The following is a 144,179-nucleotide window of genomic DNA, read 5'->3' on the forward strand; positions in this document are numbered from 1 at the left end:
AGAAGTTTCTCTTCAAATACCTTGCCCAGCCTGTGATGGGATCCCTTGTTCTAGTCTTGCTAATGCATTTGAGTTCTCTGTGGATTCTGGTTATTAAACCTTTGTCGGAGACATAACCTGCAAATATCTTCTCCCATTCTGAGGGCTGTTTGCTAGCTTTACTTACTGTGTTCTTGGTTGTGCAGAAGCTTTTTCGTTTGATCAAGTCCCAGTAGTGTATTTTTGAAGCTGCTTCAATTGCCTTGGGGGGTCCTCCTCATAAAATACTCGCCCAGACCGATTTCTTCAAGGGTTTTCCCTGCACTCTCTTCTAGTATTTTTATAGTTTCATGTTTTAAGTTTAAATCTTTGATCCAGTGAGAGTCTATCTTAGTTAATAGTGAAAGGTGTGGCTCCAGTTTCAGTCATGTACAGGTTGCCAGCCAGTTCACCCAGCGCCATTTGTTAAATAGGGAATCTTTTCCCTACTGAATGTTTTTAATTGGCTTGTCAAAGATTAAATAACGGTAAGTAGCTGGATTGATCTCTTGGTTCTCTATTCTGTTCCAGACATCTACTTCTCTGTTTTTGTGCCAATACCATGCTGTTTTGATCACTATCGATTTGTAGTATAGTCTGAGGTCTGGTAGCGTGATTCCTCCTGCTTTGTTTTTATTTCTAAGTAATGTCTTGGCTGTTTGAGGTTTTTCCTGATTCCATATAAAACGAAGTATTGTTTTTTCAAGATCTTTAAAGTATGACAGCAGAGCTTTAATAGGGATTGCATTGAAATTATATATTGCTTTGGGTAGTATGGACATTTTAACAATGTTGATTCTTCCCATCCATGAGCATGGTATGTTTTTCCATTTGTTAATATTTTCAGCTATTTGTTTCCTTAGAGTTTCACTCTTTATAGTGATATTTCATGTCCTTTGTTAGATAAATTCCCAAATATTTCATCTTCTTTGGCACTACTGTGAATGGTATAGAGTTCTTAACTGTTTTTTCAACTTGACTATTGTTGGTATATATAAAGGCTACCGATTTATGAATGTTGATTTTGTAACCTGAGACAATGCTGTATTCCTTGATCACTTTTATGAGTTTTGTAGTAGAGTCCCTAGTGTTTTCCAGATATACTATCATATCATCTGCGAAGAGTGAAAGTTTGATCTCTTCTGACCCTATATGGATACCCTTGATCACCTTTTCTTCCCTAATTGTGGTGGCTAAAACTTCCATTACAATTTTAAATAGCAATGGAGACAATGGCTGAAGAAGACAGGTGAGTGGCCTTCAGACATATGAGAAAATGATCATCATATTTAATCATCAGAGAAATGCAAATCAAAACTACTTTGAGATATCATCTAACTCCAGTGAGACTAGCCGATATCACAAAATCCCAAGACCAGAGATATTGGCGTGGATGTGGAGAAAAGGGAACACTTTTGCACTGCTGGTGGGAATGCAAATTAATACAATCCTTTGGGAATTAGATATGGAGAATACTTGGAGATCTAAAAATAGATCTGCCATTCCATCCTGTAATTCCCCTACTGGGCATATACCCAGAAGACCAAAAATCACACCATAACAAAGATATTTGTACCAGAATGTTTATTGCAGCCCACTTCATAATTGCTAAGTCATGGAAAAAGCCCAAGTGCCCATTGATCTGCAAATGTATTAATAAATTGTGGTATATGCACACCATGGAATATTATGGAGCCTTAAAGAAAGATGGAGACTTTACCTCTTTCGTGTTTACATGGATGAAGCTGGAACATATTCTTCTTAGTAAAGTATCTCAAGAATGGAAGAAAAGGTACCCAGTGTACTCAGCCCTACTATTAAACTAATTTAGGGCTTTCACATGAAAGCTATAACCCAGTTACAACCTAAGGATAGTGGGAAAGGGGAAAGGGAGGGCAGGGAGGGGAAGGTGGGTAGTGGGAGGGGGATTGGTGGGATTACACGTGAAGCGCATCTTACAAGGCTGTATGTGAAACTTGGTAAATGTGGGATGTAAGTGTCTTGGCACAGTAATTGAGAGAATGCCAGGAAGGCTATGTTAACCAGTGTGATGAAAGTGTGTCAAATGGTCTGTGAAGCTAGTACACAGCTATGATTTAATAACAAAATAATAATAATAAATAACTAAATTTGACATGTACTGTTGCATTAGAGAACTCTATATGGTACTTTTCGCCCTAAGAGTAAACATACATACAAGAGTGTCACAAGTAAGTTTGTAAACTCATCCTAGAAAAAGTGCTACATAACTTGTTGTAATGAATATTGTTACAGTCATCTCCCCTTGGGAAGCTAGGCACCTATGTCAGTACCTAGACCACACTTCTAAGCAATTCTAGAACTTTTTCTGGAATGGCCATCAGAATTGGTTTCCTATGAGGTCTGATGATAAAGTTCACAAAATCATCCTAGAAAAGGTGCTACAGACCTCATTGATGAATTTCACTATGGTGACCTTTGTGGTACTTCACTTGCCCATATGGTAACCATAATGATATACAGCAATGAGGCATGTAGCATTTATTTTTTTTTTATTATATCATAGATGTGTACATTAATGCAATCATGGGCTACAATGTGCTGGTTTTATATAGAATTTGAAACATTTTCATCAAACTGGTTAACATAGCCTTCATGGCATTTTCTTAGTTATTGTGTTCATTTATATTCTGCATTTAGTAAGTTTCACCTGTACCCATCTAAGATGCACCATAGGTGTGGTCCCACCAATTACTCTCCCTCTGCCCATTCTCCCCCCTCATTTCCCCTCCCTTGCCACTTTCCCCATATTCTTGTGCTGTAATAGTTTTATAGCTTTCATATAAAAGCTATAAATTAGTTCACAGTAACGCTGAGTACATTGGATACTTTCTCTTCCATTCTTGATATAATTTTCTAAGAAGAATATCTTTCAGCTCAATCCATGTAAACATGAAAGAGGTAAAGTCTCTATCTTTCTTTAAGGCTGCATAATATTCCATGGTGTACATATACCACAATTTATTAATCCATTCGAGGTTCATTGGGCACTTGGGCTTCTTCCATGACTTAGCAATTATGAATTGGGCTGCAATAAACATTCTGGTACAAATATCTTTGTTATAACGTGATTTTTGGTCTTCTGGGTATATACCTAGTAGAGGAATTATAGGATTGAATGGCAGGTCTATTTTTACATCTCTAAGTGTGGCTAAAACTTTTATTACAATGTTAAAGAGCAATGAAGACAATGGGCAGCCTTGCCTGGTTCCTGATCTGAGTGGAAATTATTTCAATTTAACTGTATTCAATACTATATTGGCTGTGGGTTTGCTGTCAATGGCCTCTGTCAGTTTTAGAAATGTCCCTTCTAAACCCATTTTCTTAAGTGTTCTGATCATGAAGGGATGATAGATATTATCAAAAGCTTTTTGTCCATCAATTTAGATAATGATATGGTCTTTGTTTTTTAATTTGTTTATGTGCTGAAGTATATTTATAGTTTTACGTATATTGAACCAGCTTTGACACACTGGGATAAAACTGACTTGGTCATGATGTATAACTTGTTTGATGTGTTGCTGGATTCTGTTTGCAAGGATCTTGTTGAATATTTTTACATCAATATTCATTAGTGATATTGGTCTATAATTTGTTTTTCTTCTTTGGTCTTCTCCTGGTGTGGGGATCAAGGTGATGTTTGCTTCATAGACTGTGTTGGGTAGTATTCCTTGTTTTTCTATATTTTGGAAAAGGTTGAGTAATATAGCTACTAGTTACTTTTTAAAGGTTTGGTAGAATTCTGATGTAAACCATCTGGTCCCAGGCTTTTCTGTTTTGGGAGATTATTTATTTATTTATTTATTTATTTATTTTTATTAAATCATAGCTGTGTACATTAATGTGATCATGGGGCACCATACACTAGTTTCATAGACTGTTTGACACATTTTCATCACACTGGTTAACATAGCCTTCCTGGCATTTTCTTAGTTATTGTGCTAAGACATTTACATTCCACATTTACTAAGTTTCATATATAGCCTTGTTAGATGTACTGCAGAGATTTTGTATGGTTGATGCTATTTCAGAACTTGATATAGGCCTGTTGAACATTTCCACCTGATTCTGGCTAAGTCTTGGAAGGTGACGTAATATTCCAAGCTTCCAAGTATTGGTCAATTTTCTTCAGATTTTCATGTTTCTGAGAATAAGGGGATTTTTTGAATTTCTGAGAAATCTTTTTTTTTTTTTTTTGTCTTTGTTATTTATTATTGGTGAGATTGGAAATTGTACTGTTTGTTTCCTGGTTATGTTATCCAAAGGTTTATCTATTTTATGACCTCTTCAAAAAACCAACTTTTTGATGTATTGATTTGTTGTATAATTCTTCTGGTTTCAATTTCATTTAATTCTGCGCTAACTTTGGTTAATTCTTTTCTTCTACTGGGTTTGCGGTTGGAATGTTCTTCATTTTCCAGTCACTTGAGATGTCCCATTAAGTTGTTAACTTCCTCTCTTTTCGTTCTCTTGAGGAAGGCTTGCAGTGCTATATATTTTGCTCTTAGGACTACATTTGCGGTATCCCAGAGGTTCTGATATTCGTGTCTTCATTGTCATTTTTTTCCTAAAATTTGGACATTTCCTTCTTAATCTGATCTCTGATCCAGCTATCATTCAGCATAAGGTTATTTAACTTCCATGCTTTTGTATGAGTATGCATATTCCTGTTGTTACTGTGTTCAACTTTTATTCCATGGTGTTCTGAGAAGATGCAAGGAATAATTTAGATTCCTTTAAATTTACTGAGGTTAGTCTTGTGACCTAAGATGTAATTGATTTCCGAGTATGTTCCATGGGCTGATGAGAAGTATGTGTATTCAGTTTTGTTGGGATGAAATATTCGGACATGTCTGCTAAATCCAAATGTTGGATGATTAGGTTTAAGTCTAAAATTTCTTTGCTCAGCTTCTTATTGGAGAATTTATCCAACACTGCCAAAGGAGTTTTGAAATCTCTGACAATTATGGAGCTGGAGAAAATCAAGTTGCTCAAGTCTGTTCGAGTTTCTCTTATAAATTGAGGCACATTCTGGTTGGGTGCATAAATATTCATAATTGAAATATCATCATATTGAGTATTACCCTTAACAAATATGAAGTAACCATTCTCATCCTTCCTTATTTTTTATGGTTTAAAGCCTATTGTGTCTGCAAATAGAATTACAACACCTGCTTTTTTCTGATTACCATTTGCCTGAATTATGGACAACTATCCATTCACCCTGTGTCTATATTTATCTTTTAAGTTAAGATGTGACTCTTTTATGCAGCAAATATCTGAACTGAGTTTTTGTATCCAGTCAGCCACCATGTGCCTCTTTAGAGAACAGTTTAAGCCATTCACATTAATGGAGAATATTGATAAGTCTGTTAATTTTTTTTTTTTTTTTTTTGTAGAGACAGAGTCTCACTGTACCACCCTCGGTAGAGTGCTGTGGCCTCACACAGCTCACAGCAACCTCCAACTCTTGGGCTTAAGCGATTCTCTTGCCTCAGCCTCCCGAGTAGCTGGGACTACAGGTGCCCGCCACAATGCCCGGCTATTTTTTGGTTGCAGTTTGGCCGGGGCGGGGTTTGAACCCGCCACCCTCGGTATATGGGGCCGGCGCCCTACCGACTGAGCCACAGGTATCAAGTTTTATGAAAGTCCAGTGGACATTTTTAATCTTTTTGCCACCGTGGAAGTTGGAGTTTGATCAAAAGTTTCTGAGTGAGTTTACTTTTGTGGTAGAGGATTGGGCATGTCATTATGAAGGATATATCTGAGAATATACTGAAGAGCTGGTTTGGTTATCACAAATTTCTTCAACATATGAATGTTGTTAAAGTATTTAATTTCTCCATCATAAATGAAACTCAGTTTACATGAATACAGGATATGGGGTTGAAAGTTATTTTGTTTTAGAAGATTAATAGATGATGACCACTCTCTTCTGGCTTGAAAAGTTTCAGCAGGGAGATCTACAGTCATTCTAATATTCTTGCCTTTTTTAGGTAGTGGCTTTTTTACATCTGGCTGCTTTCAGAATTTTCTTCTTCATATTAACTTTAGTGAAGTTTATTTTGATGTTCCTGGTGGATGTCTTATTTGGGTTGAATCGTGCTGGGGTTCTGAAACTGTCTGCTCTCTGAATTTCAGAATCTCTTGGCATGTCTGAAAAAGTCTCTTTCATAATTTCATGGAGAAGGGCCTCTGTGTCTTGCAAAGGCACTCCATCACTTTTAGGGATTCCAACGAGACGGATATTAAACTTCGTCTAATTATTCCTGAGCTCTCTGAGAGAATGATCCGTTTTTGCTCTCCATTTCTCTTCCTCTTTTAGAGTTTGGAACATTCAAATGCTTTGTCTTCAATTTCAGAAATCCTTTTCTTCTGCTTGATCCACTCTGTTACTGAGGGATTCTACTGTATTTTTCAGATCTTTGCGGACTGCAAATTGTTGCTTCAGTGCATCAAAATACTTGCTGGTTTTGTCTTTAAATTCATTAAATTCTTGAGACAACTTTAGAATCTCTCCTAGAATTTCTAATTCCAAATTTTGAATTGCTCCTCGATTTTCTAATTCCAAATTTTCCTTTATGCTATTAATCTTGTTTGCAATCCAAATTCTGAATTCAATTTCTGACATCTCAGCCAGCTGTTTATGAGTGGGATCTTCATTTACATCTGCCATATCTTTCCTTGGAGGGGGGTTGATCTATTCTGTTTATTCATATTACCAGAGTTTTTCCACTGATTTCACCCCATGATTATTTTATACTGTTTGACTTTTTCTCTGGAACTTTGCTGAGGACAGTTCTATGGCCTGAGAAACTGGGGACCTTTTTGGTGTGGTGGAACTAAGTCTCTCTGTCTTGTTTTCACCTGGTCTCTGTCTGACATTAGTGAAACAGTTACTCTAGGTTGAAGTATCAGCTGTGGAGAAATACCAGCAATTAAGTCACTCCACCCCCCACAAGCAACAATTGGAAAAGGAAAATCAAACCTTCCTACAACTGCACACCCAGGGCACCACTTGGATAGTCCTCAGGCGATTGGCTCAGTTCAAAAGGTCCAAGTAAATTGTCTTAATCAGCACCTTTCTCAGGTGGGAGAGTTTAAAAAGTCTCTGGCAACTAGATTGCAGGGGTTTGCTGACAACTCAAATATGACTTGCTCCAGTGCTCCATGACATCAGGAAGACCCATCCAGCAAATAGATTATTCAGACAAGGTTGATGCCTCCTTCCCCACCTTGCACCTCTGTCACATCCAGTCCCTGATAACCCCGCAGGGCTGTGACTTAGTTGCCTCCAGTGAGCATATACCCCAGGGGGTTGCACCTGCATGAATCCCAAGGATATCTAGCAGGGGGAGGTGAGGCCTGACAGCCTCGAGAGGCTCAGACTGTTCACTCAGTTCCAGCCCCGCCCCTGATTGATGTTACTGACAGAACAGAACAGAACAACTTTGTGGGAATTTGTTTTTGTCCCTGCTAAATTCCCCTGCAGAAGAGAAGCTGTTTTGAGTTCCTCAGAACCTGGGCCTGAGGCCCTATCTGTGCCGCCTTACAGTCTCAGCTGTAGTTTGTATTCGTAGCACAGTTACTTGTCAGTTCCAGCCTCTGCTTGCCCTCCTTTGTTTAGGCTAAAGATCCCCTGGGGCCCAGGTGCACTTTAGGCTCATTAAAGCAGTCCTTTGGGTCAGCCCTTCCCTGGGAATCTCCTGGCTCTGCGCATGCGTTTTCAGTGTCCCCGCACTCCACCCATGCTGGTACCACCTCAGGCAAATCTGTTCCATGGTGGTTTCCACCTGAGAAGATGCCCAGCCTCCTCTGGTTGCCCAGAGAGACAGGGGGCGTGACTCCGGAATATCCAGGGCTGAGCCCTGTTGTTGCCAAAAACGGCTGTTGCTCTGCACCTCGGGGCACTGCCATACCAGCATGGTTCCCTCTCAGCTAACTGTCATCTCCTCACTTATATGCTGCAGAATCAGCACTGACCAGCTGCAGTCCAGGTCCTGTCTACACCCCTCAAGAAATCACTCAAGAATCTGGACTCCTAGGGGACAGGCCTCCAGACCTCAGAGTGAGAGTGGAGGGGAGTGCTGGGAGCTCAGAATTGCAGGTAGAGAATATGTACAATTTTATACAGTTTTACGCCTGGCAGGAGATCACCACGGCACCCTAGTAGGGGAAGTAGGTTCAGTTTTTAGAGGGTCTCTCCCGTGGAGTATAATGGGAAGACTTCTAACTCTGCTCATTTGTTTGTGGGGTACTTTGAGCCATTCTCATGGGGGAGGGGACTCCCATCCGCTTGGTGATATATTTTGTACCTTTGTTTGTATCCTCGGGGTCGCAGATCACCCAATCAGGGTTGATGTGCATTCTTCAACCTTCTTTCTTGGCACAACTTCAATCCACCAGGTTACTTGCTAAATTCCTGGCCTTTAACTCTCCTTCTGGACTGGAGCCTCTGTGGAAAGCTGGCTTCAGTCAGCCGTCTTGTCTCTGCCCCCACATAAGCTCTTTTTTAGTGGCATGCTTTTCAGTTATAAGTGACATACGATGACACACACCCATTTAAAGCATACTCTTCAATGGTTGCTTGTCTGTTTAGAAAACTGTGCAGTCATCATCTAAATAAAATTTTGGAATATTTTTATCATCGCTGAGGAAATATTGCACCCATTGAAAATCACATTTCATTTTCTCCTTTTTGCCCTTCCTTAGACAACAACTAATCTATTTTATGCCTCTATTTTTTATGCCTCTTTGTCTATTTTGGACAATTCTTACAAATGGAATCATATAATCATATGGTATGCTATCCTTTTTTACTTCCTTCTGTTAGTGTGTTTTAAAGGTATATTTATGTTGTCTCCAGGGTGATGAAACATCCTGTGAATGGGGTTTTGTATTTGCAAAGCATACATCAAATAAGGGAGAAATATACAAAATGTATGAAACTCAAGTAACTCAATAGTGACAAAACCAAATAACTCAATTAAACAATAGGCAAACAACCTAAAGAGACATTATTCAAAAGAAGACATACATTTATATACATTCCTGGAGCAAAAAAAGAAAAAAAAAAAACCAGTTCAGATGAAAGTCAAATCAAAAACTCATACCTAGAAATATACTTAATTGAGGAGATGAAAAATTTCTACAAAGAGAACTATAAAACAAGAAAAACATACCATGCCCATGGATTGGTAGAATCAACATTGTTAAAATGTTCATATTACCCAAAGTGATTTAAGGATTCAATGCAATCTCCATGCAAATACCAATGTCATGTTTCACAGATCTAGAGAAAATAACTTCACACTTCATCTGGAACAAGAAAAAATCCTGAATAGCCAAATCATAAGCTAAAAAAACAAATCTGGAGGGATCAAGTTACCAGACTTCAAACTTTTCTGCAAGGCTCTAGTACCCCCCAAAACATGATAATGGTACAAAAATAGAGACATGGGCAATGGAACCAAATAGAGAGCCAAGATATAAAAGCTCTACCTACACCCAACCATTCTTTGATGTATACTAAAGAATAGAAGCCTTATTCAATAAATGGTGCTGGAAAAATTGAATAGCCATGTGAAGAATAATTAGCAGAACTTTGTCTCTCACAATTCACAAAAATTAATTGAAGGTGGGTAAAAGACCTAGATCTAAGACATGAAACTAAGAATTCTAGAAGAAAATGTAGAAAAAACTCTTCTAGATATCAGCCTAGGAAAATAATTTATAATTAAGACCCCAGTGGCAATTACAACAACAACAAAAAACAAATATATGGGATTTGATTAAGTTAAAAAGCTTCCACACAGATAAGGAAATAAACACAGTACATAGACAACCTACAGAATGGGAGAAAATATTAGTAAACTATACATCCAATTAAGAGCTAATATCCAGAATCAACGAAGAACTCAAACAAATAATCAAGAAAAAAATAAAACTCCCATTACAAAGGGTGCAAAAGACATGAACAGTGGTTTTACAAAGAACATAGACATATGGCAAATAAACATGCAAAAGTGCTCAGTGTTACTTATCACCAGGGAAATGCAAATTAAAACCACATTGAGACATCACCTTATGCCTGTTGGTGGCTTTCCTTTTTAAGTCCAAAAACAATAGATGATGCTGTGGATGCAGAGAGAAAGGAATGCTTATATGCTGTTGGTTGTTCTGGAAATTAGTACACTCTCCATGGAAAATAGTATGGATATTTCTCAAACAACTAAAAGTAGACCTTTCGTTTAATCCAGCAATCCAACTGTTGGGTATGTATGCAAAGGAAAACAAGTCAATTTATCACTCAAATTTTTATTGCAGCACAATTTAAACAACAAAGATTTGGAATCAATCCAAATGCCCACTAATTCATGAGTGGATTAAACAAATATGGTATATGTATACAATTGAGTACTACTCAGCCACAAAAGTGGATGAATTAGTGCCTTTTTCAAAAATCTGGAAAGAATTGGAAATCATTCTCCTAAGTGATATATCTCAAGAATGGAATAACTAATACCATATGTATTCTCCAATAAATTGAAAGTAATGGATAGGCACACATATGCACAGAGCAATTAAAAGTCACTGGAAATTAAGCAAAGGGAAGGGGGAAAAGTAGAGGCAAAAAACTACCTAAAGGGTACAATGAACATTATTTTGTTGATGGGCACACTTACAGCTCTGAATCATGCCAGCTAACAAAAATACTTGTTAACATTTTGAGATATTAAAAATATACATTTTAAAGTTTAAAAAATCACAAAGAGACAACAGGTATATGTGAAAAATCTCAGCATAAGTAATCATCCATGTGATAGAATGGCTATCACAAAAAAGAAAAGGGCAGCAAGTATTGGTGTATTTGTGTGGTGGACAGATACTTGGATACTTGAAAACTGTTGGTACATTAGTGTGACCTTTATGAAAAAACAATACAGAGGTTGCACAAAAAAATTAAAATATAAATAAAAATAGAATAGCCATGTATTCCAGAAATCAAAATACGGACTATGACTCCCGATATGTTGGGAGATAATGTGCATTCCAATTTCCATGGCAGCATTAATCACAACATCCATGATATGGAAGGGAACTTTGTTCCATCATCTAGTAGAATAGCTGAAGAATATGTGGTATATACACAGTGGAATATTGTTCAGCCTTTTAGAAGAAAGAAATCCTGTTTTTCCTACCACATTGATCAAGCTGGAGGACTATATGTAAAGTGAAATCAGGAAGTCATAGCCAACAATTACAACATGAAGTCTCCTTTACATGGAATCTAAAAGTGTCTAGCTCATAGAAGCAGACGGAAGAATGGTAGGTAGTGTGGGGTTGTGAAATAGGAAATAAGAAATAAATTCAGGGGTGGTGCCTGTGTCTCAAAGGAGTAGGGTGCCAGCCCCATAAACCAGAGGTGGTGGGTTCAAACCCAGCCCTAGCCAAAAATGAGAGAGAGAGAATTTCAGGATATCTATTTTCCATTCTGATGAGTACAGTTGAAAACAATAAAATTTATTCTTGAAAGATAACATGAAAGGGGAAATATTAGCAAAACATATATCTGATAAGGGTCAAATTATCCAGAATATATGAAGAACTAATATAAGAACTAATATAAGAAACAAAAATACAAAGAAGACAATTAAAATTGAACAGACTTGAAAAGCCATTTCTTCACAGAAGATACACAAACTGCTAATAAGCACTCTAACAGATGGTCAATTTTCCATTAGCAAAACACAACTCAAAAGGACAAATAGATGTTACTTCAAATCTACTAGGAGGATGTAGTCATTTTTTTTTTTTTTTTTTTTTTTTTTGGTAGAGACAGAGTTTCACTTTATTGCCTTCGGTAGAGTGCCGTGGCGTCACACAGCTCACAGCAACCTCCAACTCCTGGACTTAGGCGATTCTCCTGCCTCAGCCTCCCAAGCAGCTGGGACTACAGGCGTCCGCCACAACGCCCGGCTATTTTTTTGTTGCAGTTTGGCCGGGGCTGGGTTTGAACCCGCCACCCTCGGTATATGGGGCCGGCACCCTGCTCACTGAGCCACAGGTGCCGCCCGGATGTAGTCATTTTTTAAGAAAGAAAATAATAAGTATTGGAAAGAATATGAAGACATAAGCATGTTCCTAGCAGAACTATTCACAAGAATCTAGAGATGGAAATTACCTGAATATCCATTAATGAATAAATGGATAAAGAACTCTTGGGTTTACTATATAGAGGAATATTACTCAGCCATAAAATGGAATGTACCCTGCTAACATTGCCCAGTAAAACAGGCAAGAGGAAGGAAGAAAAGAAGGAAGGACAATAAAGAATAAAGAAGGAAGGAGAGAAAGACAAAAATCACAAGAGTGGAAGCAACATCTCAGAGTTATCATAGGAATCAAATACATGTACTTACTGTAAAATCTAAATTCTAGCATCTATGTTGAAAATTCCATCACTTTCCCTTTATTTACATGGAAATGCAAAGACTTAGGAGTGCCAAATAACTTTAAAAAAGAAAAACAAAGTTGGAGAGTTATTGCTTCCTTATTTCATAAATACATGAAGCTTCATAAATCAAGACAGTGGATATTGACATACACTAAAGATAGACAAACAGATAAATTGAACAGAATAGAGAATCTAGAAATATACCCATATTATAGAACTAATTAAATTTATTTTAATTATTTTTACATTTTTATTGTTTGGGATTCATTGAGGGTAAAAAGAAATAGATTACACTGATTGCATTTGTTAGATAAAGTCCCTCTTATAATTGTGACCCATCCCCAAGAGGTGTGCCATACACTGTGACCCCTCACATCTTGCTGTCCTCCCCTCTCCACACTTACTCATTCCCCTATCCCTCCCCTGTATTGGCTCATCTACTGCCTTCATATTAGAATTGAGTACATTGGATTCTTGCTTCTCCATTCTTAGGATGCTTTACTAAGAATGTGTTACAACCCCTTCCAGGTTAATACAAAAACTGTAGTCTCAATCTCTTTTAGTGGCTGAATAGTATTCTATGGTATACATATACCACAGCTTGTCAATCTTTTTCTGGATTGGTAGACATTTAGTGTATTTTCACATTTTAGCGATTGTAAATTGAGCTGTGATAAACAGTCTAGGGCAAATGTCCTTATGATAGAAGGATTTCTTTTCTTCTCAGTAGATGGACTAGTAATGGGATTACAGGATCAAATGGGAGGCCTAGTTTGAGTTCTCTGAGGATTCTCCATACTTGGTTCCGAAAAGATTGTATTAGTTTGCAGTCCCACTAGCAGTGTAAAAGTATTTCCTTCTCTCCACATCTGTACCAGCATCTGCAGCTTTGAAACTGTGATGTGAGACATTCTCACTGGGGTTAGGTGATATATCAGAGTAGTTTTGATTTGTATTTCTCTGATCATTAGGAATGAAGAGCATTTTTCATGTGTTTATTAGCCATTCATCTGCCTTCTTTTGAAAAGGTTCTATTGATCTCTCTTGCCCAGTGATATATGAGATTGTTGGGTCTATTTTTGTTAATTAACTAGAGTTCTCTATAGATCCTAGTTATCAAGCTTTTGTTCAACACATAATATGCAAATATCTTTTCCCCTTATGAAGGAAGGTTATCAGTTTGCTTCGGTTGTAGTCTCCCTAGCTGTACAGAAGCTTTTCAGTATACTTAAATCCTTTTTTTTTAATTATTTTTGTTGTTGCAGTTGCAATGGAAGTCCTCATAAAATCTTTTCCCAGGCTGATATCTCCAAGTGTGCTCACCACACTTTTTCCAAAGATTTTTATTGTTTCATGCCTTAGATTTAAATCTTTTATGCATCTTGAATCAATTTTTGTAAGTGGTGAGAAGTGCAGGTCCAGTTTCAGTCTTTTACATGTGGTTATCCAGTTCTCCCAACACCATTTATTGAATAGGGATTCTTTCCCCCAGAGTATGTTCTTGCTTGGTTTACCAAAAACCTGGTGGCTGTAAAATTTTAGTTTCATCTCATGGCTTTCTATTGGGTTTCAAATGTCAATATCTCTATTTTTGTGCCAATACCATGCTACTTTGATCACTATGGACTTGTAATATAGCCAAAAATCTGATAGTGTGATACTCCCAGCTTTGTTTTTATTATTAAGAGTTCCTTGGCTATATGAGGTTCCTTTTGGTTCCATACAAAACAAAGAATTGTTTTTCCAAATCTTGAAAATATGATGATGGAATTTTAGGGGATTGCATTGACTTGGTAGATTGTTTTTGGAAGTATAGACTTTTTTTTTTTTTTTTTTGTAGAGACAGAGTCTCACTTTATGGCCCTCCATAGAGTGCTGTGGCCTCACACAACTCACAGCAACCTCCAACTCCTGGGCTCAAGCGATTCTCCTGCCTCAGCCTCCCGAGTAGCTGGGACTACAGGTGCCTGCCACAACACCTGGCTGTTTTTGGTTGCAGTTTGGCTGGGGCTGGGTTTGAACCCGCCACCCTCGGTATATGCCGGCGCCTTACCGACTGAGCCACAGGCGCTGCCCTGGAAGTATAGACATTGTAAATATGTTGACTCTTCCCAGCCATGACCATGGTATGGTCTTCCATTTGTTATTATTTTCTGCCATTTATTTTCTTAAGATTTTGTAATTTTCTTTGTAGAGGTCTTTCACCTCTTTTTTTAGGTATATTCCTGGGTATTTCATTTTCATTGTAGCTACTGTGAATGGAATTGTGCCCTTAATTAGCTTCTCATCTTGGCTGCTATTGGCATATACAAATGCTACTGATTTGTGAACATTGATTTTATATCCTGTGACATTGCTGTATTTTTTTCTCACTTGCAGAAGTCTTGTGTTTGAGTCTTTGGAGGTCTCTAAGTATAAGATCATCTCAGCAAACAGTGAGAATCTGATCCTCTGTACCATTTGGACACCCTTTATTTCTTCTCTTGCCTGATTGTATTGGCTAGAACTTCCCACACTATATTGAACAGTAGTTGCGATAGAGGACAACCTTGTCTGCTTCCAGTTCTAAGTGGAAAAGCTTTCAGTTTTACTCCATTCAGTAAAAGTTTAGCTGTAGGAGTGTCATAGATAGCCTTAGTTAGTTTAAGAAATGTGCCACCTGTGCCTATACTCTTCAGTGTTCTGATTAGAAAAGGTTGCTAGATTTTATTGAATGCTTTTTCTGCATCTATTGAGAAGATCATATCATCTTTGTTTTTGCTTCTGTTGATATGGTGAATTACGTTTATGGACTTGCTTATGTTAAACCAGCCTTGCATCCCTGGGATGAAACCTACTTGACTGTGATGAATGATTTTTTTTAATGGGTAGCTTAATATGTTAGTTAGGATTTTATTGAGAATTTTTGCATCTTTACTCATTAGTAAAATTGGTCTGAAATTGTCCTTTTTAGTTGGGTCTTTTCCTGGTTTTGGCATCAGGATGTTCGTTTCACAGAACATGTTGAGGACGATTCTTTTCTTCTCAATTTTTTGGAATAATTTTTGCAGTAAGGATATGAACTCTCCCTTGAAGGTTTGATAGAATTCTGATGTGAAGCCATCTGGACCAGGGAATTTATTTGTTGGGAGCTTTTTCTTGTTTCTTTGATCTCAGTTCTTGAAATTGATTTGTTCAAGAACGCTATTTCTTCTTGGTTAAGTCTAGGAAGAGCGTGTGATTCTAGGTATGAATTCATTTCCTCCAGATTGTCAAATTTCTGGGCATAGAGGTTTTTGTACTACTCAGAGATGATCTCTTGTATCTCTGTGGCATTGGCTGTTATTTCCCCTTTATCATTTCTGATTGAGGTTATTTGAGATTTTACTTTTCTGTTTCTAGCTAATTTGGCCAGAGGTTTATCAATTTTATTTATTTTTTTCAAAAAACAACTATTGTTTTATTAAATCATAGCTGTGTACAATAATGCAATCATGAGGTACAATGTGCTGGTTCCATACACAGTCTGAAATATTTTCACAGAACTGGTTAACATAGCCTTCATGGCATTTTCTTAATTATTGTGTTCAAACCCTTATACTCTACACTTAGTAAACTTCACTTGCACCCTTCCAAGATGCAACTTTTTGTTTCATTAATTTTCTGAGTGATACTTTTGTTTTCAGTTTCATGAATCTGATTTAATTTTGGCTGGCTCTTTCTTGCTTCTGCTGGGTCTGTAATTAGATTGTTCTTCTTTTTCCAATTCCATTAGAAGGTCCATGAGTTTGTCGATGCACTCTCTTTTTGCTTTTCCAATATAGGTATCTAATGCAATACATTTCCTCTTCTTTCTGTGGGGATAAACATTTTTGTTGGAGTTGAGTACCACCTTTATTGCCTTGTGTTCTGAGAAGATACATGGTATTATTTATATTCCTTTAATTTTGCTGAGATTTGATTTGTATCCTAGGATGTTGTTGATTTTGGAGGATGGACCATGGGCTGATGAGAAAAATGCGTATTTTTTATCTTTGGGATGGTGTGTTCTGTATATTTCTATTAATCACTTTTGTTCTAGGATCACATTTAAGTCCTTTGTTTCTTTGTTTAGTTCCTGTTTAGAATGTCTGTCCAGATCTGTGAGAGGGGTGTTAAAGTCCCCAGCTATTATGGTATTGTGGGATGTCATATTGCTCAGACTCTTCAAGATCTGTTTCATAAATGTGATAGCATTTAAGTTGGGTGCCTAAATATCTAAAATTGAAATGTCTTCTTGTCTCCTTTTACCACTATAAAGTGTCCAATTTTATCTTTCTTTAGTTGCTTTCATCCACTTGTATCTGAAAAGAAGATTACAGCCCCTCCTTTCTTCTGATTTCCATTTACTTGAAACACTGTTTTCCATTTCTTAACCCTGAGCCTTGATTTGTCCTTCAGGGAAATGTGTGTCTCCTGCAGGCATATAGATTTTTTTTTTTTTTAATCCAATCAGCCAGCCTGTGTGTCTCTTCAGTGGTGAATTCAGTCCACTGACATTTATGGAGAGAATTGATAAGTATGATGGAATTTTATTCATCTTGTTATGAGAAAGTGTGTTGTGTATTTTATCTTTGTGTCACTGTGAAAAATACGTTTTCTCCTTTAGCTTCTGGGTGTTTACTTTGTTGGTGGTCCATTGTGATTGTCAGTGTTGAGAATAGGTCTAAGTATTTCCTGTAGAGCTGGTCTTGTTGTGGCAAATTTCCTCAGAGCTTGTACATCATCAAAAGATTTGATTTCTCCATCAATTTTGCAGCTTAGTTTAGCAAGGTACAGAATTCTGGGCTGAAAAAAATGTTTTAAGAATGGTAAAGGTGGATTACCATGCTCTTCTGGCTTGGAAGTTTTCCATTGAAAAGTCTTTTGTCATCCTATTGGCTCTGCCTCTGTAGGTCAGTTGACACTTACTGTTGGATGCTTGCAGATTTTTTTCTTTCATCTTGACTTTGGATAGGTTGACTACAATGTGTTTTGGAGAGGCTCTGTTTAAGCTGAGACAAACTGGGGTTCGATATCCATTTGAAAGGAGTGTGTCAGTGTCTTTAGTAAAACTTGGTAAGTTTTCATTTAGGATAGTCTCCAGTAGGGATTCCATTCCTTTGGTACAATCTTCTGCTCCTTCAGGAATCACTATTATTCATATGTTTGAGTGCTTCCTGGAGTCTTGTAGTTCTCTAAGTGACTGTTCTGCTTTATCACTCTTCTTTTCTGCCTCTATAACTAATAGGTTAACTCAAAAACTTTGTCCTCTAGCTCTGAGGTTCTTTCTTCTCCATGGTCTAACCTGTTTTTGATACTTTCTACTGCATCTTTACATTCCCTGATTGTCTCCTTCCTTAAACTCTGCCATATCCTTTCTGTATTGTACATATCTCTCATTCAACTTTTGGTTCTGTCTTTCCATTTTCTCATCCATTCCTTTTATTGTCTATATTTTAAATTCCCTTTCTGTAAAGTCCATTAATTATTAATAGGTGGAGTCTTCTGCAGTAGATACCTCTCCAAGAACTCCCATTAGGGAGTTCCTCTGTTTTGCATTTTTAAGTTGCACCAATTGTTCTGTTGGTTCCTCCTCATGTGTTCTTTCTTCTTGTTCACTTTCTTGTCCTCCTTTTCCCTTCTCACTGCCTCCCTTCTTTCAAATCCCCTTGTCTCAGAGCTTTGGTCTTGAAATGGCCTCAGCCTGAGAAAACCCAAATTTTTCTCATGGCCAAATAAACAGAAATCCTTGTTCTTGATGATGATATTTTGCAATATGTCACCAGGACACCAGGTGATGCTATGGTTTTCTTAGGAGACAGAGAGCACCACCAGCAACCCCTCTGTTCTTTATTCCAAACTTAGTTGCCTTCATTGATCGCCTGATTGTTTCTTCAGCATTCTCATCCTGCAAGGCTGGGATTTTAAAGCTCACAAGAACCTTTCAGGGGAGGTCTCACTGTGCCCCCTGACTTCAGTTCCTAAGGGGTACAGAGAGTCCCTTAGCCTGTCCCAGGAGTGGATTTATAATCCTTCCAGGTGGAATTAAGATGGCTGTACTTTAGGCACTTTCTAAGACCTTCTCATGACCTTCCCACAGTGGGAGACCACTGGCAACTGAGACCTTCTCATTATGGCTGCCTCACCAGCCATCAAACCTATGGCAGATCCACTCCAATCAGTGTTCAAATGTAGTTACTATATGTTCAAGTCCCCCACCCTTCCAAGATTTCCAGTCAATGCATAGTTCCCCCAACAATTGAAAAACCCTGAAAGTCTTCTTCCCTTCCACACCTTTGTGGGAGTCCAGCCGATCCAAGCCGATAGAAATCACCTGCCTAATTTATAACATTTCCACCACTTGGGATCATATGCTGTATCCAGCTCACCCCCTCCTGGTGTGTTCCTGAGCTATGACTCTGGATAATTTCCACCACGCCAAGTATGGTTGGGTTTTCTCTTTTTCCCCAGTCATTTTCGTACAGCTCAGTTGAACAATTCTTTGGGTTCACTATCTTGCTCCACACCCATCATCACTGTTTTTATGAAAAGCAGTGCAGCAAACAAGAGTGTGGACTCAGTGCAGGGTCATAGACCATCTTAACTCAGGCTCTTCCTTGGAGAAATTGAAGAATGTGTGAAAACTCTCAAAGGCATGTTTTGTTTTTTTTTTTTTGTCTGTTTGTTTTTTGTTATTTTTTAAGGGAGAATATTTCTATTAGATGCAATAGAAATTGCATACTCAGCATACTTATTGATGGCTCTCATATTTATTATTTTTCTTATTTTTTTTTCCCCAGTGATGGAGGCCAGCAACATCTACCAAAAATGTTTATTAGGAATTGAAGGGGAAAGGTGATTAGAATAGAAATGATTGCCAGTTATACAGTTGGCTATGCCACTGACCATTTTTTCTCTTTTCTTTTATTATTTATTAAGTCATATACACATAGATCATTTACACATTAATCCATTTATGGAGTACAATGTTCTGCTTTTATATACAATTTGGAATGCTTAGATCAAATTTGTTAATATAGGGATTCACTTCATTTACTTATTATGTTAAGACATCTATATTCTATACTTAGATATGACATACCCTTGAAATATGCTCCATAGGTGTGGCCCCACCATTTACCCTTCCTCCATCAACCCTCCTCACTTCCCTCCCATCCCCCTCATCTTCCCTTCTACATCCTGGTCTGTAGTTGTGATTTATCTTTCATATGAAAGTGTGAATGATTATAAATTGGTTTCATAAAAGTACTGAGAACATTGGATACTTTTTCTTCCATTCTTGAGATGCTTTACTAGGAACAATATGTTACAGCTCCATCCATGTAAACAAAAAGGAGGTAAAGTCTCCATCTTTTTTAAGGCTACGTAGTATTCCATGGTATACATATACCAGTTTATTAATCAATTCATGGGTGGATTGACACTTGGTCTTCTTCCATGACTTGGCAATTATTAATTGAACTGCACCGAAGAATCTGGTGCAAATATCTTCGTTACATAGTGATTTTTTGTCTTTTGGATATACACCTAGTATAGGAATTGCAGGGTCAAATGGCAGGTCTACTTTTAGATCCCTAAGTGTTCTCCAATCTTCTTTCCAAAAGGAATGTATTAACTTGCATTTCCCCCAAAAGTGCAGAAGTGTTCCCTTTTATCTAAATCCATATGTTTCTGACAAAGGTTTGATAACCAGAATCGATGGAGAAATCAAACTTATTAATAAGAAAAGAACAAATGATCCCATGCCATTGTGGGCAAGAGACTTGAACAGAATTTTCACTGAAGAAGAAAAGTGCATGGCCTACAGACATATAAAAACTGCTCATCATCTTTAATCATCAGTGAAATACAAATCAAAACCACTTTGAGATATCATCTAATTCCAGTAAGAGCAGCCCACATAACAAAATCTCAAAGGCATGCTTTTAGAATTATTTTCATACATGTAAAGCAACAAGCAGAATTCTGGTAGAGGAAGACTACAGCTCTCAGTATTGTCATTTTTATTACATTTATTTCATAAATAGCAAGAGCACATATAAATTAGAGAAGAATAGTAACAGGAAAGAGGATAATTTTTCAGAAAACTGCACCAGTATCCAATATGAAATCCTTTTGTCAAGTAAATCTCAGGAATGGCTCTATGAAAACTTACTAAAATTAGCACTTTAAGGCCCAGTTATAGAGGAGAGATATTAAATTACTGAGTCATTTGTTTAACAAAAACAAAAATGTAAAAAAGCAGATAACTGGTTGCTTTGGCAAAAAAACAAAAGAACCATATCATTAAAAGGAGAAACACAACAAGGATATGGAAATTCACATTTGCTTTTGAGGACCACAATGTCCACCGAGTTCTGAACCAGTGATCTGTGTGTCACAGGCAAGAGGCTGTTCTGATGAGAAGTCTTCCCAGGGCCCCCTTCACATGCTTATTACTCAGGCTGTAGATGAAGGGATTCAGCATGGGGGTGACCACTGTGTACATCACTGAGGCAATAGAAGTTCTCTGGGAAGAATTTGTCCCAGAAGAACTCAGGTAGACCCCAAGTCCTGTTCCATAGAGCAAGCAGACCACACAGAGGTGAGACCCACAGGTGGAAAATGCTTTATACTTGCCTGCCATGGATGACAACCTCATTAAGGAGGAGAATATCTGAGAATAAGAGAATAGGATCCTCATGACAGGAAACACACCCAGAAACACATTTGACACATACAATATGATGGTATCAACGAGGGGATCAGAGCAGGTCATCTTGAGGAGATGAGCCATTTCACAGAAGAAATGTGGGATTTCAGTGCCTACAGAGGTCAGTCTTGTGATCAGTAGAACATGAACCATGGCAACCAGAGACATGATGAATAAAGGCATCAGAACCAGGAGGCCACAGAGATAGGGGTTCATGATGACCATATAGTGAAGAGGGTGGCAGATGGCTACAAACCAGTCATAGACCATCACAGTCAGCAGGAAATTATCCAGTCCACCAAACATCATTACAAAATACATCTGAGTGAGGCATCCTATGTAGTAGATGTCTTTGCTTTGCGTTTGGATGTTCACTAACATCTTTGGAATCGTGGTGGAGGTAAAACAGATGTCAGCCAAGGAAAGGATGGAAAGGAAGAAGTACATGGGGGTGTGCAGGTGAGAGTCAGAGCATATGGGCAGGATTACAAGCAGATTCCCGAGCATCGTGACCAGGTACATGGATTGGAACAGCCCAGAGGGAAGGGGCTGCAGTTCAGGATCTTCTGAGAGGCCCATGAGGAGGAATTGTGATACTTCTGTGTGTTTTTCTGCTTCCATGTAGCTAGTAGTGTGTCTGTCAGGGAGGAAGATAAATGGAACATTTTATAAAATGCCAGGTTACACCTTGGCTAGTTATCACAGTATAATGATTCTTCACAGTCAGTAGAGTCTTTTCAAAGACTGTATTTACTTTGTTGAGCAGGCGGCCACTTGTATTTGAAATGTGAAGAATTGCTCAGACTTCCTTCCAATTAGCAGCAATCCCTCTATTTTCTCATCTATTCACTAGATTTGATTCTCATATTAAACCTCTTGTCATTAACCGATTTCTTCCTTGATAGAATCTTTCAAGTTATTGCAGACATAGCCCATCGTTTTTTGTTTTTTTGGTTTTTTTTCATAATCCATTTTTTCAGAATCCTTTTATTCTACTGGGTCTCCAGTGGTGATTATCACATGGATTTTCAACTCACTCCTTTTTCTGTGATGTGACATTTCCTATTGATATGAAAGTAACCTCTTAGGATCTTGTTATTTTTCTAAATATATGATCATTAGTATACCTCATATGTGAGGTTTAAGACTAGTTTTTTGTACAAATAATCTCAATAAATAATACTTGTCATTGTTATTAAAGTTTTCTTTTTAGTAAAATTATTTTAGATATGTTAAGTTTTCCATCATACAGGATAATAATAATGAACAAAAAGTTTTAATTAGTCAGTCTTTTTAGAGATAAATATTTATAGAACAGCTTACTAAGGAGTGACCTGAGAAAGTTATTTAAACTATTATCTGCAGGTACCTCACCTCTATAGTAGGAGCAGTAAATATATCCAATATCTATCAAAGAATGAAATTAAACATGGTGGGACAGTTATCATTTTTCTATTCTGGTTACTGAATCTTAAATTATTAACATAACAATAAATCTGCCGTTCATGCCTATGTTTTATATCAAGACCCCATATACAAGAATCAACCATCAGGATGTATTTCCTCACTGTTCCAATGCCTTCAGGATGTAATTCTGATCATTCTGAAAATATCAGGTCAGGTCTCTTACCTGTTTTGATTGCCATATAGTACTTGTAACTAGTGAAGATCCTTATATCTCCTTCTTTCAGAATATGCACACCAAGTGAATTCTCCAAAGAAGAAAAAATGAGTAGACCATATACATAAAAGGAGGGAATTAAAGCACACAAACAAATTGAAATAAAATACAAGGTATATGTCAGAAGTTTTGCTCATGTGGATATTCTCTCAGTAGGAGATGTATTAGAATCAGCAAAGTTAGTCACCAACATATATAACTGATAGATTCAATTGAAGGTTTCCAAAATGTGTATAAATTTAATCATCTAGAAAACCAAAAGCCAAATTTGATATTTTAAAGTAATTTTTACATCTTGATGATAGAACAATATTCTGTGTTACATGTTATGACTCATAGAGTGGGTTACTAAATTAAAAGCAGAAAAAAAATCATGAAGAAAAATTTGGATGGGAATGTTGTGAAGGCAGGAATTCTCTGATATATGTATATATGATCTGAAAGAGGAAGTGTGGGTCAGAGTTAATCAAGGGAGTAAGGACAGAATAAACTTTCTAGGCAAGAGAACAGGATGCTACACACACATGGTTCAGTGAGTATTGTAGTGGGAATTTGAGGGTGAGTGAAATGGAGAGCAAAGGATGAGTGTCATGAGGGCAGAGGTGTGAGGCCCACAGCAGAGTATCCTGTGATGTCTCTTAAAGTTCATTTCATGTTGATAATTTTATGTTTGTTTGAAGTCTGAGGCTGTGACAGTTTTTTCTCATTATTTTTCTTTCCAGGCATGTTGATACACTTTGTGCCTGTCACGTTGTCAGGGCTCAACAAATACAAATCTTGCATGTGTAATGAGTGAGACCAAATGTGTAAAAGCAACATGAACAGAAATCTTGAACCTCATTACATGCCTGAATATAGATTCAAAGTGGAGTTTTAAGGTTAAATAAAATACATTCATTTCCATTTTATAGGACTAATAAATAATGAGCAGGTAACACTTTAGTAAGGGGAACGAAGTTTGTCTTATAATGTTTGTTAACATAGAATAGCACACATTTTCATCACAATGGTTAACATAGCCTTCTCAAATGGTCTATGAAGCGAGTGTATGATGCCCCATGATCATATCAATGTATACAGTTATGATTTAATAAAAAAAAGAATAGCACACATACAGGTTCATAAGTAGATTCACAATCACAAGGAAAAAAATGTGTTTGAGAATATGGAATAACCATGTCTGCAGTTAGCAGGCAGGGCAGAGAATCTTCAGACATACACAAAAGTACACAGGCAACTTCTGAACCAAGTAAAGAATGGTGATTTAAAACCCACAGGTAACATTATATCCTACATTAACATATTAGAACAATTGTGCAACATTTATGATTAGGGAAACGCGGACTACTTTAAATTATATTACTCAGTATTCTCCCAAACATTTAAAGAGATTGGTGAATGGTCAAAGGAAAGTGGCCTGAGTGCCAAGTGTCAAAAATAAGTATATTATTTCCATCATATTTTGCACACTTTAATAAAAACTGATGATGACAACATATAGGAACTATTCAGTGATTTTAGTAATAGGGAAGTAAATTTAAAAATGTGATCAAATTAAAAACAGCACATCCAATACCTGGTGAATAAGAGATCCTTAAACAGTAGTTAATGAATGAATGTTTGGATCAAGGAAATCTAGCAGGAACCTACAATGTTTAGGAGACAGGAGAAGCTCTAAAGACTGTCCAGGAAATGATACATTCTAGAAATGGCCATTTCTAGCTCTTACTAGAAAGAGATTCTATTATCAATTCCATAAAGAAAGAACAGGAAACTGAAGGAGAGTGGGAAAAGACCAGTCTCAAAGTATCTTATCTTCCAACGATAGAGATTGTACCCTCATAGATTAAATACCTTCAGAACTGTCCCCATCTCATTGCTGTAAAGGCAAAGCCTGTGCCCACTTTTCTTTCTTTTTTCTCCACCAGCCCCCCTGCTCACACTGACTCTCCCTGCTGGTGTCACTGAAGATTTATTTTTCTCCAAAGTCTTTCCCTGGGAAGCCCTCCTGGGTTTTCACAAAATCAGAAATCAAAGAATTACAGGTGGGGGCCAGCAGGGGCATGTTTAACCTCTCTTGTGTCTCAAGAGTTGCATTCCCAGAGTGACTCATTAAATGAATTGTTCTATTGTCTCTGCACTCTGCAAACCGTTTGGCTCCCTTAGGATACAAAGGTGACAGCAGAATTCAAACTTTCCAGTCAATTTTGTGTCTACAAAGACCGTAATAGAGAAAGCTGGATGTATTTCCCCTAAGGAGTAACTCTTCTTCCTTTGGTTTTATTTAAAAGTCACAAGGTTTCCCCTAAGGAAAGTTTAATTTCTACAAGCAACAAAACTCAGGAATCATCTCTCTGTTATGCTAAGCTTTGGAAAAGGTTATGTAATATAGGTACTGGTTCCTCTTTGAAGGTTTGGTAGAATTGTGATCTGAAATCATCTGGTCCCAGACTTTTATTTTTTGAGAGATTTTGTATTCTTGATGTTATTTCAGCACTGGATATAGGTCTATTCCAAATTTGTAATTTTTTCTACTTGAGTCTAGGAAGGTGGCAGATTTCCTTCAGATTTTCATATTTCTGAGAATAGAGTTTTTTGTCATGAACATTGAGGATTTTTTAATTTCTGTGGTATCTATTCTTATGTCCCATTTATCATTTCTGATTGACATTATTAGAGACTTTACTTTTCTATTTCTGGTCAGGCTAGCCAAGGATTTATGAATTTAATTAATCGTTCCTAAAAGCAGCTTTCCGTTTCATTGATCTTCCGAATGATTCTTTTGTTTTCAATTTCATTTAACACAGCTCTAATTTTCATTATTTCTTTTCTTCTGCTGGGTTTTGGCTTGGATTTTTCTTCCTTTTCCTGTTGCTTGAAATGACCCTTTATGTTGTTGAATTTCTCACTTTCTGTTTTCTTTTTTTTTTTCTTTGGCCGGGGCTGGGCCTGAACCTACCACCTCTGGCATATGGGACCGGCGCCCTACTCCTTGAGCCACAGGCGCCGCCCACACTTTCTGTTTTCTTGATGAAGGCTTCTAAGTTATAAATTACTCCTCTAAGACCTGTCTTTGCAGTATCTCACAGGTTTTGATAATTTGTGTCTCCATTATTATTTTGTTTCAAAACTCTGATGATTTCCTTCTTTGTCTCATGTTTGACTCAGCTATCATTCATCCTAAATTATTTATTTTCTATTTTGTTTGAGTATGAAGACTTCTGCTGTTGAGTTCAATTTTTATTCTGCAGTGGTCTGAGAAGACACAAGGAATAATTTCTATTCTTTCAAATACGTTGAAGTTAGATTTTTGTCCTAAAATATGATCAGTTTTGGAGGATGATCTGTGGGCTGAGGAGAAGAATGTATATTCAGTTTTATTAGAATGAAATGTTCTCTAAATGTCTGTTAAGTCCATTTGTTCTAATGTCAAGTTTAAGTCCATTATTTCTTTGATAAATTTCTTCTTGGAGGATTTATCCAGAACTGCCAAACGAGTGTTAAAATCTCCAACTATTATAATGCAGGAAAATATCAAAATTTTCATATCTGTTTTATAAATTGAAGAGCATTTAGGTAGAACACACAAATGTTAATTATTCAAATCACTTCATGTTGCTTGTTTCCCTTGAGAAATACATAGTGACAAATACATAGTGCTTGTCTTTCCTTATCTTTGTTTGTTTAAATCCTATTATATCTGCAAATAAAATTTCTATCCCTGTTTCATTCTGATTTCCATTTACTTGTATTAGAGATGCTTATCCCTTCACCCTGGATCTTGTTTTATACTGTAAGGTAAGATGAGTCTCTTGTAGGAAACAGATACCTGGCTTGAGTTTTTTTATCCTTTAGACAACCTGTGTCTCTCAGAGGAGAATATAAGCCATTCACATTAATTGACAGAATTTATAAGCGTTGTAGTGTTTTGGCTGTCCTGTTTTTCAAAGGTCCACTGCATATTTTTTAACACTTTCACCAATGTAGAATTAAGGTTTTTTGTTTAAATTCTCAGTGACTTTACTTTGCTGGTAAACCTTTGTGCCTGTAATTGTGGGAAATGGGTCTGAGTATTTCCTGGGGAGTTGGTTTAGTTTTGGCAAATTTCTCAAAATGTTGATGTGTCAGATATTTGATTTCTCCATCTGGACCGGCCACTGGTTGTGGAGCCGGGCCGGGATGGCCCACGGGCACCCCCAGGGGGCAAGGCCCGACCCGAGGCCACAGAGGCCACCGAGGGCGCCGACCCGCCGCGCAGGCACCACCGGCACGGAGACAGGGACAAGGCCCCTGCGGCGGCCTCCGGGGCAGGGGAACCGGACAGAGTGGACGCCCCGAGGGTGGACAGCGGGGAGCCCAGTGCCAGTGAGGAGCGTGTGCGGCCCGACCACAGCCACAGCAAGGAAGCCGCAGGCCCTCCGAAGGCGCGGGGCGAGCGTGGCTGGGGGCCGGGCCCCGAGGGCAGCCGGCGCCACCACTGGCACGGCACCCTGGAGGAGGCGGCCGACATGGAGCCCCGGCGCCACCGCGCGCACCGGCATGCGTGCAACCAGGGCAAGGAGGGCGCCGCACCCACGGCCAAGGGCGAGCAGCGCTTGCGACACCGGGGTGGCCCCCGGGCCAGCCCCTGGGAAGCGGAGAGTGGGGAGGAGCCAGCGAGGCGGCACCGGGTGCAGCACAAGGCACTTCCCGTGCAGGACGCTGCCACGAAGGAGGCCGAGGTTGCCGAAGTGGACAAGGAGAAGGAGCTCCGGAACCACCAGCCCAAGTGAGTGAGCAGTCAGGGGTGGGCCTGGGGGAGAGGTCCACGGGGTGAGGAGCGGGAGCTCTCCTGCCCTGCAGGGTGACCGGAGATGCTTGAGGCTGCTTGGCAAAAGTATTTGGCTTTGTTTGAAGGCACACTTAAGGCAAGAAGGTCTGGGGGGAGCTGCTGAGACTGGTTTGGAGCAACCAGACTGGTTTGGAGCAACCAGTCTTTGAGACTGGTTTGGATACACTGACTTTGGAGCAACAAAGTGGCCTATTAAGAAGACAGATGGGGCCCACTGTGGGAGGAGAAGCAGGAGCGCCTGAGAAGGCTGTCAGGCTAGAGTGCCAGTGCAGACCCCCCAGCCCCCTTCAGGTAGCCAGGTCTGCTCCCTGGCTGGGGAGAGCCTGAGATAGCAGCAGCCTGCCAGTGGACACCAGCCGTCTCAGGCTTGCTGACTGGCAGCCAGAACATTTCACTTGGATTGCAGCACAGACTAGCCCAGCTCCAGGCTGTTTGTATATACAGAGCTCCTGGACTGAGCCTTCTGCCCAGTGGGGCACCTGGTGGCAGGTGGCTGGTTAGGGAGAGGTCTTACTCCAGACATCTTCACTCTCCACACAATTCTGTTGGTATGCATGAGGGCAGTCCAGAAACTATCCAGCTAGGCAGGTCCGTGTTTTCTCTACTGCGTGGCTGAATACTTTCTGGACAGACTTTGCTTTCTGGACATACTTTGCCAGCTGTGCCAGCTCTGTACCCAGGGCTTACAGATGTCAGCCTCATCCCTACCTTTCAAATCTAAAGACACAGAGATGTACACAGGATGATAACAGCGATGCAAAAAAGCCAGAGTAGAAGAGGAGATACTCAGAAATGTACTTGGTCTAGAGAGAGGTTTAAGGAACTGGGTTTTGTAGAATGAATAGGAGTTTGGAGCAGTGCCAGATTCTGATGTACATTTTTGGTTGCAGGGAGCTGCACTGTGACCTGGAGGCCAGTGGGACAATGGGTGTGGGCCCTGTGCACACACTGCCTAGCACCTGTCTCCAGAAGGTGGAGAAGCAACCAGAGGATGCAGATAATCAACGAAATGTCACTCGGCAGTCACCCCTCAGACCCAAGCACCACTGTAGACATCCCAGTGACTCTGACGGGCCCTCCTGGGAAGACAACCATGGTTCCCCGTGAGTATCTCCCTATACCGGTAGGGCAGGGTCCACCTTGTGCAGGACCAGCTATCCCCATGCCTCCTGCTTGGCATCTAGTTGGGTACACAGAGTGCCTCTGACTCATTCTCCAGCTACAGAGAAAGTCCTTTGCTGTCAGCATCTGTCACTTGTTATCCCTTTGACTTCTAGTGCCCCAGAATAACTAAGGGTAAGCTCCATTCTCCTTCCCTCAAAAATATTTGCAAGTTGCCAGCTAAGTGCCAGGCATTGTTTTAGAGTGTGAGGAACACAGGAGGAGGGAGTCTGTCTTGCCAGGAAGATAGACCACAAAGTGGTCAGAATTCTTTTTAGTTGCTGAGAAGCTGCTAAAGAGTATGGCTGTAGCCTTGCCTGGTAGGTGAGGAGGAGAAGATTCTCAGTAGCCCTTCTTCCAGCTATTCACATGCCTGTATAGCCCCTACCCTGAAGTTTCTCTCAGGCCTTTGCACGGTTGCTGTCTTTCTTCTTGCTCTGTCACATGCCCTGAGGGCACGTGTGAATGAGATGTCATTTCTGGGCCTGTACAATGGCTCATACCTGCAACCCCAGCACTCTGGGAGGACGAGGTGGAAGGATCACTTGAGTTCAGGAGTTTGAGACCATCCTGAGCAAGAGTGATACCTCATCTCTACTAAAATTAGATGGGAGGCTGAGGCAGTATCTCTTGAACCCAAGAGGTTGCTGGGAGCTGTAACGACACCACTGCATCCTAGCCTGGGCAACAGACTGAGACTCTGTTTCCATTAAAAAAAAAAAAAAAAGGCAGCCTTTTCTGTCTTCAAGTCAATGTAGTAGGCAGAGACCTGAAGGCAACAGTCACAGCTACTCACACAGTGGACACAGTGCATGGTCATTTCATGAGCATCCAAGAGGAGCTGTCCCCTCTAAGTACAAAGGAAACGTTCCAACTGGGTAGGAGAGAGGCTATAGTAGCAGGATTCACACTGAGTGCCAGATGAAGCATTTAGTTCTCAAGCAGATGGGGTAAACCCAGTCAGGTGCACACACACACACACACACACACGTTTGCAGATGCACTGGCACAATGAGACACATGTGCCTGTTGTCTCTTACTCAGGGGCTCTCGCCTGGGCCTGTGGACCAGTGCATGATCCCAGGCATAACCAAGGATGGCCACAGGCTCTAGCTGCTCCATCTTCCCTTTTTGTTTGCGTCCTTAATCCATTGTCTGGGTTACTTCCTTTGGGCACAAGAGTCTTTGTCTTTCCTGCTGCCTTCTCTGATTCTCTCTGGATTAGCTTGAGGGCCAGCCCGGGTCTCCACCTGGCTTCTATCCACAGGAATCCAGATGCGACCCCTGCCCACTTTCTCTATTTCTTTTCCACCACCCTTGCTGGTAACCACTGATCTTTTACTGTCTCCATATATTTGCCTTTTCCAGAATGTCATTAGATTGTAATCAAATAGTATGTAGCTTTTTCAGATGGGCTTCTTTCACTTGCCAGTATGCTTGTTCTTCTGTCTTTTTGTGGCTTGATAGCGCTTTTTTTTTTTTTTTTAGCATTGAGTTAATATTTTGTTGTCTGGATGTACCATAGTTTGTTTACTCATTTATCTATTGAAGGACATCTTGATTGCTTCCAGTTTTCAGCTATTATGAATAAAATTGCTATAAACATTTATGTTCAAGTTTATTTGTGGACGTAAGTTTTCAGCTCACATATGTAAATCCCTAAGTGCATGACTGTTGGGTTGTATGGTAAAACTGTATTTCTCTTTATAAGAAACTGACAGACTTTCTCTGAAGTGTCTGCACCATTTTGTATTTTCACCGGTGATCAATAAGATTTCCCATCATTCCATATCCTTGCCAATACTGGGTGTCAGTGTTTTGGGTTTTGGCTCTTCTAATTAGGCATGTAGTAGTGTCTTGTTTAATGTGAGATTCCATGCTACATATGTGCATCTTTTCATATGCTTGCCACCTGTTATGATCCTCTTTGATGAGGTTCCTATTCAGATCTTTTGTCCATCTGGTTGTTTATTTTCTAATTGTTGAGTTTTAAGAGTTTTTTGTATGTTTTGGATGCAAATCTTTTAGCATATATGTGTTCTTGAAGGATATTTTCCTAGTTTGTGACCTGCTTTTTCATTCTCATGATGTCTGGTATTTGGTTGTTAATGTTGAGGAATGTGGTTTAATCTGGTCTGTGTTACTACGTCTGCTCGAAGCAGAAATCAAGGCTTTTTATATGATATTTATATAATAATAATGTATCCTGCTGAATCCTCATATTGTTTATTAGTTTTAATGTTGATTCTCTTTGTTTTCTCCAAGTATATTATCAAAAGAAATCTACAAATATAGTTCTAACTCTTCCTTTCTAAGTCTCAGGTCTCTCATTATTTTTTGGTCTGATTTTACTGTCAGATAACAATGAAGTTTTAGTGGCTTTGCTTGTGCTATTTCTGCCTACATTAAGTGAGATTCTAGTTGGGGGCCTGAAGAGTATATATGTGTATGTAAAATCATGTTATGGTAACCATTCATTCCTAGTTCAGTAAGTGTTTTTATATGGAGTAGATGTTAAATTTTGTTGAAGACCCTTTCAGCATCCATAGAGAGCATGTCTTTTCTCTCTTAAAATATAGAGGTTTATAGAAATTAATTTCCCAATATAAAACTATCTTTATAATCAGAATAAACCCAATTTGGTTTATTGATGTCGTATTTATTTTTAGTGTGCCGTTGGATTCCATTTAATATTTTATGTAGGATTTGGGGTTGACTTTTTTTTTTTTTTTTAGAGACAGAGTTTCACTTTGTCACCCTCAATAGAGTGCCATGGTGTCACAGCTCACAGCAACCTCCAGCTCTGGGGCTTAGGCGATTCTCTTGCCTCAGTCTCCCGAGTAGCTGGGACTACAGGTGCCCACCACAACGCCCAGCTATTTCCCAGCTATTTTTTTTTTTTGTTTTTGTTGCAGTTTGGCTGGGGCCAGGTTTGAACCCGCCACCCTTGGTAGATGGGGCCGGCGCCCTACTCACAGAGCCACAGGCGCTGCCCTTGGGTTGATATTTTTAAGTGAGATATGTTCATTAGCTTTCTTATATTGCACTCAAATATCGTAATGTTTAGAAATCAATCCCATATAGTTATCTCTTGCTTAACTTCACTGCTCCATTCCTAAAAATCAAATGTTCTGAATAGGAGTCTCATTTTCATAATTTAAAATGGTAAAAAGTTATAATGGGTTACATGTTAACTAAAAATCCCCAATGTAAATTATAATTAAAGCACTGTTAAACAACGAAAAGTAACAAACTATCATACTAGGACATAACATGTTTAGCATATTTTTTCCTGATCCCCAATTAAAGTACCTGTTAATAAACCATTACTTGGACACCTTATTTATTAAAACTTAGGGTTTTCAAAAACATCCACACATGATTCTGATAATCTACCAACTGAATTTGGAAGCTTGCCTGAGGATTTTTCCCACATTATTTTGTTAAAAACATTATACTAAGTTTTGAGGTTGTATACATTTTTCCTACATAAGCATTAGCCAAAAAGTCCATCATTGGAAAAGAGATTTATATGCTTTGAAATTTAGAGCTGTAATGAGAGATATACACTGTATGTGTTTTCCTGAAGTAGGGACATTATAAAACTTGAAGGCAGTCTACTGGGAAATCTCACCTGAGGAGTTAATCTGTGAGATGTTCATGTTCTTGGCTCATAAAAAGAAGTAGGATGTTTTCTTCCTGTGCTCTGGAGTAGTTCAAGTAGCATTGGAATTATTTGGGTTTTAGATATTTGGTAGAATTCCCTTGTGTTCTTAAAAATTATTGATTTGATCTAGGTTTCCCAGTTTATTTATATAGAAGTGTGAGTGGCTTCAGTTTTGTTTTTAGTTTCTCTCTGTTTCAGTGCATTTTCTCCCTTGTCATTTTTATCCTTTGTGTTTTCCTTTTTTAAAAAAAAGTGAACTATTCATTTATATACTTTTTTTCATAAAAAGAAAGCCAGCCTTTTAATTTATTAGTACTACTGTGGTCTTGTTGTTAAAATCATTACTTCCCTTTATTGTTGTTATTATTTCCCTCTAGCTTTCTGTTGTTTTACTTTGTTGTTCGTTTTCTAGCTTCTTGAGTTGGATATTTTATTTTACTATATGATTATTTAAAGTTATGAATTTGCCTGATTACTAATTTAATTGTAGATTACAATTATGATTTGGCTTCTTTTATCAAACTTTAAAAGAAAAGTTGTTTTTTTTTTTTGGCTGGGGCCGGGTTTGAACCCGCCACCTTCAGTATATGGGGCAGGCGCCCTACTCCTTGAGCCACAGGCGCCACCCAAAAGAAAAGTTTTAGAAGTAATTTTGGCATATATTTCCTCTAGGTATACGTTTGTGGATTCTTTGGGATTTTGTATGTGGACAATAAGGTCATCTGCAAATGAACAGTTTTGGTTTTGTCCATTTCCACATGTGCCTTTGTTCCCCTCCCTTCCATGGGGCATGTCTGGGGTCAGCTGTGGGGAGTGACGTCCCGCCTTAGGGGGCATGCAGTTTCCCACCTAAGTTTTTGGGTGTTTTCTTTTTCTGCTAAATTGAACATTTATTTATTTTTTTAATTAATATTAAATCAGCTGTGTACATTAGTGCGATCATAGGGCACCATACACTGGTTTTATAAACAGTTTGACACATTTTCATCACACTGGTTAACATAGCCTTCCTGACATTTTCTCAGTTATTGTATTAGGACAATTATATTCTACATTTACTAAGTTTCACATGTACCCTTGTAAGATGCACCCATGTGGGATTACACCTGCAGGGCATCTTACATGGCTGTTGTTTTTGTAGGTGTTCTTTACCAACTAGAGGAAGTTCCTCTTTATTCCTGACTTTTTTTTTTTTTTAGTTTTTTATACATTTGATATGGCCATGGTTTGTTTTTTCCTTTTTTTTCCTGTGAGTAAGGTAGTTTGTATTGATTGGTGTTCAGATATCAAACCAGCCTGAACCCTGGGATAAACCCTACTGGTTATTTGTGTATAATTTTTCCAGTATATTGCTGAATTCTATTTGCTAATATTTAGTTCGGAGTTTTGCTGCTATATTCATGATGGATATTGGTTTGTAATTTTCTTTTTTGTGCTGTCTTTGGTTTTAGTATCAGAGTAATACTGATTTATAAAATGGTTTGAATTGTCTTTGTCTGATTTTGGAATCAGAGTAATATTGGATTCCTAAAATGTTCTGAGTTGAATGGAATTGTTCCTTCTGTTTTTTTGGAGGAGATGCTGTTGAACTCATGTTAATTCTTCTTTAAATGTTTGGTAGAATTTGCCAATGAAACATTTCTTTTTTGAAAGTTTTAAGCTACAAATTCACTTTTCTTAATAGGTATAGATAGGGCTGTTGGGTGAGTTGTGCCCAGTAGTCTGTGCTTTTTGAGGAATTGGTCCATTTAATTTATCTAATTAATGTGTATAGTTTGTAATATTTTGTTAATGTCCTTTTGATGTCAGCATGATCTGTAGTGGCAGCTGCCGCCTCACTTCTGATATTGGTAATTTGTTGCCCTTTCTCTTTTATTTTTGTCAGACTTGCTAGAATTTTGTTAATTTTACTGATCTTTTCAAAGAACCAGATTTTCTCTACTGTTTTTCAGTTTCTTTTGATTTCTTTTCCTTACTGCTCTCCTCTTTCTGTTTGCTTTGGGCTTAAAACTCCTTTTTAGTTTCTAAAGGTGGGAGCTTAGATTTGACTCTTTTCTTCTTTTCTATTGCAAACATTTAGTTCCATGAGTATCCCTCTTGGCATTGCTTCAATTGCGTCCCACAGGTTTTCGTATTATATATTTTCGCTACTGTTCACTTCCACTTAAAAAATTTCCCTTGGGACTTCTTTTTGTCTCTTGGATTATTTAGAAGCATGTTGTTTGGTTTCTAAGCATTTGGGGGGATTTTCCTGTTTTTCTGTTATTGACTTTTAGTTTGATGATTACTTTGTGGTCAGTGAACACATCCTGTATTATTTTATTTCTTTTAGTTTGTTAAGGTCTGTTTCATGGCTAGGGCATGTCTTGATCTGTGTTCTGTTGAGTGTTTGGGAAGAGTGTGCGTCCCACATTAACTGGACACAGCGACAGTGAGGCGCTCTTGGCTGGTGGTGTTACTGGTGTCTGTGTGTGCTCACTTTCTGTCTTGATCTGTCAGTTGTTGTGAAGGGGTGTTCAGGTCTCCAGCTATGAAGGTGGTTTTATCTATTTCCCTTAAGTTTTGTTTCATGTATTTACAGTTCTGCTGTTGGGTGCATACACATTTAAGGTTTCTGTATCTTCTTGGTGGATCAGCCCTTTAATCATTGTATAATATCTTTCTCTGTACCTTATAGTTTTCTTTGATCTGAAGTCTGTCTGATATAAATATTCTTTCAATTAATGTTTGCATGGTCTGTTTTTAAACTTAATTTCAACCTCGCTATTGAGATATATTTGAAGTGAGTTTCTTTCTTTCTTTCCTTTTTTTTTTTTTTTTTTGTTGTTGCAGTTGTCATTGTTGTTTAGCCGGCCCAGGCCAGGTTCAAACCTGTCAGCCTGGGTGTATGTGGCTGGCACCCTACCCACTGAGCTATGGGTGCTGCCCAGAAGTGAGTTTCTTATAGATAGGATAGTAGATCATGTTTTTAATCCACTCTGTCACTTCCATCTTTTATTTCACACATTTAAACCACTTATATATTATTTGTTTGTTTATTTACTTCAGTAATAGGGCCTCACTGTGTTGCCTATGCTGGAGTAGTGATCACTGCTTACTGTAGCTTCAAACTTCTAGGCTCAGGCGATCTTCCCACTTCAGCGTCCAGAGTACCTGGGACTGTGGGAGCATACCACCATGCCTAGCTAATTTTTTCTTTTTTTTCTTCCTTTTAGAGATAGGGGTCTCACTGTGTAACCCAGGCTAGTCACAGACTCCTGGCCTCAAGTGATTCTCCTGCTTCAGCCTCCCAAGTAGCTGACATTATAGGTGCGCACCACTGTGCCCAGCTACTGTTTCCATTTAATGTAATTATTGATATATTAGAGCTTACATCTGCTATTTTATTTCTTGTTTTCCATTTCTCTAGTTTCCTTTACTTCTCTTCATGTGGGTTACTTGAACATATTTTACAGTTCTATTTTAATTTATCTATAGTATTTTTGAGTGTATCTCTCTTATAGGTTTTTTAGTTGTTGCCCTAGGTGATACATTTTATATACATAATTTACCCTACATAGTGGTGTTGTCATTTTACCAGTTCACATGAAATATAAAAACTTCACCTCTCTTTACATCTCTTTTCTGCCCCCATTTATAATATAAATGTCTTAAATTTTTCCTCTGCATACAATGAGAACCACTTCAGAGTGTGTTATAATTTTTGCTTCAGTTGTCAATCATAACTCATAATTATAAAACTCAAGAGAAGAAAAGTGTGTTGTATTTACCCATATTTTTACTCCTGTTATTCTTTTTTCCTTTCTGCTATTCCAATATTTCTTCTTTCATAATTTATTTTCTGTTTAGAGGATTTTCTTTTAGACATTCTTTTAGGGTAGGTCTGCAGGTTACAGATTCTTTTAGTTTTCCTTCATCCGAGAGTATCTTGATTTTCCCTTCATTCCTGAAGGATATTTTCATTGGGTATAGATTTCTGGGTTGACAGCTCTTTTTTTCAGCCCTTGAAGAAAACGTGTACCTCTTCCTTCTGACCTCCATGGTTTCTGATGAGAAATCCACTGTCATTCAAATTGTTTTCTTCCTATAGGTAAGATGTTGTTTCTCTCACTGCTTTCAAGGTTTTTTTTTTCTTTGTCTTTATATTTCAGAATTTGATTATGTTGTGTTTTGGCGTGAGTTTCTTTAAGTTTATCCTGTTGGGGGTTCCCTCAACTTCTTGAATCTGTAAGTTTATGTCTTTTGCCAAATATGGAAAGTTTTCATCTTTTATTTCTTTGAATAATACTTCTTCATCTTTGCCCCTTTCTCTTTTTGTTCAAGGACTCTGATGAAGTGAATGTTAGATCTTTTGTTGCAGAAAAGATGAATACAGGCCCCTGAGATTCTTCACTTTTTTCAGTCTATTTTCTCTCTGTTGTTCATATTGGATAATTTCTATTGTTCTATCTTCCAGTTCACTGATTCTTTCCTCTGTGCCCTCCATTCTGCTGTTGAGCCTATCTATTGAGTTTTTAATTTCAGTTATTGTGTTTTCTGTTCCAAAGTTTCCATTTGGTTCTTCATATCTTCTGTTTCTTTGCTGAGATTTTCTATTTTTCATTTGTTTTAAGTGTGTTTTTAATTATCTGTTAAGCATTTTTATGATGGCTGCTTTAAAAATCTTTGTCAGTTAATTCTAACATTTATATCACCTTGGTGTCTTGTGATTGTCTTTCTCATTTAAGTGGAGATTTTCCTGGTTCTTGGTGTGATGAGTGAATTTTGATTGAAACCTAGATACTTTGGTATTATGTTGTAAGTCTCTGAGTCTTGTTTAAATCCCCTGCTTAAGCTGGTCTGCTGTGCTTTCACTGCAGCAAGGGCAGTGTTGGGAGTTGCCCGATTATTGCTGGATGGGGTGGATGAATTTGACCTCCATCGACACTGAGTGGTAGGGAGGTCTTTGTTACCATTGGGTTCCCCAGGATGCCACTCTCTCAGTTGGACTGTGAGAGGTAGAAGTGCCTTGTTACTGCCACCAGTGTGGCTGCCACCCACATAGCAGGGTTGGCCTCATTCCCTCCAGGTAGTGGGGAGGGTGCTGGCTTTCCACTAGGATGTGCTGTTCTAAGTAGGGAGAAGATGGGTCATTAATGCTGGTTGCTCCCCACAAGGCCCTCTGGCATTGTGTAGGTCAGGGTCTTGCTATCACAGGGCAGGAATAGAAGTCCCTGCTCCCTTTAGACCAGAGACTTGGCTTTCCTGAGACCACCTCATTAAAAATGGTGAGGGTGGAATTCTAGGCTCCGCACTCAGTCTCTGTTGAGGTAAGTGGAGGTTGCAGTGTCCCTGTGAAGCTTGATTGTGGTGCCATGGTCATTGTCTGTGAGTGCTCTGTCTTGCTAGCCTTCCCTTTCCTAGTCCATTCACTAAGGAGATCTGATTTTGTTGTTGTTGTTGCAGTTTGGCCGGCGCTGGGTTTGAACCAGCTACCCTCGGTATATGGGGGCAGTGCTCTACCCACTGAGCCAGCCACAGGCGCCACCCAAGAGAGCTGATTTTTTTTTTTTTTACTTTTACAAATTTGTGCTTGCTGGCATTTCTGAGTTGCCAGCTTCTCTGGCACCAAGTTGAGGGTGTATGGGGCATAAAAGAAAACAAAGAAAAGAAAAACTTACTGTTGCATTGTTCCTCAGGTCCCAAGGTCCCTGGCCAATCTGCCGCCTTCTTTCCACCTTTCAGAACTTTCTCATATTTGCCTTGTATGTGATATCCAAGAATCTTACACAGAGTAGCACCCTTGCCCAAGGGTTCACATTCCTAGGTTTCAGTTACCTGAGGTCCACTGCAATCTGAAAATGGCCATTATTAAGTAAAATGAGGGTTACTTGAGTGCAAGCACTATGATACCATTTCAGCTTACACGATAGCTAATGACTAGAGGTGATTGGGGGCAGAATGGAGTAGGATGGCATGAGATTTCATCATACTACTTAGAACAGTGGGCAATATAAAACTTGTAAATTGTTTATTTCTGTAATTTTCCATTTATATCACAGTGCCTATGATTCACCTCACTTGATCCTATTTCATAGGCATTTTATCATCTTACATCATCATAAGAAGGATGAGAATAATACAATGAGATATTTTGACAGAGACCACATTTGCATAGTTTTTATTACAGGATATTGTTATAATTTTATTATAAATTGATATTAACCTCTTACTGTACCTAATTTATAAGTTAAACTTTATCATATGTATGTATATATAGGAAAAAACAGTATTTTGAGGAAAAATCAGTACTATCTAAGATTTTGGTCATGCACTGGGGGTCTTGGAATGTAGTCCCCAAGGGTAAATGGGGATGACTGTATTTGCTGTGCTTAGCAGAGTGGATGAGGCAGTACTGTTGTCTTCAGACGCTGAAGTCTTGAGTTAATTTTTATATGTAATGTGAGATAAGGATTGAAAGGTTTTTTTTTCCCCCCTCTAATGGATGTCCAATCATTCCATTACCATTTTTTTAAAGGATTATCATTTTCCCATTTTATTATTTTTGGCACTTTATTTCAGGAAAAAATTCTGAGATTATTGTTACAATTGTTAGTTCCATTATGCTGTATTATTTTTGTATTTCAGACATTCCAGTTGTGCAAACTTTGGCTCTCTGTTGCCTGTCTTGTCTATAACTTTATTTCTGATCCTTTGGATAGCTCATTTCATAGTATCCTCTTGGCTCATCTCACACCTATCTTCCTTTTCTGTTGATAAACTTTCAGTCCTATCTGTTCTCCCTTGGACTCCTTGTTCTTTCTGAGATAATTTTGTCTTTCTCTTTAATTTTCTTTCTGAGATGATTTCGTCTTCTTTAATTTCTCGTTAGTGCTCATCCCACATCTTCTAGTTGTCCTTCCATTTTATTTTGAGCTTTTGAATCTGATTTGTAGTAATCTTTCCTATTAGCACTGCTTGTTCAATTATATTTGATTCATATTGAAAAGTTATATTAGTTTTCCTCTACTTTACAGGGGGGTGTTTTGTAAAATTTTGTTAGCTGAAAAGTTTTTATCCTTCCTTTCTACTTTCTTCTTATAGAAGCTTTTTCACATAATGATAAACTGTGTAAATTTTCCTGGACAAGCAATTACATGTGACTTTGTGGAGGGTAGGGTAGAGGTCTGGGTAACTTACTTGCTTTCTAGTTCAAGAATATCCTCCTTTGGGGAAGGGAGTAGAGTCTTACTCTGTTGTTGTTATTTCCACACTTACATGCAGGCTAAAGCTTATGGTTTCTTGTTTCTCATATACTACAGGGATAGACTGTGGATAATTTTGTTCTTTCTCTATATTGAGAAATAGAGGGTATGGGGAGAAATTTGAGTGTAGGTAACTGCCATTATCTACAGGCACTAGTTTCTTACTATCTTTTTATTTTCTGCTGGATTTGTAGTATGGCCACTTATAATTGCCTTCTTACCTTTTCTCCCTCCCTCCTTCACTTGAAAAACTCTTTTCCCCTAATGATTTGTCAATTTAAACGGTTTACCAGCATCTCAATCTTTGTCTTTCTTGATCTTTTCTGTTGCATCTTTGTTTTCTGTTTCATTAATTCTTGTTCTAATTTATTATTTCCTTTATTCTACTTACTTTATCCATACCGTAATATTCTTTCTCCAGTTCTTTATTTGAATATTTAGCTCATGGAATTTGAGGTGTGTTTAAAGCTTTAATTTTCACTTTGAGAATTATTTTAATTGCATATTATAAACTTTGAAATATTGGTTTCTTGTTTTAAGTCTTTTTTCCAAGTGTGATTATGATTTCTTAATTGATTGATATGTTATTTATAAGTATGGTTTTGAATTTCCAGTTGACAGGTTTTTCTATGTTGATTTTTTCTCCCTTATTTTTGCTGTTGATTTCATTATTCCCTCTCATCTTTCATCACTTCTATTTCAGATCATCCAGTTGTTTTTTTTCTTTCTTTCTTTCTTTCTTTTTCCCTTTTGCTTGAAGAACATCTTTCCTAACTTTGTTTAGATTGAGTGGTGGTAAGTTCTCTCATTTTGCCTGAGTGGTCTTTGCCACTGTTATTAATTCTACTTCACATGGAATTCTAGTTTGCTATTTTCTCTCAGGATATTGAGACCGTTCCACTGTCTTCTGCCTCTGTTGATTCCTTTGAGAAGCCAGTTGTCAGTCTGAATTGTTTCTCCTTTTTATGGCTGTGTCTTCTCTCTGTAGCTGCTTCAATAAACCATATTTACTGTGGAAGTTGAAATACATGGGGAGGCAGAGACAAGGGCAAGTGGCTTCTGACTTCAGCAGCTGCCCACGCTTTGCCAATCTTGTTCACTTACACTTTCTCTTGCTTTCTTGTGTATCATTTTTAGGTATAAATATGCCAGTAAGCATCTTTAATAATTAATAGCCACAGTAGCTCTTTCTTTTTTTTTTTTTTTTTCTGAGACAAGGTCTCTCTCTGTTGCTCAGGCTGGGGTGCAATGCTGCAGCCTCCAAATCCTGAGCTCAAGGGGTCCTTTTGCCTTGGCCTCCCAAAGTATGGGGATTTCAGCCCTGAGCCACTGCACCTGGCCATTTTGTTATTATACTTTACAATATTGGTCATGGTTCCTTGCTAACAACCAATCTATTCTAGGTTCAAACTTTACTGGCTATCTCAAAAATAACATTTTACAGATGGTTTGTTTGAATAAGAGTCCAAACAAGGTTTACTCCTTTGACTTGCTTCATTTTGAAAACGTCTCTTTTATGTTATGATGATTTTCTCTTTTCTTTATGCCATTTGTTTGTTGAAAAAACATACCATTTGTCCTGTATAATTTCTCACATTGTTGATTTGGTTGACTGCATCGTGGTGTCATTTAGTAAATTCCTCTGTCCTCACTATATTCTGCTACTGGCGATTAGACCTAGGACAGAGCTGCTGAGCTGTGGCACCACTGAAATTCTGTTGTTGGCAGCTGTCCTGAGCGTCTCAGGGTGTGTAACAGCAGCCTGGTCTGCACTCACCAGATGCCCCAGATGGTACCAAAGTCACCCATTTGTGAAGCGCAGATCTAGAGACTTGGTTAGAAAGAATTGAGGCCATTTCTTTTGTAAGCATCATAGGTGGTATTGTGCACTTGCTGTTGTGTTTGAAATGTGCAGCGTAGTATAAAAACAACCTAGAATATTACTAACCATCTATTATGTAGTATGTACATTTCTAAAATAGTGACTATGTGCTTCTCAATTTCTTTTGTAAGAGCTTATTTCTTGCTTTCTTTAAAAAACTTTCTAGTGGGGCGGCACCTGTGGCTCAAAGGAGTAGGGTGCCAGCCCCATATGCCAGAGGTGGCAGGTTCAAACCCAGCCCCAGCCAAAAACTGCAAAAAAAAAATAGGGCGGTGCCTGTGGCTCAAAGGAGTAGGGCATCGGCCCCATATGCTGGAGGTGGCAGGTTCAAACCCAGCCCTGGCCAAAAACTGCAAAAAAAAAAAAAAAAAAATAATAATAATAATAGTAATAATAATAAATAAAATAAAAAATAAATAAAAATAAAAAACTTTCTACTGAAATATATATAAGCAGTTATCTTCTTTTTCTTTTTTTTTTCTTTTGTGACAGAGTTTCACTATGTCGCCTTTGGTAGAGTGCTATGGAGTCACAGCTCACAGCAACCTCAATTCCTGAGCTCAAGCAATCCTGCTCCTTCAGCCTCCCAAGTAGCTGAAACTACAGAGGAACTACACCACAACATCTGCCTAGTTTTTCCATTTTTAGTAGAGATGGGGTCTCACTCTTGCTCAGACTTGTCTCCAACTCCCGAGCTCAAGGAATCCTCCTGCCTCAGCCTCCCAGAGTGCTGGGGTTCAGGTGTGAGCCACCGTGCCTGGCCAGTCCCCTTTAATTCTAGTGATTTTTGTCTCAATGTGAATATGGCTCCCTGAGCTTTTTTATTTTAGGTAAGCATTTGCCAAGTATATATTTTTCCGTCTTTTGACTTTCAGCCTTTATGTGGCCTTGTATTTTGGGCTTGTTGTTTGGAAACTACATATTTTATAACTGTTATTTTATAAAATCTTGCTGAATCTTTGTCATTTAATTGCCCAGTTTAGTCTGCTCATAATTATTATGACTAGTAATTTACTTGGACTTTCTTCATCCATCTTAGATTATGACATTTATTCCATTTTTCATATGCTTTTTCCTTCCTTTTTAATACTAACTGATTTTGATTGTTTATTTGCTTACATGTCCCACTTTGCCTTCTCCTGGTTTAAAAACTATAGATTCTATTTCTGTTCTTTTAGTGATTAAATTTGTAATTTTACCTGTATTCACAGTAAAAATCTATAATTGTTAACTTCCCTTTTAATAATACTAAGACCTTAGAATAGTAACTTAGTCCCATTTTTCCCAACTTCTTTGTTACTGTTGTATAGCATTCCAGCCCTTTTTTAAAAATTCTGCACAGTAGAGGGCGGCGCCTGTGGCTCAGTGAGTGGGGCGCCGGCCCCATATGCCGAGGATGGCGGGTTCAAACCCAGCCCCGGCCAAACTGCAACAACAAAAAAAATAGCCGGCGTTGTGGAGGGCGCCTGTAGTCCCAGCTGCTGGGAAGGCTGAGGCAAGAGAATCGCTTAAGCCCAAGAGTTAGAGGTTGCTGTGAGCCGTGTGACGCCACGGCACTCTACCCAAGGGCGGTACAGTGAGACTCTGGAAGGAAGTATGGAGAAACCTCAAAGCACTCAAGCTAGACCTCCAATTTGATCCTGCAATCCCATTACTGGGCATCTACTCAGAAGGAAAAAAGTCCTTTTATCATAAGGACACTTGTACTAGACTGTTTATTGCAGCTCAATTTACAGTCGCCAAAATGTGGAAACAGCCTAAATGCCAACCAACCCAGGAATGGATTAACAAGCTGTGGTATATGTATACCATGGAATACTATTCAGCCATTAAAAAAAATGGAGACTTTACATCCTTTGTATTAACCTGGATGGACGTGGAAGACATCATTCTTAGTAAAGTATCACAAGAATGGAGAACCATGAATCCTATGTACTCAATTTTGATATGAGGACAATTAATGACAATTATGGTTATGGGAGGGGAAACAGAGGGAAGGAGGGAGGGGGTGGGGCCTTGGCGTGTGCCACACTTTCTGGGGGAAGACACGATGTCAAAAGGGACTTTACCTAACAAATGCAATCAGTGTAACCTGGCTTATTGTACCTTCAATGCATCCCCAACAATAAAAAAAAAAAGAAAGAAAATGTTTTGACTTCAATTTAGCTAAAATTGTACACTGAATTTAAAAAGCTGTTTTATAACACAGTAAAACTGTGTTATAGTAAGTGAAGTCTGTCGTTGTCTTAATTAGCTTTTAACTAGTGTATTTCAATATTAATATGAAGTCAATACAGAGTTAGTGGTATGGTATGGTATGTTATGAACAAAAGAGATAGGGCTATTTTTAAAAGGAATTCTCAAGTAACCAGAAACTACATTTATCTGGAATATACCATCCCCATGGGTTCCAGAGAGCAGGAAGATTACTGTGGCAGGATTGTGTTTACTGGGGTCTTTAACACCTAACTGTCAGAGATAGACAGATCATAAAAGCAGAGTATAAATAAATGCAGACTGTAAATCAAATGGGCCTAACAGACATTTTCAGAACATTCTACCTCAAAACTATTGAATAAGAGATTCTTCTCTGCAGCGCATGAGATATTCTCTGAGATTGATCATGCCTTAGGCTACAAAAAGGCCTCAAGAAGTTAAAAAAAAAAATGAAATCATACTATGCATCTTCTCAGACCACAGTGGAATGAAACTAGAAGTGAATCACTAGAGAAATACTCAAACCTTTGCAAAGTCACAGAAATTAAACAACCTGCTGCTGAATGATTATTGAGTCAAAAATAAAATTAGGATGGAAATCAAGAAATAATTTGAATAACAGGGAAACATAGGTCATTCCCTGTAGCCACTGCCAGCTGCCCCTGTACCTGCTGCTTGGACACGGTCTTGGGTGGCATCTCTGATGGGTGGGAGCGAGGCACTGATGACTACGTGGAACAGCAGCACCCTGGCTTGACCATGGGGCTGTCCCGTGGCACCTGGATGCTCTGAGAACATTTCCATTTTGATCTGAGGATGCACAGTGGGATTCTAAAAACACAAGGTTTTACTCCCAGGGACATTTGGGACCAAAATATGTATGAGGTTTCTTCTTCTGAAGGGAATAATGCCTTCTATTTTGGGATTTTGGGGAAACCCCAAAAGTAGCGAAAAGCTTCTTCTTCTGTCACTCCATTTTATGCAGTCAAATGTCGTGACAGCAGAGTCATTGTGAAGATCCTCACTTCCATGGGGACCGGATCTGACTGTGCTAGCATGACTGAAATACAATTGGTGCAGAGTGTCATGTACCTCTAGAGAGGATTATCTATGCAAATCCCTGTAAACAAGTTTCTACAATTAAGAGTGCTGCCAATAATGGAGTCCAGATGATGATTTTGGACAGCACAGTCAAGCTGATGAAAGTTGCCAAAACACAACCAAAGCCAAAGTTGGCTTTGCTGGTTGCCACTGATGGTTCCAAGGCAGCCTGTTGACGCTGCTAAATTTGGTGCCATGCTCAAAACCAGAAGATTTCTTGTGGAATAAGAAAAAGCACTAAATATTAATGTTATCAGCATTATCTTCCATGTAGGAAATGGCTGTAATGATCCTGAGCCCTTCATGCAGGTGGTCTCTGGTGTCTGCTGTGTCTTTAACATAGGAGCCGAGGTTGGTTTCAGCATGTACTGCTTCATATTGATGGTGGTTTGCCTGAATGTGAGGATGTGAAGCTGAAATTGGAAGAGATCATCAGTGTAATCAGCCCAGTGTTGGACAAGTGTTTTGCATCAGACCCTGGAGTGAAAATCATAGCTGAGCCAGGCAGATAGTATGTTGCATCACCTTTCATGCTTGCAGTTAATATTGTTGCCAAAAAAAGTCATGTTGAAGGAACAGATAGGCTCTGATGATGATGATGATGAGTGCAGTGAATAAGTCTGTCTGTGTTATGTGAAGACGGGGTGTAGGGGTCATTTGGTAACATCCTAATGATTATGTGCATGTAAAGCCTCTTCCGCACAAGAGTCCTAAATCAGATGAGAAGTAGTATTCATCCATCTACTTCTGGGGATGAGTATGTGATAGCCTTGATAAGATTGTTGAGTGCTGTGACCTGCCTGAAATGCATGTGTGTTTCTGGATGCTCCTTGAAATCCTGGCTACTTACACCGTAGCTGCTGCTTCTACTCGACTGTCTACTATATGATGTCAGGACTGATATGGCAACTGAACAAATCCAGAACCCTGACGTCCTACCTGAAGTAGAAGAGAGGGATGTCAGCATTCTGTCTGTGTCTTGTACTTGGGAAAGTGAAATGAAAGGTCACCCAGCAGTGTGTCCTTCAGCCATTAATAATGTGTAGACATCATTCTGTAGATGTTAACTGTGAGTTTAGCTGGCATTAGGGATTTTGGGGTACACTTAACTGAATCACTACTAGTTTTGAAATGTTTTTGTAAAAGTAGGGTTGGCACAGATGAAGCAATTCAGAGGATTAGGATATGGGGTTACCTTTATCTGTGTTCCTATAGAAAAAGTTTAAATATTTGTTTTATATGGACTTTTGTTCACATTTCAGACATGCTATGAAAGAGTGCCCTTCAGCTGCTGAGCCAGCATTTAGAGCTTGTACAATAGCAGAATGCACCAAAAGCTTGGTGTTGTGATCTACTTTAAAAAAAATTGTGAACTAAGGAAAAAACAAGGGGACACAAGCTTTTATAATCTATGGGACTCAGCCATAGCATTCTTTGGTGGGAAATCAATAACCTTAAAAGCCTAAATCAAAAAGACAGAATGATCACAACTTAATAGCCTGACCTTAAAACTGGGCATAAGGACGGAATAAGAAGTTTTTAGGTCAATAAAGAGGGAGGTTACCAGGTATTGCCTTTACTATTCAACATAGTGCTGTTTCTAGCCAATACAATCAGGCAAGAGAAGGAAATAAAGAACATCCCAATGGGAGCAGAGGAGGTCCAAGTCTCCCTCTTTGCTGACGATATGATCTTTTACTTAGAGCACCTCAAAGGTCAACCACAAGACTCCTGAAAGTGATCCAAAAATACAGTAACGTCTCAGGATATAAAACCAATGTCCACAAGTCAGTAGCCTTTATGTATGCCAGTAACAGCCAAGGTGCGAGGCTAATTAAGGACAGAACCCCCTTCACCATAGCTGCAAAGAAAATGAAATACCTAGGAATATACCTAACAAAAGAGGTGAAGGACCTCTATAAAGGAAATTTCGAAACCCTAAGGAACGAAATAGCAGAGGATATTAACAAATGAAAGAACATACCATGCTCATGGCTGGGAAAAATCAACATTGTTGAAATGTCCATACTTCCCAAAGGAATCTACAGATTCAATGCCATCCCTATTAAAATACCAACATCATACTTTCAAGACTTAGAAAAATAATTCTTTGTTTTGTATGGAACCAGAAAAATCCCCATATATCTAAGGCACGTCTTAGTAGTAAAAGCAAAGCTTGGGGCATCAGCATACCAGACTTTAGGCTGTACTACAAGGCCATAGTGTTCAAAACAGCATGGTACTGGCACAAAAATAGAGACATAGACATTTGGAACCGAGTTGAATACCAGGAAATGAAACTAACATCTTAAAGCCACCTAGTCTTTGATAAACCAAACAAGAACATACACTGAGGGAAAGAATCCCTATTCAATAAATGGTGTTGGGAGAACTGGATAAGGACCTGTAAAAGACCGAAACTGGAACCACACCCTTCTCGACTCACAAAAATTGATTTAAGATGGATAATAGACCTAAATTTAAGGCACAAAACGATAAAAATCCACAAAGAAATTATAGGAAAAACCCTTGAAGTTATTGGCCTGGGGAAAGACTGTATGAAGAAGACTTCTGTAGCGATCGCAACAACAACAAAGATAAACAAATGGGAGTTAATTCATCTGAAAAGCTAAGGAGACGACAACCAAAGCAAATAGACAACCTACACAATGGGAAAGGATATTTGCATTTTTTGAATCAGACCAAAGCTTGATAACTAGGATCTATAGAGGACAAAGGGAAGCCACAAGTCAGTCTGCTCCCTCCCCTGCTCAGTGTAGACCTGGTGCAGACCAGTGTGGGTGCACCTCAGAGTTAAGGGTGCTTCCCCACAGTGCCTGTTTTCTGTTGCATGGGTTCTGCACAAACTCCAGGCGGTATCCCATCTGTGCAGATAAGAGGTCTGTGAGGGTGTTGGGTGCCATCGTGCAGTTCAGGCCATGCTGTGCTGACATGGTTCTTTCATAATCTAATCTACTCTTCCCCTCACATTCTCTAATCTTCTTAATGTGTCACCTATCACCTTTTCCCCCCACACTGAGTGTACCCTGTTCCTTCTCTGTGATTTCACAATGTGGCTTCAGAGACAAGTGATCCATATGAAGGCAGCTACCTGCAACTCCACTTTCCCCGTGAGTGGCACATTTGTAGTCTGTCTCTAGTCTGCCCTGCAAATGTTTTCTCCTATATACACATATCTATGATAGTTTATAAATTAGACACAGTAATAGATCAACTATAATAACTAATAATAAAGGAATAATTTTAACAACGTGCTATACTGTAAGTGACGTGAATGTCATCTCTCAAAACAGTTTATCATACTCTCCTCACCCTACTTCTCCTTGCGATGACAGGGGCAGATACAGTGAACGCGACTGGATGAGGGAGGTGGGTGAGGCAGGCACTGTGATGCAGTTTGGGCTGCTGTTTATGTTCCAACTGCATATTAGAAGGAGGAGATCATCTCCTTCCAGTGATCCTGGATCACCAAGCTGAGGGCTGAATGTGAGGACAGAGCATATCAATGGCTAAGGGAGAATTTGGGGTACAGCACAGACAGTGTGGTTATACCAGAAGAAGGATGATTGACATCCTGGGCAAAATGGAGCAGAATGGTTTGAGATTTTTTATCACACTACTCAGAAGAGTACATAATTTAAAACTTATAAATTGTTTATTTCTGGAGTTTTCAATTTAAGACTTAGACACCATTTTGACTATATGTATTGAAACCATAGGACACAAAGCCAAAAATGTGATTCTTGATCTTGCACCCCATTTCCTGGCATACAACTTCTAAAATCCTTAGGATCTCCAAAAGAGATAGCTGTGTGTGTGGTTGATGGCCTGATGTCCAGCAGTTCCTAGGCAGCTTCAGAGTAAGGCCTGGTCACCTGAAAGACTATGGTAGGATTAGAAGGTTGGGACTTCTAGACCCACTTCTCAACCTCCAGGGAGGAGAGAGAGACTGGAAGTTTGTTTGACACCAATGGCCAGTCCTTTAGTCAGGCATGCCAAGTAATGAATCTTTCATAAAACCCCAAAGGACAGGGTTCAGAGAGCTTCTAGATAGCGGAATATATGGAAGTTCCAAGGGGGTGGTGCCCTTTGGAGGGTCTGGAAGCTCTGCATCTCTTCCCCATACCTTGCCCTATGTCCCTCACCATCTGTATCCTTCATAATCTCCTCCATAATTAACCAGCTGGCAGAAGTGTCTCCTTGAGTTCTGTGAAACATTCTACTGAATTTATCGAACCCTAGGATGGGGTTGTGGGAACCCCAGCTTGAAGGCTGTTGGTCAGAAGTTCTGGTGTGGGGAGGGGCAGACGAACCCTGTGGGGTCTGATACTGTCACCAAGGAGACGGTGCTGGGATCAAAAGGGAGGACACCCAGCTGGTGTCTACTGAAGAATCGATTGTGGGATTTTTGGAGTGAAAAAATATTCCCACACATAGGTCACATAAATCCTCTGTGTTGATTAGTGTCGTGGTGGTGTGAGGACAAAGAAAAAACAGGTTGAGTGTGTTTTTTCTCACACAAGTAACAGATAAGGGGGAATGCTTTATACTGTATTCTAAGTGCTCCTCATCCATTTCAGAAATCAATCTTTTTAAGTTTGAGACTATACTCACGTGATACTGATTCTGCAAATGATAGCATTTTCTGTCAGTGTGGTAGGGTTTTTTAGGATTATGATTATTGCAAATAGTAGCTCCTTACAGGTATCAAATAATTTTGATAGATCTTGTTCTTGTTTACATTTTATAAACAAAGGAAGGGAAGTAAGAGTTTCTTCCTGCAGTAATAGCCCACCAATAGTATGACTATTAATTCTACTCTGGTATTCAAGTATGATCCCAAAGGAATACTTTGTAACAGTGTATCAGTCTTCGTTTTTAGCAAATTGTAAATCATACACAAAATGTGCATTTTTTTCATGATCTATCAGCTAGACAGCTATGATTTAATATTAATAAAAAAGAAACTAGAATAAGAGCTAATGAAACTTAAAGTGACCAAAAGAAAGGAAATAAAAATTAGAGCCAAAATCAATCAGAATAAAAAGTAAAAAAATCAAAATCAATGAAATCAAAATGTGCATTTTTTACTGTTTGGAATTCATTAAGGGTAAACAAAGAATTAGGTTACACTGATTGCATTTATTAGATAAAATCCCTCTTATACTTGCGTTCTTCCCCCAAGAGGTGTGCCACACACTGTGTCCCCCACTCCCCTTCTACCTCTGCCTCTCCCCGCTACCTCGTTCTGCTACCATACCCCTTGAATTAGATCATGTATTGCCTTCATATTAGAATATAAATATACACATTGGATTTTTGCTTCCCCGTTCTTGTGATAATTTACTAAGAACAATGTTTTCCATCTTCATCTGGGTTAATATGAAAGATATAAAGCCTCCATCGTTTTTAGTGGCTGAATAGTATTCCATGGTATATATGTACCACAGTTTGTTGATCCATTCCTGGGTTGGTGGCCATTTAGGTTGTTTCCACATTTTGTGATTTTAAATTGAGCTGCGATAAACGGTCTAGCGCAAATGTCCTTATGATAAAAGGATTTCTTTTTCTTCTGGGTAGATGCTCAGTAATGGGATTGCAGGATTAAATGGCAGATCTAATTTGACTTCTTTGAGGATTATCCATACTTCCTTTCAAAAGGTTGTATTAATTAGCATCCCCAGCAGCAGCGTAAAAGTGTTCCCTTCTCTCCACATCCACAGCGGCATCTGCCACTTTGAGACTTTGTGATGTGGGCCATTTTGGGGCTAGGTGATATCTTATGGTGGGTTTGATTTGCATTTCTCTGATGATCAGGGATGATGAGTATTATTTCATATGTTTGTTAACTATTCATCTGTCTTTAGAAAGGTTCTATTCATGTCTCTTGCCCTGTGATATATAGGATTCTTGGATCTTTTCTAGTTGATTAATTTGAGTTGTCTATACATCCTAGTAATCATGGTTTTGTCCAATTCATAATATGCAAATGTCTTTTCCCATTCTGAAGGCTGTCTGTTTGCTTTGGTTATTGTTCCCTTAGCTGTATAGCAGCTTTTCAGTTGAATTAAGTCTCATTTGTTTATTATTGGTGTTGTGGTGACTGCCACAGAAGTCTTTTTCATAAAATCTTTCCCCAGGTTGATATCTTCAAGTGTTTTCCCCACACTTTCTTTGAGGATTTTTATTGTTTCGTGCCTTAGATTTAGATCTTTTATCTATCCTGAATCAATTTTTGTAAGTGATGAGAGATGAGGGCCCAGTTTCAGTCTTTTACATATCGTTATCCAGTTCTCCCAGCACCATTTATTGAATAGGGATTCTTTTCCCTAGTGTATGTTCTTGTTTGTTTTATCAAAGATCAGGTAGCTGTAAGATATTAGTTTCCTTTCATGGTTTTCTATTCAGTTCTAAATGTCAGTGACTATTTTTGTGCCAATACCGTGCTGTTTTGATCTTTACAGCTGAAAGTCTGGTAGTGATATGCCCTGGCTTTGTTTTTATTACTAAGAATTGCTTTGGCTATAACATTTTTTTTTTTTTGGTTCCATACAAAATGCAGAATTATTTTTTTTCCTACATTTTGAAAGTATGATGATGGGATTTTAATGGGGATTGCATAAAATCTGTAGAATGGTTTGGGAGTATAGAAATTTTAATAATGTTGTTTCTCTCCAGCCAAGAGCATGTTATATCCTTCCATTTGTTAATATCCTCTGCTATTTCTTTTCTTAGGGTTTTGTAAGTTTCTTTATAGAGGTCCTTCACCTCTTTTATTAGGTATATTCCTAGGTATTTCATTTTTTTCTGAGGCTACTGTGAAGACATTTGTGTCCTTGATTAGCTTCTCATCTTGGCTGTTATTGGCATATACAAAGGCTACTGACTTGTGGAGATTAACTTTATATCCTGAGACCTTAGTGTATTTTTTGATCACTTCCAGGATTCTTGTGGTTGAGTTGTTGGTGTTCTCTAAGTATAAGATCATCATTGGCATAGAGGGAGAGTTTGAGCTCTTCTGCTCCCATTAAGATGCCCTTTATAGCCTTCTATTGCCTGATTGAATTGGTTAGAACTTCCAGCACTATGTTGTATAGTGGTGGTGGTAGAGGACAACCTTGTGTTTGTTCCAGTTCTAAGTGGAAAAGTTTTCAGTTTTACTCAATTTAGTATAATACTAGCAGTGGGTTTGTCATAGATGGCTTCAATAAGTTTAAGAAATATGCCACCTATGCCTATATTTTTAAGTGTTCTTATTAGAAAAAAGATGTTGAATTTTATTGAATGCTTTTTCTGCCTCTATTCAGAGGATCATATGGTCATTGTTTCTGCTTCTGTTGATATGGTGAAGTACATTTTTTGTTTACTGGGCTTGCATCTCTGGGATGAATCCTGCGTGATTGTGATTTTATTTTTTAATGTGTAGCTGTAATTTATTGGGTAGGATTTTATTGAGAATTTTTGCATCTATATTCATTAGTGAAATTGGTCTGAAATTCTCAATTTAGTTGGATGTTTTACTGGTTTTGGCATCAGGGTAACGTTTGCTTTGTAGAACGTGTTGGGGAAGATTCCTTCCTTTTTCCTCTCTCTCTCTCTTTTTTTTTTTTTTTTGGAATAATTTCTGCAATATGAGTATAAGCTTTTCCTTGAAGGTTTGATAGAATTCTGGTGTGAAGTCATCTGGACCATGGCATTTTTTGTTGGGAAATTTTTTATTTTTTCTTCAATCTCAGTGGTTGAGATTGGTCTTTTCAGAAGATCTATTTGTTCTTGTTTAAGTCTAGGGAGAGGATATTATTCTTGTTATTGATCCATTTTCTCCACATTATACAATTTCTAGGCATAGAGTTTCTTGTAGTACTCAGAGATAATCTCTTGTGTCTCTGTGGCATCTGTTGTTATTTCCTGTTTATTGTTTCTGATTGATGTGATTAGAGATTTTGTTTTCTGTTTCTAGTTAATCTGGCCACAGGTTATCTATTTTATTTATTTTTTCAAAAAATTAAATCATTTGGGGGGGCACCTGTGGCTCAAAGGAGTAGGGTGTCAGCCCAATATGCCAGAGGTGGAGGGTTCAAACCCAGCCTTGGACAAAAACTGCAATAAATAAATAAATAAATAAATAAATAAAATAAAAAATATTTTTTGTTTCATTAATTTTTTGAATGATTCTCCTGTTTTTAATTTCATTAATCTCTGATTTAATTCTGGTTAATTCTTTCCTTCTGCTGGTTTGGGGATTAGATTGTTGTATTTTCCAATTCCATAAGATGGTTCTTGAGTTTGTCAATGCACTCCCTTTCTGTTTTTCAAATGTGGGCATCTAATGTAATACATTTCCCTCATAGGAGGGCTTTCACTGTATCCCACAGGTTTTTAGAACTTATTCCTTCATTGTTGTTATGTTTGAGGAATTTAATGATTTCCTCTTTTATCTTTTCTTGAACATAACTCTCATTTAGCTAAAAGTTACTTAATTTCCATGTCTTTGTGTAGAGATGTGCATTTTAGTTGGAGTTGAGTTCCACCTTTATTGCCTTGTGGTCTGAGAAGGTATAAGGTACACTTTCTATTGTTTTAATTTTGCTGAGGTTTGATTTGTATTCTAGGATGTGGTCAATTTTGGAGTATGTATGATGGGCTGAGAAAAATGTATATTCTTTTGCTTTGGGATGTTGTGTTCTGTATATGTATATTAATCCCTTTTGTTCCAGGGTCATATTTAAGTCCCTTGTGTCTTGGTTAGTTTCCATTTATAGGACCTGTCCAGTTCTGTCAGAGGGATGTTAATGTCCCCAGCTATTATGGTGTCTTTGGGATGTCATATTGCTCACCTTCATGGTCTGTTTCATAAATATGGGCATATTAAAGTTGGGTGCATAAATATTTAAAATTGATATGTTTTCATGTTGTATTGTACCTTTGACCAGTATAAAGTGTCCATCTTTGTCTTTCTTTTTTTATTTTTATTTTATTTATTTATTTATTTATTTTTTATTGTTGGGGATTCATTGAAGGTACAAATAACCAAGTTACACTAATTGCATTTGTCAGGCAAAGTCCCTCTTATAAATGTGTTTTTTCTCCAAGAGGTGTGCCAAACACCATGACCCATCACCCCCTCCCTCCTTTCCTCTCTTCCATCTTTGTCTTTCTTAATTTTAGTTGCTTTAAAACTGCTTGTATCTGAAATTAAGATCGCAACCTCTCCTTTGTTCTGGTTTCCTTTTTCTTCCTTTTCCGTTTCATTTTGGGTTTCCAACCCAGATTTTAAAAGTCTATAGACTGCTTCTCAGACATGCAAGGAAAATTTATAAGCTTTTTGGAGACTGTCTCTTCTTCTGTTATTTATTGATTATGAACTACCAATATTTTTATGTATTCTTTACCTTGTTTTTACTGTAGCAAGAGCAACTTTGGTTAAGGAAAGGCGTTCTGTTTGTCAAAAAGAAGAAATGGCTGAAAACCATTTTTCCACCTTCACTTTAGTCCAGCCATTCATACCAGGTCCTTGAATGGCCTTTGTCAACCATTGTGATACAGAGGTAAGTTGTCTTCATAAAACCTTTTTTAAAGGATATTTATTTATAATTAAATCATACCTGTGTACATTAATGCATTTATGGGATACAATGTGATTTTTTTCACATACCATCCCACTGATTCTCATAATAATAAGAAAGATCTAACAAAAAAAGTCCTCATAATCATAAGAGAAATCATATAGTGTCAAGCCAGAGATGTGCTTAGCATTGAGCATTAGGAAAACTAGTGGAGCAAAGCTTAAGCTTATCATTATGGAAGGAAAGTACTATAAAGCAACCAAAAAACCCCAGCTCAACAAACATGGAGAGAAAGAGAGTGATGAAGGGAAAGAATTGATTGAGGAAGGGCAAGATAAATATAAACATTGAGTAAGACAGTCCAAATGAGGGAGATTATTATGAAAACACAACAGATAGCCAGGTGTTGTGGTGGGTGCCTATAATCCCAGGTACTCAGGAGGTTGAGGCAAGCGTATCGCTTAAGCCTGGGAGTTGGATGTTTCTGTGACCTGTGATGCCATGGCACTCTACCATGGGTGAAAAAGTGAAACTCTATCTCTAAAAAAGAAAAGTCATAAATAAATAAATAAAAACACGACAGAAATAGTGGAGTTAAATGGCGGCATGATCTCTGTATAAGATATAATAGAAATTATTTTAAACATAACTTAGAAAAAGAAAGCCAGGTAATGAAAAAATGTTCAGATTTATCTGAATGACTTATAACTGATGTTAATAAGGAACATAAAGAAAACTTAATGATGGCTATAGTAACATTAATCTTGTATACATTTACAAATAACTAGAAGATATTTCATAAGTTCCTAGCATGAATGAAAGATAACTATCTAAGGTGATGGTTCCTCAGCCACAGGCTGGGAGGCCGTGATTGGGAACCCTGGGTTAGGGTCCCTTGTGGATGATGGCCATGGCTGGACAAGCATTAAGGACGGCAGTGATGAGAGTGGCACAGGCAGGAAGGGTACTAAAAGGAAAGTTGACACAGATGCAGGGGGTGTTTGGAACCCAGATACTGAACAGAGCTTGGCCATCTCCCTGTTCTATGGTTGTCAGAAAATCATCTTGTCCTTTGAAGGCAAGATGTACGGTTAGAATGAAATGATTACCTGCTACATCAAGCTAAGATTGGAGAAGGTCTGAACTTGCAACCAGGTCTCTAATCTCACCCAGGTTTCAACTTGAAAGTAATCAAGAGAAATCTAGTCCAAGCTAAAGGACCAGGTTTCCAAGAACAAGGCTTTCCGAACCATGGCTACCACGTCGTTGGCCCAGCTCACCAAATTGGGTCCTGGTGGTCCTAAAGCCTCTGAGCTTTTCCAGTTTTGGCCTGGGGCCCTAGACCCCTGTGCAAGTTTCAGATGTGAAGCCATTCTTCTTGTCATTGACTCTCCCATCTATTGACCAGGGTATGGGTTCACTTAACCCCTCTCACCCCTGTCTGTACTTGCTCCATTATTTCCAGCCTGGCAGGCTTGGGCCCTGGGCTCTTCCTGGTTGCAGCTAGTAGAGTTCTCTGCCTGTGTGGAACTGCCAAATGCAACTGGCTCATACCAGAGGCACCTGTTTGTACACATCAGCCAGCACAGCCCCAGCCCTGGAGTACCCCCACTCAAGAGTGTGGATGTCCAGCAGATCAATTACAAATTCTCTAAGAAAAGGGTGGTGTCCAGGAACTGATGATCATGGCCTCCTCCCCCTGTCTTTTTCCTGTTTAAGTTTTTGGCAGAACTGAACTGGGACCCAAGTGGTGAGAAGACCAGGGCTAGCAGTGGTGGAAGCAGCAACAGTGGTGCCTTATACAGAGTGAGCAGCCAGTATGAGAGCCTGGAGCACATGACCCTCATGTGCTCCTCCAAGGCCTGCTCCTTTGGCAAGCAGGTGGTGGAGAAGGTAGAGACAGAGCGGGCCCAGCTGGAGGATGGAGATTTGTGTACTGTCTGTTTTGCTCGCCCCTCTAGGAGTACCTGGTGAATTTCCTGCACAAGTTGTAGTAGCTGGCTGAATAATACATGAAGAACAGCATCCTTGAAAACTCCACCATCCTCCCGGTGGTGACAAACAGAGACACCCAGGAATTGCCGGGTGTCTTATTGGAATTACTGCCCTGCCTATGTCTTTGAGGTCTCCACCAATGAACACAGGGCCCAGCACCAATTTAATTCATGGTCTGGGACTGAGGGGGGACCCCCAAACTGGCTGACCCCTGGAATATACTCCTGGCAGGAAGGACCCTTGAGGTCTCCTCATGCTTTGTATTTAAGGAGAGGGCTGTGATTTAAAGGGGATGACATCAGAGGCCTAAGCAATAGGGGACACCAAAACTTGGTTGGTGAGCTAAATAGGTGGGTTCCAAGAAAATAATAGACTCTGAGAGTGGAACAGGGGGGTGTCTGAAAGGACAGATCACTCAAGAGCATCAGGGATTGAGGACAGGAGTGAGACTACCTTCAGATACACTTCTCAGCCAATGACAGGGCCCCCTTGCCCCTCTCTTCTGGATGTTTGGGAGAGCCTTCATTACACATTGGGTTGTCTTCCAGCTACCAGCCCCCCAAATTTCTGCCCCCAAGATATCACCCTTTTTACTACAGAGATTAACCCTATTTGTGTAGGAGCAGAGCCAGGTGGGCCCTGGAAATATTTTTAATATAATGATCTATTTATAAGGGTTATGGCTTTATCTCAGCTGCACGAGAAATGGGGGAAGGCTTTGTAACTCATCCTCCTCCTTCTCAGTGAGCAGCGGGTTCTACTGTTGTGTTTCCTCACTTGCCAACACCAAAGTCTGTTGGTTTGTGTTATGACAGAGGATAAAGCTATTTCCCCCCAAAAAATGTATATATAAATATGTATATGTTTACATATTTAAGATGATGAATATCCTTATACCCTGAGTTGATGATATGAATGTGTGAAATTATCATGTGTACTCCCCAAATATGGACCCCTATTATGTATCAATTACAAATATTAGAAAATGGCTGGACACCCGTACCTCAGTGTTTAGGGCGCATGCCACATACATCCGATCTGGTAGTTTCAAACCTGGCTTGGGCCTGCTCCACAATGACAACTGCAACAATAAAATAGCCAGGAATTATGGCAGGACCCTGTAGTCCCAGCTACTTATGAGGCTGAGGCAAGAGAATCGCTGATGCCCAAGAGTTGGAGGTTGCTTGGAGCTGTGACGCCATGGCACCCTACCTAGGGGGACATAGTGAGACTCTGACTTAAAAATAATAATAATAATAAAGGAGTTTTATTTTATTTTTTAGAAAAAAAAATGTTTATTCTGTGTGGTTATCTTTTCTTTTTTCGGGTATTCCATTTATGAACAACCCCCCAAAGTTATCTTTTCCTTTGATTGCTTATGACAGCCTGAACATCAATCTTCTTTTTAAGGTCTATTCTCTATTTTTTGGTAGTATTTCTAAGAAAGGAAATTTAGTCTGTATTATTTCTTTTCAATTTAATGAAATGTCATCTCATATTTAATCTAGTCAAACCTATGCTCACAGATTATACAAAGTGAAACCTCTTTTAGGCTCTATTAGAATTATTAAATGAATTATTAGTATTTGGCTCTTCTGGCTTTTGTTTAAGTTTTCTAACAGTGTTTAGTATATTCTCAACTTAACTAATTTATCTTACTATTTGATGTAATTTCTTGGTAGCTGAACTTTTTGAAAATAAGGCAAAATATGGGCGGTGCCTGTGGCTCAGTGAGTAGGGCGCCAGCCCCATATGCCGAGGGTGGCGGGTTCAAACCCAGCCCTGGCCAAACTGCAACCAAAAAATAGCCGGGCGTTGTGGTGGGCGCCTGTAGTCCCAGCTGCTCGGGAGGCTGAGGCAAGAGAATCGCGTAAGCCCAAGAGTTAAGAGGTTGCTGTGAGCCGTGTGACGCCACGGCACTCTACCCGAGGGCGGTACAGTGAGACTCTGTCTCTACAAAAAAATAAAATAAAATAAATAAAAAAAAAGAAAATAAGGCAAAATAAATAAACATTTATAGTTTTGTTAACTAAAATTAAAATTTATGTATCCATTAAATGTGAAAAGATATTTTAAATTCAAACCTCTTAAACAAATTAGTCAGTTGTGTGTTTTGGTGTTTTTCTCATTCATCCTGTGCTCATGAAATCTCTGTAATGGACACAGATGTTCACACATCCAGTAAATGTAGTCAGATTTGATTAAAGAATCATCAAATAAACTATACAAAGTTATAGAAGCATACGGCAGTAAAGACTGCCAAATAGTATAGAAAATTATCTCTGGAAGGTCATTTCTTAATTTGACAAATATGTCCAGAATGCGAACATTTTATTATTCTAAAGAAGCATTATTAACTTTAGTATTCATGCTTGTCAAACCTTGTACACAATGTCTTTTATCAGTAAAACACAACAGTCCTGTGGGCCCGATGTTTTAGTCCATTTCTTCTTTCCTCATGTGAGTATCGGGTCCTGCTGGACAATCATGGATATACTGGGAGATTTCTAAATCTTCAACATGTATAATCATAGGGTTTTTTAAATTCTAGATCCTTTCTTCAGTTTTTGTTGTTGTTGTTGAGGTTTCCTTGAGGGTACACAGATCCAGCGTACATTGATTGCTTTGTTAGATAAGAACCCTTGTCCCCCTATTCTTAGGTTGTAACTGGGTTATAGCTTTCATGTGAAAGCCCTAAATTAGTTTCATAGTACGGCTGAGTACATTGGGTACTTTTTTTTCCATTCTTGAGATACTTACGGGGAAGGGGGAAAGGGAGGGGAGGGGATAAAGCAAGGGGGATAGGTGGGATTACACCTGTGGTGTATCTTACAAGGGTATATGTGAAACTTAGTAAATGTAGAATGTAAATGTCTTAGCACAATAACTAAAAAAACGCCAGGAAGGCTGTGTCAACCAGTATGATGAAAATGTGTCAAACGGTTTATGAAGCTAGTGTATGATGCCCCATGATCATATCAATGTACACAGCTATAATTTAATAATAATAATAAAAGAACCCTTGTCCCACCCATAAAAGACATACCACACCCCTTTTCTTTAACTTTTAATGACCATTCTATCAGGTATCAATAGACAGAGTTATTAGTACGTTGTTGACAGAAGAATAAGAAAACCATGTGAAATTCAAACTAGGGTTTTACATTTCTTTCTTACATCATAGTAGTACTTAAAATGCCCTCATAATTCTCTAATCATAACAGCATTTTTCTTCTACAAGTTAAAATTTGTAGGGATAATTATTGAAAGAGTTTTCTTTGGGCGGCGCCTGTGGCTCAGTCGGTAGGGCGCCGGCCCCATATACCGAGGGTGGCGGGTTCAAACCCGGCCCCGGCCAAACTGCAACCAAAAAATAGCCGGGCGTTGTGGTGGGCGCCTGTAGTCCCAGCTACTCTGGAGGCTGAGGCAAGAGAATCGCTTAAGCCCAAGAGTTGGAGGTTGCTGTGAGCTGTGTGAGGCCACGGCACTCTACCCGAGGGCCATAAAGTGAGACTCTGTCTCTACAAAAAAAAAAAAAAAAAGAGAAAGAGTTTTCTTGTAGCATCTTGAATTGTTTTTTTTTTTGAGTTAAACATTTTCTTCAATTTTAAAAATGGACACAATAACAAGAAATAAATATTTGCATATATTAATGAAAGCATATTTTTCTTCAAAAATGTTAAAATATAAAATTTGAATCCTATGGTTTTATTTTCTCCTCTTGTTCTCATTTTCCAAATGTCAGAGTTCTGTTGGATTTGCATTACATAGGTGTGCCAGTTTAGAATATCTTACACATACTTATGTTCTTAACACCATATTCCTTTCTTTTTTTTTTTTTTTTTTGTGGTTTTTTTGGCCGGGCTGGGTTTGAACCCGCCACCTCCGGCATATGGGACCGGCGCCCTACTCCTTGAGCCACAGGCGCCGCCCAACACCGTATTCCTTTCATGAGTAAGTAATCTCTTCCTAAAGTATGTATCCAGATTTATCTCCTATGTCCTTGGGTGCTTCATAGTTGACATATTGGACTTTAAGGACTGAAGACACTGTCCTTATCCCTTCCCTTACTTCCTTGACTCTTGGTGCCCTATTTTGTCATCTGATTTTTCTTTTCTAGTAAATAACATCTAGTAAGTAGCACTGAAACATTAAGTTAGTGTAAATCTTGTACTTTATCTCTCCTGCAGATCACCAATGCAGTCACTCACCATTACCAGTGTTCATAGCTTGTTACCATAATTCTCTTTCTGATCTATGATTTTGAAAAGCTCTTTTCTGATTTTGTCAGGTGTTCATCTATTTTCACATTGCTACCAAGGTGACCTTTTGAAAATATGTTTGTGGTGGCCTGACTTACCTGCTTATTGAGTGGATCCCATTACAGGAAAGGGAAAGTTTGCACCTCTTCTGCCACCTGTCTTTGGTAGCTTGGCCTGATTCTCCCATTTCATCTCTGAAACCTGTTCCTTATCACAAGGTTGCAGTTTTACCACATTACCTTCATAGCCCTCATATGCCCTGTGGTTCCATTCCTCATCCTTTTGCCCCTTCTCCCCTGTCCAAAAGCCCTTCACACTCTCACTGTGTACATCGTGTCTTTGAAAATACGCCTCTATCTTTGCTGCATTTCCTAAGCTTCCTGGGTAGAACTGACTTTTCCTCCATTGTATCCTTTGTGTAATTAATTTACTGTAATTACAGACTCATGAATTACCTTTCTTATTTGTTTCCATATATCTTTGCCACACCCACTTAAATATAGGACAGACTCTGTCTTCTGTTTCTATGTTCAAATTATTCTCCCAGGTAGTGCGTATGCTTGATAAACATAGTGAATGTGTGTTGTTTTGCTAACAGATTGATGTGTGAGTGAATCAATACATTTCCTGAAGTTGACTTTTCTTTTTCTCAATAGGAAGGAGCAAGAGAGTCAGAAGTTGGAGACAATACCAACACGATTGGTATTGTTGAAAGTGCTACACAAAAGCAAATAGGTAATGACAATTTTATTTTTGTGAAAATAAATTATAAGAGGTGGTAATCTTATAATTAGGGGAAATATCTAAAATTTTTAATTGCATGCTATTATGAAATAAAAACCAATAATGGGTATTGGTTTAATTTCCATTCCTTTTATTTATTTTATTGTTTTTATTAAATCTTAACTATGTACAGTAATGTATTTATGGGGTATGATGTGCTGATTTTATATACAATTAGGAATGCTTAAATCAAGCTGGGTCACATAGCCTTCACCTCACTTACTTAATTGTTGTGTTAAGACATTGATACTCTACACTTCATAGATTTGACATGTACCCTTGCAATATGCACCATAGGTAAGGTCACAAGTAGATAATGTCCATTCCTTTTAAATATACTGTCCATTCCTTTTAAGTACGTTTCTTTTGCCACCTTTTTTATACTATAAACTTTTTCCTGAAACTGCTTTAACCTTCTGAAATTCTTTTTTTTTTTTTATTTTTATTAAATCATAACTGTATACAATGATATGATTATGGGGCATCATACACTCACTCCATAAACCATTTGACACATTTTTATCACAGTGGTTAACATAGCCTTTCCGGCGTTATCTCAGTTACTGTGCCAAAACATTTGCATTCTACATTTACCAAGTTTCGCAAATACCCCTATAATATGCACCACAGGTGTGATCCCACCGATTCCCCTCCCTCTACCCACCCCCCCCTTTCCCACTTCTCCCTATTGTTAAGTTGTAGCTGGGTTATAGCTTTCATGTGAGAGTCCCAAATTAGTTTCATAGTAGGGCTGTGTACATTGGGTATTTTTTCTTCCATTCTTGGGATACTTTACTAAGAAGAATATGTTCCAGCTCCATCCATGTAAACATGAAAGAGGTAAAGTCTCCATCTTTCTTTAAGGCTGCATAGTATTCCATGGTATACATATACCACAATTTATTAATCCATTCGTGGATCGATGGGCACTTGGGCTTTTTCCATGACTTAAATTCTTTTTGCTATCAGTTTTATTTTACTGAAATAGTCACAAATGGAGATACATTTGTATATGTTTTGAAATGCAGTAATATTTTTATCATTAATTTATCTTTAAATGACATTTTATAGATAAAATCTCTGTACTGTTATCAGGACATGACAAACCAAAAGAACCAAGTTTGTATTTGGAGGTACTGTCTTTTCTTATCATTACTTTAAAATATAAGCATTGACAACTTTAAAACATAAAAGGGATGCTTTTAATTACCTTTTCTCAGCTGCGTATGTTCCCACAAGGAATTATTTTCTTACATTATCAGGCCATAATTAATAAAGTAATTATGTGGAAAGAATGAGATGCTGAATAGTAAAATTCTGCTAATTTTCAAGATTCCTTTAAAAAGACAGTGTAATATAATACAAAATGATAAGGCTTAGAAGTTATAAGAATACCATTTGGCTTTGAAGTTAAGTTTATTTAAAAATTAAAGAATTATTCCAGATTCATCTATAGCCAAATGCATGAGTCTGTGGTAAATATGGATGTGTAATAAAAGGCCTAATGAAATTCAGGGAAAAGCAGTTTGGAGACTTGATTTTTATAACTTGGAACATGTAATGACAAAATCTGGCACTCAAAACTGTTACTATGTTTGAATTGACCAGTCTAGATAATCAAGGAAAATTTTAAGAGAAAAAAAAAAAAATCATGGGGAGTAAGTGAACATGTTGGGCTGTAATAGTAACAATTTGATTTAGTGGAGTTTTAATAAACAAAATTCATTTTCTAAAATAGAACACATAGAATACTTTTGTGGCAGCCATGCTTCTGATACACTGTAGGTATGAAATACTGACAATTTATTTGGAAGCAGAGCTCAGGTAGGAAGACATGGGAAAGGCTGACCTCTTGGAAGCAGTGGTTGGGCAGCAGCACCAGCATCAGATGGATGTCAAAAGACATGTTATTCTGGATCTTTCACTTTCTGTGGAAACTGAGGAAAATTATTTAATTAATTTTGAATGTCTGTGACCTAATTCATAGACATGGCACTAATATCAACCTCTTAGGTATGTGTAATGAACAAATATAGTATGAAATCTGGAAACATTTTTATAGTCTGAAAAGTATGCATGCAAATGCAAGAAATGTTCAGTTTTATTTAATGATTTAATAAATATGGGAAGTAGTTCTTATAAAAAAAATCCTTCAGACAGGAGTGTCAAGGAAAAATGGAAAGTTAAGCAAGTTATAACTGGCATGAGCCTTTCTAATTTGGGGTATAATAAGTTTTGGGAGACTATTGTGGCAGATATCCTGTAAGAATAGTGATTTTGTGCTTACGACCTTCCCAATGAGATTTGTACATGTTTGACCTTGAAAAAAATATATATATATACTTATATATATATATTTTGAGATAGAATCTCATTCTGTGCCCTGGGTGGAGTGCTGTGGTGTCATAGCTCACAGCAACCTCAAACTCTTGGGCTTAAGTGATCCCCTTGCCTCAGCCTCCGAAGTAGTATCTGGTACTATGAGTACCAATTATGTGCTAAGTAGTTAGACATTGAATGTACAATAGAATGACTTACGGTATTGTAGTATCAATAGAAAGCCGAACAGCCAAAAAATCCCACTTACTATGTGGGCTTCATATAAATATTGTAGTATCAACAGAAAGCCAAACAGCCAAAAATTCTGACTTACTATGGGGGCTTCATATAGAGAAAACAGAGAATATCAGGTTAGACAATATAGAGGAAGATTGCAGTTAATGCGGAAAGGACTGGGGTGGAAATCTATAGTCAGGAAAGATCTTTCTGAGTGTGATTTTCAAGCTATCAGCTAAAGGATGAGAAGGAGCCAGCCATGTGAAATTGTGGGAGAAAGATAGGAAAGAAAGCAATGGATCACATATGTATCATTTTTTACTCTAAACATCCTGGGAACACCAGGAAGCAGAAAGTAGGGTAGTCATCATCATCATCATCAGTCAATTTTATTTTTATCATTATAAAACATAGAAATGAAAATGTGCAAATACATGTCTGGGATACCTTAGATGCTTCAAAAATAAATGTTTGTATTCTTTTATATCGAGGTTTTCTATAGTTCCTAATTTGCTTTTTGTTAGTAAAAAGTTACATACTATATCTAGTGTTTGTTTGATTTTATTTAAACATGACAAAACAGTTATTTTTAACTGTGGTATCCTTTTATTCAATCATAAGTAAAAACTCTACAAAACATATTTTAGATTTTTCTAACCTTTTGTTTACCTAAATAAAGCAGCTTCAGAAATGTTCTGTTTAGGTACACTTATGTTAATATGAAATAAAAATGAATGTTCAGTTTATGCCCAATATAACATACACAAAGTTTATTAGAATTCTGTGTGTCAAATTTTCATGCTAAAATTCCATTGAGAAATATTTTATGTGTTTAATCGGTAAGTATTAGACCAAGTGTATTTTGTTTTAAAAAAAAGTTCTCTTATTCCTTGTGGTGAGTACAAAGTAATCGGTTATTTTCAAGCTTGTTCCATGTTGAAACATGCACGAGTTCATATTTTTTGTGAAGATGATTCATTTTCGCCTTTCATGCTGTGTTTACACACCGATATGCACATAAAAGATGAGCTTGAGCTAGACAGCATATATGAAGTTCTGTATTGAAGTGTTTTGGCTTTCAGTACATGTTTCTCTTAGTTTTATATGTAATTGCTTTTACCAAAAAAAATTCAGTTGTTTTTGAAGAAAATGATTAGCAAATATTGATGTAACTTATTATTTTTAACTTAACTCATATTGATATTAACTTTAACAGAGTATTTCAGAGACTCTTTCAGAGAAGGATCTTAGTCATTCATCTCAGGATGCCAATCAAGAAGAAAAAAACAGAGTAAATGCACAAGTAGAAGGTAAGAATTGTATTTTCCTGTAAAAGACAATTTTTACAGATGGGATTTTATTCTTGCTCAGGCTAGTCCTAAACTCCATAGCACAAGCATCCACCTGCCTTCGCCTCCCAGAGTGCTGGGATTACAGGGTCAAGCTACTGCTCCCTCGGGACTCTGTGTTTCTAATATGTTCTCAGGTGACTCCAATGCTGCGGGTTCTTGGACCACACTAAGTAACAAGACTATAGACATCCCTGTAGAGAAATATATAGGAAGAGCTATTGGAGAACATCTCCGACAGAAGGATCAAAGGAGGGCATTATTTTGCTTTTACATGTATTTCTGAACGTGTTCCTAGCCAGATGGGATAAAGAAAAAAGTGAACAATTCCAAATTATAGATATGAACTATTACTACTAATTGAAGAGGAAATAAGTGGCATAAATGATCCCTGAAAAGAATGGTGACGAGAGATCCAAAAAAAAGGTTCATGAGCAGGGAAAGAGGGAAGGAATAAGTTATACCCGTAATGTTGCAGTTAATGATGAAGAAAACCGAGAGAATGCTCTTGTATCGATTCAAGAAATTTGCATTTACACAGAAGATTAAGATTACTTCTGCCACAGAGATCACTGGAAGCAAGAGAGTGTGCTAGAATTATAACGTGGAATTTGGAAGGATAGGATCCGGTATTTGAAACTATTTCTGTTTGAATTCTCCAGTCTGGATATTCAAGGAACATTTTGGGAGAAAAAAAAAATTGTGGGGAATGTGAATCTGTGGGGCTATAGCAGCAATGCATTTCTCCTCCTGTAAGTGTTAGGCATCAGAGCTATGTGCTATATGTATATTAATTCATAAAAATAGATTAACTTGAATATAAAAACACTGGTCATTTTTAAAAATATTCTTTACTAAAATAGGTGTTTTCTAAAATCAGAAAGAGATTAATGTAATATCCCCACAGAAAATAAAGTCAAAAGCCATAAATTTATAGAGCCCATTCCATGACTTTTCTTAATATTTTCAATGAATATGACACTGATTTTTAAATGTAAAAATTAGTTAATATGTTATAATGATGAGGTGAATCAATTTGTTTCCTTTTTTATAAATATGTCATATTTAGAGTGAATATGCATAATTACTTAGATGTATCTTACAAGGCTTTTGAATGAGTGGAGGAAGACATATTAAGATGGGAAAGCTAGAGGATACAGTGTACACCTAATCTGTAGGCCGCAGGGTGCTCCATCCCATCCTGCTCTCATTTTTTCTTGGCCTCTCCAACTTTTCACCTTGCTCATCTCACCCTTTCCTTCTCAGCTCACACATGAGCTCTGGAAATGCCAACCTTGATGCATCTTATTCATTTTCCTTTAACTGCATTCCATAATTATCGAGTAAAATAGGTAAAAACTGTTTGCCAATGATGCTATGGAATATTGTGAGCCTTGAGATCTGGGGAATAGAAATGGAAATAAATAACTTACAGTTGAGGTGGGGAAGTTGCAAAGGAGAAATCCTTAGAGTATTGAGGCCTTACTGAGGGAGGATATGCCTGTTTATCCAGGGAAAGAGCCATAATGAATGGAGTCCTCATGTAGCAATCTGTGTAAAAAAAAAAAAAAAAAGGAAAGAAGATTGTCAGCATATGAGCAGAAAGCATTTCACATATATATCACCAGGCATACACTGATGAAGGTATAAAAAGCAAAAACAACTTGATGATTAACATGTGCAACGCGTTGAAGGTTCTAATAGGAGGTAGACAGGAGTACATAGGTTACTTGATATGTTTTTCTGGATTGATAAAATTTTCTTTGTTTATGATGGCTTTGTCATTTATGTTGTATGGAAGAATTTGTGAGTGAATCTGTGATCTTCGTATGCCTTCTACCTGGTGACATCTAGCAGCCCCTTCTGAGTGGTTTTTCAAGTATTAGATGATTAGGAGTAATTTTTAAAGAGGTATATAGTTTGCTAAAGACTTAACTTCATCTAAACTCTCAATTTATAAGATAAAAATAAATTTAGGTTTGTATACATTTTTATAAAGCTGAGAGATTTTATCACATCATTCTAAGCAATGTCATTTAACTTAATATATGAAATTTACAGGACACAAAATTTTATCAAAATCAGTGAAAGAGGAAGAAGAACCTAAAGGAAGTGAAAATAACCAGCCACAGGTATCAACAAATTTAAATTTAAGTTCCTGGTTTAATGTTGTTTTCTTTACATGAATGATGTGACGTAGTCCAAGGGACATTTCCTACTGGAATGGCATTTTAGAATTCATATGCAGTTAGCTAATATTTAATTTTAAACAGTTTTTTTAACTAGTTATAAAACTTAAACCTTCCTAAAGTAAAGAGTGACTTACAGCTAATCTTTGTCCTTGGAATCCAGGCAGACGATTTTGGTGTTTTTCTGGCTCTTCAGTTTTGTAACCTTACATGATAAGGACGGTAATGCCAAGTACAGAATCATATTACTAAGCAAGAGAAATTACGAGCAATTTCATCATGATGACCACTGAGTTGGACTCATGTTCAAAGAGTCATCATTCCCAATGTACCAAACCGTAATGTAGTTTTTATACTGCACATCAGTCGTGCCAGGTAGAGTGTTTCTTCCACCTTGTGGCCTCTAACTCAGTTCAGTGTGTGTGCTGAGAGAGGGAATTAGGTCATTAGACTGTGCCTATGTAGGAAATCCGACCTTGAAGAAAGGGACTTTGATGTGAGGGTACAGCAGCAAGTTGTAACTGACATAGCTTCAGGAAATTATTAAACGGTACCAAGGTTCCTTCACTCACTGTCTTATGAGGACATTAGAAAATATTAAATGTGGGCTTAAGCCGACAGTCTGTTTCAGAAAATAGCACTGTCATATTGTGCTATATCATTTAAATTCACATTTGAGAATTGGCTTTTCTTTCTGATTGCTACTGATTTTGTCTTGTGATAATGTAAAATTTCCCAGGTTTCAGTTATCAATTTTTAAACACAGAACGGAAATAAGCACGTCAATAGTGCATGTGTTGTACTCATGCTACCTGAAGAAAGACTCAGGTATACCCACTCTAGGTATAAATCAGATAGTGATTTATTACACCCGCGCAGGCCTGTTTTTGTCCAAAGGGCAAACGGCCCCAAGGCGAGGATCAAGCTGATTTTTATACCATTTTTGTGCTATGTGGCAAGCCAAGCAAAAACAGAAGCCAAACGGCAGGTGGTTAGCTCAGGGGCGGGGTTACAGAGTTGGCTCAGGGGGGCAACAGCATGTCGGTTTTCACAAGGGTGGGGTTACAGTGAGTCAGGGGTTTGGCACTGGTTACAGTGAGTCACGGGGTTACATTCTGGCAGCTGGCATGGGGATAAACTTGGATTGGGAAATTTTACTTGAGTAAGCTTTCCATCAATGTTTAGCCATTGCTAGGGGGTTGTGGTAAGTTGCACCATTGTTTTACCTGTGTCTAGGAATCTTTGGGCACTAAGGGAACTTCCTGTTCTATTCTGAAACCTGTTTTGGGAATTAACCCAAGAGGGGGTTTAGATGTGCCGGGAACTCAGGATGAGACAGGGGCCTTTAGGGGTTCTTTGAATGGGTACTACACATGTTTGCATATGGAAACATGTCTCCTGACTAGGAATGAATGAGGACTGATAGAATGTATCTGTACTTTCAGAACTTCCTTGCGTTCAAAAGTATAAGCAACTGTGCATCAAACAAGGCAAAGTGGAATGGGGAAGTAAATAAAAACACCTGAGAAATGAGTTGAAACAGAGTTCTTGTTAAAACTGTGAATAATACAAAATTTCTGCTTGTCCTTTAGTTGAGTTAGTGTAAGGAAGGAGCAAAGTTCTGAAAATTCACCATCTAATGTAACAAATAGTATACCAGACTGTGAGGGGTAAGATGTACCTGGAGTGTCCACTCTTTAGTGTTTGAGGCATTTTCTCAATAAAAAGGCCTCAGTCACAAAAATAAGTCCCATCTCATGCCTACTTTGTGTTCCTGAAGTATAATCTCTACTCACCTCCTAAAGTTCATTTAAATGAAAGAAAAAGGTATACTGTAAAAATGCTAACAATGCACACGGACACTCGGCATGCATTTGACACAGGTGAGTAGAAATGTGAAGATAATACAAACACAAAAACAAGCAAGGAAGTCAGAAGTTATTGTCGAAATGAAGGGACACTGAGAGTTTTTTTTTTTATGAAGTTCTTATTTTTATATCATAATTTTTTTATTGAATCATAACTGTACATTACTCCTTTTATGGGGTACAAGGTGCTGATTTTAGACATAATTTGGAATGGTTACATCAAACTGGTTAACATAGGGTTCACCTTACTTAATTATTTGTTGTGTTAAGATATTTATACTGTACTCTTAAAAGATTTGACATGTACCCTTGTGATATGCACTATAGGTGATGTCCCACTGTTTACCTTCTCTTCACACAGCTTCCCCCTTTCCCTATTCTCCCCCTGTCTTCCCTCTTTCATTCTGGGCTATAGTTGTGATTCATCATTCATATAAAAGTATGGGGGATTATATATTTGTTTCATAACAGTACTGAGTATAGTTTTTCTTCCATTCTTGAGATATGTTACTAAGAAAAATATGTTCAAACTCCATCATGTGAACATAAAAGGGGCAAAGTCTCCATCTTTTTATGGCTGCACAACATTCCATGGTATACATATACCACAATTTGTTACTTCATTCAGGGGCTATGGGCACTTGCGCTTCTTTCATGACTGGGCAATCATGAACTGGGCTGTAATAAACATTCTGGTGCAAATATGTTTGTTGTAAAATGATGATTGGTCATCTGGATTTATTCCTAGCAGAGGCATAGCAGGATCAAATGGTAGGTCTACTTTTAATATCCTAAGTGTTCTCCAAACCTCTTTCTAAAAGGGACATATTAGACTGCATTCCCACCAGCAGTGCAGAAATGTTCCCTTCTGTCCACATCCACACCAAAATCTGTAGTTTTGTGATTTTGTGATGTGGGCTACTCTTCCTGGAGTTAGATGATGTCTCAAAGTGGTTTTGATTTGTATTTCTCTGATGATTAAAGATGATGAGCAGTTTTTCATGTGTCTGTAGGCCATGCGCCTATTTTCTTCAGAGAAGCTTCTGTTCAATTCTCTTGCCTAAAATGAAATGTGATCAATAGTTCTTACCTTACTAATTAATTTGGGTTTTCTGTTTAATCTAATTATCAAATCGTTGTTGGAAACATAACCTGAAAAAATCTTCTCCCATTCTGAGGACCGTGTGCTTGCTTTACTTACTTTGTTCTTTGCTGTGCAGATGTTTTTTCGTTTTATCAGATCCCTGTAATATATTTTTGGTGTTACTTCAATTGCCTGGGCACTGGGGTCCTCCTCATAGCATATTCTTCCAGGCCAATTTTTTCAAGTGTTTTCCCTGTCGCCGCTAATAGTATTTTTATATTTTTTTGTCTTAAGTTTAAACCGTTTATCCAATGAGAATCAATTTTTGTTAATGGTGAAAGATGAGGGTCCTGTTTCAGTCTTCTACAAGTCGCCAGCCAATTCACCCAGTACCATTTGTTGAATAGGGAATGTTTTCCCTATTTATGTTTTTGATACGCTTATCAAAGATCAAATGATAGTAAGTGCCCGGCTTAATCTCTTGGTTCTCTATTCTGTTCTATACATTTACCTTGGTATTTTTGTGCCACTATCATGCTGTTTTGATCACTATAGATTTATAGTATAGACTGAAGTCTGGTAGGCTGATTGCTACTGCTTTGTCTTTATTTCTGAGTAATGTCTTGGCTATTCAGGGTTGCCTGCATTATAGATGACCATCCCTTCACCCTGAGTCTATATTTATCTCTTAAGGTAAATTGAGATTCTTATATGCAGCAGATATATGACTTAAATTTGTATATCCAGTCAGCAAAACTGTGCCTCTTTAGAGGACAATTTTAGCCATTCACATTAATTGAGAATATTGATAAGCCTGGTAGTATTTTGGGTATCAATTTTTTTAAAGTCCAGTAGGCATTTTTAATCCTTTTGCAACAGTGGAAGTTGGATTTTGATCAAAAGTTTCTGAGTGAGTTGACTTTGCTGGTAGAGGATTGTGCTGGTCACTATAGAGGATAGGATTGAGAATATCCTGGAGAGGTGGTTTCTTTATGGAAAATTTCTTCAACATGTGAATGTCATTAAAGTATTTAACTTCTCCATCATAAATGAACCTCAGTTTAGCTGGATACAGGATCCTGGGTTGAAAGTTATTTTGTGTTAGGAGGTTAAAGGTTGATGACCATCCTCTTCTAGCTTGAAAAGTTTCAGTAGAGAGATCTGAAGTCATTTGAATATTTTCCCCCTTGTAGGTTATGGCTGTCTTACATCTGGCTGCTTGCAGAATTTTCTCCTTCATGTTAATTTTGGCAAAGTTAATTATTATGTGTCTGGGTGATGCTATATTTGGATTGAGTCATGCTGGGGTTCTGAAACTGTCTTCTTTCTTCATTTCAGAATCTCTTGCCATGTTTGGTAAGTTCTCCTCGATTATCTCTTGCAGAAGAGCATCTTGGGGCTTTCAAAGCAACCTCATCCCCTTCAGGAATTCCTATAATGCAAATGTTAGTTTGCTTTGAAGTGTCCCAGACCTCTCTGAGAGAATGATCCATTTTTGCTCTCCCTTTCTCTTCCACGTTGAGCATTTGGAAGCATTCAAAAGCTTTGTCTTCATTGTCAGAAATCCTTTCTTCTGCCTGCTCCATTCTGTTACTGAGGGATTCTACTGTATTTCTCAGATCTTTGAGGGCTTCAAATTCTTGCCTCAATGTGTCAAAACTTTGTTGATTTGTCTTTTAATTAATTGAATTCTTGAGACAACTCAATTCTCACAGAATTTGCATTTTGTCCTGGCTTTATTGCTCTATGGGCCAGGCATTATTTGAGTTCACAGAAACTATGGCTCAGTCCCACCCTGTGTTGTTGCTGCTGCACCTATACTCATGTAGCTGGCATCTCTGACTACACTGCACTCTATGTTGGGGCGGGTTCACGTAGAGCTCATAAATGACTCTCAGTTTCAGCCCTTCCATGGGCTGATGCTGTTGCCCTGCCTGCTTTCGTCCCGGCTAAGCTCCTGGGGAATACTTGCATCTTGGGCTCACAAATGTAGCATTTCTGACTCAGTTCTGCCCTAGGAGTGTGCCGTCTCTGCATGCACGTGGATTCTATTCTCTGTTCCTGCCATGCCACTCCAAGGCAGGTATCACCTCGGGCATATCCTTTGCTCAGGGGGCCTGTGTGTCCATCCCACATCTGTTTCACCCATGGCCGCCACCAGAGCAGAGGCCCAGCTGCCTCTGCTTGCTAAGAGAGGTGGAAAATGTTTCTCCAAAACATTACCAGGGGCACGAGCCCTATTGATCCCACCACTGCAGCTGCTGGGCTGCCATGTGGAACGCCATATCTCTCTCTCTCCTGTATGGCTCCCATGATCCACAATCCCCAGTTTCCACCCATGCCTCCATTTCAGCACAGACTTGTAACAGCCCACACCCTGTCCACACCTCTCGAGAAAATGCCCAAGAATCTGGACTCCATGGGAGACAGGCTTCCAGACCACAGCATGAGAGTGGAGGGGAGTGCTGGAAGTTCAGAATTGCAGGTAGAGTCTATGTTCAGTTTTATGCCTGGAGGGAGAGTGCCATGGCACACTAGTGAGTCCTCTCTTGGGAAGGAGTTCTGGTTTATAGAGTGTCTCTCCCATGGGATAAAATAGGAAGAGCTATGAACTCTGCTTGCTTGCTTGTAGAAGGGATGCTTTGATATGTGCTCTTTAGTCTTCCCTCTTGGCTCAGCTCTAAACCATCAGCTTACTTGCTAAACTTATGTCCTTTAACTCTCCTTCTGGACGGGTGCCTCTGTGGAAATCTGGTTCCAATCAGCCATCTTGCCTCCTCCCCCACAGTGGATATTTTCAATCATTTCACCATTGTGGATATTAGGTTTTATTCATTTTCTGGGTGAATTTATTTTAGTGGTAGACCATTAAGCTGATCATGATGGAGGATGAGTCTGAGAATTTCCTGGATAGCTGGCTTAGTTATGGCAAATTTCTTCCACATGTGTATGCAGGTGAGGTATTTGATTCCTCCATCACAAATGAAACTCAGTTTAGCTGGATACAGGATCCTGGGCTGAAAGTTCTTTTCTTTTCAGAGATTGAAGGTGAATGACCATCCTCTTGTGGCTTGAAAATTTTCAACAGAGATATCTACAGTCATTCTAATATTCTTCCCCTTGTAGGTTATACTTTTGTTATGTCTGGCTGCTTGCAGAATTCTCTCCTTCATGTTTACTTGGGTATAGTTAATTACAACATGTCCAGAAGATGCTTTATTTGGATTGAGTTGTGCTGGTGTTCTGACACTATCTACTATCTGAATTTCTGTATCTTTTGTCATGCTTGGCAAATTATCCTCCGTTATATCTTGGAGTAGAGGATATAATTTGGAATTATCCTCTTCACCTTCAGGAATTCCCATTAGGTGAATGTTTGGTCTTCTGAAGTGGTCCCACAACCCTCTCACCAAGTGATCCATTTTTGCTCTCTACTTCTCTGCCTCTTTGAGTGTTTTAGAGCCTTCAAAAGCTTTCTATTCAACTTTGGAGATCCTTCCTTCTGCCTGCTTCACTGTATTACTGAGGGATTCTACTATATTTCTAAGTTCATTGAGGTCTTCATTTTTTGTCCTCCTTATGTCTAAATCATTGCATATTTTGTCTTTGAATTCATTGATTTCTTGAGACAACTTTTGAACTACTCCTTGTATTTCTAATTCCAACTTTCGTTCCATTCTATTAATCTTATTTGCCATCCGTATTGTGAATTCCTTTTCTGACATTTCAACCATTTGTTTATGAATGGCATATTCTATTGTGTCTTTTTTGTCATTCCATGGGGTTGTTAATCTTCTCTGAGTATTCATATTACCAGAGTATTTCCACTGGTTCTGCCCAATGATTTTTTTTTTTTTTTTTGCAGTTTTTGCCCATGGCCAGTTTTGAACCTGCCACCTCCAGTACGTGGAGCCAGCATATACTGCATATACTTGTCCTTGAGCCACAGGCGCCACACCAGCCAATGGTTATTTTTCACATTTTGCCTGGAGAAGCTGCTAAAGTGAAAATGGTTTGAGGGATCCCTGAGTTGTAGTTCACCATCCCTTTATGAAAAAGTTGGAACTAGTGACTGTGGCTTTTTTCCCTACAGCTTTACAAAGGTCTCTTTCCATCGTGCATCCTGAGAGTCTGGGGACATGGTAGGTGTGATGGGGCTAGGTGGCTCTGTTTTGTATTCAGCCAGCCTTTATCCAGTCCTAGGGAATCAGTGGCTTTTGTCTGAAATCTTAGCTGGGGAGAGATAAAAGCAACTAAGACACCACACCCCCAAGCAGCAACAACTTGAAGAGGAGAATCAGTCTCTCCCATTTCAACCCTACCAGGGTTCAACCTTGGAGCATCCCCAGGTAGCCAGCCCAGGTCAGGAGTTCTAAACTAATTGTCCTGGGCAGCAGAATCGCTGTTCATGTGGGAGAGTTGAAAATGTCTCCAACAAGCAGACAGCAGGGGTCCACTGGCAGTTCAAATATGACTTGTTCTGGTACTCCATGGAGTCAGAAAGGCCTACCCAGCAAATGAGTTAGTGCAGGGAGGTTGGAACTCCTTCCCCATTTTTCACATCTGCCACGAGCAGTCAATGTTAATCCTGAGGGTCTGTTGCCGAGTTCCCTCCAATGAGCAAATGTGCCAGGGTTCTGCGCCTGCCAAATTCAAAGGGGAGTCAATGATTCCTTAACCAGGCCGTTGCATTCTGCCACCAGCACACAAAGGGAGCTGAATCCTGACACCCTTTGGTGCTCATTGGAAACTGGGTCATGTTTTCCCTGAGTCTGCTCCAAGCTGGGGGTTGACTCAGTGTGTGTTTTACTCCCTCAGAGAATGCAGCTCTCACCCAGCCACACTCCTCCTCTGGTACCGCTGTGGGGCGAGGTTGGGCTCCCTCTAGTGGTCCATAGAAGTGGTGAGATGGCTTCCCAAAATTTTACCATGGAGGGAGCAGGGTACCATCACTGCTGCTTTTCCACCACATAGGTCCCCAAGCCTCTGCCAGCCGCTACTATGTACTTGGTGGCACTGGGCCAGTCCTCCTCCCCTTGTATCGCTCCACTTCTTCTCATGTCACATTTTTAGTGCGCCTGTCCCATGGCCCATACAATGCCCAGCCCTAGCAAAGAATCACCAGAAACTCTGAGCTCTGCAGGGGTTAGACTTCCAGACTTCTAGGCCCGGGGAAAAGATGGACTGAGAGTTCAGAATAGCAGGGAAAATACTTGTCCAACTTTTATGCCAGACAAGAAAATGGCCATGCTCACAGCTTTACTGGGTTTGTTCTGACTATTATCACTCTTTCTTTGTGGGAGCTTATGCTGAAACTGTCTCCGTAGAGAAGTGGCAGGAAATGGGAACCCCAAAACCATTAATGTGAAAATAGATATCAGAACTATGGTTCAGTCTAGTGATGCAAAATTTGTAACTTGATAACAGCAAAGAAATGAAGTGTGCCTCATTCAAGCAAAAGGGCACACTGCTTCTGCTGCTATGGGCACTTATGATGAAGGAAAAACAGTACATGCTGAACATGTTTGTGAGGCATTAGATGAGTTCAGCAAATCTAAGAAGTATAAATCATGAAACCTGAATCAGAAAATGTGTATTTCTCCCCACCACCTAGAGACAGATCATCAAAAGCATATGTGTTTATGAAGCAAACAATAGAGCAAATTATGTAAACTAATCAGAATGAGGAAGGCCGGTAGAACTCTCACCTTCCAAAAAGAAACTACTAACTACAAGTTCCAAACGAGGTAGATGGTTCCCTTCCCACTGCTGCTTTTTCCTTTGTCAGTTGTCTGGTCCATTCTGATTTTCCAATTTTGTATGTTTCGTTAATCACATTTATTCACCATTTTACTCTTACCTCCTACAATGAACAGAAAACAGAACTGAGGGTCACCATCTTCATCATGATTTTTATGTTCATTAGTATAATGTGTAGAAAAGAAAATGTACAAGAAAGTGTGCAGAACACTTTAGGAGATTCTAAGAAATGTCTTCTCTGTTTTCATCCTTCACTTTTTATTTTATTTTTTTTGTAAATGATTTTTTTATTTTATTATTTTTTATTGTTTTTTAATTTTTGTTATTAATACTAAATCATAGCTGTGTACATTAGTGTGATCATGGGGCACCATACATTGGTTTTATGAACAGTTTGACACATTTTCATTAGACTGGTTAACATAGCCTTCCTGGCATTTTCTTTGTTATTGTGTTAAGACAATTACATTCTACATTTACTAAATTTCACAAGTACCCTTGTGAGATGCACCACGGGTGTAATCCCACCTATCACCCTCCCTCCGCCCATCTTCCCCCCTTCTTCCCCTGCCTCTCCCCATTCCCCATATTCTTAGGCTATAACTGGGATATAGCTTTCATATGAAAGCCAAAAATTAGTTTCATAGTAGGGCGAGTACATTGGATATTTTTTCTTCCATTCTTGAGATACTTTACTGAGAAGAACATGTTCCAGCTCCATCCACGTAAACATGAATGAGGTAAAGTCTCCATCTTTCTTTAAGGCTGCATAATATTCCATATTGTACATATACCACAGTTTATTACACCATTCATGCATCGATGGGCACTTAGGCTTTTTCCATGACTTAGCAATTGGAATTGGGCTGCAATAAACATTCTGGTACAAATATCCTTGTTATAATGTGATTTTTTGTCTTAAGGGTATAAACCTTATAAACCTAGTAGAGGAATTATAGGATTGAATAGCAGGTCTATTTTTAGATCTCTAAAGGTTCTCCAAACATCTTTCCTAAAGAAATGTATTAATTTGCATTCCAACCAGCAGTGCAGAAGTGTTGCCTTTTCTCCAAATCTACGCCAACATCTCTGGTCTTTGGATTGTGTGATAGGGGCTAATCTTACTGGAGTTAGATGGTATCCCAAGGTAGTTTTGATTTGCATTTCTCTGATGATTAAAGGTGATGAGCGTTTTTTCATATGTCTGTAGGCCATGCCCCTGTGTTCTTCAGAGAAGTTTCTCTTCAAGTCCGTTGCCCAGCCTGCGATGGGATCACTTGTTCTTCTCTTGCTTATACGTTTGAGTTCTCTGTGGATGCTGGTTATTAAACCTTTGTCGGAGACATAACCTGCAAATATCTTCTCCAATTCTGAGGGCTGTTTGCTTGCTTTACTTACTGTGTTCTTGGCTGTGCAGAGCTTTTTAGATTGATCAGGTCCCAGTAGTGTATTTTTGAAGCTGCTTCAATTGCCTGGGGTGTCCTCCTCATAAAGTACTCGCCCAGACCGATTTCTTAAAGAGTTTTCCCTGCACTCTCTTCTAGTATTTTTATCGTCTCATGTCTTAAGTTTAAACCTTTTATCTAGTGAGAGTCTATCTTAGTTAATAGTGAAAAGTGTGGGTCCAATTTCAGTCTTCTACAGGTTGCCAGCCAGTTCACCCAGCACCATTTGTTAAATAGGGAATCTTTTCCCCACTGGATGTTTTTAATTGGCTTGTCAAAGATTAAATAACGGTAAGTAGCTGGGTTCATCTCTTGGTTCTCTATTCTGTTCCAGACATCTACTTATGTGTTTTTGTGACAGTACCATGCTGTTTTGATCACTATCGATATATAGTATAGTCTGAGGTCTGGTAACGTAATTCCTCCTGCTTTGTTTTTATTTCTGAGTAATGTTTTGGCTATTCGAGGGTTTTTTTGATTCCATATAAAACTAAGTATTATTTTTTCAAGATATTTAAAGTATGACAGTGGGGCTTTAATAGGGATTGCATTAAAATTGTATATTGCTTTGGGTAGTATGGACATTTTAACAATGTTGATTCTTCCCAACCATGACCATGGTATGTTTTTCCATTTGTTAATGTTTTCAGCTGTTTCTTTTCTTAGAGTTTCATAGTTGTCTTTATAGATATCTTTCTCGTCTTTTGTTAGATATACTCCCAAATATTTCATGTTCTTTGGCACTGCTGTGAATGGAATAGAGTCATTAACTGTTTTTTCAGCTTGACTTTTGTTGGTATGTATAAAGGCTAATGATTTATGAGTGTTATTTTTGTAACCTGAGATGCTGCTGTATTCCTTGATCACTTCTGAGAGTTTTGTAGTAGAATCCCTGGTGTTTTTCATATATACAATCATATCGTCTGTGAAAAGTGTAAGTTTGATCTCTTCTGACCCTATATGGATACCCTTGATCACCTTTTCTTCCGTAATTGTGATGGCTAAAACTTCCATCACAATGTTAAAGAGCAGTGGAGACAATGGGCAGCCTTCTCTAGTTCCTGATCTGAGTGGAAATGATTTCAGTTTAACTCCATTCAATATGATATGGGCTGTGGGTTTGCTGTATATGGCCCCTATCAATTTAAGAAATGTCCCTTCTATACCAGTTTTTTTAAGTGTTCTGATCATGAAACGATGCTGGATATTGTCAAAAGCTTTTTTCAGCATCAATTAAGAGAATCATGTGGCCTTTGTTTTTTATTTTGTTCATACAATGAATTATATTTATAGATTTATGTATGTTAAACCAGCCTTGAGACCCTGGGATAAAACCGACTTGGTCATGATGTATAATTTGTTTGATATGTTGCCGGATTCTCTTTGTTAGGATCTTGTTGAATATTTTTGCATCTATATTCATTAGTGATATTGGTGAATAATTTTCTTTTCTTGTTAGGTCTTTTCCTGGTTTGGGGATCAGGGTGATGTTTGCTTCGTAGAACTTGTTGGGTAGTCTTCCTTCTTTTTCTACGTTTTGGAACAGGTTGAGTAACATAGGTACTAGTTCCTCTTCAAAGTTTTGGTAGAATTCTGACGTGAAGCCATCTGGTCCCTGGCTTTTCTTTTTAGGGCGATCTCGTATGGTTGATGCTATTTCAGAACTTGATATTGGCATGTTCAACAGTTCCACTTGATTCTGGCTAACTCTTGGAAGATGAAGTGCTTCCAAGTATTGGTCAATTTCCTTCAGATTTTCATATTTCTGAGAATAAAGTTTCTTGTAATATTCTTTAAAATCTTTTGAATTTCCGAGGAGTCTGTTGTTATTTCGTCTTTGTTGTTTCTGATTGATGAAATTAGAGATTTTACTCTTTTTTTGCTGGTGAGGTTAGCCAAATGTTTATCTATTTTATTGACATTTTCAAAAAACAACTTTTTGATTTATTGATCTGTTATATAATTCTTTTTTTTTTCAATTTCATTTAATTCTGCTCTAATTTTGGTTATTTCTTTTCTTCTACTGGGTTTGGGTTGGAATGTTCTTCCTTTTCCAGTTGCTTGAGATGTCTCATTATGCTGTTAACTTCCTCTCTTTCCGTTCTCTTGAGGAAGGCTTGCAGTGCTATAAATTTCCGTCTTAGGACTGCCTTTGCGGTATCCCAGAGGTTCTTACAGTTTGTGTCTTCATTGTTGTTTTGTTCCAAAAATTTGGCAATTTCCTTCTTAATCTCATCTCTGACCCAGGTATCATTCAGCATAAGGTTATTTAACTTCCATTTTTTTATATGAGTGTGCAGATTCCTGTTGTTACTGAGTTCAACTTTTATGCCACGGTGGTCCGATATGATGCAAGGAATAAGTTATATTCCTTTAAATTTACTTAGTTTAGACTTGTGACCTAAGCTGTGATCAATTTTGGAGTATGTTCCATTGGCTAATGAAAAGTATGTGTATTCAGTTTTGTTGGGATGAAATGTTGTCTAGATGTCTGCTAAATCCAAATGTAGGATGGCTGGGTTTAAATCTAAAATTTCTTTGCTCAGCTTCTTAATGGCGGATCTATCCAGCACTGCCAAAGGAGTGTTGAAATCTCCGACTATTATGGAGCTGGAGGAAATCAAGTTGCTCATGTCTTTTAGAGTTTCTCTTATAAATTGAGGAGCATTCTGGTTGTGTGCATAAATATTCATAATTGGAATCTCATCATATTGAGCATTACCCTTAACAAATATGTAGTGACCATTTTTATCTTTCTTTACTTTTGTTGGTTTAAAGCCTATTGTGTCAGCAAATAGAATTGCAACACCTGCTTTTTTCTCATTACCATTTGCCTGAAATATGGATGACCATCCTTTCACCCTGACTCTATATTTATCTTTTAAGGTAAGATGTTACACTTATATGCAGCAAATATCTGGCCTGAGTTTTTGTATACGGTCAGCTATACTGTGCCTCTTTAGAGGACACTTTAAGTCATTCACATTAATGGAGAATATTGATATGTCTGGTAAAATTTTGGGTATCAAGTTTTTTGAAAGTCCAGTGGACAATTTTAGTCCTTTCTCCACTGTGGAAGTTGGAGTTTGATCAAAGTTTCTGAGTGAGTTCTTTTTTTGGTAGAGGATTGGGGTGTCACTATGGAGGATAGTTCTGAGAATATCCTGGAGTACTGGTTTGGTCATGGCAAATTTCTTCAACATATGAATGCCATAAAGGATTTAATTTCTCCATCATAAATGAAACTCAGTTTATATGGATACAGGATCCGGGGTTGAAAATTATTTTGCTTTAGGAAATTAAAGGTCGAGGACAACCCTTTTCTGGCTTTAAAAGTTTCAGCAGAGACATCCTCCGTCATTCTAATATTCTTCCCTTTGTAGGTAATAGATTTCTTGCATCTAGCTGCTTTCATTATTTTCGCCTTCATATTGACACTAGTGAAGTTAATTATGACATGCCTGGGGGATATCTTGTTTGGATTGAGTTGTGCTGGGGTTCTGAAACTGTCTGCTATCTGGATTTCAGAATATCTTGACATATCTTGAAAATTCTCTTTCATAATTTCATGGAGAAGGGCCTCTGTGCCTTGCAAGACCTCTTCATCACTTTCAGTGATTCCAATGAGGCGGATTTTAGCCTTCTTCAAATTATCCCAGAGCTCTCTGAGAGAATGATACATTTTTGCTCTCCATTTCTCGTCTTCTTTGAGAGTTTGGGAGTGTTCAAACAGCTTGTCTTCAATGTCAGAAATCCTTTCTTCTGCCTGCTCCACTCTGTGACTGAGAGATTCTACTGTATTTTTCAGATCTTTGAGGGCTGCAAATGCTTGCTTCAGTGCATGTAAATCTTTGGTGGTTTTGTCTTTAAATTCATTAAATTCTTGAGACAATGTTTTAATTTCTCCTCAAATTTCTAATTCTGACTTTTGAATTGCTCTTCGAATTTCTAATTCCAGATTTTCCTCCATTCAATTAATCTTGTTTGCAATCCAAATTCTGAATTTGATTTCTGACATCTCAGCCAGCTGTTTATCAATGGGATCTTCAGCTACATCTGCCATATCTGTCCTTTGGGAGTTGTTGATCTATTCTGGTTATTCATGTTACCAGAATTTTTCCTCCAATTGTGCCCCATGATTACTTTACACCATTTGATTTTTCCTCTGGAGCCTTGTCGAGGACCCGTGCAGTGCTACAGCCTGAGATGTTGGGGATCTATTTGATGTGGTGGGGCTAAGTGGTTCTGTCTTGTTTTCAGCTGGTCTCTGTTCACCCCTAGTGAAACAGTTACTCTGGGTTGAAGTATCAGCTGTGGAGTATTACCAGCAATTAAGTCACCCTGCCCTCCACAGGCAAGAATTGGAAAAGAAAATCAAACTTTCTTACAACCACACACCCAGGGCACCATTTGAATAGTCCTCAGGCAATTGGCTCAGTTCAAAAGGTCCAAATCAATTGTGTCAGTCAGCACCTGCCTCACGTGGGAGAGTTTAAAAGGTCTCTGGCAACTGGAACGCAGGGGTCTGGTGACAACTCAAATATGACTTTCTCTGGTGCTCCGTGAATTCTGGAGGACCCACCCAGCAAACAGATTAGTCTGGGAAGTTTGATACCTTCTTCCCCATCTTGAAGTTCTGTCACACCCAGTCACTGCTAGCCCCGCAGGGCTTTGACCCAGTCAGTTGTCTCCAGTGAGCAGATACTCCAGAGGTTTGCACCTACCTACATCACAAGGAAGTCTGTGTCTGCTCAGCCAGGCCGCTGCTCTCTGCCTCTATCCATTAGGGGGTGGTGAGACCTGTCAAACTTGGGCGCTTGATGGAGGCTGGGGGGTGTTCACTTTGTTCCAGCTGCGCCCTAGATTAATGTTACTGGCCTAACAGAAAAACCTTGTTGGAGTTTGTTTCTGTCCCAGCTAAATTCCTCTGCAGAGGAGGGGCTGATTTGAATTCCCAGAACCTGTGCCTCAGGCCCTGTCTGTACTCTTGCAGGTTTTTATTCGCAGCACCGTCAGCTGTCAGCTCTAGCCTCCTGTCCTCCTTTGTCTATAGGCTGATGATCCCCTGAGGGCCGGGTGCGTCTTATGCTCAGTAGAGTGGTCCTCTTGGTTAGCCCGCTCTGGGAGTTTCCTTGTTCTGCGCGTGCTTTTTCTAGTCCTCGTGTTCCACCCAGGCCAGTACCGCCTCAGGCAAACCCTTTACTCATGGGGCCTGTGTTTCAGTCCCAAATCTGTTCTGTGGTGGTTGCCATCTGAGAAGAAGCCTGGCCTCCTTTGGTTGCCCAGGGAGACAGGGGGAGTTGCTTTGGGAAATCTGGGGGTTTGCCTTTTTGTTGCTAAAGATGACTGCTGCTCTGTGCCTCGGGGCACTGCCGCTGCGGCATGATTCCCTCTCAGCTGACCATCGTATCCTCACTCACATGCCACAGAATCAGCTCTGACCAGCTGCAGTTCAGGTCCTGTCCACACCCCTTGAGAAATCACACAAGACTCTGGACTCCTGGGGGACAGGCCTCCAGACCTCAGAGTGAGAGTGGAGGGAAGTGCTGGGAGCTCAGAATTGCAGGTCGTAACACGAAACTCATTGAGACCAAATGATCACATAAACATATACAAAGGCTACCAGACACACGAGCCCGTAGATGCACAGACAGAGATAGATAGACATACAGACAACACCCACGACAACAGCAACAAAAAACAACTACAATAAAAATAGTGCTAAATGTAAAATAATTGAAAAAAAAGAAAAAAAGTGGTGTTCATAAAAAAGTTAAATAAATAAGAAAGGAGAAATTAAAATTAGAAAAAAAGGAAATAAAAATATGTCTAAAAATCATAAAAAAAGAATAATAGCTCCTCCAAGAAAATGGTGAGGAAAAAAGCAGAACAAAAAAAAAGAGAAAAAGAAAAAAAGGCACCAATCACAAAAATATTATTCTTGTACATATGTAGAAATATACATCTGTATGTATGATGTAGGGATCAATTTTCGTAGGAAAATATTTATAATGCAATATGCTTTCTGGACACCAGGAGGCGCTGTGAGTAGTTTCCAGGCTTATACCTGATTCACAGTTGATGCTGTTACCACGTAAGCACCCTACCTGGCCGATCGCCATTTTGGAGTTTTAGTCAAAGTTTGTCACCTAAGTATTGCGCAACCTCAGCTGCTCTGTTCCAGATGGCACTCCTGTCCGACCTCCCAACTCCTTGCAGCAGTCCATGCTTCACAAATCTTTCCACTCTGCTCCGACGTTCTTCTACAAACTGGTGACTGCAGACGGCTGTGGGGAAGGGTGTTGGCTGCTGGTGGCTCCCGTGGCTGCTGACAGGTCCCGTGGCTGGAGCGCTCAGGGACCTTATTCTCAGTTTTGTGGTTCAGAGTCTCCCTTTTGAATTGGGACTTTTGAGTCCAGCCACCTGCCAGTTTGCCATGCAGCCTGAACTGCCAGCCCCCTCCAACATTCCCCACCAGGGATGCTCTGGTCTATTTAATCACTCCTGTTGTTCTGGGGGAAGGCGTCTGCCATTTTGGATAGTTCAAAATGTCTGTTTCCCAGGCAGTATCCCTTCCCTTCAATTTTCCATTGGGTTGCCCAGCTCTCTGTGGTTTTGAGTGGCTCTCCTTTCGGATGCCATCCTTAGCTCAAGAGTACATTTTCGTAAGTTGGGTTTTGCCAGTAATTGCAAGCTGCTGTCCCCCGTAAGGGAGGGGCCTGCCAGCCAGCATGGCCAAGCAGGGAAAAATCTCTACAACAGTCTGTGGTTTTAAATTACCCCTCATATACAGCAATCTGCCAATTTGCTGAGTGTCTCCAGCTGTCCGTCCACACCAATAATCCACGCATGGGAAAGGTCCAGACCACTCTTCCTCTCACCTGATGACTTGGGAGAGGTCGGCTACACGTCCGTCCCATCTGCCATCATGCTCCGCCTCCATCCTTCCCTCTTTATTAAGGCTTTCCATACTTTCTTGAAGTTGTTTCCTAATTGGGAAGGAGTTGCACAGTGTATGTCCTGTTTACTTGCTTTTACTTAAACATAAACATAAGGCAAGTTGTTCTTATCAGAGGATATCTTTTTCTTCAACAATTTTTCCTATCAGTAAATATTTTATCACAAAACATTTTGATGTCTTCAGGGCCTTGTTTAGCTAAATGAAGCAGCATTGACATTTTTGAGCTCATACTCGACATGATGTACTCCCAAGTTGCCCATTATGCCAGTATCTAGTTTTACCACTGACATATTTCTAGAGTGAGAAATATTTTAAGGATGTAATGCCAGAAGTATGATATCCCATGTATTATATTTTTCACAATGTTGATCTGTGTTTGGTGGAGAATGCAAAGTAATGTTATGGAAGGTGAAGTAAGTTCCTTGTTGCTATATAACATGAGTTAATGTTTTGTCTTCGAATATGTTTCCTTTGGCTGCCTATGCTCAATTTACAGAATCAATAGCCATACACAAGTGGAAGGTAAGGTTCATCTCGAGAGCATATGTATAGCTGCAATGCTTTGGTTTTCAAGACATTCTTCTTTCTTTAAAGGTTAAAAAACTTTGATCTTAGAGTAGATAATTCAAATATTTTTGACAAAAATGATTAGGAAATGTTGATACCACTTATTTTAATTATAAAGTACTTTAAACTCAATGTTGATGTTAATTTTAACAGAATTTATCAGAGAATCTTACCAAGGAGGATCTTAGTGGTTCTTCTTGGACTGGCAATTCAAATGGATACAAGACAGTACCCAAACAAGTAAAGGGTAAGCACTACAACTTACGGGAAATGTCAGGTGAAATAATGTTTATTGAAGAACGTGAGCACCAAAAACCATCTTGGCTCTTAGATATGTATGGTAGAAAAAAGAAAAGATGAAGCAAAACAGTGATAAATTGTATGTCTTCTCAGGTGTCAGCAACAGATGATGAAATCGAGAGTATCACTTAAGGAACTGAATCTTTAGTCCCATCTCAGTATAGTGCGAGAGCTGAGCAAAGGCAAGAAATCAGGAAGAGGACAGCTTTACAAAAGGGGATGAAGAACTGGGAAAGCAGACAGTACAGAGAGTACATGGAGAGAAAAGGAGCAGATGGATGTAATGTCAGGGTGGGCCAATAAAATACTTCTTAAGTAAAAGGTAGATTAAAGTGTTAGGTGGGAAGAATGTAGTAAAATGAGCTTCCAGTGCCAAAATGAGTGAGACAAGTAGCACCAACATCCTTGTTCTCCCTGTGTTTCTCACTGTTTGGAAGCCATTAAGGGCTGAGGCCCCTGTTCATGCAGAGCTGTTTGATGGAGTATGGAGCTGTTACGTGTATGCAATTTCATGTCATATAAAGTGATGTTTCTTCATAGCATATGGTTCAATTTTATGGAAGTGGATAGAAGACAATGGGGTTATTCGTGGAGAGGTCAGGAAAGCTGTAGCCCAGTAACATTCCATTAGAAACATGGTGATTTTAAATGCCATTTCAGTGTGGAATATGTGACTGGGAGAAACTGGAGGCTGTATTCCAAGGGCTATTTTTAGGTAAAGAAATGTGGACTAATACTCTTTAAAGACCAGATATTCTCAAACATTAAGAAATCAATGGGGACCATGTTAAAGATGCACATCGTGATTGAGCAGGTTTGTGATTCTACAGTCGTAATGCATTCTCATTTGTTTCCAGTACTGTTGGTCCTCAGAACGCCCTAAATGACTAGGGCGTAGAGTTCTCTGTAGAGAAATGTGTAGGAGGCGCCATTGAAGAGCACTTCCAACCTAGAATCAAGGGAAAGCATTATTTTGTTCTTATTTCTGAGCATTTTTCTAGCTGGAGGATAACACTAAATGATAGAGAAATTGAAACACTAGATATATGATGTTTTGCTAAATAAAGAGGAAAGAGGTGGTGGAAATAATCTATCAAAAGAATGCAGATGGCAGATTGCAAGATTTTTTTTTTTTTTGGCAAACAAAGAGGGCTTGTGAGTGGGCATAGAGGGAAGAAGTTGAGCGAGGTAATTTCTCAGTTAGTGATGAGCAAACATGACAGAACTCAGTTCAGGTGGCTTCAGGAAATTTGCACACACAGAGAAGATTGGATTACTGCAGCTCCAGAGATTACTGGAAGGAGGAGGAAGTGCTGGATTGGGGCAGAACACAGGGAGGCATTTCTTTTCTCCAGAAGGATCAGGCATCTGAGATATATGTTGCATTGATACTAGTTAATCAGATCAGGTTACTTTGAACAAAGATGGCTGGCTTTTTTTGCAAATGTTATTATTGTTTTTTTTTTTTCTATAAAGTAATTGTTTCCTAATTCCCTTCATGTGAGGGAATTATTTTCTGTACATTGTGTGAAATTGTGCTTTACTTATGATACAATTTGTTTCAAAGCTCACTGTGCGCGATGCTGACATAAAACCTCCTACTCCAAAAAAAGGAGTACAAAGGATTAAAGTTAAACCAGCTGCAACAGGTAATTTTCTTTTGTTGTTGTCATTCTGCCTCCCATTGTTCTCTGATTTGGCATCCCTGTCCTTGTTAGGGAAATGACAGAGGTGAATTTGGTGACTCCACAACTTTCTAAGTGCTTCTTGGAATTCAAATCTTTACTTAGAGGAGCACTTCATGGTTAACATCTCAGTCATGTTTAACTTTAATTATTCTATCTTACTGATTTTACACTGATGATACAAAGGAAGTCAGATGATCCAATTAGTAGAGTATATTTGTGTGAGAGGGTATCCTTATTAGTAAAATAATTAATCACTCCTTTATGAATTTTTTTTTTAGTTTTTAATTTTTCATTTATTGAGAGACTTTTTTTTGATAGTACATATATATTTTGGTGAAATATATAAAGCAAGTCTGGCAGAATTGCAAGAGAAAGTTGCGAGTCTACAAACAAAGTGGGAAACTTTTTTAAATGAATTTTCTTTTTTTTATTTTTTTTGTTAAATCATATCTGTGTACATTAGTATGATCATGGGGCACCATACACTTGGTTCATAGACCGTTTGACACATTTTCGTCACACTAGTTAACATAGCTTTCCTGGCATTTTCTTAGTTATTTTCCATTATGAATATTTGGTAGACACAGTCTTAAAACCGTGATCCTGAAAGGTTAATAGTACAAAATAGTCCTTCCGTACTATTTACGGAATATTACACAGAAATAATGAACACCTGGAATTGTCTGTACATTATTTCCAAGGACTTTCAAAGTTTTGACAATGTATGAGTCTGGTGATAAATATTGCTGAGAATTAGTTTCTGGGTCATAAAATTGCACACAAATGGTATACATTGTATATAACATTCAGCAACTTCTTCATTTGCTCAATATTACATTTTATTGGATCTGCTGAGAATGACACTGGTATCCTTGTTTAGTTTAAGCTCTCCATGCCATTCCAACATATGTGTACCACACTGAACTGAACACTGAATGCAGATTACAAATGTAAATGCGATTGGGGATCCATAGGATCTTTTGTATACAGTAGGTTGTAAATATTAAAACTTACTATACTAAGCATTAAAATGGAAAAAATTATAATGCAAAACCTAGATTCTTTTATTTATTCCATAAAAATCTACATTACACTTGGGGCTGACACTTTGTGAATCATTTCTGGAACCATTCATATATTTCAGAAGTGCATTTATTTTGCAATATGGCCTGTAAGTCATCTTCTGTTTATTCATGTGTCCCTGGAATTTATCTTCCCTACAGTATTCACTGTGGTCCCTCTCCAGGGCCGTTAGGATGATTAAGCGGTCCTTGAATTGGTAATATTGTAGTACCTTAGGTATCACATGGGGCTTTCACAATCTGACTTTTTCTCAACTCTCCATTTTAGCCCATACCCTGTGTGCCTGCCTTTTCACTAGCATTACTGAAATACCTCTGGGAGTGCCCTCTGAGCCAATTCCTCTTTTTTGGACAAATGCACATCCTCTTTCAGGCTTCTCTTTCCTCCTGCTGCTTCCTGTCCTGCTCTCCCTTTCTCCTGGCCTCTCCATCTTTTCACCTTGCTCATCTCACCCTGTACTTGTCAGTTCAGACATGACCTCTAGAAAAGCCAATCTTGATGCATCTTATTCATTTTCCTTTAATCACAGTATAATTATCAAGTACAATAGATAAAAACTATGTGCCCAACAATGCTGTGGAATATTGTATCCTACAGCCTTTGGATCTGGGGAATAGAAATGGAAATAAATAACTTACAGTTCAGGTGGGGAAGGTGCAAAAGAGAAATCCATAAGTCCTGAGGATGAGAGTAGATTCAGTGAGAGAGTAGATTCCAGTTTGACCAGGGAAAGAGCTGTAATTAACAGAGTCTTCACATAGCAATCTGTGTCCAAAAATAAAGAAGGAAAGAAGAGAGAAGATTGAAAAAGAAGAGAAAAGAAAATTAAAAATTGAATGAAGGTTGTCAGCCTATTAGAGGGAAAGCATTTCACACGTAAGTCACAGGGCATACACTGATTATGGTATGAAAAGTAACAGTAACTTACAGAATAACATATGCAATGCTTTGCAGGTTTTATTAAGAAGGAGACAGGCGTACACAGGGATACTTGATATGTTTTCCTGGATTGAAAAATTTTTCTTTGTTTATGATGGCTATGTCATGTATGTTGGGTGGATGAATTTCTGCGTGAATCTGTGATCTTTGTGAGCCTTCTACACACTGATGCCTAGTAGTTTTCTGAGTGGTTTTTTAAGTGTTAGATAATTAGGAATATTTTTTAAAGAAGTATATAGTCTGCTAAAGACTTAACTTCATCTAAACACTCAATCTATAAAATAAAAAGAAATTTAGCTTTCTATCCATTTTTATAAAGCAGATAGCTTTTACCACATCATTCTAAGAAACTCATTATTAGATTAACTAGGAGTACTTTTTAAGGAAGTATATAGTCTGCCAAAGACTTCATCTAGAAATTTAATTTATAAAATAAAAAGAAATTTAGCTTTCTATCCATTTTTATAAAGGTAATAGCTTTTACCATCATTCCAAGCAACTCATTATTAGATTATTTAGGAGTATTTTTAAAACAAGTATATAGTCTGCTAAAGACTTAACTTCATCTAAACTCTCAATTTATAAAATCAACCTAAATGTAACTTTCTATCCACTTTTATAAAGCTGATACCTTTTATCACATCATTCTAATCAGCTCATTTAAATAAATATATGAAATTTACAGTATACAACTTTGTTACGTCAGAAGAAGAGGAAGAAGAGCCTGAAGGAGTTGAAAATGACCAGCCACAGGTATAAACAAATTGACACTTATGTTCCTGGTTTAATACTGCTTTTTTAAATGAATAATGTGGCATAGTCCCAGGGACATTTCCTACTGGAATAGCATTTTATAATTCATATGTTGTAAGCTAATATTTAAGTTGAGGAAGTTTTTTAACTAGTTATAAAGCTTAAACCTTCCTAAAGTGAAGAGTGACTTACAGCTAATCTTTGTCCTCGGATTCGAGGCAGAGAATTTCTGGTGTTTTCCTGCTTCTTTAGTTTTATAACCTTACATGATAAGGTCATGCCAAGTACAGAATCATATTACTAAGCAAGAGAAATTACAAGCAATTTCATCATGATGGCCACTGAGTTGGACTCATGTTCAAAGAGTCACCATGCCTAATGTCCCAAACTGTAGTGTAGTTTTGTACTGCCAGTCATTTGTGCCAGGTAGAGTGGTTCTTCCACCTTGTGGCCTCTAACTCGGTTCGGCCTGTGTGCTGAGAGAGGGAATGAGATCATTAGACTGTGCCTATGAAGGAAATCCGACCTTGCAGAAAGGGACATTGATGTGATTGTGTACAGCAGCAAGTTGTAACTCACATAGCTGTATGAAATTATTAAATGGTATCAAGGTTCCTTTACTCACTGTCCTAAGAGGACATTAGAATATCTTAGACATAGTCTTCAGCGGATAGTCCGTGTCAGAAAAATAGCACTGTCATATTCTGCTATATCATTTGAATTCACATTTGAGAATTGGCTTTTCTTTCTGATTGCTATTGATTTTATCTTGTGATAATGTAAAATTTTCCAGTTTTCAGTTATCAGTTTTTAAAAACAGAATGGAAATAACCATGTTAATCGAGCATGATTGCATATGGAAACATGACTCCTGATTAGGAATGAATGAGGACTGATGAAATGTATCTGTACATTCAGAACTTCCTTGTGTTCAAAAGTATGAGCAACTGGGCATCAAACAAGGCAAAGAGGAATGGGGAAGTAAATAAAAACACCTGAGAAATGAGTTGAAACAGAGTTCTGGTTAAATCTGTGAATGATACAAAATTCCTGCTTGTTCTGTAGTAGAGTTAGTGTAAGGACGGAGCAAAGTTCAGAAAAAGCACCATCTAATGTAACAAATAGTATACCAGACTGTGAGGGGAAAGATGCACCTGGATTTTCCACTCTTTAGTGTTTGAGGCATTTTCTCAACAAAATGCCTCAGTCACAAAAATATTTTCCATCTCATGCCTACTTTGTGTTCCTGAAGTATAATCTTCACTCACCTTCTAAAGTTTATTTAAATTAAAGAAAAAGTGTACTGTAAAAATGCTAACAATGCACACAGACACTCGGCATGCATTTGACACAGGTGAGGAGAAATGTGAAGATAATACAGACACTAAAACAAGCAAGGAAGTCAGAAGTTATTGTCAAAATGAAGGGACACTAAGATTTTTTTTTCTGAAGTTCTTATTTTTATATCATAAATTTTTTATTGAATCGTAACTGTACATTACTGCTTTTATGGGGTACAATGTGCTGATTTTAGACACAATTTGGAATGCTTACATCAAACTGGTTAACATAGGGTTCACCTTACTGAATTATTTGTTGTGTTAAGACATTTATACTCTACTCTTAATAGATTTGACATGTACCCTTGTGATATGCACCATAGGTAATGTCCCACCATTTACCTTCCATTCACATGGCCTCCCCCTGCTCCTACTCTCCCCCTCTCTTCCCTCTTTCATTCTGGGCTATAGTTATGATTTATCATTTGTATAAAAGTGTGGGGGATTATATATTCATTTCACAATAGTACTGAGTACATTGGACAGTTTTTCTTCCATTCTTGAGATATGTTACTAAGAAAAATATGTTCCAGCTCATTATGTGAACAAAAAGGGGCAAAGTCTCCATCTTTTTGATGGCTGCCTAATATTCCATGGTATACATATACCACAATTTGTTACTCTATTTAGGGGGTCTATGGGTACTTGGGCTTCTTTCATGACTGGGCAATCATGAATTGGGCTGTAATAAACATTCTGGTGCAAATATGTTTTGTAAAATGATGACTGGTCATCTGGACTTATTCCTAGCAGAGGCATAGCAGGATCAAATAGTAGGTCTACTTTTAGTTTCCTGAGTGTTCTCCAAACCTCTTTCTAAAAGGGACATATTGGCCTGCATTCCCACCGGCAGTGCAGAAATGTTCCCTTCTCTCCACATCCACACCAAAATCTGTAGTTTTGTGACTTTCTGATGTGGGCTACTCTTCCTGGAGTTAGATGATGTCTCAAAGTGGTTTTGATTTGTATTTCTCTGATGATTAAAGATGATGAGCAGTTTTTCATGGGTCTGTAGGCCATGGACCTATTTTCTTCAGAGAAGCTTCTGTTCAATTCTCTTGCCCAAAATGAAATGAGATCACTTGTTCTTTCCTTGCGAATTAATTGGGTTTTCTGTTTATTCTAGTTATCAAACCTTGGTTGGAAACATAACCTGGAAAAATCTTCTCCCATTCTGAGGACCGTGTGCTGGCTTTACTTTGTTCTTTTTACAGGGTTTGATCAGATCCCTGTAGTACATTTTTGGTTTTGCTTCAATTGTTTAGGGGCTGGGGTCCTCCTCATAACACATTCTTCCAGGCCAATTTTTTCAGGGGACAAGTATTTCCCTTGTCCCCTCTAAAATATTTTTTATAGTTTTATGTCTTATGTTTAAACTGTTTATCCAATGAGAATCAATTTTTGTTAATGGTGAAAGATGAGGGTCCAGTTTCAGTGTTCTACAAGTTGCCATCCAGTTCACCTAGCACCATTTGTTGAATAGGGAATCTTTCCCCCAATTTATGTTTTTGATATGCTTATCAAAGATTGAATGATGGTAAGTGTCCGGGTTAATCTCTTGGTTCTCTACTCCGTTCCATACATTTACCTTGGCATTTTTACCATGCTGTTTTGATCAATATAGATTTCTAGTATAGGCTGAAGTCTGGTAGGTTGATTGCTATTGCTCTGTGTTTATTTCGGAGTAATGTCTTGGCTATTCAATGTTTTTTTCTGATTCCATATAAAAAAAGTACTAGTTTTTCCAGTTGTTTAAAGTATGATAGAGGTGCTTTAGGGATTGCATTAAATTTGTATATTGCTTTGGGTAATATGGACATTTTAACAATGAAGATTGTTCCCAGCCATAAGCATGGGGTATGATTTTCCATTTGTTAACATCTTCAGCTTTTTTCTTTTCTCAGAGTTTCATGGTTCTCTTTATAGAGATCTTTCATGTCCTTTTTGAGGTTAAATTCCCAAATACTTCATCTTCTTTGGTACTACTGTAAAAAGAATATAGTCCTTGACTATTTGTTCAGCTTGACTATTGTTGGTATATGTAAAAGCTACAGATTTGTAAGTATTGATTTTGTATTCCTAGATGTTGCTGTATTTTTTTATCACTTATAAGAGTTTTACAGTTGAGTCCCTGGGTTTTTCCAGGTAGAAGATTATATCATCTGCGAAGAGTGAGATTTTGTCTCCTCTGACCAAATTGGAATACCCTTAATCTCCTTCTTTTGCTTGATTGCAATGGATAATACTTCCGTTACTTTGTTCAATAGCAGTAGAGGCTATGAGCATCATTGTCTAGTTCCAGATCTGAGTGGAATTTTTTTCAATTTTCTTCCATTCCATATGATATTGGCTGTGGGTTTACTGTAGCGAGCCTCTATCAGTTTAGATATGACCCGTTTCAGCCTATTTTCTTAAGTGTTCTGATCATGAAAGGATCCTGGATGTTATCAAAAGCTTTTTTGCATCAGTGGAGAGAATCATATGGTCTTTGTTTTTTATTTTGTTTATGTGATATATTACGTTTATAGAGTTAGTCATGTTGAACCAGCCTCGTGACCCTGGGATAAAACCAACTTAGTCATAGTGTATAAATTTTTTGATGTGTTGTTGAATTGTTTTTGCTAGGATCTTATTGAATATTTTTGCATCAATAGTCATTAATGATACTGGTCTATAACTTTAATTCTTTGTTGGGTCTTTTCCTGGTTTGGGATCAAGGTGATGTTTGCTTCCTCAAATGTATTGGGAAGTATTCCTTCTTTTTCTGTTTTGAAGATGGTTATGTAATATAGATACTGGTTCCTCTTTAAAGGTTTGGTAGAATTATGATGTGAAGCCTCCTCTTTCTGGACTTTACTTTTCTGGAGATTTCATATAGTTGATGCTATTTCATTGCTTGATATAGGTCTGTTCAACACTTTCAATTCTTTCAGCTATGTCTAGGAAGGTGGTGTGCTTCCAGACATTGCTATTTCCCCCCAGATTTTCCCATTTCTGAGAATAGAGTATTCTGCAGTAATAATTAAGGATTTTTTGCATTTTCTGAGGTGCCTTTTGTTATTTCTTTTTTATCATTATTGATTGATGATATTAGGGATTTTACTTTTCTGTTTCTGGTTTGGTTAGTCAAAGTGTTCTCAATTTTGTTAATCTTTTCAAAAACCCAGCTTTTTGTTCGTTGATCTTCTGAGTGATTCTTTTATTTTCAATATCATTGAATTCTGCTCTAATTTTGGTTATTTATTTTCTTCTGCTTGATTTGGGGAAGGGATGTTCTTCCTTTTCCAGTTGCTTGAGATGACCCACTAAGTTGTTGACTTCCTCTCTTTCCAGTCTCTTGGGGAAGGCTTGCAATGCTATAAATTTCCTTTGTAGGACTGCTTTAGAAGAATCCAACAGTTTTGATAATTTATGTCTTCATTGTCATTTTGTTCCAAAAATTTGGTAATTTTCTTCTTAATCTCATCTTTGACACAGCTATCATTCAGCATAAGGTTATTTAGTTTCCTTGACTTTGTTCCAGTATGAAGATTCCTGCTGTTGTTGAGTTCAACTTTTATTCCGGATGGTCCGAGAAAATACAAGGAATAATTTATATTCTTAAATTTGCTAACGTTAGATTTGTGACCTAAGATGTGATCAATTTTGGAGGATGTTGCATGGGATGATGAGAAGAATGTGTGTTTGGTTTTATTATAATGAAATTATCTGTAGCTGTCTGTTTAGTCCATTTGTTATAGGACCAAGTTTAAATCTATTATTTCTTTGTTTACATTCTTCTTGGAAAGATCCTCCTTCTTGGAGGATCTATCCAACATAGCCAAATGGTAGTTAAAATCTCACTGTTATAGTTCAGGATGATATCCAATTGTTCAGTGTCTGTTAGTGTTTTCCTTTATAAATAGAGAGGCATTCTGGTAGGGTGCATGAATATTAATAATTGAAATATCTTCATATGGAGTGTTTCTTTTCACAAATATGAAGTGTCCATCCTTAACTTTCCTTACCTTTGTTGGTTTAAAGCCTATTTGTATCTGCAAATAAAATTGCAACCCCTGATTGTTTTCTGATTTCCATTTGCCTGAATTATAGATGTTCATCCCTTCACCCTCAGTCTACTTTTGTCATTTAAGGTAAGATGGGATTCTGGAATGCAAGATATAGCTGATCCGAGCTTTTGTGTACAGTCAGCTAGCCTGTGCCTCTTTAGAGGACAATTTAAGAAACTCAAATTAATTGAGATTATTGATAAACATCATAATGTTTGGGATGCCATGTTTATCAAGTGTCCAGTGGATATTTTCTTTTTTTCTTCTTCTTTTTTTTTATTAAATCATAGCTGTGTATATTAATGCAATTTTGGGGTACAATGTGCTGGTTTTATATACAATTTGAAATGTTTTCATCAAACTGGTTAAAAAAGCCTTCACCACATTATCTTAGTTATTGTGTTAAGATATTTATATTCTACTCTTAGTAGATTTAACATGTACTCTTATAAAATGCACTGTAGGTATGGTCCCTCCAATTACCCTTCCTCCACCCATCCTCCCTCTACCCCTTCCTTCCCTCTTCTTTTTCCCCTTCACCTTGGGCTATAGTTGGGTTATAGCTTTCATATGGATGTGTGGGTGCTTATAAATTAATTTCATGGTAGGGCTGAGTACATTGGATACTTTTTCTTTTATTCTTTAGATACTTTGCTAAGAAGAAAATGTTTCCGCTCCATCAATGAAAATATGAAAGAGGCAAAGTCCCCATCTTTTTTAAGGCTGTATAATATTCCATGTTGTATATACACCACAATTTCTTAATCCATTCATAAATCGATGGGCACTCGGGCTTCTTCCATGACTTATCAATTATGAATTGGGTTCCAATAAACATTTTGGTGCAATTATCTTCATTATTAAGTGATTGTTGGTCTTCTGGCTATATACCTAATAGATAAATTAAAGGATACAATGTAGGTCTATTTTTAGATTTCTACGTGATCTCCAAATATCTTTCCAAAAGGAACATATTAGTTTGCATTCCCACCAGCATTGCAGAAGTGTTCCCTTTTCCCAACATCCATGCCAACATCACTGGTTTTGGGATTTTGTGATGTGGGCTAATCTCTCTCTCTCTCTCTTTTTTTTTTTTTAATTAAATCATAGCTGTGTACCTTAATGCAATCATGGGGTACAATGTGCTTGTTTTATACACAATTTGAAATATTTTCATCGAACTGGTTAACATAGCCTTCATGGCATTTTCTTAGTTATTGTGTTCATACATTTATATTCTGCATTTAGTAAGCTTCACCTGTACCCTTCTAAGATGCACCATAGATGTGGTCCCACCATTTACCCTTCTTACAACCATCCTCCCCTCTCCCCTCCTGTCCTTTGTCCCTTTCCCCATATTCTTGTGCTGTAATTAGTTTCATAGTAGGGCTGAGTACATTGGATACTTTTTCTTATATCCAGAAGACCAAAAATCACTAATGTACACAGCTATGATTTAATAGTAATAAAAATCACATTATAGCAAAGATATTTGTACCAGAATGTTTATTGCAGCCCAATTCATAATTGCTCAGACGTGGAAGAAGCCCAAGTGACCATCAAGAGACGAATGGATCAATAAATTGTGGTATCTGTAAACCATGGAATTTTATGCAGCCTTAAAGAAAGATGGAGATTTTAACTCTTTCATGTTTACATGGATAGAGCTGGAAAATATTCTTCTTAGCAAAGTATCTCATGAATGAATGTGGGCTAATCTTCCTGGAGTTAGATGATATCTTAAAGTGGTTTTGATTTGCATTTATCTGATGATTAAGGATTATGAGCATTTTTTCATGTGTCTGTAGGCTGTGCACCTGACTTCTTCAGAGAAGTTTCTCTTCAAGTCTCTTGCCCACCCTGAGATGGGATCACTTGTTTTTTTTGTGCTAATACGTTTAATTTCTCTGTGGATTCTGGTTGTTAAACTTTTGTGGGAGACATAACCTACAAATATCTTCTCTCATTCTGAAGGATGTCTGTTTGCTTTATGTACTGTGTCCTTGGCTGTGCAGAAGCTTTTTAGTTTGATCAGATCCCACTAATGTATTTTGGTGTTGCTTCAATTGCCCTGGGGGTCCTCCTCATAAAATTATTTCCCAGATCGATTTCCTCAAATATTTTCCCTGTACTTTCTTCTAGTATTTTATAGGTTCATATCTTAAGTTTAAATATTTTTAATTAAATCATAGCTGTGTACATTAGTGCAATCATGGGGTACAATGTGCTATTTTTATATACAGTTTGAAATAATTTCATCAAACTGGTTCACATAGCCTTCATGACATTTTCTTATTTATTATGTTAAGACATTTATATTCTACACTTAGCAAATTTAACATGTACCCTTGTAAGATGCACCATGGTTGTAGTCCCACCAATTACCCTCCCTCCTCCCATCCTCCCCCTTCCCTACCCTTAATCTCCCCTTTTCCCTTGTTCTTGGGATATAATTGGGTTATAGCTTTCATATGAAAGGTATAAATTGATTTCACAGTAGTGCTGAGTACATTGGATACTTTTTCTTGTATTCTTGAGATACTTTGATAAGAAGAATATGTTCTAGATCCATCCATGTAAACATGAAAGTGGTAAAGTCTCCTTCTTTTTTACAGCTGCATGATATTCTATGGTGTATATACAATTTATTAATCCATTCATGGTTCGATGGACACTGGGGCTTCTTCCATGAATTAGCAATTATGAATTGGGCTGCAATAAACATTCTGGTACAATTATGTTTGTTATAACGTGATTTTTGTCTTCAGGATATATACCTAGTAGAGGAATTGTAGGATCAAAATAAATCAAAAGTTAGTTTTTTGGAAAGGTCAATAAAATAGATAAATCTTTGGCTAACCTAACCATGAAAAAAGACTAAAATCTCTAATTTGATCAATCAGAAATGGTAAAGATGAAATAACAACAGACTCCTCAGAAATTCAAAAAATGCCTTAATGAATATGACAAGAAACTCTTTTTTCAGAAATATGAAATTTTAAAGGAAATAGGCCAATGCTTGGAAGCATGCCACCTTCCTAGATGTAGCCAGAATGAAGTGGAACTGTTGAACAGATCTATATCAAGTTCTGAAATAGCATAAACTATACAAAATCTCCGTAAAAAGAAAAGCCCTGGACCAGATGGCTTCACAACAGAATTCTACCAAACCTTTAAAGAGGAATCAGTACCTATATTACTTAACCTTTTCCAAAATAGAAAAACAAGGAGTACTACCCAACACATTCTATGAAGCAAACATCACCATGATACTCAAACTAGGAAAAGACAAAACAAGAAAAGAAAATTATAGACCAATGTAACTAATGAATCTTGATGCAAAAATATTCAACAAGATCCTAAAAAGTTAATCCAGCAACACATCAAACAAATTATACACCACGACCAAGTGGGTTTTATCCAAGGCTCTCATGGGTTCATTAAACATAAATCTATAAATATAATTCATCAGATAAAAAAATTAAAAATCAAAGGCCTGATGTTTCTCTCAGTTGAAGCAGAAAAAATATTTTGATAATAGTCCAGCATCCTTTCATGATTAGAACACGTAAGAAAATTGGTGTAGAAGGGACATTTCTTAAACTGATAGAGGCCATCTATAGCAAATCCACAGCCAATATTATATTGGATGGAGATAAATTGAAATTATTTCTACTCAGATCAGGAACCAGGCAAGGTTCCCCATTGTCTCCACTGCTTTTTAATATTGTAATGGAAGTCTTAGGCATCACGATCAGGCATGAATAGGTGATCAAGGGTATCCATGTAGGGTCAGAGTATATCAAACTTTCACTCTTTGCAAATGATATGATTGTATATCTGGAAAACCCCAGGGACTCTACTACAAAATTCTTAGACTTGATCAAGGAGGGGCGGTGCCCGTGGCTCAAAAGAGTAGGGCTCTGGCTCCATATGCTGGAGGTGGCAGGTTCAATCCTAGTCCCAGCCAAAAACTGGAAAAAAAAAAAAAAGTGATCAATGAATACAGCAACATCTCAGGTTATAAAATCAATACTCACAAATCTGTAGCCTTTATATATACCAACAATAGTCAAGTTGAAGAAACAGTCAAGGACTCTATTTTGTTCACAGTAGTACCAAAGAAGATAAAATATTTGGGAGTTCACCTAGCAAAGGCTGTGAAAGATCTTTTATAAAGAGAACTATGAAACTCTGAGAAAAGAAATAGCTGAAGATGTTAACAAATGGAAAAACATACCAATCTCATGGCTGGGAAAAATCAACATTGTTAAAATGTCCATACCACCCAAAGCAATATACAATTTTATTTTTATTTTTTCCTTATTAAGCACCACTGTCATACATTTCACCATTAACTAAGATAGACTTGCTCCCATTCTGAGGGCTGTCTGTTTGCTTTACTTACTGTGTTCTTGGCTGTGCAGAAGCTTTTTAGTATGATCAGGTCTCAGTAATGTATTTTTGTTGTGGCTTCAATTGCCCTAGGGTGTCTTCCATATAAAATATTGTCCCAGGTTGATTTCTTCAAGTGTTTTCCCTGCAATTTCTTCTAGTATTTTTATAGTTTCATGTCTTAAGTTAAATTTTTTAATCTTAAGATAAAGATATGTGCACGTTATGTCTCTGACAAAGGTTTAAATCTTTGATCTTAAGATAAAGATATGTGCAGGTTATGTCTCTGACAAAGGTTTAATAACCAGAATCCACAGAGAACTCAAATGTATTAGCAGGAAAAGAACAAGTGATCCCATGTCAGGGTGGGCAAGGGACTTGAAGGGAAACTTCTCTGAAGAAGACAGGCGCATGGCCTATAGACATGTGAAAAAAATGCTCATAATCCTTAATCATCAGAGAAATGCACATCAAAACCACTTTGAGATATCATTTAACTCCAGTAAGATTAGCCTCCATCACAAAATCCCACAACCAAAGCTGTTGGTATGGATGTTTAGAAAAGTGAACACTTTTGCACTGCTGGTGGGAATGCACACTAATGCACTACTTTTGGAAAGATACTTGGAGAACACTTAGGGATTTAAAAATAGACCTGGCATTTGATCCTGCAATTCCTATACTAGGTATATATCAAGAAGTTTAAATCTTTAATACAGTAATCTGGTATATTTGTTAATGGTGAAAGCTGTGGTTCCAGGTTCAGTCTTCTACAAGTTGCCAGCCAGTTCACCCAGCACCATTTGTTAAATAGGGAATCTTTTTCCCACTGAATGTTTTTAATTGGCTTGTCAAAGATCAAATAATGGTAAGTAGCTGAGTTCATCTCTTGGTTCTGTATTCTTTTCCATACATCTACATGCATATTTTTGTGCCAGTACCATGCTGTTTGGATCATTATCAATTTATAGTATAATACGAGGTTTGGTAGTATGATTCTTCTGATTTGTTTTTATTTCCGAGTAATATCCAGCTATCTGAGTTTTTTTCTGATTCCATGTAAAATGAAGTATTATTTTTTTTAGGTCTTTAAAGTATGACAGTGGTGCTTTAATAAGGATTCCATTAAAATTGTATATTGTTTTGGGTAGTATGGACATTTTAACAATGTTGATTCTTCCCAACCATGAGCAGGGTATGTTTTTCCATTTGTTAACATCTTCAGCTATTTCTTTTCTCAGAGTTTCATAGTTCTCTTTATAAAGATCTTTCACGGCTTTTGCTAGGTAAACTTCCAAATATTTTATCTTCTTTGGCACTTCTGTGAACGGAATAGAATCCTTGACTGTTTTTTCAGCTTGACTATTGTTGGTATATATAACGGCTACAGATGTGTGAGTATTGATTTTGTACCTAAGATGTTGCTGTATTTCTTGATTACTTCTAAAAGTTTTGTAGTTGAATCCCTGGGGTTTTCCAGAAATACAATCATATCATCTTCAAAGAGTGATAGTTTGATCTCCTCTGACCCTACATGGATACCCTTGATCGCCTCTTCTTACCTGATTGTGATGTCTAAGACTTCCATCACAACGTTAAAAAGCAGTGGAGACAATGGGCAACCTTGCCTGGTTCCTGATCTGAGTGGAAATGATTTCAATTTTCCTCCATTCAATACAATATTGGATGTGGGTTTGCTATATATGGCCTCTATCAATTTAAGAAATGTCCCTTCTATACCAGTTTTTTTAAGTATTCTGATCATGAAATGATGCTGGATATTGTCAAAAGATTTTTAGAGCATCAATTAAGAGAATCATGTGGTCTTTGTTTTTTATTTTGTTCATGCAATGCATTATATTTATAGTTTTATGTATGTTAATCCAGCCTTGAGACCCTGGGATAAAATCCACTTGATCATGGTGTACAATTTGTTTGATGTGATACTGCATTCTGTTTGCTAGGATTTTTTTTTTTTTTTTTTTGCAGTTGTTCACTGGGGTTGGGTTTGTACCTGCCACCTCTGATGTATGGGGCTAGCACCCTACTCCTTGAGCCACAGGCACCAACCTGTTTGCTAGTATCTTAATGAATATTTTTGTGTCAATATTCATTAGAGATATTGGTCCATAATTTTCTTTTCTTGTTGTGTCTGTTCCTGGTTTGTGGATCAAAGTGATGTTTTATTCGTGGAATGTGTTGTGTAGTATTCCTTGTTTTTCTATATTTTGGAAAAGGTTAGTGATATAGGTACTAGTTCGTCTTTAAAGATTTGGTAGAGTTCTGATGTGAAACCATCTGATGGTGGTCTTGTTGGGGAGATTTTGTATTGATCTTTTCAGTAAACCAACTTTTTGATATATCGATCTGCTGTATAAACCTTTTGCTTTCCATTTCATTTAATTCTGCTCTAATTTTGGTTATTTCTTTTCATCTGCTGTGTTTGGGATTGGAATGTTCTTCCTTTTACAGGTGCTAGAGATTAGTTTGTTAACTTCTTATCTTTTTGTTCTCTTGAGGAAGGCTTGCAATGCTTTAAATTTCCCTCTTAGGACGGCCTTTGTGGTGTTCCAGAAGGTTCTGGTCATTTGTGCCTTCATTATCATTTTGTCCGAAAATTTGGTAATTTTCTTCTTAATCCCATCTATGACTCAGCTGTGATTCAGCATAAGGTTATTTAGTTTCCATGTTTTTGTATGAGTATGCAGATTCCTGTTGTTACCGAGTTCAACTTTTATTCCATGATGGTCCGAGAAGATGCAAGGAATAATTTCTATTCTTTTAAATTTGCTGAGGTTAGACATGTGACCTAAGATGTTATAAATTTTGGAGGATGTTGCATAGCTAATGAGAAGAATGTGTATTTAGTTTTCTTAGGGTGGAATCCTCTTTAGATGTCTGTTAAATCCGATTGTTGAATGGCTAAGTTTAAGTCCAAAATTACTTTCCTTACTTTCTGACTGGAGGATCTATCCAACATTGCCAAAAGAGTACTAAAATCTCCTACTATTATGGTGCTGTGGGAAATCAAGGTACCCATGTCTGTTGGACCCTCTCTTATAAATTGATGTGTATTCTGGTTGGGTGTATAAATGTTAATAACCTAAATCTCATCATGTTGACTGTTTTCCTTAATAAATATGAAGTGACCATCATTATCTTTTCTTACTTTTCTTGGTTTAAAGCATATTATATCTGCAAATAAAATTTTAACAACTACTTCTTTCTGATTTCCATTTGCCTGCATTATATACAACCATCCCTTCACACTGAGTCTATATTTATTTTTGAAGGTAAGAGGAGATTCTTATATGCAGCAGATACATGACTTAAATTTTTATATCCAGTCAGCCAACCTGTGCCTCTTTAGAGGACAATTTTAGCCATACTCATTAATTGAGAATATTGATAAACCTGACAGTATTTTGGATATCAAGTTTTTCAAAAGTCCAGTATGCATTTTTAATCCTTTTGGCACTGTGGAAGTTGGAATTTGATCAAAAGTTTCTGAGTGAGTTGACTTTGGTAGTAGAGGATTTTGCTGGTCATTGTGGAGGATAGGGCTGAGAACATACTGGAGAGCTGGTTTAGTTATGGCAAATGTCTTCAACATGTGAATGTCATTAAAGTATTTAACTTCTCCATCATAAACGAACCTGAGTTTAGTTGGATACAGAATCCTGTGTTGAAAATTGTTTTGTTTTAGGAGGTTAAAGGTCGATGACCACCCTCTTCTACCTCGAAAAGTTACGGTAGAGAGATCTTCACTCATTCTAATATTCTTCCCATTGTGGGTTATGGTTTTCTTATGTCTGGCTGCTTGCAGAATTTTCTTCTTCATATTAACTTTTACTAAGTTAATTATAATATGTCTGGGAGATGCTATAATTAGGTTGAGTTGTGCTGGGGTTCTGAATCTATCTGCTTTCTTAATTTCAGAATCTCCTGCCATGTTTGGTAAGTTCTTCTCGATTATCTCTTGCAGTAGAGCATCTGGAACTTTAGATGCAATCTCATTGCCCACAGGAATTCCTATAAGGCGAAAGTTAGGTTTTTTGAAGTGTCCCAGAGCTCTCTGAGAGAATGATCCATTTTTGCTCTCCATTTCTCTTCCTCTTTGAGCATTTGGAAACATTCAAAAGCTTTGCCTTCATTGTCAGAAATCCTTTCTTCTGCCTGCTCCATTCTGTTCCTGATGGATTCTACTGTATTTCTCAGATCTTTGGGGGCTGTAAGTTCTTGCCTCAATGTGTCAAAACTGGTTGATTTTGACTTTGAATTCATTGAATTCTTCAGACGACTTTTGAAATGCTCCTTAAATTTCTAAATCCGACTTTGCTCCATTCTGTTAATCTTATTGGCAATCCAAATTCTGAATTCAATTTCTGTCATCTCAGCCATTTGTTTGTGAATGGGATCTTCTGGTGTGTCCACCTTTTCGTTCCTTGGGGATGTTGATCTACTCTTACTATGCATGTTGCCAGAGTTTTTCTGCTGATTCCACCCCATGTTTATTTTTCACCATTTGGCTAGATGAGCAGATAATGTGAAATTGGATTGGGGGCACCTGGAGTAGTGATTAACCAGCCCTTTGCCCAAGAGCTGGGACTGATGACTGTGGGTTTTCCCCTACTGCTTTGCAAAGGACCCATTGTGGCAGCTAGCTAAGTGATACATGATGAACAGCATTTTTGAAAAGTTCACCATCTTCCAGGTGTAGACAAACAGAAACGCCCAGGAATTGATGCTATGCACCACTTATGTTTTTTATGTCTCCACCAGTGATCATGGGGCTCACCACCCCATTTACTGCCTGGTTTGGGACTGAAGGGGGACCTAAAACTGGCTGGTACCTGGAATAGCCTCCTGATAGGAAGGACCCTATGAAGGCAAAATGTATGGTCAGAATGAAATGATTACCTCCTATATCAAGCTGAGAATGGAAAAGGTCTGAACATGCAACCAGGTCTCTAGTCTCATCCAGGTTTTACCTTGAAATAAATCAAGGGAAATGTAGTCCAAGCCAGGGGACCTGGTTTCTAAGAACAAGGTTTTCCAAACCATGACTACCATGTCCTCAGCCAAGCTCACCAAACTGGGTCCTGCTGGACCTCAGGTCTCTGAGATTTTCCAGTTTTGGTCAGGGGCTCTAGACCCCTCTGGAATGTTTCAGATGTGAAGCCATTTTCCTTGTCATTAACTCCAACATCTATTGACCAGGGTATGGGTCTGCTTAACCCATATTACCCATGCCTCTACCTGCCCCATTACCCCCAACCTGGCAGGCTTGGGCCCTGGGCATTGTCTGCTTGCAGCTAGTAGAGTTCTCGGCCTGTGTGTAACTGCCTAATGCAGCTGACTCATACCAGAAACACCTGTTTCTACAGATCACCCAGCATTGCCTTAGCCCTGGGAACCCCCACTCAAGAGTGTGAATGTCCAGCAGATCAATTACAACATCCCTGAAAAAGTGTGGTCTCCACTACCCCCATCTTTTGCCTGATCAAGTTCTGGGCAGACCTGAACTGAGGCCCAAGGGGTGATAAGCCAGGGCTAGCAGTGGCAGCAGCAGTAACAGAGTGAGCAGCCAGTATGAGAGCCTGGGACACATGACCCTCACATGCTCCTGTTCCTTTGGCAAGCAGGTGGTGGAGAAGGTGGAGACAAAGCATGCCCAGCTGGAAGACAGAGATTAGTGTACTTCCTGGTGTGCTTGCCTCTCTGGGATTACCTGGTGAATTACCTGCACAGGTTGTGGCAGCTGGCTGAGTGATATATGATGAACAGCATCCTTGAAAACTTCACCGTCCTCCAGGTGGTGACAAACTGAGACACCCAGAAATTGCTGCTGTGCACTGTCTATGTCTTTGAGGTCTCCAACAGTGAATATGGGGCCCACCACCAAATTTACTGCCTGGTCCAGGACTGAAGGGGAACCCCAAAACTGGCTGACCCCTGGAATATCCTCTTGGCAGGAACGACCCTCCAGCTCTCCTCATGCTTTGTATTTAAGGAGAGAGCTGTGATTTAAAGGGGCTGATTTGAGAGGCCTAAGCAATTAGGGACACCAAAACTTGGCTGGTGAGCTGAATAGGTGGGGACTGAGGGAAGAATAGACTCTGATAGTGGAACCTCACAGGTGGTGTCTGAAAGGACAGATCACTCAAGAGCATCTGGGATTGGGGACAGGAGTGAGACCACCTTCAGGAACATTTCTCAGCCTCTGACAGGTCCCCCTTGTCCCTCTCTTTTGTATGTTTGGGAGAGCCTTTGTTATACATTGGCTTGTATCCCTTCCTGTTTTCCACCTACCAGTAAACCAAATTTCTGCCTCTCCCTCTCACCCTTTTTACTACAGAGATTAACCTTATTTGTGTAGGAGCAGAGCCAGGTGGGCCCTGGAAATATTTTTAATATGCTTATCTATTTATAAGGGTTATGGCTTCATCTCAGCTGCACGAGAAATGGGGGAAGGTTTTGTAACTCATCCTCCTCCTTCTCAGTGAGCAGCGTGTTCTACTGTTGTGTTTCCTCACTTGCCAACACCAAAGTCTGTTGGTTTGTGTTATGACAGAGGATAAAGCTATTTTACCACCCTCAAATAATGTATATATAAAAATGTATGTGTATATATATTTAAGGTGTTGAATACCTTATACCCTGAGTTGATGATATGAATGTGTGAAATTATCATGTGTACACACCAAATATGGACCCCTATTATGTATCAATTACAAAGATTAAAAAATAGCTAAGCACCCACAGCTCAGTGCTTAGGGCACTGGCTATATACATGGGGTCTGGCAGGTTTAAACCAGGCCCGGGCCTGCTCAACAATGACAACTGCAACAATAAAATAGGCAGGTATTGTGGTGGGTGCCTGTAGTCCCAACTACTTATGAGGCTGAGGCAAGAGAATTGCTGATGCCCAAAAGTTAGAAGTTGCTTGGAGCTGTGACGACACGGCACTCTACCTAGGGGGACATAGCGAGATTCTGTCTTAAAATAATAATAATAATAATTATAATAATAACAACAAAGGACTTTTACATATTTTTTAGAAAAATCATGTTAATTCTATGTGATTATCTTTTCTTTTTTAGGTTATTCCATTTATGACTAACCCCCAAAAGTTATCTTCTCCTTTGATTGCTTAAGACAGCCTGAACATCAAACTTCTTTTTAAGATTTATTCTCTTTTTTCGATAGTATCTCTAAAAAAGGAAATTTAGTCCTTATTATTTCTTTTCAATTTAATGAAACATCGTCTTATATTTAATCTAGTCAAACCTATATTTAGATATTATGCAAAGTGAAACCTCTTTTAGGCTCTATTAGAATTATTAAATTAATTATTATTATTTGACTCTTCTGGCTTTTTTTTAAGTTTTCTAACATTGTTTAGTATATTCTCAACTTACTTAACTTATTTATCTTACTGTTTGATGTAATTTCTTGGTAGCTGAACTTTTTGAAACTAAAAAGGCAAAATAAATAAGCATTTATAGTTTTGTTAACTAAAATTAAAATGTCTTTATCCATTAAATGTGAAAAGAGGTTTTAAACTCAATCCTCTTAAACAAATTAGTCACTTGTTTATTTTGGTGATTTTCTCATTCATCTTGTGCTCATGGAATCTCTGTAATGGACACAGATGTTCACACATCCAGTGTATGTGATCAGATTTGATTAAAGAATTGTCAAATAAACTACCCAGTGTTACAGAAGCATAAGGCAGTAAAGATTGCAAAAGAGTATATAGAATTATCTCTGGAAGGTCATTTCTTACTTTGACAAATATGTCCAGCAATGCAGAGATTTTATTATTCTCAAGAAGCATTATTAACTTTAGTATTCATACTTGTCAAACCATGCACATAACATCCTTTATCAGTAAAACCCAATAATCCTGTTGGCTCAATATTTTAGTCCATTTCTTCTCTCCTCATGTGAGTATCAGGTCCTGGTGGACAATCATGTATATACTGGGAGATTTCTAAATTTTTAACTTGGATAATCTTAGAGTTTTTTTAATTCTAGATCCTTTCTTCAAATTTTTTTATTTTATTTATTTATTTATTTTTTATTGCTGGGGATTCTTTGAGGGTACAACAAACTAGGTTACACTTACTGCATTTGTTTGTCAAAGTTCCTCTTGCAATCATGTCTTGCCCCCAAAAGTTGTGACACACACCAAGGATCCCCCCTATTTCCTCCTTCCCTCTCTCTGCTCTCCACTTCCCCCCCCCACCATGTCCTTTTCATTAATTGTCCTCATATCAAAATTGAGTACATAGGATTCATGCTTCTCCGTTCTGATGCTTTACTAAGAATAATGTGTTCCATGTCCATCCTGGTTAATACAAAGTAGTTAAAGTCTCTATTTTTAATACCTGAATAGTATTCCATGTTGCACATATACCACAGTTTGTTAATCCATTCCACAGTTGGTGGGCATTTAGGCTGTTTCCACATTTTGACGATTTTAAATTGAGCTGCAGTAAACAGTCTAGTGCAAGTGTCCTTATGATAAAAGGATTTTTTCCTTCTGGGCAGATGCCCAGTAATGGGATTGCAGGATGAAATGGGAGGTCTAGCTTGAGTACTTTGAGGTTTCTCCATACTTCCTTCCAAAAAGGTTGTGCTAGTTTGCAGTCCCACCAGCAGGGTAAAAGTGGTCCCTTCTCTCCACACCCACACCAGCATCTGCAGTTTTGAGATGTTGTGATGTGGGCTATTCTTGCTGGGGTTAGATGGTATCTAAGGGTGGTTTTGGTTGGCATTTCTCTAATAGATAGGGATGATGAACATTTTTTCATATGTTTGTTAGCCATTCGTCTGTCTTAAAGAAGGTTCTACACATGTCTCTTGCCCATTGACATAGGGGATTGTTGGCTTTTTTCATAGGTATTAATTTCAGTTCTTTATAGATCCTAGTTATCAAGCTTTTGTCTGATTAAAAACAAGCAAATATCCTTTCCCATTGTGTAGGTTGTCTATTTGCTTTGGTTATTGTCTCCTTAGCTGTACAATACCGTTTCAGTTTAATGAAGTCCCATTTTGTTTATTTTTGTTGTTGCAATTGCCATGGCAGTCTTATTCATGAAGTCTTTCCCCAGGCCAATATCTTTGTTTTTCCTGTGCTTTCTTTGAGGACTTTTATTGTTTCATGCCTTAAATTTAAGTCGTTTATCCATCTTGAATCAATTTTTGTGAGTGGAGAAAGGTGTGGGTCCAGTGTCATTCTTTTACATGTGGATATGCAGTTCTCCCAACACCATTTATTGAATAAGGATACTTTCCCCCAAGGCATGTTCTTGTTTGGTTTATCAAAGATTAGTTGGTTGTAAGATGTTAGTTTCATCTCCTGGTTTTCTGTTTGATTCCAAATATCTATGTCTCTATTTTTGTGCCACTACTATGCTGCCTTGACCACTGTGGCTTTGTAGGACAGCCTAAAATCACATATGGTAATGCCCCCAGCTTTATTTTTATTGATAAGAACTGCCTTAGCTATATGGGTTTTTTTCTGGTTCCATACGAAATGCAGAATTATTTTTTCCAAATCTTGAAAGTAGGATGTCGGTATTTTAATAGGAATAGCATTGAATAGGTAGACTGCTTTGGGATTTATAGACATTTAACAATGATGATTCTTCCCAGTCATGAGCATGGTATGTTCTTCCATTTGTTAATATCCTCTGCTATTTCCTTTCTGAGGATTTCATAATTTTCTTTATAGAGGTCCTTCACCTCCTTTGTTAGGTATAATCCTAGGTATTCTATTTTCTTTGAAACTATGGTGAAGGAGTTTTTGCCCTTTATTAGCCTCTCATCTTGACTGTTATTGATATATTCAAAAGCTACTGACTTGTGGACATTGCCTTTATATCCTGAGATATTACTGTATTTTTTGATGACTTCCAGGAGTCTTTTGGTTGAGTCTTTGGGATTCTCTAAGATCATGTCGTCAGCAAAGAGGGAGAGTTTGACCTTCTTTGCTCCCAGTTGGATTCCATTTATTTTCTTGTCTTGCCTAATTGTATTGGCTAGAAGTTCCAGAATTACATTGAATAGTAAAGGTGACAGAGGACAACCTTGTCTGTTTCCAGTTCTAAGAGGAAAAACTTTCAGTTTTACTCCATTCGGTAAAATATTAGCTGTGAATTTGTCATAAATAGCTTTGATCAGTTTCAGAAATGTGCTACCTATGCCTATACGCTTCAGTGTTCTACTTAGAAAGGATGCTGAATTTTATCAAATGCGTTTTCTACATCTATTGAGAGGATCATATGGTCTTTATTTTTGCTTCTGTTAATATGATGGATAATGTTTATAGACTTGCGTATATTAAACCAGCCTTGCATCCCTGGGATGAAACCTACTTGATCATGGTATATGACTATTTGATCATAAGCTGTAATCTGTTGGCTAGGATTTTGTTGAGAATTTTTTCATCTATATTCATTATATTCATTAGTGAAATTGGTCTGAAATTCTTTTTAATTGGGTCTTTTTCTGGTTTTGGTATCAGGGTGATATTTGCTTCATAGACTGTGTTGGGAAGATTCCTTCCTCCTCAATTTATTGGAATATTTCTGCAGTACGGGAAAAAGCTCTTCCTTGAAGGTTTGATAGAATTCTGGTGTGAAGTCAGCTGGACCAGGGCATTTTTTTGTTGGAAGCTTTTTTTATTGTTTCTTTGATCTGAGTGTTTGAAATTGGTCTGTTCAGGAGCTCTATTTCTTCCTGGCTATGTCTAGGGATAGGGTGTGATTACAAATGTTGATCCATTTTCTTCACATTGTCAAATTTCTGGGCATAGAGTTTCTGGGAGTATTCAGAGATGATCTCTTGTATCTCTGTGGCATCAGTTGTAATTTCCCCTGTATCACTTCTGATAGGTTACTAGAGATTTTACTTTTCTATTTCTACTTAGTCTGGCCAAAGTTTTTTTTTTTTTCTTTTTCTTTTTCACCATGTTCAGTTTATTCCTCTGAAGGTAATCCTCTTTATTTATTTTTTTTATTAAATCATAGCTGTGTACATTGATATGATCATGGGACATCATTCACTAGCTTCACAGACCGTTTACCAAGTTTCACATATACCCTTGTAAGATGCACCGCTGGTGTAATCCCACCAATCCCCTTCCCTCTACCCACCTCATTTATACTATTCTCTAGTATGGCTTCCATTCCCCTGTGGCATCCGTCTTCCCTTTCTGGGATACCTATCACTCGTATGTTTGAATGCTTCATAAAGTCCCATAATTCTGTCAGTGAATGTTCTACTTTCTCTCTCTATTCTTTTCTGCCTCTTTAAATATCTAAATTATCTCAAGAGCTTTGTCCTCTACCTCCGAAATTATTTCTTCTGCATGGTCTAATCTGTTGTTGATACTTTCTATTGCATCTTTAAGTTCCCTAATTGACTGCTTCAGTTCCTTCAGCTCTGCTATACACTTTCTATATTCTTCATATCGTTCATCTCTTATTTGATTGTTTTTGAATTTCCTTTTAGTTATTTCCAACTTTATCAGCAGTTTCCTTCGTTGTTTCCATCATTTCCTTCATTGTTTTCATCACCTGTATTCTAAATTCCCTTTTTGTCATTTCTAACATTTCTTTGTAGGTGGAACCCTCTGCTGTTGCTACAACATGGTCCCTTGGAGGGGTTGCTCTGGACTGGTTTTTTATGTTGCCAGGAGTTTTCTGGTGATTCTTCCTCATGAATGATTTCTTTTATCTGTTTCCTTGATCTCATTTTCCTTTCACTTCCCCTTGCTCTTTAAGTTGCCATGCCTCTGGACTAGGGTTTCAATGAGTCCTTTTGGTATAGGAACAGAAGGATGAGAAGGTTGAAGAGCAAGAAGGGATAAAAGAAAAAAAAAAAAAGAAGAAGAAGGGATGAGTAAAAAGTAATATTTAAAAAATAAGAGAGACACAGAAGAGTGAGACAGAGCAACATAGGTGCACAGTAGGGTACTTTGACCTAACCTAAAAATAATAATAATAAAAACATCTGGGGGCACCGGGTTGGGTGGTTCCCTTACTAGCCTGTTAGGACACAGTACCTTACCTACACCAAGTAGAGAGGAAAGACAAAAATGCTATAAATCAAACCAAAACAATAAAAAAATAAAACTTACAGGATAAAATTGGGGGGAAACCAAATAGGCATAGAAACAGTAGCAAAAATGAAGTTCTAATTATAGAAAAAGGCAACAATGGGAAATATTATTTAAACTAGACAAATGGTGAAAGAAAAGAAAAAAATAAATAAAAGAAAATTCTATGGGTAAAAGATTGAAATTAAAAAAACAAAACAGCAACAACAACAACAAAAATAAAATAACAAAACCAAGGACAAAGCAGTATATATATCTTGCTGAATATTGTCTGGGCAACAGGTGATCTTGGGTATAAGATGTTAATCACAATGCTGATGCGACTGGAGGCCTCTGCCTATTTCTCAAATCCCTCAGGGTGGAGACCCAAATATCCCCTCAGCTCTCTTAAAGGGCACTTTAAACTGCTAAACTTGGCTATGCAGAAGCTTTCCCAGGAAAGCACTTGTTGCTTGGATCACTGCTGAAGTGGCTATCCAGTGTGCCAAAACCAGTCTCACTGTGCCCCTGTGGTCTAAGGCTGTAAGGCAGCTCTGCCCCACCTTTAGGCTGCTCAGTCACTAGATTACTAGATCCCACCTGATCCTTGCTCTGTGACCCTGAGGGCAGAGCTTGCCTGGGCAGTTCTCTCACAATGACTCCACACGGCCCACAGCTGGACACTGTTAGCTCCATTCAGCTCAGTGGCCCTAGATAATGCCCAAATTTCTCCACACTCCTGTCCAAGCTCTCGCAAGAGAGTTCAACTGAGTGCCAAGTCCAAAAACACCAAAACAGCTCACAGGTGAGATTGCCCCTTTGCAATCTCACTGCTGCTGTTCTTACAGCTGTCAGCATGATTAGACTGAACAAACACACACAACCACTTTCCAGTTTTACACTGCTTTTGCCCTCCTCTTGTGGTCAAGAAGTCTCTCGCTGACTCCCTCTGTCCTCAAAGGGATAAATATAAGCAGATCCCACCAGCCAGATATGCCTGTGGTCTTGTCTCCCCAGACTCACTGTGTCCAGTTTCAAGGAAGCTGTTACTCGGCCACCATTTTCCAGATTACCCTCTTTTTTTGAGGGTACATAGAACTAGGTCCATTGATTGCTTTGGTAGATGATGAGGACCCTAGTTCCATCCCCAAAAGGCATACCACATGCCTTGTCCCCCTACCTTTCCTTAACTTTTAATGACCATTCTATCAGGGGTGGGTCAATAGACAATCACAGTTATTCATATGTTGTTGACAAACGAATAAGAAAACCATGTGAAATACAAACTAGGGTTTTACATTTCCTTCTTACATCATAGTAAGTAGTACTTAAAATGCCCTCATAATTCTCTAATCAAATCAGCATTTCTCTTCTACAGGTCAGAATTTAGGGCTAATTATTGAAAGAGAGCTTTCTTGTAGCATCCTGAATTGGTGTTTTAGAGTTAAATATTTTCATCCATGTAAAAAATGTACATAATAATGAGAAATAAAAGTTTGCACATGTTAATAAAAGTATATTATTTCTTTAAAAATGTTAAAATATAAAATTCAAATCCTTTTGTTGTCATTTTCCAAATGTCAGAGTTCTGTTGGATTACATAAGGTGTGCCAGTTTAGTATAGCTTACACATACTTATGTTCTTAACACCATATGCCTTTCATGAGTAAGGTAATCTCTTCCTAAAGTATTTAACCAGATTTACCTCCTATGTCCTTGGATGCTTCATAGTTGACATATTAGACTTTAAGGACTGAAGACACTGTCCTTAACTCTTCCCTTACTTCCTTGACTCTGTTCCCTATTTTGTCATCTGATTTTTCTATTATGTAAATAACACATAGTAAGTAGCACTGAAACATTAAGTTAGTGTAAATCTTGTACTTTAACTCTCCTGCAGATCACCAATCCAGTCACTCACCATTACCAGTGTTCATAGCTTATTACCATAATTCACTTTCTGATTTATGATTTTGAAAAGCTCTTTTCTGATTTTGTCCTGTGTTCATCTATCTTCACATTGCTACCAAGGTGACCTTTTGAAAATATGTTTGTGGTGGCCTGACTTACGTGCTTATTGAGTGGATCCCATTACAGGAAAGGGAAAGTTTGCACCTCTTCTGCCACCTGTCTTTGGTAGCTTGGCCTGATTCTCTCATTTCATCTCTAAAACCTGTTCCTTATCACAAGGTTGCAGTTTTACCGCATTACCTTCATAGCCCTCATATGCCCTGTGGTTCCATTCCTCATCCTTTTGCCCCTTCTCCCCTGTCTAAAAGCCCTTCACACTCTCACTGCGCACATCGTTGTCTTTGAAAATACGCCTCTATATTTGCTGCATTTCCTAAGCTTCCTGGGTAGAACTGACTTTTCCTCCATTGTATCCTTAGTGTAATTAATTTACTGTAATTACAGACTCATCAATTACTTTTCTGATTTGTTTTCATATATCTTTGCCACACCTCCTTAAATATAGGACAGACTCTATCTTCTGTTTCTATGTTCAAATTATTCTCCCAGATAGTGTGTATGCTTGATAAACATAGTGAATGTGTGTTGTTTTGCTAACAGATTGGTGTGTGAGTGAATCAATACATTTCCTGAATTTGGCTTTTCTTTATCTCAATAGGAAGGAGCAAGAGAGTCAGAAGTTGAAGACAATACCAACACGATTGGTATTGTTGAAAGTGCTACACAAAAGGAAACAAGTCAAGACAATTTTATTTTTGTTATAAAAAATAATAAGAGGTGGTAATTTAGGGGAAATATCTCAAAAATTTAATGATTACGTGCTATTATGAAGTCAAAACCAATAATGGGTATTGGTTTGATGTCCATTCCTTTGATTTATTGTATTGTTTTTATTAAATCATAACTGTGTACATTAATGTATTTATGAGGTATGATGTGCTGATTTTATATACAATTTGGATTGCTTAAATCCAGATTGTTTTTTTTTTTTTTTGTGGTTTTTGGCCCAGGCTGGGTTTGAACCCGCCACCTATGGCATATGGGACCAGCGCCCTACTCCTTGAGCCACAGGTGCCACCCTTTTTTTAAAAATCTTTTTTTTTTTTTTTTTTTGTAGAGACAGAGTCTTACTTTATGGCCCTCGGTAGAGTGCCATGGCATCACACAGCTCACAGCAACCTCCAACTCCTGGGCTTAAGCGATTCTCTTGCCTCAGCCTCCCGAGTAGCTGGGACTACAGGCACCCGCCACAACGCCCAACTATTTTTTGGTTGCAGTTGAGCCGGGGCCGGGTTTGAACCCGCCACCCTCGGTATATGTGGCCGGCGCCTTACCGACTGAGCCACAGGCGCCGCCCAAAATCCAGATTGTTCACATAGCCTTCACGTCACTTACTTAATTGTTGTATTAAGACATTGATACTGTACTCTTCATAGACTTCACATGTACATTTGCAAGATGCACCATAGGTGAGGACACAAGTATTTAATGTCCATTCCTTTTTAATATCTTTCTTTTGCCTTTTTTTATACTATAAACTTTTTCCTGAAACTGCTTTAACCTTGTGAAATTCTTTTTGCTATGAGTTTTATTTTACTGAAATAGTCACAAAGAGGTAGATTTGAATATGTTTTTAAAATGCAGTAATACTTTTGTCATTAATTTATCTGTAAATAACATTTTATAGATGAAATCTCTGTACTGTTACCAAGACAAGACAGACCAAAAGAACCAAGTTTGTATTTGGAGGTAATGTCTTTTCTTATCATTACTTTAAAATATAAGCATTGACAACTTTAAAACATAAAAGGGATGCTTTTAATTACCTTTTCTCAGCTGTGTATGTGCCCACAAGGAATTATTTTCTTACATTATCAGGCCATAATTAATAAAGTAATTATGTGGAAAGAATGAGCTGCTGAATAGTAAAATTCTGCTAATTTGCAAGATTCGTTTAAAAAGACAGTGTAATATAATACAAAATGATAAGGCTTAGGGGTTATAAGAATCCCATTTGGCTTTGAAGTTAAATTTATTTAAAAACTGAAGAATTATTCAAGATCAACCTATAGCCAAATGCATGAGTCCGTAGTAAATATGGATGTGTAATAAAAGTCCTAATGAAATTCAGGGAAAAGCAGTTTGGAGTGTTGATTTTTATAACTTGGAACTTGAAATGATAAAATGTGGCACTCAAAACTGTTACTATGTTTGAATTGACCAGGCTAGATCATCAAGGAACGTTTTAGGAGAAAAAAAAAAAATCATGGAGAGTAAGTGAACATGTGGGGCTGTAATAGTAACAATTTGATTTTGTGGCGTTTTAAGTAGAAGTCATTTTCTAAAATAGAACACATAGAGTACTTTTGTGGCAGCCATGCTTCTGATATACTGTAGGTGTGAAATACTGACAATTTATTTGGAAGCAGAGCTCAGGTAGGAAGACATGTTAAAGGCTAACCTCTTAGAAGCAGTGGTTGGGCAGCAGCACCAGATTCAAATGGATGTCAAAAGACATGTTATTCTGGATCTTTCACTTTCTGTGGAAACTGAGGGAAATTATTTAATTAATTTTGAATGTCTGTGACCTAATTCATAGACATGGCACTAATATCAACCTTTTAGGTATGTGTAATGAACAAATACAGTATGAAATCTGGAAACATTTTTATAGTCTGAAAAGTATGCATGCAAATGTAAGAAATGTTCACAGTTTTATTTAATGATTTAATAAATATGGGAAGTAGTTCTTTTTTAAAAAAAAACAAACAAAGCAAAACCTTAAGACAGTAGTGTCAAGGTAAAAATGGGAAGTTAAGCAAGTTAGAACAGGCATGAGTCTTTGTAATTTGGGGTATAATAAGTTTCAGGAGACTATCGTGGCCAATATCCTGTAAGAATAAAATCACCCTAGTGATTTTGTGCTTAAGATCTTCCCAATGAGATTTGTACTTTTTTTGACCTTGAACATGTAGAGACATGTACATGTACATGACCTTGAACATGTAAAGACAAAATCTCATTCTGTGCCCTGGGTGGAGTGCTATGGTGTCATAGCTCACAGCAACCTCAAACACTTAGGCTCAAGTGATCCCCTTGCCTCAGCCTCCGAAGTAACAGGGACTATAAGTACCAATTATGTGCTAAGTAGTTAGACACTGAATGTACAATAGGATGCCTTATAGTAGTAGCAAGAGAAAACCAAACAGCAAAAAATTCTGATTTACTATGTGGGCTTCATATAGAGAAAGCAGAGAATATCAGGTTTGACAATATTGAGGAAGATTGCAGTTAATGGGGACAGGACTGGGGTGGAAATCCACAGTCAGGGAAGATATTTCTGAGTGTGAAGTTCAAGCTACCAGCTAAAGGCTGAGGAGGAGCCAGCCATGTGAAATTCGGAGAGGAAGATAGGGCAGAAAGAACAATGGATCACATATGTAAATCATTTTACTCTGAACATCCTGGGAACTCCAGGAAGCAGAAAGTAGGGTAATCATCAGCAGCAGCCAACTTTAATTTTATTATTATAATACATAGAAAAGAAAATGTGGAAATACATGTCTGGGATACCTTAGATGCTTCAAAAATAAATGTTCTTATTCTTTTATATTGAGGATTGCTATAGTTCTTGAAATTGATTTTTATTAGCATAAAGTTACATACTATATCTAATATTTGTTTGATTTTATGTAAACATAAAAAATAGTTATTTTAGCTGTGGTATCTTTTTATTCAACCATAAGTAAAAACTCTATCAAAACATATTTTAGATTTTTCTAACCTTTTGTTTACCTAAATAAAGCAGCTTCAGAAATGTTCTGTTTAGGTACACTTACATTAATATGAATTAAAAATGAATATTTGGTTTATGCCCAATATGACATAACAAAAGTTTCTTAGAATGCTATATCTCAAATTTTTAAGCTAAAATTTCATTAAAAATATTTTATGTGTTTAATGCATAACTATTATAGCAAGTGTATTTTTTTTTTTTTTTTTTTTTTTTTTTTTTTGTAGAGACAGAGTCTTACTTTATGGCCCTCGGTAGAGTGCTGTGGCCTCACACAGCTCACAGCAACCTCCAATTCCTGGGCTTAAGCGATTCTCTTGCCTCAGCCTCCCGAGTAGCTGGGACTACAGGCGCCCGCCACAACACCCGGCTATTTTTTGGTTGCAGTTTGGCGGGGGCAGGTTTGAACCCACCACCCTCGGTATATGGGGCCGGCGCCTTACCCACTGAGCCACAGGCACCGCCCGTGTATTTTGTTTTTTAAAAATGTTCTCTTATTCCTGGTGGTGAATATGAAGTAATCATTTATTTTGAAGTTCGTTACATGTTGAAATATGCACATTAGTTCATATTTTTTGTGAATATGACTCATTTTGGCCTTTCATGCTGTGTCTACACATCGATATGCACATAAAAGATGAGCTTAATCTAGACAGCATATGTGAACTTCTCTACTGAAATGTTTTGATTTTCAATACTTGTTCCTCTTCTTTTGTATGTAATTGCTTTTACCAAAAGAAATTAAGATGCTTTGGAGAAAATGATTAGCAAATCTTGATGTAACTTATTATTTTTAACTGAACTCATATTGATATTAATTTTAATAGAATATCTCAGAGAGTCTTTCAGAGAAGGATCTTAGTTATTCATCTCAGGATGCCAATCAAGAAGAGAAAAACAGAGTAAATGCACAAGTAGAAGGTAAGAACTGTATTTTCCTGTAAAAGACAATTTGATTTGACATATCCAGGACTTTCCATTTCTTTTTTTTTTTTTTGGAGGCAGTGTCTCACTCTGTCACTCTCAGTAGAATTCTGTGATGTCATAGCTCACAGCAACCTCAAACTCTTGGGCTCAAGTGATCCTCTTGTCTCAGCCTCCTGAGTAGCTGGGACTACAAAAACCAATCACAGTGTCCACTCATTTTTACAGATGGGATCTTACTCTTGCTCAGGCTAGTCCTGAACTCCAGAGCACAGGCATCCACCTGCCTTGGCCTCCCAGAGTGCTGGGATTACAGGGTCGAGCTACCGCTCCCCTGGGACTCTGTGTTTCTTATACTTCCCAGGTGACTCCAATGCTGCGGGTTCTTGGACCACACTAAGTAACAAGACTATAGACATCCCTGTAGAGAAATATATAGGAAGACCTATTGGAGAACATTTCCAACAGAAGGATCAAAGGAGGGCCTTATATTGCTTTTACATGCATTTCAGAACATGTTCCTAGCCAGATGGGATAAAGAAAAAAGTGAACAATTCCAAATTATAGATATGAACTATTACTAGTAATTGAAGAGGAAAGAAGTGGCATAAATGATCCCTGAAAAGAATGGTGACCAGAGATTTGAAGAAAGATTCATGAGCAGGGAAAGAAGGAGGGAATAAGTTAGCCATGTAATGTTGCAGTTAATCATGAAGAAACCCGAGAGAATGCTTTTGTATCGATTCAAGAAAGTTTCCTTTACACAGATTAAGATTACTAAGATTACTTCTGCCGGGCAGCGCCTGTGGCTCAGTGAGTAGGGCGCCGGCCCCATGTGCCGAGGGTGGCGGGTGCAAACCCAGCCCCGGCGAACTGCAACGAAAAAATAGCCGGGCGTTGTGGTGGGCGCCTGTAGTCCCAGCTGCTCGGGAGGCTGAGGCAAGAGAATAGCGTAAGCCCAAGAGTTAGAGGTTGCTGTGAGCCGTGTGACGTCACGGCACTCTACCCGAGGGCGGTACAGTGAGACTCTGTCTCTACAAAAAAAAAAAAAAAAAAAAAAAAAAGATTACTTCTGCCACAGAGATCACTGGAAGCAAGAGAGTGTGCTAGAATTATAATGTGGAATTTAGAAGGATAGAATCTGGTACTTGAAACTATTTCTGTTTGAATTCTCCAGTCTGGATATTCAAGGAACATTTTGGGAGAAAAAAAAATTGTGGGGAATGGTGAATCTGTGGGGCTATAACAAAAATGCATTTCTCCTCCTGTAAGTGTTAGGCATCAGAGAAATGTGCTATGTCTATATTCATTCACAAAAATAGATTAACTTGAATATAAAAACACTGGTCATTTAAAAAAAATATTCTTTATTAAAATAGGTGTTTTCTAAAATCAGAAAGAGATTAATGTAATATCCCACATAAAATAAAGTCAAAACCCATAAATTTATAGAGCCCATTTCATGACTTTTCTTAATATTTTCAATGAATATGACACTGATTTTTAAATGGAAAAATTAGTTACTATGTTATAATGATGAGGTGAATCAGTTTGTTTCCTTTTTTTATAAATATGTCATATTTAGAGTGAATATGCATAATTACTTAGATGTATCTTACAAGGCTTTTGAATGAGTGGAGGAAGAAATATGAAGATGGGAAAGCTAGAGGATACAGTGTACACCTAATCTGTAGGCCGCAGGGTGCTCCATCCCATCCTGCTCTCATTTTTTCTTGGCCTCTCCAACTTTTCACCTTGCTCATCTCACCCTTTCCTTCTCAGCTCACACATGAGCTCTGGAAATGCCAACCTTGATGCATCTTATTCATTTTCCTTTAACCCCATTCCGTAATTATCAAGTAAAATAGGTAAAAACTGCTTGCCCAATGATGCTGTGGAATATTGTGTCCTACAGCCTTGAGATCTGGGGAATAGAAATGGAAATAAATAACTTACAGTTAAGATGGGGAAGTTGCAAAATAGAAATTCATAGAGTCTTGAGGCCTCACTGAGGGAGGATATGCCTGTTTATCCAGGGAAAGAACCATAATGAATGGAGTCCTCACGTAGCAATCTGTGTCAAAAAAAAAAAAAAAAACGAAAGAAAGAAAAAATGGAAAGAAGATTGTGAGCACATGAGCGAAAAGCATTTCACATATATATCACCAGGCATACACTGATGAAGGTATAAAAAGTAACAGCAACGTAATGATTAACATGTGCAATGCATTGAAGGTTCTAATAGGAGGTAGACAGGAGTACACAGGGCTACTTGGTATGTTTTCCTGGATTGAGAAATTTTTCTTTGTTTATGATGGCTTTGTCATTTATGTTGTGTGGATGAATTTGTGAGTGAATCTGTGATCTTTGTATACCTTCTACCTGGTGACATCTAGTAGTCTTCTGAGTGGTTTTTCAAGTGTTAGATAATTAGGAGTAATTTTTAAAGAAGTATATAGTCTGCTAAAGATTTAACTTCATCTAAACTCTCAATTTGTAAGATAAAAATAAGCTTAGGTTTGTAAATATAAAGCTGAGAGATTTTATCACATCATTCTAAGCAACTCATTTAACTGAATATATGAAATTTACATGACTGAACATTTTATCAACATCAGTGACAGTGGAAGAAGAGCCTAAAGGAAGTGAAAATAACCAGCCACAGGTATCAAGAAATATAAATTTAAGTTCCTTGTTTAATATTGTTTACATGAATGATGTGACATAGTCCAAGGGACATTTCCTACTGGAACAGCATTTTAGAATTCATACGTGGTTAGCTAATATTTAATTTTAAGAAGTTTTTAAAACTCGTTATAAAACTTAAACCTTCCTAAAGTGAAGAGTTACTTATAGATAATCTTTGTCCTTGGAAGCGAGGCAGAATATTTCTGGTGTTTTCCTGGCTCTTTAGTTTTATAACCTTACATGATAAGAAAGGTAATGCCAAGTACAGAATCATATTACTAAGCAAGAGAAATTACGAGCAATTTTATCATGATGGCCACTGAGTTGGACTCATGTTCAGAGATTCCCAGTGTCCCAAACTGTAGTGTAATTTTATACTCCCAGTCATTAACGCCAGTTTGTTTACTTTTTCTGCCTTGTGGCCTCTAACTCAGTTCAGTGTGTGTGTTGCAAGAGGGAATGAGGTCATTAGATTGTGTCTAAAAGGAAATCCTACCTTGCAGAAAAGGACTTGGATGTGAGGATATAGCAGCAAGTTGTAACTCACTTAGCTGCAGGAAATCATTAAAAGGTATCAAGGTTCCTTCACTCACTGTCTTATGAGGACATTAGAATATATTAGACGTGGGCTTAAGCATATAGTCTGTGTCAGAAGACAGCATCATTTGAATTCACATTTGAGAATTGGCTTTTCTTTCTGATTGCTATTAATTTTACCTTGTGATAATGTAAAATTTCCAAGTTTTCAGTTATCAGTTTTTAAAAACAGTACAGAAGGATATATGTGAATCTTAGTAAATGTGGAATGTAAAGGTCTTAGCAAAGTAACTAAGAAAATGCCAGGAAAGCTATGTTAACTTGTGTGATGAAAATGTGTCAAAAGGTCTATGAACCAAGTGTATGGTGCCCCATGATCATACTAATGTACACAGCTATGATTTAATGAAAAAAATAAAAAAATAAAAACAGTACAGAAATAATCACATTAATAGTGACCGGGAATGAATGAGGACTGATAGAATGTATCTACATATTCAGAACTTCCTTTTGTGCAAAAGTATGAGTGACTGTGCATCAAACAATGCAAAGTAGAATGGGGAAGTAAATAAAAACACCTGAGAAATGAGTTGAAACAGAGTTTTGGTTAAAACTTTGAATAATAGAAAATTCCTGCTTGTCCTATAGTGGAGTTTGTGTAAAGAAGGAGGGAAGTTTTGAAAAAGCACCATCTAATGTAACAAATACTATACCAGACTATGAGAGGAATGATACACCTGGAGTGTCCACTTTTTATTGTTTGAGGCATTTTCTCAATAAAAAGGTCTCAGTCACAAAAATATTTCCCATCTCATGCCTACTTTGTGTTCCTGAAGTATAATCGGCACTCACCTTCTAAAGTTTATTTAAATGAAAAAAAAAAAGTATACTGTAAAAATGCTAACAATGCACACAGACACTCGGCGTGCATTTAACACAGGTGAGGAGAAATGTGAAGATAATACAGACACTAAAACAAGCAAGGAAATCAGAAGTTAAAAGTTGAAATGAAGGGACAGTAAGAGTTTTTTTTTTCTGATGTACTTATTTTTATATCATAATTTTTTAACGAATCATAACTGTACCTTAATGCTTTTATACACAATTTTGAATGCTTACATCAAACTGGTTAACATAGCCAACACTTCATTTGATTATTTGTCGTGTTAAGACATTGAGTCTCTACTCTTAATAGATTTGACATGTACCCTTACAATATACAACATAGGTGATGTCCCACCTTTTATCTTCCTTCACACACCGCCCCCCTTACTCTCCCCCTCTCTACCCTCTTTCATTCTGGGCTATAGTTGTGATTTATCATTCATATAAAAGTGTGAGGGATTATATATTCCTTTCATAATAGTACTGAGTACATTGGATCATTTTTCTTCCGCTCTTGATATACTGTACTAAGAAAAATATGTTCCAGCTCCATCCATGTGAACATAAAAGGGGCAAAGTCTCCATCTTTCTGATGGCTGCATAATATTCCATGGTATACATATACCACAATGTTTTACTCCATTCAGGGTTCTATGGGTACATGAATTGGGCTGTAATAAACATTCTGGTGCAAATATGTTTGTTGTAAAATGATGATTGGTCATCTGGATGTATTCCTAGCAGAGGCATAGCAGGATCAAATGGTAGGTCTACTTTTAGTTTCCTAAGTGTTCTCCAAACCTCTTTCTAAAAGGAACATATTAGCCTGCATTCCCACCAGCAGTGCAGAAATGTTCCCTTCTCTCCACATCCACATCAAAATCTGTAGTTTTGTGATTTTGGGATGTGGCCTACTCTTCCTGGAGTTAGATGATGTCTCAAAGTGGTTTTGATTTGTATTTATCTGATGATTAAAGATGATGAGCAGTTTTTCATGTGAAAACCATGCACCTATTTTCTTCAGAGGAGCTTCTGTTCAATTCTCTTGCCCCAAATGAAATGGGATCACTTGTTTTTTTCCTTATTAATTAATTTGGGTTTACTGTTTATTCTAGTTATCAAACCTTTGTTGGAAACATAACCTGGAAAAATCTTCTCCCATTCTGAGAACCGTGTGCCTGCTTTACTTCCTTTGTTCTTGGCTGTGCAGAAGTTGGGGTTTGATCAGATCTCTGTAATATATTTTCAGTGTTGCTTCAGTTGCCCAGGGGCTGGGATCCTCCTCATAACATATTCTTCCAGGCCAATTTTTTCAAGTGTTTCACCTGTCCCCTCTTAAAGTATTTTTATAGTTTCATGTCTTAAGTTTAAATCTTTTATCCAGGGAGAATCAATTTTTGTTAATGGTGAAAGATGAGGGTCCAGTTTCAGTGTTCTACAAGTTGCCAGCCAATTCATCCAGCACCATTTGTTGAATAGGGAATCTTTCCTCCTATTTATGTTTTTGATATGCTTATAAAAGATAAATGATAAAATGATAGTAAGTGTCCATGTTAATCTCTTGTTTCTCTGTTGTGTTCCATACATTTACCTCGGTATTTTTGTGGCACTACCATGCTGTTTTGATCACTATAGATTTCTAGTATAGGCTGAAGTCTGGTAGCCTGATTGCTACTGCTTTGTCTTTATTTCTGAGTAATGTCTTGGTTATTCAAGGTTTTTTCTGATTCCATATAAACAAAGTACTAGTTTTTCCATGTTGCTTTGGGTAATATGGACATTTTAACAATGAATATTCTTCACAGCCGTGAGCATGGGGTATGTTTTTCCATTCGTTAACATCTTCAGCTTTTTTTTTTTCTCAGAGTTTCATAGTTCTCTTTAGAAAGATATTTCATGTCCTTTTTGAGGTAAATTCCCAAATATTTCATCTTCTATGGTACTACTGTAAAAGGAATCTAGTCTTTGACTATTTTTTCAGCTTGACTATTGTTGGTATATGTAAAATCTATAGATTTGTAAGTATTGATTTTGTATCCTGAGACATGCTGTATTTTTTGATCAGAGGTGGGTGTTTGCAACAGAATAGAGAACCAAGAGAGAACTCAGCTATTTACCATTATATGACCTTTGACAAGCCAACTAAAAACATTCAGTGGGAAAATGATTCCTTATTTTACAAATGCTGCTAGGTGAACTGGCTGGCTACATGTGGAAGAATGAAACTGGACACACACCTTTCAGTATTAACTAAGATGGACTCACACTGTATTAAAATTTACACTTCAGACATGAAACTTTAAAAATACTATAAGAAAGTACAGGGAAAATACTTTAAGAAATTGACCTGGGTGAATATTTTATGAGGAGTACCCCCTGGGCAACTGAAGCAACACCAGAAATACATTACTGTAACCTGATCAAACTAAAAAGCTTCTGCACAGCCAAGAACACAGTAAGTAAAACAAGCAGACAGCCCTCAGAATGGGAGAAGATATGTGCAGGTTATGTCTCTGACAAAGGTTTAATCACCAGAATCCACATAGAAATCAAACATATTAGCAGGAAAAGAACAAGTGATCTCATCTCAGGGTGGGCAAGGGACTTGAAGAGAAACTTCTCTGAAGAAGACCGGCACACTGCCTACAGACATATGCAAAAATGCTCATCATCTTTAATCACCAGAGAATTGCAAATAAAACCTCTTTGAGCTATCATCTAACTCCAGTAAGATTAGCCCCACATCACAAAATATCCAAACCAGAGATGCTGGCATGGATGTGGAGAAAAGGGAACACTTCTGCACTGCTGGTGGGAATGCAAACTAATGCATTTCTTTTGGAAGGATATTTGGAGAACACATAGGGATCTAAAAATATACCTCCCATCGGATCCTACAATACCTCTACTAGTACTAGGTATATATCCAGAAGTTTAAAACTTTAATCCAGTGAGAGTCTATCTTAGTTAATGCTGAAAGGTGTGGGTCCAGTTTCAGTCTTCTACACATTGCCAACCAGTTCACCCAGCACCCAGATTAAATAGAGAATCTTTCCCAAAAATGACATCTTTGATGGTCTTATCAAAGATCAAATGATTATAAGTGTCTGGGCTCCTCTCTTGGTTCTCTATTCTGTTCCATACATCTACCTCTCTATTTTTGTGCCAGTACCATGCTGTTTTGATCTGTATTGATTTATAGTATAATATGACACCTGGTAGCATGATTCCTCCAGATTTGTTTTTATTTCTGAGGAATATCTGGCTATTTGATGTTTTTAATGATTCCATATTAAACGAAGTATTACTTTTTTGAGGTCTTTAAAGTATGACAGTCATGCTTTAATAGGGATATTGGTTTGGGTAGGATGGACATTTTAACAATGTTGATTCTTCCCAGCTATGATCGTGGTATGATTTTCTATTTGTTAACATCTTTAGCTATTTCTTTTCTCCGAGTTTCATAGTTCTATTTTTAAAGATGTTTAGCATCCTTTGCTAGTTAAATTCCCAAATACTTCATCTTCTTTGGCACTACTATAAAATGAATGGAGTACTTGACTGTTTTTTCAGCTTGACTATTGTTGGTCTATATAAAGGATAAAGATTTATGAGTGTTGATTTTTATATTCCTTGGTCACTTCTAAGAGTTTTTTAGTTGAATCCCTGAGGTTTTCCAGATATACAATCATATAATATGGGAAGAGTGAAAGTTTGATCTCCTCTGACATTATATGGATACCCTGATCACCTTTTCTTGCCTGATTGAGATGACTTCCATTACAATGTTAAAAAGTAGTGGAGACAATTGGCAACCATGCCTCATCCCTGATCTGACTGGAAATGATTTCAGTATAATTCCATTCAATATGATATTTGCTGTAGGCCTCTATCATTTTAAGAAATGTCCCTTCTGTACCAATTGTCTTACGTGTTCTGATCATGAAAGGATGCTGGATATTATCAAAAGCTTTTTATGCATCAATTGAGAGAAGCATATGGCCTTTGTTTTTTATTTTGTTCATGTCATAAATTACATTTATAGATTTATGGGTATTGAAACAGCTTTGAGTCCCTGGGATAAAACCCACTAGGTCATGGTGTATAATTTGTTTGATGGGTTACTGGATTCTGTTTGTAGGAACTTTTATTTATTTTTATTATTATTTTTTGTAGTTGTTGGCTGGGGTCTGGTTGGAACCCTCCACCTCCGGTATATGGGGCCAACACCATACCCCTTGAGCCACAGTCACCAACCTATTTGCTATGATCTTATTGAATATTATTGTATCAATATTCATTAGAGATATTGGTTTATAATTTTCTTTTTTTGGTTGGGTCTTGTCCTGGTTTAGAGTCAATGTGATGTTTGCTTCATAGAATGTGTTGGATAGTATTCCTTGTTTTTCTATATTTTAGAAAAAGTTAGTAATATAGATACTAGTTAGTCTTTAAAGGTTTTGTAGAATTCTTATGTGAAACGATCTGATCCCAGACTTTTCTTTTTGGGGAGATTTTGTATAGTTGATGCTATTTCAGAGCTTGATATATGCATGGTCAACATGTCCGCTTCACTCTGGCTAAGTCTTGGAGGGTGGCGTCTTCCAAGTATTGGTCTATTTCCTTTAGATTTTTGTATTTCTGAGAATAGAGTTTCTTATAATATTCATTCAGGATTTTTTGAAGTTTTGAGGAGTCTGCTGTTATTTTGTCTTTGTCATTTCTGATTGATTTATTCCTGGTTAGGTTAGGCAAAGGTTTATCTATTTTATTGACCTTTTCAAAAAAACCAACTTTTTGATGTATTGATCTGCTGTATAATCCTTTTGTTTTCAATTTCTGCCTGAATTTTGGTTATTTCTTTTTTTCTGCTGAGTTTGGGATTGGAATGTTCTTCATTTTCCAGTTGCTTGAGATGTTCTCTTGCAGTGTTATAAATTTCCCTTTTAGGCCGGCCTTTGTGATATCCAAGAGGTTCTGGAAATTGGTGTCTTCATTATCTTTTTGTTCCAAAAATTTGGTAATTTTCTTCTTAATCTCACCTATGACTCAGCTATCATTCAGCATAAGATTATTTAGTTTTCATGTTTTTGTATGAGTATGCAGATTTCTCTTGTTACTTAATTCAACTTTTGATGATGGTCTGAGAAGATGCAAGGAATAATTTATATTCTTTTAAATGTACTGAGTTTATACTTGTGACCTAAGATGTGATCAGTTTTGGAGGATGTTACATGGGCTGATGAAAAGAATGTGTATTCAGTTTTCTTAGGATGGAATGTTCTGTAGATGTCTGTTAATTCCAATTGTTAAATGGTTAGGTTTAAGTCCAAAATGTCTTTGCGTACTTTCTGACTGGAGGATCTATCCAACACTGCCAAAGGAGTGCTAAAATCTCTATTATGGTGCTGTAGGAAATCAAATTACACATATCTGTTAGAGTCTCTCTTATAAGTTGAGGTGCATTCTGGTTGGGTGCAAAAATGTTAATAATTGAAATCTCATCATGTTGAACGTTTCCCTTACCAACAATGAAGTGACCTTCATTATCGTTCCTTGCTTTTTGGTATAAAGACTATTGTATCTGTGAATAAATTGTCAACCCCTACTTTTTTTCTGATTTCCATTTTCCTGTATTATAGATGACCATCCCTTCACCCTGAGTATATATTTATCTTTTAAGGTAAGAGGAGATTCTTGTATGCCACAGATATCTGACTTGAGTTGTTGTATCCGGTCAGCCAACCTGTGCCTCTTTAGAGGACACTATCCATTCACATTAATTGACAATACTGAGAAGCCTAGTAGTATTTTGGGTATCATGATTTTTCAAAAGTCCACTGGGCATTTTTAATCCTTTTTTCACTGCGAAGTTGGAATTTTATCACAAGTTTCTGAGTGAGTTGACTTTGGTGGTAGAGGATTGTGCTGGTCACAGTAGAGGATATGATTGAGAATATCCTGGAGAGGTAGTTTTGTTATGGCAGATTTCTTCAACATGTGAATGTCATTAAAGTATTTAACTTCTCTATCATGAATGAACCTCGGTTTAGCTGGATACAGGATCCTGGGTTGAAAGTTATTTCATTGTAGGAAGTTAAAGTTCGATGACCACTCTTCTAGCTTGAAAAGTTTCAGTAAAGAGATCTGCAGTCATTCTAATATTCTTACCTTTGTAGGTTATGGTTTTCTTATGTCTGGCTGCTTGTAGAATTTTCTCCTTCATATTAACTTTGGCGAAGTTAGTTATAATATGTCTGGGAGATGCTTTCTTTGGGTTGAGTCATGTTGGGGTTCTGAAACTGTCTGCTCTCTTAATTTCAGAATCTCTTGCCATGTTTGATAAGTTCTCCTCAATTATCCCTTGCAGTAGAGCATCTGTGGCTTTCGAGGCAACCTCATCCCCTTCAGGAATTGGTAAAAGGCAAATGTTAGTTTTCTCTGAAGTGTCTCAGAACTCTCTGAGAGAATGATCCATTTTTGCTCTCCCTTTCTCTTCCACACTGAGCATTTGGGAGCATTCAAAAGCTTTGTCTTCAATGTCAGAAATCCTTTCTTCTGCCTGCTCCACTCTGTTACTGAGGGATACTACTATATTTCTCAGATCTTTGAGGGCTACAACTTCTTGCCTCAATGTGTCAAAACTTTGTTGACTTTGTCTTTGAATTCATTGAATTCTTGAGACAACTCAATTCTCACAGAAATTGCATTTCTTTCCTGGGTATATTCTCCTGCAGGCCAGGTGCTATTTGAGTTAACAGAAATTGTGACTGCCCTATATCACTCCTGTTGCATCAATTCTCATGGAGCTGGCATCTCTGTCTCCATTACACTCTGTGTTGGGGCAGGTACAGTTAGAGCTTAGAAATGGCTCTAGTTTCAGCCCTTCCCTGGACTGGTGCTGCTGCTCCACCTGTTTTTGTCCCAGCTATGCTCCTCTGGGGGCCAGTTGCATCTTGGGCTCTCAGAAGCAGCATTTCTGACTCAGCCCTGCCCTGGTTGTATACCTTCTCTGTGTTCACGTGGATACTATTGTCTGTCCCTGTCACGCCACTCCAAGGCAGGTACTGCCTCAGGCGTATCCTTTGGTCATGGGCCTGTGTATCCATCTCAGATCTGTTCCACCCATGGCTGCCCCCAGAGCAGAAGCCAGCTGCCTGTTCTTGCTAAGAGAGGCGGGAAGTCTTTCTTCAAAACATCACCAGGGGTGTGAGCCCTATTGTTCATGCCACTGCCACTGCTGCGCTGCCCCCATGGGGCGCCATCTCTTCTTCTCTTGTATGGCTCCCTTGCTTCACAGTCCCCACTTCCCACCCATGCCTCTGTTTCAGCACAGACTCATAACAGCCCATGCCCTGTCCACAGCTCTCGAGAAAATGCCCACAAATCTGGACTCCATGGGGGACAGGCTTTCCAGAATATAGGGTGAGAGTGGAGGGGAGTGGTGGGAGTTCAGAATTGCAGGTAGAGTCTATGTTCAGTTTTATGCCTCATGGGAGAGCACCATGGCACACTAGTGGTACATCTCTGGGGAAGGAGTTCTGGTTTATAGAGTGTCTCTCACATGGGATAAAATAGGAGGAGATCTGAACTCTGCTTGCTTGTTTGTAGAAAGTATCCTGCGAGGTATTCTCATGGGGGAGAGGACTTACATCCACTTGGTGATGGGTTTTGTACTTATTGTTTGTTTCCTTGGGTTCTTAGCTCGCCTCAGCAGGGGTGATGTGTTCTTCAATCTTCACTCCTGGCTCAGCTCCAAACCATCAGCTTACTTGCTAAACTTCTGTCCTTTCACCCTCCTTTTGGACGGGTGCCTCTGTGGAAATCTTGCCTCCTCCCCGACAGTGGACATTTTCAATCCTTTCACCATTGTGGATGTTAGATTTCATTCCAGGTTTTCTGGGTGAGTTTACTTCAGTGGTAGACCATTAATCTGATCATGATGGAGGATGAGTCTGAGAATTTCATTGATACCTGGCTTAGTTATGGCTAATTTCTTCCACATGTGTGTGTCAGTGAAGTATTTGGTTCCTCGATCAAAAATGAAAGTCAGTCTAGCTGGATACAGGATCCTAGGCTGAAAGTTATTTTCTTTTAGGAGATTGAAAATGGATGTCCATCCTCTTGTGGCTTGAAAAGTTTCAACAGAGAGATCTGCAGTCATTCTAATATTCTTCATCTTGTAGGTTATACTTTAGTTACATCTGGCTGTTTGCACAATTCTCTCCCTCATGTTTACTTGGGCATAGTTAATTACAATGCATCCAGGAGATGCTTTATTTGGATTGAGCTCTTCAGAGAAGAAAAAGTTCAAGTTCAAAACGAGGTAGATGGTTCCCTTGCCTCTGCTGCTTTTTCCTTTGTCAGTTGTCTGGTCCATTCTGATTTTCCAAGTTTGCATGTTTTATTAATTACATCTAATTAATAAAGATTTGATTAGCAGAACTGAGGGTCACCATCTTCATCATGATTTTTATGTTCATTTGTATAATGTGTAGAAAAGAAAATGTACAAGTAAGTGCCCAGAACATTTTAGGTGCTTCTAAGAGATGTGTTCTCTGTTCCTATCCTTCCATTTTTATTAAGGATTGCCATACTTTCTTGAAGTTGTTTCCTAATTGGGAAGGAGATGCACAGTTTATGTACTGTTTGCTTGCTTTTACTTAAACATAAACATAAGGCAAGTTGTTCTTATGAGAGGATTTCTTTCTCTTCAACAGTTTTTCCTATCAGTAAATATTTTATCACAAAACATTTTGATGTCTTCAAGGCTTTGTTTAGCTAAATGAAGCAGCATTGACATTGTTGAGCTTATACTCAACATGACATACTCCAAAGTTGCCCATTATGCCAGTATCTAACGTCAACACTAAAATATTTCTAGAGTGAGAAATATGTTAAGGATGTAATGCCAGAACTATGATAGCCCATGTATTATATTATTCACAATGTTCATCTGTGTTTGGTGGAGAATGCAAAGTAATGTTATGGAAGGTGAAGTAAGATCCTTGTTGCTATATAACATGAGTTAATGTTGTGTTTTCGAATATGTTTCTTTTGGCTGCCCATGCTCAATTTACAGAACCTGTAGCCATACAGAAGTGGAAGGTAAGGTTCATCTCGAGAACATATGTATGGCTGCAATGCTCTGGTTTAGAAGACATTCTTTTTTTCTTTTAAAGTTAAAAAATATATATATTCTTAGAGTAGAAAATTCAAACATTTTTTGGGCGGCGCCTATGGCTCAGTCGGTAAGGCGCCGGCCCCATATACTGAGGGTGACGGGTTCAAACCCCGCCCTGGCCAAACTGCAACCAAAAAATAGCCGGGCATTGTGGTGTGCGCCTGTAGTCCCAGCTACTCGGGAGGCTGAGGCAAGAGAATCGCTTAAGCCCAGGAGTTGGAGGTTGCTGTGAGCTCTGTGAGGCCACGGCACTCTACCGAGGGCCATAAAGTGAGACTCTGTTTTTTCTAACATTCCATTAGAAATTTTGTGATTTTAAATGCCATTTCAGTGTGGAATATGTGACTGGGAGGAATTGGAGGCTGTATTCCAAAGGATATTTTTAGGTAAAGAAATGTGGACTCTTTAAATACAAAAAAAAAAGAAAAGAAAAGAAAAGAAAAGAAAATTCAAACATTTTTGACAAAAGTGATTAGGAAATCTTGATACTACTTATTGTAACTATAATATACTTGAAACTTAATAGTTGATGTTAATATTAACAGAACTTATTGGAGAATCTTACCAAGGATGATTTTGGTGGTTCTTCTCGAAATGGAAATTCAAATGGAAACAAGAAAGTATGCAAACAATTAGAGGGTAAACAATGTATCTTATGAAAAATGTCATGTGAACGAATGTTTATTGAGGAACATGAGCACCAAAAACAACCTTGGCTTTTAGATATGTATGGTAGAAAAAAAAAAAAAGAAGAAGAAGAAGCAAAACAGTGATAAATTGTATCTCTTCTCAGGTGTCAGCAACAGATGATGATGAAATCAAGAATATCACTAAATTAATGGAATCTTTAGTTCCATCTCAATATAGTGCAAGAGCTGAGCAAAGTCAGTAAATGAGGAAAAGGGCAGGTTTACAAAAGGGAATGAAGAACTGGGAAAGCAGACAGTACAGGGAATACATAGAGACAAAAGGAGCAGATGGATGTAATGGCAGAGTGTTCCAATAAAATACTTCTAAATAAAAGGTAGATTAAGGAGTTAGACAGGTGGGAAGAATATAATAAAATGAGCTTCCAGGGCCAAAATGAGTGAGACAAGTAGCACCAACTTCCATGTTCTCCCTGTTTCTCTATGTTGGGAAGGCATTAAGGTCTGTGGCCCCTGGTCATGCAGAGCTGTCTGATGGAGTGTGGAACTGTACTGGTATGCAATTTCTCATCGTATAAAGTGATGTTTCCTCATATCATATGGTTCAATTCAATTGATAGAAGACAATAGGCTTACTCCTGGAGAGGTCAGGAAAGCTGTTGCCAAGTAACATTCCCTTAGAAATTTTGTGATTTTAAATGCCATTTCAGTGTGGAGTATGTGACTGGGAGGAACTGGAAGCTGTATTCCAAAGGATATTTTTAGGTAAAGAAATGTGGACTCTTTAAATACAAGAGCTTCTCGAAACATTAAGAAATCATTGGGGACCATGTTAAAAATGCACATCGTGATTGAGCAGGTTTGTGATTCTACAGTCGTAATGCATTCTCATTTGTTTCCAGTGCTGTTGGTCCTCAGAATGCCCTGAATAACTAGGGTGTAGAGTTCTCTGTAGAGAAATGTGTAGGAGGCACCATTGAAGAACACTTCCAACGGAGAATCAAGGGAAAGCATTATTTTGCTCTTATTTCTGAGCATGTTCCTAGCTGGAGGATGACAATGAATGATAGAGAAATTGAAATACTAGATATATGATGTTATTGCAAATAAAGAGGAAAGAGGTGGTGGAAATAATCCATCAAAAGAATGCAGATGGCAGATTGCAAGATTTTTTTGCAAACCAAGAGGGCTTGTGAGTGGGCATAGAGGCAAGGCAGAAAGAAGTTTAGTGAGGAAATTTCTCAGTTACTGATGAGCAAACATGAGAGAACTCAGTTCAGGTGGCTTCAGGAAATTTGCACACACAGAGAAGACTGGATTACTGCAGCTCCAGAGATTACTGGAAGGAGGAGGAAGTGCTGGGATTAGGGCAGAACACAGAGAGGCATTTCTTTTCTCCAGAAGGATCAGGCATCTGAGATATATGTTGCATTGATACTAATTAATAAGATGAGGTTGCATTGAACAAAGATGGGTGGCTTTTTTTGCAAATGCTATTTCTTTCTATAAAGTAGCTGTTTCGTAAAATCCCTTAATGAGTTAATGTGAGATCTCCAAGAACATTCATTTTAGAAACAGTACACTTATCATTTGATTCAATCTGTATAAAAGTAAACAATGCAAGCAAAATATGTATCCCCTAATATTCTGAAAATGTTTTAAAAAAGCCTAAAAGCTTATTTTTTCTGAATTTTAATGTCACGTGCAGTGAATATTCTAGTGATTTTTGAATACAAAAATTCAATAACATCTAATAATTCTTTTTTAAAAACATTTTAACTTTTTTTTTTTTTTTTTTTTTTTTAGGGCCAGGGCTTGGTTTGAACCTGCCACCTCTGGCATATGGGGCTAGTGCCCTACTCCTTGGAGCCACAGGAGCCACCCAACATCTAATAATTATATGGCCATTCAGTGTTTCCTTTTTGATAAATAATTCACCATAGATAGCTCAGTATAATTTCTCACATACCTCTTATATGAATTGAGAAAGAAAGTTAACAGCACAAAAGTAGAGGACCTAAGAAATATTGGTATACTTGCGTCTGTTGTGGGTGTGGAAAAGATCAAATTTTTAAAACTGCTATTCTACAAGGGTCTAGCCATGCAGATCGATTGAACCATTCCTCTAATGAGAAATGGATTATGCCCTCATCTGAACTGTCATCATAGCTGTGTTTCTTCCTAAATGACGTCCACAAACTGAAGAACTTGGCAGTTAATTGCAGCCTATTGTACAAATGATGTTTTGGGTTGTAGTAAAGACATGCTGTAAGCTTCTGCCATCGGCCTTGCCTTTTATGCTCTCTGGGTCATGATTTGCTCCTTCAAATAAAGACCACTCTTCACTCTTCTGTATGTGCACTTTTCTATATGAGTGATTTTCATTTGAAACATAATCTCATTTTTGAAGTTTTAACTGTATATTATATTAAACTTGTATTCCTATTGTCTTCAGTTTTTGTCTGTTATGCTCCTGTCTGCCCATAAATCAATCAATCCACCAATAAAAGAGAGAAAAAGCAGCCTGAAACCTAAAGTAATTATTTTCAAAGCCCAGCTTGAGGCTTCTGCTCAATAGGAACTCTCCTCCACTGTATGTTTGGCTTTGTCATATTTACATTTACAGTGTCATTTACACTGATTGTATATTCTCTTTTTTTTTCAGTGCATGTTAAGACACAACAGTATCTCAGTATCAGGTAATAATATTCATTGTCTTGAATTATTTTCTGTACATTATGTGAAATTATACTTTACTTATGATACAATTTGTTTCAAAGCTTACTGTGCGTGATGTTGATATAAAACCTCCTATTCCAAAAAAAGGAGTACAAAGGATTAAAGTTAAACCAGCTGCAACAGATAATTTTCTTTTGTTGTTGTTGTTATTCTGCCTCCCATTGTTCTCTGATTTGGCATCCCTGTCCTTGTTAGGGAATTGACAGAGGTGAATTTGGTGATTCCACAACTTTCCAAGTGCTTCTTGGAATTCAAATCTTTACTTAGAGGAGCACTTCATGTTAACATCTCAGTCATGTTTAATTATTCCATCTTACTGATTTTACACTGATGATGCAAAGGAAGTCAGATGATCCAATTAGCAGAGTGTGTTTGTGTGAGGGAGTATCCTTATTAGTAAAATAATTAATCATTCCTTTATGACTATTTGGTAGACACAGTCTTAAAACCATGATCCTGAAAGGTTAATAGTAGGAAATAGTCCTTCCGTACTATTGAATATATTACACAGAAGTAATCAACACCGGGAGTTGTCTGGACATTATTTCCATAGACTTTCAAAGTGTGTCTGGTGATAAATATTGCTGAGAATTAGTCTTTGTGTCATAAAACTGTACAAAGATGGTATACATTGCAACTTCTTTATTTGCTCAACTTTACATTTTTTGCATCTGTTGAGAATGACACTAGTATCCTTGTTTAATTTAAGCTCTCTATACCTTTCCAACATATGTGTACCACACTTAACTGAACACTCTGAACGCAGATTAGAAAAGGGGCATTCGTAAGTAAATGTGATTGGGGATCCCTAGGAGTCTTTGTATACAGTCCATTGTAAACATTAAAGGTATTTGTACCAGAATGTTTATTGCAGCCCAATTCATAATTGCTAAGTCATGGAAGAAGCCCAAGTGCCCTTCGATCCAGGAATGGATCAATAAATTGTGGTATATGTACACCATGGAATATTATGCAGCCTTAAAGAAAGATGAAGACTTTACCTCTTTCATGTTTACATGGGTGGAGCTGGAAAATATTCTTTTTAGCAAAGTATCTCAAGAATGGAAGAAAAAGTATCCAATGTACTCAGCCCTACTATGAAACTGATTTATAGCTTTCATATGAAAGCACAAGAATATGGGGAAAGGGGTAAGGGAGGGGAGGGGAGGGGAGGGAGAGGATGGGTCGATGGAGGGTAAATGGTGGGATCATACCTACAGAGCATTTTAAAAGGGTACAGGTGAAACTTACTAAATGCAGAATATAAATGTCTGAACACAATAATTAAGAAAATGCCATGAAGGCTATGTTAACCAGTTCAATGAAAATATTTCAAATTGTATATAAAACCAGCACATTGTACCCTATGATTGCATTAATGTACACAGCTATGATTTAATTTAAAAAATCTTACTATACTGAGCATTGAAATTGAAAAAAATTATAATACAAAACTCAGATTATTCATTCCATAAAAAACCACATTACACTGGAGGCTAACACTATGTGAAACATTTCTGGAACCACTCATATATTTCAGAAGTGCATTTATTTTGCAGTATAGCCTGTAAGTCATCTTCTGTTTATACATGTGGCCCTGGAATTTACCTTCCCTAACTGTGGTCCCTCTCCAGGGCCATTAGGATGATTAAGCAGACCTTGAATTGGTAATATAGTACCTATAATAGTACCTTAGGTCTCACATGGGGTTTTCACAATCTGACTTTTTCTCAACTCTCCATTTTAGCCCTTTTCCTGTGTGTCTGTCTTTTCACTAGCATTACTGAACTACCTCTGGGAGTGCCCTCTGAACCAATCCCTCTCTGTTGGACAAATGCACATCCTCTTTCAGACTTGTTTTTACTCCTGCTGCTTCCTGTCCTGCTCTCCCTTTTTCCTGGCCTCTCCATCTTTTCATCTTGCTCATCTCACCCTTTACTTCTCAGTTCAGACATGACTTCTGGAAAAGCCAACCTTGACAGATCTTATTCATTTCCCTTTAACCACAGTTTAATTATCAAGTAGAATAGATAAAAACTGTGTGCCCAACAATGCTGTGGAATATTGTGACCTACAGCCTTGGGATCTGGGGAATAGAAATGGAAAGAATTAACTTATAGTTCAGGTGGGGAAGGTGCAGAAGAGAAACCCGTAAGTGCTGAGGCCTCAGTGAGAGAGTAGATGCCGTTTGTCCAGGGAAAGAGCTGTAATTAACAGAGTCCTCACATAGCAATCTGTGTCCAAAAATAGAGAAGGAAAGAATGAAAGAAAAGAAAAGAAAGGAGAAAAATAACAAGAAGAAAAAAGTAAAGAACAAACGGAACAAATATTGTCAGCCTATTAGAAGGAAAGCATTTCACACGTAAGTCACAGGGCATACACTGATTATGGTATAAAAAGTAACAGCAACTTAGTGAATAACATGTGCAATGCCTGGCAGGTTCTATTAAGTAGGAGAAAGAAGTAAACAGGGCTACTTGATATGTTTTCCTGGATTGAAAATTTTTTCTTTGTTTATGATGGCTTTGTCATTTATGTTGGGTGGATGAATTTCTGCGTGAATCTGTGATCTTTGTGTGCCTTTTACACACTAATGCCTAGTAGTTTTCTGAGTGGTTTTTCAAGTGTTAGGTAATTAGGAGTATTTTTTAAAGAAGTATATAGTCTGCTAAAGACAACTTCATCTAACTCTCAATCTATAAAATAAAAAGAAATTTAGCTTTCTATCCATTTTTATAAAGCTGATAGCTTTTACCACATAATTCTAAGCAACTGATTGTTAGATTAATTAGGAGTATTTTTTAAGGAAGTCTATAGTCTGCTAAAGACTTAACTTCATCTAAACTCAACTTATAAAATCAACAGAAATGTAGCTTTCTATCCACTTTTATAAAGCTGATAGCTTTTATCACATCATTCTAATCAACTCATTTACCTAAATATATGAAATTTACAGTATACAACTTTGTTACATCAGAAGAAGAGGAAGAAGAGCCTAAAGGAGATGAAAATGACAAGCCACACGTATAAACAAATTTACATTTATGTTTCTGGTTTAATACTGTTTTCTTTATGTGAATGATGTGACATAGTCCAAGGGACATTTCCTACTGGAATAGTATTTTAGAATTCATATGTCATAAGCTAATGTTTAAGTTGAGGGAGTTTTTTTAACTAGTTATAAAACTTAAACCTTGCTAGAGTGAGGAGTGACTTATAGCTAATCTTTGTCCTTGGAATCGAGGCAGAGAATTTCTGATGTTTTTCTGGTTCTTTAGTTTTATAACCTTATATAATAAGGAAGGTATTGCCAAGTACAGAATCATATTACTAAGCAAGAGAAATTATGAGCAATTTCACCAAGATGGCCACTGAGTTGGACTCATGTTCAAAGAATCACCATTCCCAATGTCCCAAACTGTAGTGGAATTTTATACTGCCAGTCATTCATGCCAGGTAAAGTATTTCTTTCTCCTTATGGCCTCTGGCTCAGTTCAGTATGTGTTGAGAGAGGGAAAGGGGTCATTAGACTGTGCCTATGAAGATAATCCTACCTTAAGAATGGGACTTTGATGTGAGGGTGCAGCAGCAAGTTTGTAACTACTTACCTACAGGACATTATTAAATGGTATCAAGGTTCCTTCACGCACTGTCTTAAGAGGACATTAGAATATCTTAGTCATAGGCTTAAGCAGATAGATAGTCTGTGTCAGAAAATAGCACTGTCATATTATGGATATCATTTGAATTTACATTTGAGGATTGGCTTTTCTTTCTGATTGCTACTGATTTTATCATGTAATAATGTATAGTTTCCCAGGTTTGAGTTGTCATCAGTTTTTACAAACAGTTTGGAAATGCAGTCTGGGGGGGGCCACTATGAGGTTAGAAGGTTTTAGTTAGGGAGGCTCTGTATTCACACTAGTTATCTACTGATGCATTTGGTCGTTTTTAAAGATAATAAGTTAATTCTGGACTGAATGAGAATGTTACATTTGCTAGTTCACAATTTTTTTCTATGTGTTCTCTAAGGAATATTATTTTTTAACATGTATTTACAAGCCAGTGATTTCAGAGTAGATAAATACATTTAGGAAGTTTTCCAGTACGATTCTTATTTTCTAATTTTATTTTGGAAAGAACATTCTCCTTGACAGAAAACACAACTGAGAAACAAAATAAGCACAAGAATATTGCATGTTTGCATATGAAAACATGTCTCCTGACTAGGAATAAATGAGGACTGATAGAATATATCTGTATATTCAGAACTTCCTTGTGTGCAAAAGTATGAGCAAATGTGGGGTCAAACAAGGTGAAGTGGAATGGGGAAATCAATAAAAACACCTAAGAAATGAGTTGTAACAGTGTTCTGACTAAAACTATGAATAATACAAAATTCCTGCTTGCCCTATAGCTGAGTTACTGTAAGGAAGAAGCAAAGTTTTTTAAAAGCACCTTCTGTAAGTGTCCTTGTGATAAACGGATTTTTTTTTTTCTTTTGGTAGATGCCCAGCAGTGGGATTGCAGGGTCAAATGGGTAGTCTAGCTTGAGGTCTTCGATGGTTCTCCACACTGCCTTCCAAAAAGGCTGTATTCATTTGCAGTTCCACCAGCAGTGTAAAAGTGTTTTCTCTCCTCATCCATGCTAGCATCTACAGTTTTGAGACTGTGATGTGAGCCATTCTCCCTGGGGTTAGATGGTATTTCAGGGTGGTTTTCATTTGCATTTCTCTAATTATTAGGGATGATGTGCAGTTTTCATATGTTAATAAGCCATTCCTCTGTTTGTCTTCTTTAGAAAAGTTTCTATTCATCTCTCTTGCCCAGTGATCTAAGGGATTGTTGACTCTTTTAATGTTTATTACTTCAAGTTCTCTGTAGATCCTAGTTATCAAACTTTTGTCTGAATCAAAATATGCCAATAACCTTTCCCTATTTATTCCAGCCTATTTATTGAAGCTCAATTTACTATCACCAAAATGTGGAAGCAGCCTAAATGCCCACCAACTCAAGAATGGATGAGCTGTGGTATTTGTATAGCATGGAATACTACTCAGTCACTAAAAAAGACGGAGATTTCACATCCTGTGTATTAACCTGGATGCATGTGGAACACATTATTTTTAGTAAAGCATCACAAGAATGGAGAAATAAGAACCCTATGTACTCGGGCGGCGCCTGTGGCTCAGTCGGTAAGGCGCCGGCCCCATATGCCGAGGGTGGCGGGTTCAAACCCAGACCCGGCCAAACTGCAACAAAAAAGAACCCTATGTACTCAATTGTGATATGTGGACAATTAAGGTCCTAGTACACAATGGGGGTGAGGGATGGGGAGAGCTGAGAAAAGGAAGGAGGGAGGGCGTGGGGGATAGATTTCACCTTTTGTGGGGCAGGACACAAATATAATAGTCTCCTTCTCTGACAAAACCAATTAATGTAACCTACTTCTACGTACCCTCAATGAGTCCCCAACAATTAAAAAAAAAAAAGAGCTTCATCTAATTTAACAAATAGTATACCAGACTGTGAGGGGAAAGATGCACCTGGAGTGTCCACTCCTTAGTGCTTCAGGCATTTTCTCAGAAAAAGTCCTCAGTCATAAAAAATGTCTTTTTATCTCATGCCTACATTGTGTCCCCTAGGAATACTCACCACTCACCCTCTAAACTTTATTTAAATGAAAAAAATAAACTCTGAAAATTATAACAATCCAGATAGACATTAGGAATACACTTGACGCAGGTGAGGAGAAATGTGAAAATGTTACAGACAGTAAATAAGCAAGAAACTCAGAAGTTACAGTTGAAATGAATGGACACTAAGTTTTTTTTTTATGTCTTTAATATGATGTTTTTATTTTATTTTTTTATTTCATAATTTTTTTTCAGTCATAACTGTGTTCCTTAATGCCTTTATGGGGTATAATGTGCTGATTTTATATACAATTTGGAATGCTTACATCAAACTGGTTAACATTGCCTTCACCTCACTTAATTATTTGTTGTGTTAAGACATTTATACTCTACTCCTAGTAGATTTAACATGTACCCTTAATATACACCATAGATGATGTCCCACCAGTACCCTTAATATACACCATAGATGATGTCCCACCAATTATCCTCCATCTACCCGACCTCCCCGGTCCCCTGCCCTTCCTCTCCTGTTCTCTGGTTCATTCTGGGCTACACTTGTGTTTTATCAATTGTGTAAAAGTGTGTGGGATTATATGTTGGTTTCATAATAGTACTGAGTACATTGGATACATTTTTCCCATTCTTGAGATACTTTTCACTAAGAAGAATATGTTCCAGCTCCATCTATGTGACATAAAATAAATAAAGTCTCCATAATTTTATGGATGTATGATATTCAATTATACACACACACACACACATACACCATAAGTTGTTAATCCATTCATGGGTCTGTGGGCACTTGGGCTTCTTCCATGACTGAGCAATTATGATTTGGGCTTAAATAAACATTGTGGTGCAAATATCTATGTTGTAAAATGATTTGTGGTCATCTAATATAGACCTAGTAGAGGAATTGCACGATCAAATGGCAGGTCTCCTTTCAGTTCCCTAAGTGTTATCCAAACCTCTTTCCAAAAGGAACATTTCACCTTGCATTCCCACTAGTAGTGCAGAAGTGTTCCCTTCTCTCCACGTCCACACCAACATCTGCACTTTTGGGATTTTGTGATGTGGGCTACTCTTACTGGAGTTAGATGATGTTTCAATGAGGTTTTGATTTGCATTTCTCTGATGAATAGGGATGATGAGCAGTTTTTTTCATGTGTCTATAGGCCATGCACCTGTCTTCTTCAGAGAAGCTTCCATTCAAATCTTTTGCCCACAATGAAATAGGATCACTTGTTCTTTCTTTATTAATTAGCTTGAGTTTTCTGTGGATTCCAGTTATCAAAACTTTGTCAGAAACATAACCTGCAAATATCTTCTTCCATTCTGAACTTTATTTAAATGAAAAGCAGTATAATGTGAAAATGTTAATAATGCACAAAGAACCTGGACATGTATTTAACAAACATGAGGAGAAATGTGAAAATTATACTGACACTAAAAGAAGGAAGGAACTCAGAAGTTACCACTGGAATGAAGGAAGACCATGACTTTCAAAGTGTAGTGGCAAGAAATAGGAACCAAACACCATTAATTGGATATTAGATATCAGAACTATGGTTCAATCTAGTAATGCAAAATTTGTGACTTGATAACTTTAGAGAAATGAAGTGTGGGCTTGTTCAAGTGAAAGGGCACAGTGCTTCTGCTTCTACAGGCGCTTATGAAGAAGGAAAAGCAGTACATACTGCACGTGTTCCTGAGGCATGAATCAGAAAATATTCATCCCATCTTTTTTAATGGCTGGATATTATTCCATTGTATACTTATACCACAGCTTATGAATCCATTCTTGGGTTTGGGGGCATTTAGGCTGTTTCCACATTTTGACAATTGTAAATTGAGCTGCCGTAAACAGTCTAGTGCAACTGACCTTATGGTAAAAGGATTTTTTTTTCCTTCTGGGTAGATACCAAGTAATGGGTTTGCAGGATCAAATGGGAGGTCTACCTGGAGTTCTTTGAGGGTTCTCCACACTGCCTTCCAAAAAGTTAGTATTATTTTGGCATCCCACCAGCAGTGCAGAAGTGTTTCCTTCTCTCCACATTCATGCCAGTGTATGCAGTTTTGAGATTTTGTGATGTGTAATATGCTCACTGTGTTTAGATGATATCTCAGGGTGATTTGATTTGCATTTTTCTAATAAATAGAGATCAGGAGCATTTTTTTATATGTTTGTTAGCCATTAGTCAATCTTCATATGCAGGTGCGGGGGCCTGGAGGGGATGTTACCAGGGAAGGAGAGAAAGAAAGGGGAGAGGGAGGGAAGGAGGGAGGGATGCGTGTCGCAGCATCTCCATTAGTAGTTCATGAGAGTCATGATCATATGTTCGAGCACACGTGTGAGATGTGGAAAGAGAGAAAAAGAGAAACAGGGGAAGAAAGAAGAAATAAGAAACCCCGAAAGTGGTGCCTATGGCCACGCAGTCACAAGAAGTCTGCAACCTGCAGAAATACAGGACAGGGACGCTCCGCAGCCAATTGGAGGCCCACAAGAGGTCAGGATCTGGGGCCTCAGCGGGTTGGGTGGGGGGAGGGTTGCTCAGTTCAGAAACGCGTGTGCGTTTGAGTGGGCGCAGTCCGTGGCTCAAGGAGTAGGGCACCGGCCCCATATTATACGGTGGGTGTTGGTTCAAGCCCGGACTCCGCCAGAACTGGAAAACAAAGAAACAAACCAATTTTCGGGAGCTCAGCTCAGTGAGCTGAAGCGATCCGCCCACCTAGACCTCCCAAAGTGCTACGATTACAGGCCTGAGCCACCTCACGTCGCCCAGCCTGATTCCATTTAGTTAAATATCATTCTCCCACACCTGGTTTCAGTGTATCTGGAGAGTTGTATGTGTGGCGGGGGACAGCTATTGTTAAGAATGGAAGAGAACGGGGGCGGGGCCTGTGGGTCAGTGAGCAGGGCGCCCGCCCCATATACCGAGGGTGGTGGGTTCAAACCCAGCCCCGGCACAACTGCAACAACAAAAAAGCCGGTCGTTGTGGCGGGCGCCTGTAGTCCCAGCTACTCGGCAGGCTGAGGCTGGAGAATCGCCTAAGTCCAGGAGTTGGAGGTTGCTGTGAGCGGTGTGATGCCACGGCACT

The 144,179-nt window shown here is 38.0% G+C and overlaps 1 protein-coding gene, 1 long non-coding RNA gene and 1 pseudogene across 3 annotated transcripts; 2 read left to right on the forward strand and 1 right to left on the reverse strand.

Moving 5' to 3' along the window:
* Positions 1-20,912: 20,912 nt before the first annotated feature.
* Positions 20,913-21,848, reverse strand: LOC128584747 (olfactory receptor 7D4-like). The gene has a single exon (XM_053589882.1). The coding sequence runs from the start codon at positions 21,846-21,848 to the stop codon at positions 20,913-20,915; it is 936 nt and encodes a 311-aa protein (XP_053445857.1).
* Positions 21,849-55,849: 34,001 nt separating this feature from the next.
* Positions 55,850-104,792, forward strand: LOC128584410 (transcriptional enhancer factor TEF-4-like; annotated as a pseudogene).
* Positions 61,536-85,663, forward strand: LOC128584748 (uncharacterized). 2 transcript variants are annotated; one of them, XR_008379723.1, is made up of 4 exons: positions 61,536-61,590; positions 65,411-65,504; positions 67,605-67,675; positions 85,571-85,663. It is a non-coding gene; the product is annotated as an uncharacterized LOC128584748 (long non-coding RNA). The 2 variants fall into 2 exon arrangements; XR_008379722.1 differs by lacking the exon at positions 61,536-61,590 and adding an exon at positions 62,739-62,771.
* Positions 104,793-144,179: the final 39,387 nt, after the last annotated feature.

This window comes from Nycticebus coucang, chromosome 4, assembly GCF_027406575.1.
Source record: "Nycticebus coucang isolate mNycCou1 chromosome 4, mNycCou1.pri, whole genome shotgun sequence".
Classification (NCBI taxonomy): domain Eukaryota; kingdom Metazoa; phylum Chordata; class Mammalia; order Primates; family Lorisidae; genus Nycticebus; species Nycticebus coucang.

Bases quoted from the DNA above. Each gene is read 5' to 3' on its own strand.
- LOC128584747 (XM_053589882.1), bottom strand. From the start codon at position 21,848: ATGGAAGCAGAAAAACACACAGAAGTATCACAATTCCTCCTCATGGGC.